This window comes from Mandrillus leucophaeus, unplaced genomic scaffold (genome assembly GCF_000951045.1).
Source record: "Mandrillus leucophaeus isolate KB7577 unplaced genomic scaffold, Mleu.le_1.0 Scaffold570, whole genome shotgun sequence".
In the NCBI taxonomy this organism is placed as follows: Eukaryota; Metazoa; Chordata; class Mammalia; order Primates; family Cercopithecidae; genus Mandrillus; species Mandrillus leucophaeus.
Genome location: NW_012106142.1, coordinates 1,382,930 through 1,489,446, shown reverse-complemented (window position 1 = coordinate 1,489,446; position 106,517 = coordinate 1,382,930). Strand labels below are relative to the sequence as shown.

Genomic DNA, 106,517 nt, shown 5'->3' with positions numbered 1-106,517 from the left:
TTCCTTCTAACAGTCAGGACCCTCAGCTGTAGGTCTGTTGGAGATTGCTTGAGGTCCACTCCAGACCCTGTTTGCCTGGGTGTCAGCAGCAGAGGCTGCAGAAGATAGAATATTGCTGAACAGCAAGTGTACCTGTCTGATTCTTGCTTTGGAGGCTTCCTCTCCGGGGTATACTCCACCCTGTGAGGTGTGGGGTGTCGGTCTGCCCCTAGTGGAGGATGTCTCCCAATTAGGCTACTCAGGTGTCAGGGACCCACTTGAGCAGGCAGTCTGTCCGTTCTCAGATCTCAACCTCCATGTTGGGAGATCCACCACTCTCTTCAAAGCTGTCAGACGGAGTCGCTTGCATCTGCAGAGGTTTCTGCTGCTGCTGCTGTTGTTGTTGTTGTTGTTTAGCTGTGCCCTGTCCCCAGAGGTGGAGTCTACAGAGACTGGCAGGCCTCCTTGAGCTGCTGTGAGCTCCACCCAGTTCGATCTTCCCAGGGCTTTGTTTACCTACTTAAGCCTCAGCAATGGCGGGTGCCCCTCCCCTAGCCTCACTGCTGCCTTGCGGTTAGATCGAACACTACAGTGCTAGCAATGAGGAAGGCTCCGTGGGCGTGGGACCCTCCTGGCCAGGTGTGGGATATAATCTCCTGGTGTGCCCATTTGCTTAAAGCGCAGTATTGGGGCTGGAGTTACCAGATTTTCCAGGTGTTGTGTGTCTCAGTTCCCCTGGCTAGGAAAAGGGATTCTCTTCCCCCTTGCACTTCCCAGGTGAGGGGATGCCTCGCCCTGCTTCAGCTCTCGCTGGAAGGGGTGCAACAGCTGACCAGCACTGATTGTCCCGCACTCCCCAGTGAGATGAACCCAGCACCTCAGTTGATAATGCAGAAATCACCTGTCTTCTGTGTTGCTCGCGCTGAGAGCTGGAGACTGGAGCTGTTCCTATTTGGCCATCTTGCTCCGCCCCACGAAAACTTCTTTTCTTTATAAATTACCCAGTCTCAGCAGTTCCTCACTGCAGTGTGAGAACAGACTAATACATTATATACATGCATGTATATATACACATATATATATGGTTCTACCCATTTGACTTGTTGTCTTGTCTCTTGAACTCTGCCCATTTTATGGGTCGTTCCTACTCACTTTATGTCAAGCAATTAAAGTCAAAGTTTTTTAAGGCTTTAGTACATTCTAGTCTTTGTTATTTAGTGGTGTGTTTAACTTATCTACTAGGTTGTGATGATGCTAAACATGGGAGAAGATCCAAACATTCAACTCAAAGTTTCACATGAGAAAACATGGAAAGACCACTGTATTCCTCCAACAAAGAAAATAAGTATGAATTGCCAAAGAGTGATAAACACTGGTAGTTTACTCAAATCCTGGGATGCATTCCCAGTGACAGAATTATGGATTGTCCTTTCTGGGCCAAATGCTGTAGACATGCCTGAACTCTAAGTGCAGGAGGACCCATTATAGCAACAGTTATCAACTAGCCTCTTGTCCATAGACCATGGTCAAATACCTTGTAGTAAGCAGGTGCTCCTGGCTACAAGTTCTGTCTGGCGACTGAGTGGTCAGAGCACAACCAGTGGCAACTCTCTGGTAGTCATCTGAACATCTTTTAGAGAGTGGAGGACATTCAGATTGCTAGATTCTCTTCGGCTCTCATGTGTTCTCTCTTTCAACGTTTTTCAATGACTCAACTCAGCTCCTGAATCATCCTTATTCTCTAAAATTAAAAAACATACTGACAGTATTTATGCCATCTAATCTTTCTTAAAAGTATTGGTGAGAAGATTCTTTTGTAATGTGTAAAGTGTAATGATTGGGTTTTTATGCTCATGTGTGAGATGTGCCTCCCTCAAACCATGTTACAGTATAAGCACATTACCTATCTGATATGAAAACATGTAAGTATTGATGGGAAGCTCTCCTTTCAGTGATGTTTATTTCACTGTCCAGAGCCTTAAGTAACCATCCAATTGATAACAATTTAATATTTCAAAGAAAGGGATAAATCTGGGTTGATGTGTTTATTGTTTGTTTTTTGTAGCACTATCTACTTTCTATATCAGTAGCACATTTTTTAACATAGAACACCTATGAAACGAAATTTTTTGGAATAGGAAAAAATTATCTCAGATTTCAAAATGAGACAGAGTTTTTTGCTTCTTTTCAGCAATTGTTTTGTTTCCCTTACAGAGAATTCAGAATAATATCAAGTTCATCTCTTTTATTTGACTGCTAGAAAGCTCAGAGCCAAATTTGCAGCCTACCTCAAGTGAATAATTTATATTTCAGACCGTTTATTATATATACTACCATTTTCTAGGATTTTATTTTTCTACTTTCTTTTTCTCTTCATTCTGATTTCATTTTTTTTCACTCTTTATCTTATGGTCCTATATACTCACACATTTTAAGGTTTTCGTTGTTGCTGTTAATGAGGTAATTATGCACATAGAATAAGAAGTGTATACACATGTGCATACACAATAAGTTGCTCAGAGTATAATCAAACTCTTCTTTTAATGTCCCTGTATGATATGATAACACTTGAGTACAGAGTGACACACCAAGGCAAGAACGTGTGATCATATCTGCTGGTAGTGTAATTATGTGAAAGAATATCAGAGGATATAACAAACCTTTCGACAGCACCCAGATCTCACCTGCAGGGATATAAATCACTGCCTGCTCTTGGCTTATCTCTGTTCAACTGGTCACCACAATCCTGAGTAATTTCAGATGTCCCCAAACAATCAGTAGTCCTAATAAAAAGAAAGATTGTAAAGGAGAGAGAAATGAGGAGAGGCTACTGAGACTAGCAAACACAAACACTAGTGGCCCAATAATTGACTTCCTATTGACAAACATCATGACAAGTGAATTATTCACTTCTCTGATATTTCGGTGTTAGGGTTCCCTGAGGTGTATGTTTGTCATGTTTTCTCTTTTAAAAGGGCTAAAAGACTGTTTTGTTTTTCTGGTTTTAAGTCTTTTTTTTCCCCCTGCTGGCAATATATGGTGATGCTTTTGAATACACTTTCTTCTTCTTCCCTCAAGTGACAGTGATTAATTCATCTTGCCCTGAAACCATTATTACAACAAATCACCCAGCATCACCAATTCGGAAGCATATTCCAGTCATCTTCCTAGGGGGTTAATGCAGCTGGAAACAGGTCCACTAAATTGAGGTGACTGTCCCTGGAAAACGGTGAAGAACAGACTCACTGCCATTAGTATCACTTCTCTGACAGTGGTAATTTTTACTTTGATTCTGCATGTCAGCTAGTGTGCCCAGCAACCACATGACAATGAAATAATGAGATGGCAACTTCTCCTCTGCCCAACCCATGGCCCAAGCCCTGTCTCTGGGAATCCTGCCAGGTACTTTTACTTTGCAGCCGCCTGCTTCATGCCAAGGAAGAGCGAGAAGAATTTGTCTTTTCACTACAAGATGCATTGCTTTCTCTTTGCTGCACAAGTTGGGAAGATTCTACTAGGAATAATGCAATATACCATAGGGTGAAACTTAGATGAGGGGGGCTGAATAAATGTTTTCAAGAGTTTCTACCCTAAGGATTTGAATATGTGTTCTGCAGGAGGGAGGAGAAATGATGGGGAGTTGTGTTGATAAGTTAATAACTTAAGGTAGTTTACAGACAGGCAAACATTCTTTCTCCGAGATCTTAACTGACTCCAACACTGTGACACCAAAACTTGCTTAAATAGTGAAAGCAACGTTTCCTTTCTTCTACTAAAAACTGCATCCCATATATTTTTTGCTAAGGTGTATTTAGAATCACATTGCAGCTTCCTGAAGAAAGTAATCTGTCAAGAACTTCAGCCGTCCTTCTGAGAAGGAAACAGAGGATCGATGTACACTCTTCCTAAGAGGCAAGTAGGAATTAGGGACAAGTCAGACTGGCCCTGAAATACTCAGAAGAACGTCAGTTCCTGACTTTGAATGCAAGATAATGTTCATCTGTCCTGAGTATTATAATTCCTTGGTCATTGCGGCAACCTTATTGTTTGACTCACTTGGTACATTTTTCCCTTGATTTCCCTTCATTAGATGCCTGTAAAAGCCAAATACTCACGTCTTTGGCCTCATTTGCAGATGGGAGTGATCATTTTATACAATTCTGGCCAACAAAACCCAGGCAAAATGACCAAAAACCTTAAAAGAAAAGTGGCTGAGAGCAAGGGTGGGGACAATTTGGGTGAGGCCAGGTGGGATAAATTGGTTATTTTTCCTGATAAAAGAGCAAATGCTCCTGGCCTGGCTCATTTTCCCCATTTTCCCTTCTTACTGCATCAAATGAAATCTCTATGTATGATACGGTGGCAGCCATCTTGCAATTATGAAGCAACGAGCAAGGGAATTAAAGCCACCACATTAATCATGTTAGAGTGGAAAAAGAGAAAAAAGAAAAAAGAAAAAAAAGAGAAAAAAAACACTAAGTTTCCACCACTAGGCAGCCAAAAAATGCCAGAACTGTATAATCCTAGACTTTTTGTTACGTTGCAAAAATAAATTCTTATTTGCTTAAGATACCTTTCGTTGGATAAGCTGTTAGCTGCAGCCAAAAACATTCCTAATGAATCCCATAAGCATGGCCAAAGGTTTACACATTTGCAAAACCCAAACTCACTGTGGATGAAATAGTTTGTCAATGCTTATGAAATTCCAGAAAGCTAGAACTTGAGGAGTAAATAATGTTATGCCAAATTCTCATCAGATCAAAGACCTCAAATTAGTAGGAAAAAGCAGAATGTGAACAGCTAGCTCCTTCCAACATTCACCTCTTTCCCTCAGATGAAGCCTCACTGATTCCAGAGAACTGGAGTAGAAAGGCAAAAAATCTTAAAGTATAGCCCACTTAGATGCATAAGTTCTCTGTATCCAGATATCTCAGATATCTATGAAGCCACAATGTCTTTCTTGATCTCGAGATTCCAATAATGATATATTTAAAGTTCTAACTAAAATACATAGTACTTACCCATTCTTGTAGAGACTGTGCATTGTCAGCTATCATGTTACACCATTAGAAATAAGCTCTTGGCTGGAGCTATGTAAAACACTGAACTTTTGTATTTGGTCAAAGGGAAATGGTGCATATGAGAAAGAAAATCTGGCACTTAGCAGAAAGATTCATTGCTGACATTTTCATTTGGTTGTTATGGTGAGAAAATTCACAGTCAGTGGCTGTCAAATCCCAACATACATGAGTTAACATGCTCCAGTAGTTGACAGATGCACTCATTTTTACCTTCATAAAAGAGAACAGAACAGGGTAGGGGGAGCGTGCAGCAACGACCAAATCTAATTCTTCCTGACACTCATGGTTATGAAGTTTGGGGCAAATGTGCATGTTAACCCCTAAATAAACAAAGACTTCAAAGAATGGGAAAAGGCCATAAAGGGATAAAAGGAATCCTAGAACTACACATTCACCCTTCTTTTCATTCCACTTCAACTTCTGCCTCCACCTTTGCCAAGTCTTATCAGATGAGTGCTATAAGCAACATAATTTATGTAAATAGAATACATTATGCAAATGCTTCCAACTTGCTTGCTACTTAGAAATTTTGTTCTTTTATGTTTAAGAAACATAGCCTTTATCCCCTGGAATAGACAGATTGGTTATGTTTATGTTCTTAAAGCCTTCTGCTACTGTTCCGGGCTTTGAGGAAAAATTATTTTTTATTTTAAAAAATGTTTTGCCTTGCCTCTCAACCCCTTCTGTAAAAATAGCCTCTTTGTTTAATTCGGTGGTTTGTACACAGGCTTAATGATTGCAGTAGTGTAATAGAACCTTGGTAAGAAGGGTAGTACACAGAGGTAAATGCATAGCTTATACCTTCTACTCTAAAGAGAATCTGTTGTTTTATTGGATGTGTATGAAACTGAGTAATTCAATTAATTCAGAGATCTCTGTGAGCTTTTGTCCCTGCTTTGTTTAAGTTATATTTTCAAATGTGAACTTGACGAAATTCTTGTTTGGAGCCATAAATAGAGAGGCAGAAAAGTATATGCTCTTTGTGTTCATACTCTCTCTATGCCTTAAAATGGCAAGCCAAATTACAATGAAATATAAGACAGCATGTTCCACTCTACACAAGGACATATTTAAAAAAAAAAAAAGCTCTTTCTGCTAACGTAAACTGCATTTTGTAATTTCTTATTTATATGTGTGCACATATATAAAGTATAATACATAGAAGAGGCAAAAGGCATAATGTCATGAAAAAGAGTATAAGAGATTATGTCTTTGTTTTAATAAATAAACATTGCAATAAGTGAATTATGAATTAAAATTCTCTTCCCACCCTGAAGAAACACATTTTTCAAGTTGACGAGTCATTGTAACAGAACTGCAAACTTCAAGTCATTTAAAAATAGTGCTGTTTTAATAGAAGAGAACAAAGCATACTAAAACCTCCAATATGACTGATGTTCATTTTGCTAGTTGATGACAAATCCAATCCAACCAGCCATGATTTAAGTGCATTCACTTTTGGACTGTCCAAAATAAATCCCTTTTGTTTTCTTTGGGCTAAATATTTTACTAAAACACCTTGCTTCCAGACACTGCTCTGTGTTTTTCCAGTTGCTTATAAATGATATCTGGTGACTTGCTTTAATACTTCATGGGTGTACAAATTAAACTGACACTGTTTCTAGTATTTTTCCTCAAATATTCAGCAAATATTTACTAAGCACCAACTAAGCGGCACACATTGTTCCAGACTCTGGGATTGAAACAATAACCACCAAAGACAAGGTCTCTGCTCTCATGAAACATGTGGTCTGGTGGAAAGAGACAATAAATAAACAAGTGAATGAGATGATTCCAGACAGAGCTAATAACTGAAATATAAAATGAACGATGAGATTGGGTGAGCAGGAGAATATGAGGGTTGAGGGAGCTTGGGTCAGAAACAGCGTCTCTGAGAAAGGGACATGGCACTGAAACATAAGTTCTAAAAAGAAGGTAGTCACATGAAGATCTTAGGGAAGTGAATTCCAGGCAGAATGGACAATGGACAACTGGAACAAGGGCTTTAATATAGAAAACAAAAAATAAGAATAAAGAAAATCATGGCTAGAATTCAGAGAATGAGGTGGGGAATAAGAGAAGATAAAATCGGTGAGGATATCTGTAGACAAATCACTCAGATCTGCTTTGGAAAGATGTTTGGGGTTTATCTCTTTTATTTTTATTTTTATCTGAGACAGAGTCTTGCTCTTTTGCCCAGGTTGGAGTGCAGTGGCCCCATCTTGGCTCATACAGTCTCTGCCTCCCGGGTTCTAGCAATTCCCTTGCCTTAGCCTCCTTGGTAGCTAGGAGTATAGGCGCACGCCACCACACTCGGTTAATTTTTGTATTTTTTAGTAGAGACAGAGTTTTGCCATGTTGGCCAGGCTAGTCTCGAACTCCTGACCTCAGGTTATCTGCCTTCCTCGGCCTTCCAAAGTGCTGGGATTACAGGTGTGAGCCACAGCGCCCGGCCTGGGTCTTATCTTAACTGGACTGGGAAGCCATTGGAGGATTTTAAGTGAGAAGTGACGTGGCATGAATTACGCTTTGAGCCTGTCACTCTATAAAGAGTAGAGGGTCAGAAAGCAAAGTGCAAGTGTGGAAACAGAGAGAATAATTAGGAGATTCTGTAGTATCGCGGATGAAAAATCATGTTGTCTTGAGCTAATGTTTAAACTGTGGATTAAGAGCCAATATTAATAAAACAAATTATACTTTTGTCCAGCATAAAACTACACATTCTATATTAAGTTTCTTTGCTTTTGACTCAAATTATATCAACTCATAAGATCATTATGGGGGAAATCACTTGATGAATTCATTTTGATAAATATAGTCTTTACAGGCTTATGGTTTGTAAGTGGGGAAATCGCTGTTTACAACAGTGATTTGGGGTGACTAGTTTTGTAATCACTAGACCACTATCTGCTAAAATTCCTCAGTTAGACATCCCTTACCCACTTTGCTTTCAAGCCAGTTGCAAGCATACCAGAAAGTTGGGTCACAATTCAAACCTTATCAGCACTTTACCTTAGAGTTATTAAGTGTATCAGATCCTTTTCTGTGGACTTATTTTTTAAAAAGAGGAAGAAAGAAGAAAAAAGATAAAAACTGGACTTTTGAGGGTAAGACAGGAAATGTCTACCATAGGAAAATGCAAAACAATGGCTGAGCCTGACATTCCAACTATGAAACTCACCTATGATATAACCCCACTCCAGCCCAAAGGACAATTGGGAGAAAGGGAGGAGGTGAGCTCTATGCCAAGGTCAGCCTTTGGGAAAAGATAGGATTTTTACTAACCCAGGAGCCAAAGATAAGATTTGAAAGGCTCACCACTGCCCAGGATCTGGTTCAGCCTCCACGGAGAGGTACCAGGCTCCTGGCTTTAGGTACTGGTGCTTCTGCAAATGTTCAAGTTAGGTGCCGAAGCAACCAGAATCAGAACAAAGGCTGGGTCTCCAGCACATGGGTCCTCCAAGTGAACCATCCACTTCCATTGACACCAACCATGGTGGCAAGGAAAAACAATCCTGAACAGTCTACTTAGGCTCAGGCACCTTTGGGAACCTGCTATGTACCTGAGCTTAAAAGAGACATGAAGAGATTAAGCCTCTGAAACATTATTGCTCTTTAATATCTTGCTGGTAGCATCTTGTTTCTTGCCTTAACTCTTCCGATTTTACACTTAAAAGTGATTGTCTCCACATTTTTCTTCAGTGCACGCTCTAGTTTCCAATTTATATGACATTCTTATTTGTGTATCACGTCATTATGCAGTTCTTTATTCAGCTAATTTGGCTCCTTCTCACCCTTTATTTTTCTTGTATAAAAAGGTTACATTCGCCTTTCTCAGGCTAATTTTCAACTATAATACTGTTCTTCCTTTATGTTGAATTATTAAAACCCTTGCTGGAATTTCCACACAGTGTGAGAAACAGTAACACAGAAAAACACATGCAGCACACAAATCTAAGGCAGTTTCTACAACACAAAAGAAAAGCATGAAGAAAGGCTCTGGGGGTTGACCCAGTCTGCAACTATTATTTTTAAAGCAAGTAACTGCTGATTGTTTTATTTCTGGATCTTCCTCTCTGAATTTTAAACATGTAGGAGTCTAACCACATGGTGTTAATAGTGGTGAAAAGAAAAGAGAGAATCACCGTTAATTTCATTACCTGAAATAAACATTACTGTTTCTGAGTGTTATTGTTGTTGCTGTTGTTATTTTGAAAATAATATTGTTAGGAGTGAATTCAACCATTTAGGTTTTCCTGAGGAGGGTGTTTAAACCAGTTTATATGTGAGGTTTCAGAAAATATTTCCTGTAGTGGTGGTAAATTATTTAATCATTAGATGCCAGAATGTGGTAAGGATGACACAAAGAACATTAAGGTAGATGGAATCATCCTTATTCAGTCAGCATCTAGCTTAAATTAAACTAACAAATCAGAAAGTGAAAATTACGGGGAAAGGAAGCCTTACAAACACTGGATAGGGAAAAGTATATGTCATAGCCATTTCCAGAGGGTCCAAAGTAATACAAAAAGATTTTCCAGGATAGAAATGGTTTGAAAATAAACACCAAAGCAGAGGGGAGAAAGAAAACTTGACAAGTTCACCCAGGAGATGTGCACAAAGATATATTATTCATGCATAATGTAAATACTTCATTTTTTCAATAGTTGTACAGTTGTCTGCTTGTCTTTTTTTATAACTGTGTCACATGTCATCTATCTTAGACGGTTAGTTCTTAAAGCAGTGATCTCCAGCCTTTAGAGAATTGAAAATCCCTATTGCCTGTTATGTGACAACTGCTCTACCCCAACCTCTCTACCCCAACCAGAAAAAGTAAGGAGAGGATAAGAACGTTTAAAATTATGTGAACTTTCATTTTATGTAAATTGAAACTATTCCGGTTGAGAGGAATTTTATAATCCCAGCTGGGATAACCAAAGTCTTCCTCCCATCCTCTTCCCACTGCATGTTATAAAACTGAGGTTGCAAGCCATTGTCTGAAGGGAAAAGTTGTACCTAATAAAAACTTTCTTTCTGAATTTTAAAGACGAAAAGAGTCTAACCTTCTAACAGTTGTGAAAGAAAACAAAAAGAAAAACAATGCCCTTAATCTCATGTAGTAAAATAACCATAGTTTCTTTTTTTTTGTTTTTGTTCTTACATTATTTTAACATTATGAAATAAATACATTATTTTAAGCTCTTTGTTTTAAACAAATTCAGAAGTGCCTAACGAGTGATAAATGAAAATTTCCATCATTTCTCATCTCTCATTCCCAAACCTTCTACCTTCCCAGAGGCCAGATCTGGAAGCATCTTGGTGCATGTTGTTCTCAAATTTACTCTATGGATTTGTACATAGCCATGTGTTTGAATGACGCATATATAGCTTGTACTGTCTTTATAAAAATAGGTCATATCATACATATTATTTAGCAATTTGATTTTTTAAACTTAACAGTATAATTTAGAAATTTTTCCACGCTGGAACATCATTCTTTTGATTGCCTATATAACATTCCATCACACTAAAATTCCAAACTCAATTCAACCACACTCTGATATTTAGGTTATTTCTGCTTTTTGCTCTAAAATCAATACCCTCGCAAGCAGTGTGTATGTTGTACATGTGTCTTTGTGCACATGCTATATTAAACAGATACCCAGAAGTGAAAGCAGTGGGTCAGGGGACACTTGAAATTATGATAAATACTGCCATGTTGCCTCCAAAGCTAATCTCATCTGTATATACTGTTGCTTAAAATTGTGTACCTGACCTTTTTCATAGTTTTGTAATATTGGGCACATAAATAAAAAATACTTCAACCGTTTCTCTGTTGTTAAATTGTAAGTGGATGCTGGTTTTTCACTAATATGAAAAGCAATGCTCTGGTGAAATTCTCTGAGCATATGGGTTTTCAATGTTTTAGGTGATGATTTCTTAGCATAGTGTATCGTTCATGTATACTACTGAATCCCTTTGCAACTTACATGATTTTATTACTTGTATGATCCTATTCACTAAACTTAATATTCGAACCTAAGGAGATGGAATATTTTTTCTATATGTATATTTTCTAGGATTTGTTCTTTTGAACATTAGGTATATAGGGACTTTTGTCAAATTATTAAGAGCATGAACTCTTTAATAAAACTATTGACATCATACAGCAGAATGGAAAACAGTATGGAGATTCCTCAAAAACTTAAAAATAACACTACTATACACTCTAGCAATCCCACTTCTGGATATATACCCACAGGAAATGGAATCAGTAGCTCAAAGAGACACTGACACCTCCATGTTTACTGCAGCATTGTTTATAATAGCCGAAGTAAGGAAACAGTCTATATGTCCATGGACAGATGACTAGATCAAGAAAATGCCAGATGTACATATTATACACACATATACACACACACACACACACACACTGAATATTAGTCAGTCATGAAAAGCAAGAAATCCTGCCATTTGTGGCTACATAGACGAACCTGTAGGACATTATGCTAAGCGAAATAAGCCAGGCACAGAAGAACAAATACTGTATGATCTCACCTATATGTGAAATCTAAAAAAGTCAAACTTACAGAAACAGAGAGTAGAACAATGGGTTGCCAGGAGCTTAGGGTTGGGGGAAATGGGGAGATTTTGGTCAAAGGACACTAACATAGTTACAAGATGAAGTTCGGGAATCTGATGTACAGTACGGATGGTATGGACATGTATATTAATTTGATTTTGATAATCATTACACAATGTATACATATATCAAATTATCACATTAATCACCTTGAATATATATAATCTTTATTGTCATTAATATTTTAAAATTAAGAAAAAACTATTAACTGTATACTTTTCTGTATTTTCTGTTTTAAAGAAGTTTCTCTAGGTTCTTTTTATTGTTTTACTTTGGCTATGTCCTTTATAATGGTTACAACACAATTATAAAACAATAATAATAAATAACATTTTGATATATTTACTCTGTGCCAGCTATACTTAACACTTTGCTGATAAAGGAACTAAAGATTTTCTCAACTAAAATCTATAGGTTTGTTTCTTATCGTTTCTTCTCTCACTTTAGAGCATAGAAAGTCAATCTCTTTTTAAAGGTTTTAACAAATTTCTACTTTATTTCCTTCTACCTTTTCTAAGTTTTATTTTCTGTTTCATTGAAATCACTATATGTCTATGGAGTACAGTATGATGTTTTGATACACATATACATTGTATAATGATCAAATTATGGTAACTGGCATATCCATCACTTCAAACATTTGCCATTTTCTTGTGATGAGAATATTCAAAATTCTTTCTTCTAGCTATTTTGTTGTTGTTGATGTTGCTGCTGTTGTTGTTGTTTTTGAGAGGGGGTCTCATTCTGTTGCACAGGCTGGAGTGCAGTCGTGCAATCTCGACTCACTGCAACCTTCACCTCCTAGGTTCAACCAATCCTCCTGCTTCAGCCTCCCAAGCAGCTAGGATTACAGGTGCCTGCCACTATGCTGAACAGTAGAGACCGGGTTTCGCCAAGTTGTCCAGGCTGGTCTTGAACTCCTGACCTCAGGTGATCCGCTAGACTCAGCCTCCTAAAGTGCTGGGATTACAGGCATGAGCCACCTTGCCCAGCCTCTTCTAGCTATTTCGAAGTACACAATATTTATTGTTGCCTATAGTCACCCTACTGTGCAATGGAATACCAGAACTTATTCCTCCTATCTAAGCGTAACTTTCACCCATTGACCAATTTCTCCCCATCCTCTGGTAACTGCTATTCTACTCTCTACTTCTATTAGATCAACTATTTTATATCCCACATAAGAATGAGACCTCTACCTATAAATAGTTGTCTTTCTAAACTGTCTGGATTTATCATGGTATATATTGTCAAACAGCTTTTCAAATCACCAGTCACAACAGTGCGCAGTGAGGCCTTCTGTGGTTTGGATAGGGTTTCCATGGCACCCCATCAAGTCCACATTGAAATGTAGTCCCCAGTGTTGGAGGTGGGCCTGGAGAGAGGTGTTTGGGTCATGGGAGTGAATCCCTCATGAATGGCTTGGTGCTGTCCTCCCAGGAATGAGTGAGCTCTCACTGGATCGGTTCTCACAAGAATCGATTATTGAAAAGAATGTAGCACCTCCCTCCCCTCTCTGTCTTCCTTCCTCTCTCACCATGTGATGCTCCCCTTCACCCTACACCATGAATGGAAGATTCCTGAGACCCTCACCAGAAGTAGATGCTGACGCCATGCTTCTTGAACAACCTGCAGATACATGAGCCAAATAAACTATTTTCTTTATAAATTATCCAACCTCAAGTATTCCTTTATCACAACACAAAGGGACTAAGACAAGACCAAAATAAATGCAAAGAAGTGATGGTGATAGAACAAGAGAGGAAGAAGATCATATAGTTGTGTTCACAAGAACTAGAAAGAAGGTAGTAGGATATGAAAAAATAAACGTACCCATAAGCCGTAGAAATTTGTCTACACATATAATGTAAATTTTGTTCTTATTACACTTCTATTGCAAAACATTAATATTATTCTATTACTACTTACTATTTTTGAAGCAATGTGCTTAACACATCAATGTACTTTTGAAAAGAATAAGATTGCTCTTCTGAAGAACGGTCTTTCCCTAACCAGTTGTAAGCTCTTTGGGAACACGATCCACGCTTCTACATCTTTTATATCCCCTACATTGCCAAGAACACAACACAAGGCTTGCTGTGAAGCATTTGGTGAACACTGGTCAATAAGTGTAATGCAGCACTTCACTGACTCCTTCCATAAATATTCTAGAATCCATGTGGCAGACACTGCTGTAGGCACTGGGTGGCTTACAGTGTGCACTGTCCACAAAACAGGAGCAGTCTTTGCCCTCATGGAGCCTATATTCTTCAGGGGGAGATTGCATTTTTTCAAACAAATTGTAATTACTAATTATAAGTGCTCTGAAGGAAAAAATGCAGGGCCAGGTAGAAGAGATGTCCAAGAAGGCTTTCTTGGAGAAATGACATTTGAAATGAGATCCAAAGCATGAACACAAGTTAACCAGGTGAAGGGGGAGAGGCAGTGAGCAGGTAGAGGAACAGTTTACACAAACTTGATGCACTCTAGAAGCAAACCTTTCAGGCGATCATCATAGTGCCTCCCTAAAAACATCAGGAAAAGGCCGTGGAGCAGGTGGGAGCAGGGGAGAATGAGAATAATTACACAATCCCATAATATCAAAGACATTAGCTGAAAAGGAAAGAGTTTAATTACTGCTAGTTGTTCCACCCAGCAGGCACCAAGTAACTGCCTTGTCTGTGTTCTTAAGCTCCAGAGACTACCCCAGCCACTGTCCTTGGAAGCTTTAGCCATTCTGGAATCATAGACCAGTAATTGATTAGGATTCCCTACTGTCTGGTTCCTAAGATGCCTACCAGCAACATAGCCATAAGTAATCCCATGTCTTAAGCTAAACAAAAAAGAGTACTTTCAGACAAAGTTGTAGAGAGATAAAACCTTTTGCCTTATTTTCTCAAACTCTGCTCATCTTGCATTTTCACCTCTATCACCATGACAATATATATGCAAAACAAATAAAGTATTTTTGCTTCTAACATAGGGTAGAGAGGAAGAACAAATCTAAAACAATGTTACCTTCACCCCACAAGGAGGATCTTGTCTCCAGGTGATGCTCATGTCCCTGTCATTTTCTCTAGGCTCTGGGCCTGGTGTGACACCTCCCCAGGTGCACTGAAAATGTCAATTCATGAGATCCTGGGAAGTTGGTATCCTTACAGCCCAAGTCCAAGTTTTTTTCCCAATGTCTAATATCGACCAACAAAAGAATGTAATTACTCAACAATTACATACTTATTAGTAGGTGGTGCTCTCTCTCTCTCTCTCTCTCTCTCTGTCTGTCTCTCTCTCTCTCTCTCTCACCTCTCTCTCTCTCTCTCTCTCCCCTCTCTCTCTCTCTCTCTCTCGACAACTTACAGCATTGATGAGGGAGAAAAAAAGGAGAAGATACAGGTCATGGAAGCCTGAAGCCATATCTTTGCTCTATTCAAATATCTGCCTTTTTAGACCTACCCTCAATAGTGACTGGGGTGAAAAGTGACTATTTTCATTGTATTTAAAATGCCAGTTGCTTTGGTTTGTCAAAGTCCAAAATGAAATGATCTTTCGAAAAGAGTTTCTGAGGTATGTAACACTCAGGTTGCATCTCCTGTTTTGAAGATCAAGGCAATTTTCTCGTGCCCTTTTCTCAGCTGTAATAAAAGCCCTATTTTTCAGTGGGAAGATGGATGGAAATTCCTCCTCACAGACGCAGTGCACCATCAGGCAGGCACTCTCTCATTGGAGTGGCATCTTTAGTCCCCAGCGCGTTGTTCAGTGTCAGAGGCTCCAGGCTTGATCAACATCCTACACATTTTCTTGACAGATGGGTATCTTTGGCACCTCAGCTAGTAAACAACAGCACCAGTGCCCATGATTACCTCCTCATCTCTTCTGCCAAGCTATAAGAAAAAGGTTTCTCTTGCCTTTAAAAAACTGTAAACATTGTTCCCTATTTTAAATTCTTTTTGTTATTCTAAAATAGATCCTAAAGATACTATACTCAAGTTTTGGTTCTTTAATGCATTTGCTTTGGTAAACACTATGCAGAAAATATCCACAAAGGACTCAAAATCCATTAAGAAAGAAATAATGTTGGTTCAGATTTGCAGGTTGTTTTGATGATCACTGAGTAGAGTTAGTATTTCTCCCTCCCCAGGCTAGAAAGGAGAGCCAACAGAGACTCTCAGGGATCCTAAGTCAAGTTGCCCACCCAAAGAAGGGCCCATCAGAATTACTGGGGGAAATTTTTCAAACCAGTCATATGCTTCCACAGATGATTGAGATGTACTTCTCTCACCAGCTAAGAACCATGGAGACAGACAGCATGATTTAGTAGTAATAGCCAACATGGTCTAAATAACAGTTGATGCATTCATTACCCATGTGATATCAGACAAGTTAATAACCTTTCTTCACTTCAGTTCCTCATCTGCAAAATGAAGACACTGATACCTTACAGAGTTATTAATTATGGCTAGGCTTGGTGTCCCCATGCAAATCACATCTTGAATTGTAGCTCTCATAATCCCTGTGTGTTGTGGAAGGGATCCAGTGGGTGGTAAATTAATCATGGTGACAGTTACCCTCAGGTGATAGTGAGTGAGTTCTCATGAGATCTGATGGTTTTATAAGGGGCTATTCCCCCTTTTGCCTGGCACTTCTCCTTGCTGCCACCATGTGAAGAAGGACATGTTTGCTTCTCTTTCCACCATGATTGTAAGTTTCCTGAGGCCTCCCCAGCCACGTGGAACTGTGAGTCAATTAAACCTCTTTTCTTTATATTAATAAATTACCCAGTGATATGGTTTGGCTCTGTCCCCACCCAAATCTTACATTGAATTCCCATATGTTGCGAGAGAGACCCAGCGGGAGGTAATTGAATCATGGGGTCAGATCTTTCCCTTGCTGTTCTTGTGATAGTGAATAAGTCTCATGAGATCAGATGGTTTTAAAAAGGGGAGTTTCCTTTCACAGGCTCTCTTTTTCGTGCTGTCATCCATGAAAGATGTGACTTGTTTCTCCTTGCCTTCTGCCAGGATCCTGAGGCCTCCCCAGCCACGTGGAACTGTGAGTTCATTAAACCTCTTTCATTTGTAAGTTGCCCAGTCTCGGGTATGTCTTTGTCAGCAGCATGAAAGCAGGCTAATACACCCAGTCTTGGAGATTTCTTCTCAATAGCATGAAAACGGACTAATATCGTTATTATGAGATTTAAATTAGATGAGCACAGTGCTTGGTACATAGTAAGCACTCCACAAATGTCATTTTTCTCTCCACCTATGACAGAAAATAAGAACGCTTGGGTGTCAGACAAAACTGGCTGCCCATTCTTGTCAGTCTACCGAGTTAACATTGTCATTCTTTTGAAACCATATGTTATTTGACACATCAAATACATCAATTTCTACACATATAAGTCAGATTTATCACTTTATTTTTAGAAAGCAATGGGTAGTGAAAGGAAAAAGAGAGGGTCAGAGGATGAAGAGACGCGGAAAGACAAAGAGAACCAAATTATCTTGGGCTACTCTGGGCTGGGTGCTTTCCAGATATTTGTATCCACTTAATTGTTCACATTCCTGTTAGAGATAGATAGATATTGTTGTCCCTGGTGTAGAGATGAGGAAGCTGAGACTCACCCAGTTCAGAGTTAGAGCATATTGGAACTCAATGCTCATTTTTCCATATCCTTTATGCATTTTCTGCATTAAATGCATTTAATTTATTGCATTGCCTTGCCCCTCTTCTCCATTTAATTCTTCCCTCACTGTTGCTTCTTCTTCTTCTTGTTTGTTTGCTTTCTACCAGCATTCAACTAGTATCAATGATCTGTTTCTCAAAATAACCTGAGAAACCTGTGAATTACTTTTGGTAATAATTCATGTAGGCCTAAAGAACAGCTTCATTAGCGCTCAGTAGATAATGAATATTACAATTCCATTATTACTAATATTGTCACTAAAGACTTAGAGGATTGAAGATATGGAGAGTTAAAGGAAATAAGTTAGTGATGAATTTCACAAGTGTTCTCCCTGCCAACTACTAATAAGGTATATGGAAATCCATCCTTATAAAGTTGTTTCCCTTGAGCAGATTGTTGATGTGATTCAAATATTGAAAATCAATGTTATACATGTCCATACTTTCAAAATATTTGATTCACTATTTCGTTAGCACATTTAGTACAAGATGCTTGGCAGAATGATTGATCACTTGGAATACACATGAATAAATAAAATTACAGTAAAAAAAATAAGCCTTTAGACTTGTTAATAATTTTCCTTTTTTGAATTCTTAAAATATTCTTGTCATAGTCTCTAACAAAAAGTCTACAGCTAACAGTGATCTGGGTTCTGACATGTAACTATCCTTTTGCTCTATGAAGAACTTCAAGAAGCTTCTAGAATAAGGCTGTGATATCAGAGAACAGGTAAAGAAAATTTCAAGGACAGAGAATTTTATGGACACGATTCCCACGTTACAAAGGCACCCAGAAAATTGTAGAAAGCTCAATCCTAGTTCTCTCAACCCAATTCCTTGTTGGGCATGTTATGTAGAGAAGGCACCATCCCAGAGGGATAAATTTCCCCCACTAGGGCTTCTTGAGCACATCCTATTAACCAGAGAATAGGGAAATGCTTGAAAGAATAAAGCCCAATCCCTAAAAGCTATTGGCTCTTCATATTAGCCAGCTCTAAAAATTATCCCCTATCAGCACTATAAAGAGGGACATAAGCAATTCAAAATTGCTTCTAGCTAATAAAATATTTCCCCTTGCTCAGTATTCATCTCCCAATTAACGGAATGGATAAAGGAAAAAATTACCATTACAACAAAGCACAACCCCACCTCTTCAGCTCCATCTCCCTGGAGGATGACAGGTGTATTACTAAATGTGTTAATCAACTGGGATGGGAATACTTTGAAAAGTATGGACACATAACATTGAGGTGCAATATATGAACCACCTCAAAACCATATTCAAACAAAATTATAGTAAAAAAGTGGAATTCCATATTCCAAATCAGTCTATTTAGTTTCTTTACAACCTCACTGGTAATGTTCCCCATCTAAAATGTTCTCCATAGGATTCTTCATGTATGGAATCCTATTCACTCACATCAAAATCCAACTAAAATGTTACTTTCTCTACAAAGTTTTTCTTTACCATCTGCACCATTTCCTTCCCAATTAATGAATCATTTGTAATGATCAATTACTCCTATAAAATTCAATTTGCTATTGATTCACTCAACAAACATTTAGTTTACACTATCATGTATAGTCACTGTGCTAAGGGTGGGAAGTCAAAATATAAATTGTGACAGTCATGATCTCAAAGTTTTGAATTTTAAAAGATTCAAGCAGTTTCTTAATTCTTAATTGTAGTATAATGAGCTGAACGGACTTACAGAGAGATGTACATGTTTGCAGAGCATATTATGTAACTCATAGGTGAGGTATAACTTGGCCTCAAAGGGTGAGGTCTGGGGACTTCATTTAACTTGTAGCCTCCCTCACTTTGCATTTACACTGTAACTTGTTAGTTATGTTTTCATAAGTGATTTCATGTTATCCAACTAGACCGAAAGATTTTTGTACACCAAAACATGCCTTTAATTTCTAAAAATTCCCTTAAATATCCTAAACAATATTTGACACACACAGAATACCTCCAAACTATTGATAATAGATGGATTAGTTGCATATCCAATAACTAGAAGAAATTTTCTAGAATTTTTGAAACAAGAGATTGCAAGCTAAGAGAACTTCAGGCCAGTCTTCAATAGTATTTTGTTTGTTTATTTGCTTGCATAGAGTTTTAAAATCTTTAACCTATGCTCATTATTTCAGATTTGATACACGTCACATAAAAACCTAGATTTATGCACTGACTTGGAAAATCAGACAACTGGATAGAATTTGTACAGATTCCCTCATAGCAACAAATGACTGGATTTGAGAAGGAGCTATCATCATATTAGGGTTTTCACTGTCCAGGTTCCTAGTGTCGACTGAGATGATTTTACTCATTTGCATTACCTATGAGACCTCTGTATGTATTGAGTTTGCAACCTATTCTAAGCATGGAGATCTTAGTAAAGGATTTGTCATCTCCAAATTCCCATGTGCCCCAGTTGAGCAAATAATTTGCATTCTGCATGGCCTGCATTCTTTACTCCACATTTGAAGGCACTATCAAGGACTTAACCATTATCTATGGGAGAATAGAAAATAAGAGGGTGGCCTATAAAGACAAGTGGTGTAAACTGAGGGCAGCCATGGCTTAGGAAGAAAAAATTGTTTCTTATTTTATTCTCCAGCTGAGAGCTGTCTACCTATGCTACGTTCTCAAAAAAATTAAAAAGGTAGGGGAAGAAGAAGAAAGAAAAACATGCTTAATCCAGCCAGCACTGCTATTACAGTGAATGCATGAGTTCATTTTGGGGCTCAAACATTTTGTAGAATTTGCTGGGGTTTCTCGTGGGAGGAAAACAAAGTACATTAACTTAGCCTTTTGTTATTAATAAAAAGAGTATGAATAAATGAGACTCATCCTTGAATCTGCAAAGAGTAATGTCACCCATTAGACTACATTAACAGGAAGATTTTTCTCTAATAAAGTCATAGAAATCTAATTCATCATCATCAACCACAAAACTAATCATCTTGCTGGATACCTGAACAGATAACAAACTGGCAGCTGAGAGATTCAGGAACACACTCATTTTTTCTGGGCTTCAACTTCTTGATCCATCAAATGAAAGGGATTAGATTATGATTTCTGAGATTCCTTTAGCCCTAAAACTTGATGATTTATTCAAGGCACTTCCTGGATGCTAAAGATTTGAAGAAATATAGACAGTTCTCTATTCTTTAGGAGTTTTGTAGAGGAAGAGGGGTTCCTAGAGAAACACAACAAATAGCTTTTCCAGCTGGTTGTACCCAATGCCCAATAAGAGAACAGACAAAAAATACAGAATTTCTGGCAAGATGGCTGAATAGAAACAGCTCTGGTCTGCAACTCCCAGCGAGATCGATGCAGAAAGCAGGTGATTTCTGCATTTCCAACTGAGGTACCCAGTTCATCTCACTGGGACTAGTTGAACAGCGGGTGCAGCCCCCAGAGGGCAAGCAGAAGCAGGGTGGGATATCACCTCATCCAGGAAGAACAAGGAGTGAGGGAATTTTCTCCCCTACCCAAGGGAAGCTGTGAGGGACTGAACCTGAGGAACCGTGCACACTCCAGCCCAGATATTCCGCTTGTCCCACGATCTTCGTAACCCACAGACTAGGAGATTCCCTCTGGTGCCTACCCTACCAGGGCCCTGGGTTTCAACACAAAACTGGACAGCCATTTGGGCAGACACCAAGCTAGCTGCAAGAGTTTTTTCTTTTCTTTTTTTCTTTTTTTTCTTTTTTTCCATACCCCAGTGGTGCCTGAATCACTAGTGAGACAGAACCGTCCACTCCCTTGGAAAGGGGTGCTGAAGTCAGGGAGCCAAGTGATCTAGCTCAGCAAGACTCATCCCCACAGAGCCCAGCAAACTAAGATCCACTGGCTTGAAATTCTCGCTGCCAGCACAGCAGCAGTCTGAGATCAACCTGGGACACTGGAGCTTGGTGGGGGGAGGGGCGTCCACCATTGTTGAGACTTTAGTAGGCAGTTTTACACTCACAGTGTAAACAAAGCAGCCAGGAAGCTCAAACTTGGCAAAACCCACTGAAGTTCAGCAAGGCTGTTGTGGCCAGACTGCCAGAATTCTCTCTGAGCTGGGCATCTCTGAAAAAAAGGCAGCAGCTCCAGTCAGGGACTTATAGATAAAACTCCCATTTCCCTGGAACGGAGCGCCTGGGGAAGGGGCAGCTGCAGACCCAGCTTCAGCAGACTTAAACGCCCCTGCCTGACCGCTCTGAAGAGAGCAGAGGACCTCCCAGCACACTGTTCGAGCTCTGCTAAGGGTCAGACTGCCTCCTCAAGTGGGTCCCTGCCCCCCGTGTATCCTGACTGAGAGACACCTCCCAGTAGGGGCCAACAGACATCTCATACAGGAGGGCTCTGGCTGGCATCTGGCAGGTGTCCCTCTGGGACGAAACTTCCAGAGGAAAGAATAGGCAGCAATCTTTGCTGTCCTGCAGCCTCCACTGGTGATCTCCAGGCAAACAGGTTCTGGAGTGGACCTTCAGCAAATTCCAGCAGCCCTGCAGCAGAGGGGCCTAACTGTTAGAAGAAAAACTAACAAACAGAAAGGAATAGCACGTCCACTCAAAGACTCCATTGGAAGGTCACCAGCATCAAAGACCAAAGGTAGGTAAATCCACAAAGATGGGGAGAAACCAGCGCAAAAAGGCTGAAAACTCCAAAAACCAGAATGCTTCTCCTCCTCCAAAGGATCACAACTCCTCTCCAGCATGGGAACAAAACTGGATGGAGAATGAGTCTGATGAGTACACTGAGGTGGGCTTCAGAAGGTAGATAATAACAAACTCCTCCAAGCTAAAGGAGCATGTTCTAACCCAAGGCAAGGAAGCTAAGAACCTTGAAAAAAGGTTATTCGAATTGCTAACTAGAATAACCAATGTAGAGAAGAATATAATGACCTGATGGAACTGAAAATCACAGCACGAGAACTTCGTAAAGCATACACAAGTATCAATAGCTGAATCGATCAAGTGGAAGAAAGGATATCAGTGATTGAAGATCACCTAATGAAATAAAGCAAGACGACAAGATTAGAGAAAAAGAAAATAAAAAGGAATGAACAAAGCCTGCAAGAAATATGGGACTATGTGAAAAGACCAAACCTACATTTGACTGGTGTACCTGAAAGTGATGGGGAGAATGGAACCAAGTTGGAAAACACTCTTCAGGATATTATCCAGGAGAACTTCCCCAACCTAGCAAGATAGGCCAACATTCAAATTCAGGTAATACAGAGAACCCCATAAAGATACTCCTTGAGAAGAACAACCCCAAGACACATAATCATCAGATACACCAAGGTTGAAATGAAGGAAAAAACGTTAAGGGCAGCCAGAGAGAAAGGTCGGGTTACTCCATCAGACTAATAGAAGATCTGTCTGCAGAAGCCCTGCAACCTAGAAGAGAGTGCGGGCCAATATTCAACATTCTTAAAGAAAAGAATTTTCAAACCAGAATTTCATATTCAGCCAAACTAAGCTTCATAAGCGAAGGAGAAATAAAATCCTTTACAGACAAGCAAATGCTGAGAGATTTTGGAACCACTAGGCCTGCCTTACAAGAGCTCCTGAAGGAGGCACTAAACATTGGAAAAGAACAACTGGTACCAGGCACTGCAAATACATACCAAATTGTAAAGAACATCGACACTATCAAGAAACTGAATCAACTAATGAGCAAAACAACCAGCTAGCATCATAATGAAAGGATCAAATTCACACATAACTATACTAACCTTAAATGTAAATGGGCTAAATGCCGCAAACAAATTCAAAGCCTGGCAAAGGACAAGAAATAACTAAGATCAGAGCAGAACTGAAGGCAATAGAGACAAGAAACACCTTCAAAAAATCAATGAATCCAGGAGATAGTTTGTTGAAAAGATCAACAAAATAGGTAGACCGCTAGCCAGACTAACACAGAAGAAAAGAGAGAAGAATCAAATAAAAGCAATAAAAAATGATATAGGGGATATCACCACTGATCCCACAGAAATACAAACTACCATCAGAGAATACTATAAACACCTCTATGCAAATAAACTAGAAAATCTAGAAGAAATGGATAAATACCTGGGCACATACACCCTCCCAAGTCTAAACCAGGAAGAAGTCAAATCCCTGAATAAACCAAAAACAAGTTCTGAAATTGAGGCAGTAATTAATCGTCTACCAACTAAAAAAAAAGTCCAGGACCAGATGGATTAACAGCTGAATTCTACCAGAGGTACAAAGAGGAGCTGATACCATTTCTTCTGAAACTATTCCAAACAATAGAAAAAGAGGGAATCCTCCCTAACTCATTTTATGAGACCAGCATTATCCTGATACCAAAACCTGACAGAGATACAACAAAAAAGGAAAATTTCAGGCTAGTATCCCTGATGAACATCAATGCGAAAATCCTCAATAAAATACTGGCAAACTGAATCAAGCAGCACATCAATAAGCTTATCCACCACAATCAAGTTGGCTTCATACCTGAGATGCAAAGCTGGTTCAACATATGCAAATCAATAAATTTAATCCATCACATAAACAGAACCAACAACAAAAACCACATGACTATCTCAATAGATGCAGAAAAGGCCTTCGACAAAATTCAACACCCCTTCATGCTAAAAACTCTCAATAAACTAGGAATCTATGGAACGTACCTCAAAATAGTAAGAGCTATTTATGACAAATGCACAGCCAACGTCATACTGAATGGGCAAAAACTGGAAGCATTCCCTTTGAAAATTGGCACAAGACAAAGTTGCCCTCTCTCACCATTCCTATTCAACATAGTGTTGGAAGTTCTGGCCAGGGCAATCAGGCAAGAGAAAGAAATAAAGGCTATTCAAATAGGAGGAGAGGAAGTCAAATTGTCCCTGTTTGCAGATGACATGATTGTATATTTAGAAAACCCCATCGTCTCAGCCCAAAATCTCCTTAAGCTAATAAGCAAATTCAGCAAAGTCTCAGGATACAAAATCAATATGCAAAAATCACAAGCATTCCCATACACCAATAACAGACAAACAGAGAGCAAAATCATGAGTGAACTCCCATTCGCAATTGCTACTAAGAGAATAAAATACCTAGAAATACAATTTACAAGGGATATGAAGGATCTCTTCAAGGAGAACTACAAACCACTGTTCAAGGAAATAAGAGAGGACCCAAACAAATGGAAAAATATTCCATGCTCATGGATAGGAACAATCAATATCGTGAAAATGGCCATACTGACCAAAGTAATTTATAGATTCAATGCTATCCCCATCAAGCTATCACTGACTTTGGTCACAGAATTTAAAAAACTACTTTAAACTTCATATGGAACCAAAAACGAGCCTGCATAGCCAAGTCAATCCTAAGCAAAAAAAACAAAGCTGGAGGCATCATGCTACCTGACTTCAAACTATACTATAAGGCCCAGTAACAAAAACGCATGATACTGGTACCGAAACAGATATATAGACCAATGGAACAAACAGAGGCCTCAGAAATGACACCACACGTCTACAACAATCTGATCTTTGACAAACCGGACACAAACAAGCAATGGGGAAAAGATTCTCTATTTAATAAATGGTGTTTGGAAAACTGGCTAGCCATATGCAGAAAACTGAAACTGCACCTCTTCTTTACACCTTTAACAAATATCAACTCATGATGGATTAAAGACTTAAACGTCAGACCTAAAGCCATAAAAATTCTAGAAGAAAACCTGGGAAATACCATTCAGTACATGGGTATGTGCAAAGACTTCGTGTCTAAAACACCAAAAGCAACGTAAACAAAAGCGAAAATTGACAAATAAGATCTAATTAAACTAAAGAGCTTCTGCACAGCAAAAGCAACTATTATCAAAATGAACAGGCAACCTACAGAATGGGAGAAAATTTTACAATCTATCCATCTGACAAAGGGCTAATATCCAGAATTTACAAAGAGCTTAAGCAAATTTACAAGAAAAAAATAAACGACCCCATCAAAAAGTGGGTGAAGGATATACACAGACACTTCTCCAGAGAAGACATTTATGTGGCCAACAAACATATGAAAAAAATGCTCATCATCAATGGTCATTAGAGAAATGCAAATCAAAACTGCAATGAGATACCATCTCACACCAGTTAGAATGGCGATCATTAAAACGTCGGGAAACAACAGATGCTGGAGAGGATGTGGAGAAATAGCAACTCTTTCACAGTGTTGGTGGGAGTGTAAATTAGTTCAACCATTGTGGAAGATAGTGTAGCAATTCCTCAAAGATCTAGAACTGGAAATACCATTTGACCCAGCAATCCCATTATTGGGTATATACCCAAAGGATTATAAATCATTCTACTATAAAGACACATGTACATGTATGTTTATTGTGGCACTATTCCCAATAGCAAAGACTTGGAACTAATCCAAAAGTCCATCAATGATAGACTGGATAAAGAAAATGTGGCACATATACACAATGGAATACTATGCAGCCATTAAAAAGGATGAGTTCATGTTCTCTACAGGGACATGGATGAAGCTGGAAACCATCATTCTCAGCAAACTATCACAAGAACAGAAAACTAAACACCTCATGTTCTCACTCATAAGTGGAAGTTGAACAAGGAGAACACATGGACAGGGAGGGGAACATCACACACCAGGGCCTGATGGGGGGTGGGGGACTACGGGAGGGATAGCATTAAGAGAAATACCTAACGTGGGTGACGGGTTGATGGGTGCTGCAAACCACCATGGTACATGTATACCTCTGTAACAAAACCACACGTTCTGCACATGTACCCCAGAACTTAAAGTATAATTTTTAAAACTGTGGTACATATACACCATGAAATACTACTCAGCCATAAAAGGGAATCAAATATTGCAATTTGCGGCAACCTGGATGGAATTGGAGATCATCATTCTTTTTTTTTTTTTTTTTTTTTTTTTTGGAGACGAAGTCTTGCTCTGTCGCCCTGGAGACTGGAGACCATCATTCTAAGTGAATTAACTCAGGAATGGAAGACCAAATATCATATGTTCTCACATGTAAGTGAGAGATAAGCGATGAGGAAGTGAAGGTGTAAGAATCACATAATGGGCCAGGCGTGGTGGCTCACGCCTGTAAACCCAGCACTTTGGTGGGGGCCAAGGCGGGTGGATTACCTGAGGTCAGGAGTTTGAGACTGGCCTGGCCAACATGGTGAAACTCCGTCTCTACTAAAAATACAAAAAGAAATTAGCTGGGCATGGTGGCACATGCCTGTAATCCCAGCTACTTGGGAGGCTGAGGCAAGAGAATTGCTTGAGCCTGGGTGGCAAAAGTTGCTGTGAGCGGAGATCATGCCACTGCACTCCTGCCTGGCTGACAGAGCGAGACTCGGTCTCAAAATAATAAAAAAAAAAAAAAAAAAAAGACAGAATGATGATATAATGTAGTCTGGGGACTCCGGGAAAAGGGGCAGGAGGTGGGTGAGGGATTAAAAAAAAAAAATTTTTTCAAATGAAGAGGCAAATTCTGAGAGTGAAGGTCCACCAAGGGAGTGGTACTTAGGATGGGCATTGAAATATGGGTTGATACCACCCAGCACAAATTAGAAGAGGCTCACAGGCAGCCTTTCCATCAGAGAGAAGCGTGTGTAGATCTGTGACTGCTTCCACAGAAGAGAGAAAGCTTCTTATGAAATCCTGCTCTCTTGTCCGTTTCCTCAAATCCAATTTCCCTACCAATGAGTCTTATAAAACATAAAAAGATCATCTGACTTTCTTGTTTAACCCTCAATGACGCTTATCTACCAGAAATAGTCTAAACTCCCCAAAACGGCACATCAGAGCATCTGGGATCAGACTGCTGCCGGTCCCCCCAGGCTCATATCCTGAACCTACTGACTTGTTCTCAAACTCCTACAAGACACAGACACCAAAGCCCCTCAAGGGATCACACATATGTTTACTGAATACATTCAGCATAAATTTACTTGCTGGAGCTGCCCTCACCTCTTCAAATGCCCTCTCTACCCTCTTTGCCTGGTTCATTTCCACCCAGCCCTTAAGGCTCAGCCACTCTCTCTTGCTTTGCAAACTCTTCATTTATTATCCTTGTAACTAATTGCTCAGTGTCTATTTTCTGTACTAGATGGTAAAGAGAGGGAATAGGTCTATCCTATTTGCCCGTGTATCTCCAATACTTATTAAAATATCTAGCATATGGCTGCCTCTTAAGAAATATTTGTTCAAAAATGAATGAATGAGTTAGGAAAAAACAAAAGGAACAAGGAGACAGTAGTGCAGGGAGCACACATGGTACCCTGCCGCAGCGTTCAAGATAAATGTGACCATCTTACATTAGTATTACCTAGCTTTAACAAGTACATTGGCATAAGGCAACTATAAATATCTTTGGTGATAGCCTGAGACACAGAAGTCAGGCAGGATCAAATGCTGCACAATATCACACAGCGTGCCTGTGCTTCCACAGTATCAGAAATGCAGTGCTTGGACATTTGAACATGAATGCTGTCAGGTTCAAACTTCACTATGAAGTTCAACCATGTTGCTATAGAAAAACAAGATCCACTTTTGATCCTACCATGTAGAATTTGAATTTCCTGTTTGATGTTTTTAGCTATAATGGAAAACAGACTTAGACGAATAACTCATAATTACGGCAAGAGCACTGAAGACGAACTAAGAATTTAGTATTTTGAATGCCAATGCATCTTTTATCCTATCGTAAATTATTGTCAATTCTGCTTTTAAAGGAAAATGAGAGTACATTGCAGGTGATGACCACTTATTGAGAGACTGCAGATGGCATTAAATATTTCAGACTCACTGGCTTAAAATGTTATTCACTTTTGTTTACTCCTTCCCTTGGTGGAATTGGAATACAGGCTTAAAATTCCCTCTAATGCCAAACAGCTGCTACTTTGCTTTGTTTTATTTAAAATTGAATGTAGCTGCCCCAGATGCCCTGCCCATGTGGATCTGCAGAAGATGTCACTGAGCATCACCACCAAGCCCTGAAAAATTATATTATGCCTATATATTAATGAGCCATGGAGTATTTGTGGAGGAAGAGGGAGAATACAGGGGATTCGCCTGTTTATTATACTACAGCACTAATATATGACTATCAGCACATTAAATTTTTACTCATATGGCTTGGGGTCAAATATTTAGAGGTAAGGCATCTTAGAAATTATCTGGTCAGATCCCCTTTATGATTAGAAAACCCAGCCCAGAGAATTTTAGTGATTTGCCAAAGTCACATATCTTATCTGTGCCAAGGCTTCGCCCTTCTCCCTTGACAATGCACCCAGCATTCAGTATCATGAAAGCACTTTTTTAACATTTGGGCTTTCACTCAGCTGTCACCATCTTAGCACACAATCAATACGTAGTGAACTCCCACTTGCTCTCTCTCCCTTTCTCGAAATCACTTTTTTCCCTCAGCCAGAAATTCTACTTTGATCTTGGTAACTGTTCTTTATATCATCCCAAACAACAACCAGAAGCAAACTCAATGGTAATTTTCACTCACATGAGTAATATGGACAGTTCCGTACCAGGCACAAAGGGAAACAATCTCAAAGAACTTGAGAAGTTTTAACATTATGAAGTAGTATCAGCTGAGAAAATGTGGCTATGAAATATATTAACTATCCTTTGAAGCCTCTTTCTGCCTTTCCTCAATCTCAATTTCTTCATGAAACCCAGTAGACATCCTGTTACTGACAAAGGCAGAATGTTTGAATAGATAAAATTTAAAGGCACTCTATGGTAATAGAATACACATAATAGTTAGGTCAAGCTAACTGTTGGAACAAGAAAAGCCCCAAAATACATATTTTGTCTAATATAAAGAGGTTTATTTCTTACTCACCTAATAGTACTGGGCAATGAAGGAGGTAGTAAGCTGTCCTTTGTCTAAGTAGTTATTTGGAGATTACATTGATGGAGATGACAGAGGCTTTTCCATCTTCTATATGTAGCTTTCAAGATGCACCTGAAGTCATGGACACTCAGGCCATCTAGAAGGAAAAAGGGAGCATGGAGAAGCACATAGAAGTTTCAATGAGCCAGGCAAGCAGGACGGTGGAGCATAACATTTTCATTCACAATCCATTGGCTAGCATTCAGTCACATGGCCTCAACTAACTGCAAAGGGATGCTGGGAGGCAAAATCTGGCTGAATTTCCAGGAAAAACAGGACATACCACTGGAGTGGAATAGAATCTATCTTAGCCCCTATGATATACCTAAATTATGTTTTTAAAACTCCCAGGATTCAATAAATAAATAACAGCTTTGATGAAATCTTATTTATGTACTCAAATTCTTCCATTATTAGATGATTAGAAAATCAGAGAAACACATTGCTCCTCTCAATCCAACTAAGGATTTCTAAGATTAAAGATGTAGCTAATGTTGTAATTTAATAAATAATAAATCCAAGCAATAAATCAAGTATTTGCAGAGAGCATTACAACCCATCAAGGCAAATATTGGTTTTGGCTGATTTTTTTTTTCATTAAAACTACACACCCACATATATCCAATCAGATTTTCAATTAAATTTTCTAGGAAGTTCAGCCTTAAAACTAAACATATTCAATTAGTCATTGGAACAATCTTATAGAAACTCCTTAGAAATTTCTACTTACTGAGCATTTTGCTCTTCATCAGACACAGACATATGGGGCATGATACTATTATGTCACCCATATTGCAGTGGGGAAAACAGAAAGTTGAATAATTTGTTCTAGGTAAGTTTCAAACCCAGGCCCATCTAACTCCAAAGTACTGTGGTTTCCCCTGTGGTACACTTTTCCCAGTTGGTCCTTTCAAACGTTTAGATAAGTTGCATGTTTTAGTTAAGACTCCATCACAGCATTAGGATATTCTCAATATGAGCTCAAAAAGGTTTGCAGAGACTTAGAATTAATAGCACTATCAAGACTTGACAGGACAAATCACCTGCCTCCATGTCCATCCACTGCTTACCAACAAGGGGAATTACTACAGCACAGAGAGAATCTTGATGTTATGCCTTTCCAGCCTCTGCTTTGAGAAATGCAGACTAGGAAGCAAGGATCAAGCCTGCTCAGAAACACAAGCCGAGGTATTATCCTAGCAACTCCCTAAAGCAATTGTACAACATTGTTTGCCTAAGCCTTAAGTGCTGATGCCTGGCAGTGAACAATGCAAAGTTCAAAGGTTTGCTCATTACCATAATGGGATATAAGCCTTTACTGTTGGCTGTAGAATAATGAAGATAATTCTTTTGGATTGTTCCTTCAATCTGTGTTTATTTAGGTTAAATACATGTGTTGAGTAGCATTTTTTCTTTTTCTCACTCTCTTTTTTAAACATTTTTTTTTGAATTTTTTTCTGTGATTAATTTTAAGGTAATATTCAACAATAATTAAGATAATATTTAAAATATCTTAAAATTAATTTTAAGATAATTTTAAGATAATTTTCATAAGGGGCAGAAGGTTATGAATTGAGGTCCCCCCACAAGCCAGCACAAAACATCTAATCCTTTACCTTTCCATGGTCAATAAATAGCACATTACATTAGTATTTCTGTATTTGCCAGTAATGAGAAACTTGTTAGCCTGACAAAGCCAGATTTAATTAAAACACATACACACAACAAATATGTTCATAATAGTGAAAAACATTGGCAGGAAACAAATGAGAACATATTGGAAAAAAACAGAACATTTCTTTACCCTACATGAGAACTTGAGCTACAGCAGTGGTAATAAACTCACAAGGCAAAATAAAATAAGGGTTTTCATCAATGCAGTTTTAAGGTTAATTTTTAAAGATAAATTTTCTTACCTCTTGACATGCCCTGATACACTTAGACCTTAAGTCAAAACCCTATAAAGAAATTAATTTTTTAAGTCATTCTTGCCGCATACTCATTCTAGAGGTGCACATTCCAAAAGTGCTAATGCCTGTGGTTTGGGACAACTGACCTAAAGAGAGAAATTGGGGGATTTAATCACAGTGTTCCTTGTGCCTTGGAATGTTTGGAGCCACTGTCAGCTCATAGGTCCTTCCTGTGCTGACAGCAAGGAGTCTGTTCAGAAACTGTTACCCACAAGTCTACAATGAAATAAGGAATTTGAGCACTAATCTAAAAGACTTCTTCTAATAATTCCCAGAGTTGGGGATTGAAGAATAAAAGGAGCAAAGATACAGTCTGTCTTCCACCTTACTCCTGAAGACTCCTGCAAGATGCTGGGGAAGCATTATAGTGGTCACACCTTCCTGAGTACCTTTATCCTAACCTGCCCAGGTTTATCTGATTCAATGGAGATATGAAGAATCTTTGTGTAATGGCCAAGTAACTCTCAAAAGAGGGATGGTCCAGAGGAAACAGTGGTTGTAACTTTCCTTCAGATTCACCTTTGCTTTGTGCCCTGAGGAAGAGGGCTTGCAGTCCCTGACTTACAGGGATACTTACCATCTCTTAGCTACTTTTTCATCTCAAGCATTCCCTCCCTTCATCAAGCTAGGTTGGTGATCTTACTCCCTCCCATGGTGCCATGGTTTGAATGTTTGTTCACTCCAAAACTCATGTTGAAACTTAATCCCCAATGGAACAGAGTTGGGTGCTGTCTAATAAGTGGTGTTTAGGTTATGAGGACTCCATCCTAATGCATGGATTTAATGTCACTATAAGGAGGGCTTCTAAGAGTGGGTTTGCTCTCTTCTGTTCCTCTGCCAGGTGAGGAAAATCATTCCTTTTCTCCAGAGGATGCAGCATTCAAGGCACCATCTTGAAAGTGGAAACCAAGCCCTCACCAGACACCAAATATGCTGGCACCTGGATCATGTACCTCTCATCCTCTAGAACTGTAAGAAATAAATTTCTATTTTAATGTTTATAAATTATCCAGTCTGTGGTATTCTGTTATAGCAGCACAAAATGAACTAACACACTTGGGAAACTGCACTACCCCCCTGGAAAAAGGAGAATTCTTGGTAGCTTCTCGTGAGGCTTCAACACTAAAGTCCCCAGGCTTTATTGAGATGTTAATTGAGATGCTCAGTTGCAAACACAGAAAAGGAGGGAGAAGGGAAAAAAAAGGTGAAATCTGGTGCCAAGAGCAAAAGCAAAGATATTTCCACAATTCTGTTTCCTCCACCCTCTCAGGGAGAACTTTAACTGGTTTTCTCATTACTTTATCTAATAAACAAACACATGCCAAGGTAACCAAGAATTTTTCCCTGAGGATAATCAAATCTAATTGTTTGTGAAGAAAAGGCATTTCTTCTATCAACATGTCTTGAGGTGCTGTCCTTTATGCAACAAGAATCTTGGTATTTCAGGACTAGATGTTTTTGGCTCTTCCCTGAGCCACCATAGTAATTGAGACTAGCTCTTTCTTTGCTATCTAGGAGAGATGTTGTCAATTCTAATAAGATCTTTTTTTATTACAAATTTTTCTCACCAGTATCATAAACATGAGGGAGGGCATTTCTTCCTGCCACTAATCCAAAATGCCCTGCTTGATTATGCAGATAAAGACAAAGAAGAAAGAGACTCCAACTTACAAGACATTTGCTGTCTAGTAGTACTATATTGACTACCTGTTGATTCATAATAAGTTGCCCCAAAATGTAGTCATATAATACAACAAATATTTATTGTAATTGTACAATTTCTGTAGGTCAGGATCTGGCTACATGTTAGCTGACTGCCTCTGTATCAAGGTCTCTCATGAGGTAGCATTCAAGCTATCAAAAGGCTGAAGTCTCATCTGAAAGCTCAATTAGGGGGAATCTACTTCCTCACTCACTCACCATGATCCCTTGCCACGTGAACCTCTCTATGTGACAACTTCCTTTCTCCAGAGCAAAAAATCCAAAAGAAAGTGAAAGTGAGTGCTCAATACAGGAGCCACAACATTTTTGTTAGCTAATGTCAGAAGTGACATCCCAAAACCTCTGTCATATACTGTTCTTTAGACTAGATCAATAAATCCAGCCCACATTCAAGGAGAGAGGATTGCAGTAAGTATACTAGGTGTAAAAATAGAAGATGGGGATCACTGGGGGATGTCCTTGAGATTACCTACTACAAAGACACAATAAGACATGCAAAAACAACTAAGCAAATTATCTTGCATGATAAATACAAGTTTTAAGGAGGGAGAAATCATTCCTGCTGGAAAAATGAGAGAAGGTTTCAGCCTCATGAGATAGGTTTTAAACTGAGTCTTAATAAATGGGCAGCACTGTAATAAATGGTGGTGATTGGAGGGCGTTTTAAGCTTGGGAAAAGACATGAGCAAAGATAATGAGACAAGAGAATGTAGAATGCTTAGGGAATGACACTTAATTTGATTAACATGTGGGTCTAAGGAAATAAATGGTGGTCTTGATTTGTTAATTCTGTTTTTATAGGTATAAGATGAGCTCCTTGCAATAAAAAGCAACAACATGATGGAAGAAAGTTGAACTCAGAACCCAGTGACATCTGAGCTCAAATTCCAGCTTCTCCACTTAACTACTTTTGTCTCCACAGACAGATTATACAAATTCCCTGACCTTCCTTATCTGAGAAATTGTGAGAGTTCTGCCTTGCAGGGTGGGTGTGAGAATTAAAAGCATGGGACATACCTAGCATAGCCCTTGGCATATAGTGAACATTCATTTGTTGCCTGCCTCTTAAAGAAAATAATTATCTTTTATTCTCTGTATCCCTTCTATTATCTCCTACACAATGGTACTTCAATAAACTTTTGTTAAATAAATAAATAGCTCCACTTCTCAGTCAGGTGGTGAGTTTCATCACTATATTGTTCTTCTTTGGGCTTCCATTTCCTGCTAAAATAACAATGCATATTTTATCTACCTGACCAAGAAGGAGTGGGTGTTAATTAGATTAATGAGTGATATTCAAATAAGTGACCTGTATAAATTTGTGCTATCATTTGCTCATGCTGAAAAATGATAGATAGTAATTTTCTAAATTTAACTTCATTTTAAGTTCCAGGGTACACATGCAGGATGTGCAGGTTTGTTACATAGGTAAATGTGTGTCCTAGTGGTTTGCTGCACCTATCGACCCGTCACCTAAGTATTAAGCCCGGCATGCATTAGCTATTTTTCCTGATGCTCTCCCTCTTCCCACCACCCTCCCAACAGGCCCCAGTGAATGCTGTTCCCCTCCCTGTGTATATGTATTCTCATTGTTCAGCTCCCACTTATGAGTAAGAACATGTGGTGTTTGGTTTTCTGTTCCTGCTTTAGTTTTCTGAGGGTAACAGCTTCCAGCTCCATCCATGTCCCTGCAAAGGACATGATCTCATCCTTTTGTATAGTTGCATAGTATTCCATGGTGTATATGTACCACATTTTCTTTAGTAAGAAGTGCCCTTTGCCCTCTGACAGGATTCTGAAACCTCCCAGCCTTGTGGAACTGTAAGTCAAATTAAACCTCTTTTTCTTCCCAGTCTCAGGTATGTCTTTATCAGCAGCATGAATACAGACTAATACACATGCTGAGCTTCTTTTCATATGTTTCTTGGATGCATAAATGTCTTCTTTTGAGAAGTGTCTGTTCATTTCCTTTGCCCACTTTTTAATGGAGTTGTTTGCTGTTTTCTTGTAAATTTGTTTAAATTCCTCATAGATTCCAGATAGTAGAACTTTGCCAGATAAATGGGTTGCAAAAATGTTCTCCCATTCTGTAGGTTATCTGTTCTACCTGATGATAGTTTCTTTTGCTGTGCAGAAGCTCTTTAGTTTAATTAGATCCCATTTGTCAATTTTTGCTTTCATTGCAATTGCTTTTGATGTCTTGGTCATGAAATTTTTGCCCATGCCTATGTCCTGAATGGTACATGTATCTCCATTTTATTTTTGTCAGGTTTGTCAAAAATTGGGTGGTAGTAGATGTGTAGTCTTATTTCTGTGTTTTCTATTCTGTTCCATTGGTCTATGTGTCTGTTTTTGTACCAGTACCATGCTGTTTTGGTTATTGTAGACTTGTAGTATAGTTTGCAGTCAGATAGTGTGATGCCTCCAGCTTTGTTCTTTTTGCTTAGGATTATCTTGGCTATATGTGCTATTTTTTGGTTCCACGTAAATTTTAAAATAGTTTTTTCTAATTCCGTAAAGAGTGTCAATGGTTTTTTTATGGGAAAAGCATTGAAGCATTACTTTGGGCAGTGTGGCCATTCTCACGATATTGAGTCTTCCTATCATAAGCATGGTATGTTTTCCATTTGTTTGTGTCCTCTCTGATTTCCTCGAACAGTGGTTTGCAGTTCTCCTTGAGAAGGTCCTTCACTCCTCTTGTTAGTTTTATTCCTAGGTATTTTGTTCCCTTTGTAGGAATTGTGAATGGGAGTTCATTAATGATTTGGCTATCTGCTTGTCTGTTTTTGGTGCATAGGAATGCTTATGGTTTTTGCACATTGATTTTGTATCCTGAGACTTTGCTGAAATTGTTTATCGGCTTAAGAAGCTTTGGGGCTGAGGCAATAGGTATAGAATCAGATCATCTGCACACAGAGTCAATTTGACTTCCACTGTTCCTATTCAAATACTCGTCGTTTCTTTCTCTTGCCTGATTGCCCTGGTCAGAACTTCCAATACTATGTTGAATAGGAGTGGTGAGAGAAGACATCCTTGTCTTGTGCCAGTTTTCAAAGGGAATGCTTTCAGCTTTTGCCTGTTCACTATGATACTGGCTATGGGTTTGTCATAAAAGGCTCTTATTATTTTGAGGCCTGTTCCTTCAATAGGCAGGTAGTAATTAAGTAGATTCCTAGGACAACTCATTTACTATTTATGTATATATTAATACTCTCACTTCAGTCATCAGGTAGATTACAAAAATAAAAGTAATCCTTCAAGATTTCCCAAATGATATATAAGTCAGCAGTAAGCAAAAAGGAATATCAATAAAGGTAAGGAGAGGTAGCGCACAAATATACAGCCCATAGGATCCCACATTATTAGGAACATTCCAGTTATTGAAATGTCTTGTATTGTACCTAATTTTTATCACTTCTCTGTTCTCTTCCTCTTACATCATTCATTGTTTTTTCTTCCATTTTCAGCCTTTTCTTCCTCTTCTATTTCACTTTGCTTACACATTGTTTTCTTCTTTCTCAAAGCTCCTCCTGATGTGGTTTGGCTCTGTGCCCCACCAAAATCTCATCATGACGTGTACTCCCATAATTCCCACGTGTTGTGGGAGGGACCCATTGGGAGATAATTTGAATCGTGGGAGCAATTCCTCCCATACTGTTCTCGTGGTAGTGGATAAGTCTCACAAGATCTGATGGTTTTATCAGGGGTTTCCACTTTTGCATCTTCCTCATTTTCTCTCGCCACCACCATAAAAGAAGTACCTTTCACCTCCTGCCATGATTCTGAGGCCTCCCCAGCCATGTGAAGCTGTAAGTTCAATTAAACCTCCTTTTCTTCCCAGTCTCAGGTATGTCTTTATCAGTACCATGAAAATGGACTAGTACACCTCCCTTTCTCATAAAAACCTATTGCTTCTATTCTGCTTATACTCAGCCTAATATTATCCTTGCTATCAGCAGAAGGGACAGAAAGTGATTATTTTTTCAAATCAATTAAAGACAATAAGGATATTGGCTAACCTAGATCTAACAGCTTCATTGAGGTATACTTGACATACAAAAATATTTAATTGTACAATTTGATGAGCTTGGACACATGAATATATTCATGAAACCACCACCTCAATCAAGTTAATAGATACATCCATCTCTCCCAAATTTTCTTTATGTTCCTTTGTGGTTTGAGTGTTTTTGTTGTTTTTTTGTTTTTATATGGCAAGAACACTTAATGTGTATTTTGTGTTTTTATATAGCAAGAACACTTAATGTGAGATATATTCTCTCAATAAATGTCAGTCAATAGATAATAGATGTGATAATGTGATATACACATATAGTGCCATATTATTCAATCTTTAAAAAGTAAAACCATCCTGCCATTTGTGACAACATAAATAATATTGCATTAAGTGAAATAAACCAGTCAAATATGAGCAAATATAGTTTGATTCCACTTATATGAGGTACCTAAACAATCAAACGCATAAAAGCAAAGAATAGATCTACGGTTACCAGGGGTTGAGATGAGGGAGAAAAGGGGACTTATTGTTCAATTCCTATAAAGTTACAGTTATGCAAGATGACTTAGTTCTAGAGATCTACTGTGGAGCATATTGCCTCTATTCAACAACGTTATAGTATGTACTTGAAGGTTAATTTTGGTTGACAGAATTGTAGCCAACACCACTGCTGGGATGATGTCATTGGAATGTAGATATATATATATTTATTAGGAGAAATTTCCTTAAACAATTATGAAAACCGAGTAGTCCTGTGATTTGCTGTTTGCAAGCTGAAAAACCAGGAAAGCCAGTAGTAGAGCCGGGCGCAGTGGCTCAAGCCTGTAATCCCAGCACTTTGGGAGGCCGAGACAGGCAGATCACGAGGTCAGGAGATCGAAGACATCCTGGCTAACACGGTGAAACCCCGTCTCTACTAAAAAATACAAAAAACTAGCCGGGCGAGGTGGCAGGCGCCTGTAGTCCCGGCTACTCGGGAGGCTGAGGCAGGAGAAAGGCAGGAACCCGGGAGGCGGAGCTTGCAGTGAGCTGAGATCCGGCCACAGCACTCCAGCCTGGGTGACAGAGCAAGACTCTGTCTCAAAAAAATAAAATAAAATAAAGCCAGTAGTAGAGTCAGTCTTAGTCTGAGGCCTGAAAACTAGGGGAGCCAACGTATAAATCTTAGTTCAAGGGCAGGAAGAGATGAGATGAGACATCTCAACTCAGTCACTGAGGTAGAAAAATAAAGGGGAGAATTCCTCCTTTATCCACCTTTTATTCTATTCAGTTCCTCCGTGAATTGGACAATGTTCACCCACACTGGAGATGGCAATCTACATTACTGAGTCCACAGAATCAAATGTTGATCTCATCCAGTAAAACCCTCACATAAACACTCAGAAATAGTGTTTAATGTGGTTACCCTGTGATTCAGTCAAGTTGACACATAAAATTCATTATCAGAGAGAGGGATGGAGCAAGATGACAGAGTAGGACTCTCTAGGAGTCATCCCCCAACCAAAACATACATTTCAACAACTATCCGTGCAAAAACATACCTTCACAAGAACAGAGGAAACCAGGTGAAAAATCATACTACCTGGTTGTAGCACCATAAAAAAAGATACACTGAAGAGAGTAGGAAAGACAGTTTTGTGTTACCCATCTCTTTTCTCCTCCAATCTCAGGCAGAACACAGTAGAGAGAGAGATATCATCCATTTACGGGAAAGAAAATGAAGTGAGCATAAGACTTTGCCTTAAACCCCAACATTGGGCCTGCCACAAAGAACCTAGCATAGGAAAGACCATAATGGCATCATATTTAAGGCTGGTACCTATGGACTGAGCCTCTAGACCCAGCCCAGTGCCAGGTAGGATCATACAGCCTCAGGCTTCAGGCTTGCTTTACAATGTCCCACTTATACCATTGCCTGGATGATGTCAACAGCCCCAGGTTCTGACAGCCCTGACCAGCAGGCAGTCTTCAGTGGCCTCAAGCTTCTGCCTCACCCCAGTCCTGCACCTGCCATAATGGGTCCAGGTTTCTGGCAACACCACACTGGCCACAGCTGCCCCAGGCTTCTAGTCAGCCAGCACTACACCTACCACAGAACTTTTCCAGTCAAAACCAGTCTGTGAAAACTGAAATAAGTACCTACTTCTTCACATGCACAGATATCAATGCATAACTGCAAGGATCAAGAACAATCAGAGTAGGATGACATCACCAAATGAATGCAATATTTGCTACTGACTGACAATAAAGAAATAAAGATGTATAGACTGCTTAACAAAGAATCAAAATAACTTTATAAGGAAGCTTGATGAACTTCAAGAAAATACAGAGAAACAATTTGATGATGTGAGGAAAACAATAAGTGACTTACATTTTGATGGAGATATTTAAATATTTTTCAAAAAATCAAACTGAAAATATAGAGCTGAAAATACAATGAATGAAATAAACAGTGCAACAGAGAGCATCAACAATAGAACTGATCAGACAGAAGAAAAATCTGTGACCTAAAAGACATTTATTTTAAAATATACAATCTTATGAGAAAAAAAGAATAAAAAGTAATGAAGAAAGTTTATGAGATTTATGAGTCAGTATAAAAAGAGCAAATTTTTAAGTCATAGGAATTTAAGAAAGGGAAGAAACAAATAAAGGGTTAGACAGCTTATTTATAGAAATAGTAGCAGAAAACTTTTCAAACTTGGAGAAAGAAGTAAATATCCAGGTACAGGTAGGTCAAAAGTCTCTAATTAGATTCAATCAATACACCAAGACATATTGTAATCAAACTGTCAAAAATTGAAGACAAAGAGAGGATACTGAAAGCAGCAAAACAAAAGAAGCAAATAGCTCGTAAGAAGTTCTAATACAGCTTGCAGCAAGTTTCTTAGCAGAAACTTTACAGGCCAGGACAAAGTGTGATGATGTATTCAAAATTACGAAGGATTTGAAAAAAAACTGACAACCAAGAACAGTGTACTTATAAGGCTGCTCTTCAGAAATGAAAGACAGATGAAGACTTTCCCAGACAAACAAAAGCTGAGGGAGTTCATTACCAATTGACCTGTCTTGCAAGAAATGCTCAAGAGAGTTCTTCAAGCTGAAAGAAAAGGATACTAATAAGTAATACAAAAAGATCTGAAAGTATAAACTCACTGGTAAAAGTAAACACTCAATCAAATACCAAAAAACACCTAAAACTGTAATGGAGGTATGTAAATTCCTTGTATTTTTAGTTTGAAAGTTAAAAAACAAAGCCATAAAAAATAATAATAATACCTACAAGAATTTCTTAAGGGTTATTCAATATAAAAGAATGTAAATTTTGAAAATGTGAGTGGGAAATGGTGTCAAAGTATAGAGCTTTTTTGTGTGTGATCAAAGTTATGTTTGTGTCAACTTAAAATATCCTATTACATCTATAAGACGGTTCTTGTAAGTCTCATGATAACCAAAAGCAAAAACATAATAGATAGGCAAAAACATTAAAATCAAAGAAACAAAACATACCACTAGAGAATATCACTTAGCCAAAAAATAATACAGTCAAAGAGGAAGAAAGAAGCAAAGATCTACTAAACAATTAGAACACAATTGATGAAATTGTGGTAAGTTCTTACTTATCAAGAATTACTTTGAACATAATGGATTAAAACTTCCAACTAAAACACAGAATAGCTGATGAGTTGAAAAAAAGGACACAATTATATGCTGCTTACAAGAGACAAGAGACTTACCTTCCCCTATAAGAACACATACAAACTGAAAGTGAAGAGATGGAAAAAGATGTTCCGTGCATATGAGAACCAAAAGAGAGCAAATGTAGCTATACTTACATGAGATAAAATAAACTTTAAGTCAAAACTGTAAAAAGAAGGTCATTATATAATGATAAGAAGAGTCAATTTGGCAAGAGGATATAACAATTATAAATATATATGCACCTGACGTGACATCTGAGTTTCTAAACTCACAATGCAAATATTTATAGATCTAAAGGAAAAATATAGACTACAATACAATAGTAGTAAAAAACTTCAACTCCCCACTTTCAGCAATGTGCAGATCATCCAGATGGAAAATCCATAAGAAAACATTGGAATAAATTACATTCTAGATCAAATGGACCTAACATACATACACAGAATATTCCATCCAACAGCAGCAGAATACATTTTTTCAGAACACAATAATATAAAACTAGAATTAAATAACAGGAGGAACTTCAGAAAATTATCAAATATGTGGAAATTAAACAGCACACCCTCTGAACAACCAATGGGTCAATAAAAAAAATTAAAAGAGAAAAGAAAAAACTTCTTGAGACAAACAAAAATGGAAACACAACGTACCAAAACCTATGAGATACAACAACAATAGTACTAAGCGAAAAGTTTATAGCCATAAATGCCTACATAATAAAGAAGAAAAATCTCAAATAAACAATTTAATATTGTACTTCAAGGAGCTAGCAAAACAAAAACAAATGAAACCCAAACTCAGGGGGAAGAAAAACAATAAAGATTAGAATGGAAATAAATAAAATTGAAACTAGAAAAACAATTTTTAAAATCAACAAAACTAAGAATTGTTTTTTAGAAAAGAAATACAATCAACAAACCTTTTAGCTAGGCTGAGAAATAAAGAGAAAACTCAAATAAATAAAATCATAAATAAAAAGTAGATATTACAATTGACACAATAGAAATACAAAGGTTCATAAGAGACTATTATGAAAAAGTATATATCGACAAATGAGACAACTTATAAGAAATAGATACATTCTGAAGCACACAAAAAATCAAGACTGATTTATGAAAAAGTGAAAAACCTTAACACACCAAAAACAAGTAAAGCAATTAAATCAGTAATCAAAACTCTCCCATCAAAGAAAAGCCCAGGACCTGGTGGCTTCACTGATGAATTCTATCAAATTTAATGAAGAACTGATACTAATTATTCTCAAACTCTTCCAAAAAACTGAAGAGGAAAAACTATGTCCATGTTTATTTTACAAGAACAGCATAACCCTGATACCAAAGCCAAAGACACTACAAAAAAACTACAGACCAATATCCCTGATGAATATAGCTGAAATAATCCTCAATAAAGTGTTAGCAAACCAAATTTAACATAATATTAAAAATATCATTTACCATCATCAATTGATATTCATCCCAGGGATGCAAGGATGGTTCAACACATGTAAATCAATAAATGTGATACATTATATTAACAGAATGATGGATAAAACCAAATAAATATCTCAATACCTGCGGAAAAAGCATTTGACAAAATTCTGGTCAGGCACAGTGGCTCACACCTGTAATCCCAGCACTTTGGGGGGCCGAGGCAGGCAGATTACCTGAGGTCAGGAGTTCAAGACCAGCCTGGCCAATATGGTGAAACCCCATCTCTGCTAAAAATACAAAATGTTAGCTGGGCATGGTAGTGGACTCCTATAATCCCAGCTACTCAAGAGGCTGAGGTAGAAGAATCACTTGAACCTGAGAGGTGAAGTTTGCAGTGAGCCAAGATCAAGCCACTGCACTCCAGCCTGGTGACAGAGCGAGACTCCGTCTCAAAAAAAAATTGACAAAATTCAACTTTCGTTCATGATTAAAAATCTCTCAGCAAATTAGGTATAGAAATAATGTACCTCAACAGAATGGAGGTCATATATGACAAACCCACAGCTAATATCATACTCAATGGAGAAGAGTTGGAAGATTTTTCTCTAAGATCTGGAAAAAGACCAAGATGCCCATTTTTGTTACTAGTACCCAAAGTATAGTACTAGAACTCCTAGCCAGTGCAATTAGGCAAGAGGAAAAAATAAAAGTCATCCAAATTGAAAAAGTAAATTGGATGAAATTAAACTATCTCTGTTTGTAGATGGCATATTCTTATGTAAAGAAAACCTTAAAGACTTTAGAACTAATAAATAAATTCAGTAAAGTTGCAGGATACAAAATTAACATACAAAAAGCAGTGGCATTTCTATGCATTAATAGCAAGCTATCTGAAAAAGAAATCAAGAAAACAATCCCATTTATAACAGTTAAAAGAATAGTTAGGAATAAAGTTATCCAAGAAGGTGAAAGATCTGTACACTGAAAATTACAAAACATTAATGAAAAAATCGAGGAAGACACAAATAAATGGAAAGATGTCCTGTGTTTGTGGATTGAAAAAAATAATATTAATATTGTTAATGTTCATTCTACCCAAGCAGGGGGGCAGAGAGTGAAGATGATTAATGAGCATAAAAATGTAGTTAGACTAAATAAGATCTAGTATTTGATAGCACAAGAGGGCAACTACAGTCAACAATAATTTATTGCACACTTTAAAATAATTAAGAGCATAATCAGATTGTATGAAACACAAAGAAAGGATAAATGCTTGAGGTTTTGGGTAACCCATTTACCCTGATGTGCTTATTACACATTGTATGCCTGTATCAAACTATCTCATGTATCCTATAAACAATACACCTACTATGTATATACAAAAATTAATAATTAAAGAAATTTTTAAATTAAAAAAAGTTCGTACTACCCAAAGTGATCTGCAGATTCAATGCAATCCCTATAGAAATACCAATGATGTTAATCACATAAATAGAAAAAACAATCCTAAAATTCCTATGGAAAAACCAAAGATCCAAAATAGCCAAAGCAATCTTGAGAAAAAGAACAAAGCTAGAGACATCACACAATCTGACTTCAAAATACACCATAAACTGTATTAACCAGAAAGCATGGTACTGGCATAAAAACAGATGCGTTGATCAATGGAACCAACAGCCCAGAAATTAATTCATTCATTTATAGCTAATTGATTGTGATTATTCATAAAAGCCAAGATATGGAATCAACCTAAATGTTCATCAATAAATGAACTGATAAAGAAAATGTGATATATATACATAATGGAATACTATTCAGCCTTTAAAAAGAAGAAAATCTTGTCATTTGCAGCAACATGGATGAATCTGGAGGACATTATGTAAAGTGAAATAGGCTGGACACAGGAAAACAAATATCACATTTGCGTGTGGGAGCTAAAAAAGTTGATCTCATATAAAGAGAGAGTAGACTGGTGGTTACAAGCTGTGGTGGTTATGAGTTGAAGGAGGAATTGAAAATATGTTTTGTCAAAGGATCCAACTTTCAGTTAAGCCGGAAGAGTGTGTTCAAGAGATCTACTGCATAACATGGTGACTGTAGTTAATAATATATTGTATTCTTGAAAAATGCAAGAGTGGTTATAAAGTATTCTCTCCACAAAAATTACTGTGTAAGATAATGCATGTGTTAATTACCTAGAGTTAGTCATTCTACAATGTATGTATACTTCAAAACATCATGTTGTACATGGTAAATACATACAATTTTATCTGTCAATGTAAAAAAATACTACTACATTTTTTTAAAACTTAAAAAAAAAATTGCCATCAGAATCAGCCATCATTGGACTCACAGTCTACTGGATCTAAACAATGAAATCTTTTTGCCTACACTCTGTCCAAGTCACCTTTAAGAACTACAATAATTTAACTGCAAATTCCCATCAATCTCTATTGCCTTCCAAAATCATCAGTAGTATCCCCTTCTCTCACAGATCTCTTACCCATTCCAGCACTGGTACAGCCCTCTCCGTTGCTGTGCCAGGAAGCTGGTGAGGAAGGCACCTGTGAGACTGAGACTTCTTGGCCTCTACTGGTCATACGCAGCAACTGCCTGAAAAGTATAGCATCCTGGAAGCCCTACAGCCTCCTTACTTCATCCCATTAACCCTTCAGGGTCCTCCACTGCCCCAAAAGAAGACTGATATTTTGCAGAGTATGATAAACTTTGCAGAGTATGGACAGACTCTGGAAACACTGTGACATAATCTTGCTATTCACAGTTCTGCATCCTTTTCCCATTTTCTCTCTTACGTATTTCCCTCCTGTTACTCTTTCTTTTATGTTTAATTACTTCAATTTTTGCATATTTCTGTCTATGTCTTGGGCTTGCTGTTGAAGTTCCTCTCAGCACTGCCTAAAGACACAAATTCAGTTTTATCTATGAGTAGACTGAGCCTAAGGCACATTATTTCAAGCATTCCAGGAAACAAGACACCCAAATTCTACATTCCTCTATTACCAAAATTATTTTCCAAAATGCCCTTAATGACTTACAATGCTTTACTTTATTCAATAAAGATGTATTGAACCTCTACCATGCAACAGGCACAGTTCTAGGCATTGGGGATAGAACAGCAAACAAAACATTAAAATATGGGGCAAATATTTTTATTCCACAATTAGGGCTTCCTTTGAATGCAAATATTGCTGAGAGGTAACACACAGATTTACATAAACGTTGAATTATTCATGCATATCATCAATTTTTTTGTGAAAGTCATGCATCAGTAGGCAGACAGGGGGAACTATTTAAGGAGCAGCTCTAGCCCTTTTGACTCTCCTGTGGTCAAATCACAAAAGCTATTATGACAACATAATTTTTTAGAAAGAACACGCACATTGCAGCTACAAATACAGGGGTTTAAAGATAACTCCATTTACTTGCAAACTCTGTGACCTAGAGTAAGATAACTAACTTCTCCGAATCTCTGTGTTTTCCTCTGGAGAAATAGAGGAATCAATATCAATTTATCAGGATTATAGAGCAAGATTGCATGTGTAAGCCCCTAGAGCATGATTGTGCCCAGTCAGGCCTCAGTAAACATGAGCTTCCTTGTCATTCCCAAAGCATCCTGGTTTATGGCCAGAGACCAGTGAGCGAAGGTGACTCTAATAACACCTGCATATAATGGCTGAAATTGCTTTAATAAGGGATAGAGACTTTGACTTCACAATTAGTGGTGTTTCCATAATTAACAAAATTGCCACCCCTAGTTTGCGATCTGATTATACCTACTCCTTTTGCATGCCCAGCCTGCCCTGGCAACTCATGAGACCAAACACAGGAGGTGAGGCTCCCTCTGAGCCCTAGAAACTGTTCGGGGTATTGGTCCTTTCTTCAACGAATGAAGGCCAGGCCAAGGAGTGCATGAAGTCGAGCGTTGTCAGACCTCACACAATATACGGAGGGAGAAAGCAGGCATTAAGGGGAAGAAGACAGACACTTACTTAGTGTTATTTCTCCCCCTTTGATGTCAGTTTGTGTCATTTTATTTACTGCCTCTAGGGAATCAATTAAAACAGTGCTAATTTATGGGTCTTAATGAACAAGGTATTATGCAAACTGTAAGCATGGCAGCCTTCTTGAATTGGAGAACATTCAAAAGCACAATCACCTGATGTGACATTCTCCCTCCCAGATTCCAAAACAGCATAGGAATAAACATTATGAATACAATTGTGTGTGTGTGTGTGCGCGCGCACGTGCACGTGTAGGATGCATGCTGCATGTATAACAGTCTACACTTCTTCTCACACCTACTTCTCTCCTCTCTAAGAACCCAGGCAGAATGTTTGCTAAAAAATACAAAGTTCATCTGCATAATACGCAGTGGTGTTTTGCTGTACATGTCACTTCTTGGACTAACAGAGAAATGTATACCTTAATTGTCCACTCATGTAATTGGTACTTTCGAATCCCTGCGATTAGATAGACACCATCCCAGGCTCCAGAAATGTTAAGGTGAAGAAAGTACAGTCTGCTACTTTAGAATCACAGGCAGTTGGAGGAGGAAGACATCTAAATGACTGTAGCACCTTATTATACCATAGAGGAAAGATACTCTGGGGAGTGTGGAATGGAGTAGAAGTCAGGACAAGCTTCACTGAATCACTTACAAAGAAAATATCCCCTCCCTCTCCTGTGCTGATCAGCCTGTGGTTCCCCTAGAGCCCTCCCTCCTCAGTCAGCACCGTGAAACTCTGGACTGAATTCCATTTCCTGCCTGGACAGAGAGCCCTGGCAGGATTTGTGCATGAGGACTTTTTGTCAGTGGACTCCTCTGGCCTGAAAAGAGGGAGTAATCCTCGGCTGACATGCTCATGGCCAGTGGACCTGGTCACAGCCAAGTCCCATTCACCAGGATCCAAGCCTCCTGCCTGTCACCCAAACAGTTGGCCATCTGTGGCACTCAGTTGAATTTGAAGCTGAACCTTCCAAGGGCAGGCTAAATCACAGCCACTGCCCAGATAGAAAAACGAAGCCAGCCCTACAGAGCATAACCATTTCATGATTTCAGTTGCTTTTCAGCCAAGCATCCTCGTGTTTACCTGTGCTTATCTCACTGCTGTCACTGTCATAATATGCAGCTTGTAAAGCTCATCTTTACTTGCAGAGGCAATGTGGTGCTGGGTGGCTATTAGCCCAGGATCTGAAAACAGATTTCCAGGTTTGAATCCTAGTTCCACCACTTGCTTATTATGTTCCCTAAGAAAAGTCATCCACTGTGTGCTTCAGTTTGCTCATCTATGAAGTGGACATAATAATAGTTCATTCCTGATAGGCTTCAGTGTAAACGGTAGAACAATATGTATTTAGGCAGCAGCAAGGGCAGACACGGCACCCTGGAGTGTTTCCCGTCACAGTCCCAGCCAGCCCTGCCTGCTCTGCTCCTCTTTTCTGGAATTTTAGCTCTCATGGCTTCTGCTTCTCTTCCATCATCATAACTTTCACCTCCATGTTCACATCCAATGTCATCTTCTTTCTTCTCTTCTTTCTTGGTGGCATATGTGAGCTATGATGGGAAAATAAGAGGCACGTTCCTCAAAATGTCAGGATTCCAAACCAAGGGACAGATTTGTATTTACAAGGTTAACCTGATGAAGCTTAAGCATAGCAGACATGTTCCATGGAAATGTTTGCCAGTGGTATGGATAAAGGAGCAGTGGAAAATGCTTTTGAAATTAAAGCTTTGTCCAGCCAGTTCATATATAGGTCATAACTTCCTCTCCTTGCTGTTGGGAGTTTATAATGAAGTATAGTTTAGTACATCTCAGGACAGTTTCCTTGGCATATATGGTAATTTCTCTAGTCCACAACTTACAGTTCTGTTTACTAAGATTCTGGGTCACATCCAACTTGCGAGAACTTTGCATCCATCTCCTTGAACCCGACTTGGGGTGCAAAGAGACAAACTCCTGGTCATCTTACTCCTCACTCCTTACTTATCTGTTTCCTGCTCCAAACTATGTGGTGCCAGATGGCAAAACCATGCCTTATGAATATCCATATCCCCAGAACCAAGTCTAGTGCTGGCATGTAGTAGACACACCATCAGTATTTGTTTAATAAATTGATTTGAAGGTAAGGTCTTTGTTCTTGAAAGCATTTCAGCAGTGCCCACAGGCAGAGGAGGATGGGCAGTTTTGTTTCTGATGAGGAACCAATAACACAATGTGCATGGTGACTGATGGCACACAAGTCAATGGCACACAGCTAGCAAATCGGGGTGGTCCTGCTGGAAGGGGAGGTTAATAATGCCAATGCTTACTGCCATCTGTTGCATTTAATCCATTTTCCCTCTCAAGACAGAACATCTTGGAGAAACTAAGGCAGCACAACATTCTTATACTTTCTTAAAGGTAAACTTTCCTCTCTGCTCATAGAAAGGGAGTTTACGGCTGATTATGGGGATAACAGAACATGGTGCTTAGAGACAGGGAGGAGAGCCAAACTTCCTGGGTTACAAACTCAGTCCAGCTCTGCCAATCACTAGTTACATGACCAGGAGCAAAGTGTTTAACCTCTCTGTGTCTCAGTTTCTTGATCTTAAAAAACAAGGCTTATAATATTACCTCCCTCAAAGGAGTGTTGAGAGGTGAGAATTGAATAAAGTAACATGAGTACAGCACGTAGGGCATGCTTGGCTTGCGATGTGCTGTGTCGGTGTTTATTTAGTAACAGTATTATCCAAGTATGATGTTGGATGGAAGTCTTGTAGAATGAGAATAAGGGGAAATGCCAAGAGGGAAAACCAACTAATGAAGAATGTTCCTGTATTTCTGGCCACCGTGGGCCAGGCCTGGCTGGGAGCAGTAATTATTGTAATTAAAAGCAAGTTTCAGTGTCTCAGAGACCCAAGTAGGATGGAGCCGCTTGTCATAGGTTTTGCCTTGTGAGAAGGCAACGTTGTAATAGGCCATAAAATTGCTCTAACCTTCCGTTCCTAAGTTGTCACATGCTGCCGGATCGATGCCTCCCTGGCACCTGCTGTTGCTAGTAATTTCGGCGTGCTTTCAGCAGCACCTCTCTGCTGCTGCACCCATGCCAAGAACAGCTCAAGGGACTGATAAAGAGACCTAAGTGCTAGGGCCACACAACCCAGGTTGACAAGAGGGCAGGGGGAGGAGAGACTGGGGGCAGCAGGGAAAGGGAAGTGAGAGCGATGAAAGCAAGGAAGCCAGTGACTGTGGGAGTGCCCCATCTTGTTTTCATATCCTTCTGACCCCAGAAAGAGAAATGACAGTGGAAAGCTTGTTAATAGCAACAGGACACAGAGCCAATCTTTTCTTTTCTCTACTTTCCAGGAGACCTAGGTGACACCACAGCCTATTTGTGTTCTCTGTGCTCCCTGGTATTTGGCCTACAGGTCTCTGCATTTTCTCTCCAACCTTTTAAAGCATAATAACTGACCAGGCCTTTCTGAAGCATGTGTTGGAGACAAAGAACACAGGAATATGTCATTTTCTGTAAAGGCCAGAAAGGGTGTTGTGACCAGCGAAGTGCTAAAATGACATTTGCACTTAGGTGACAAACAAGCCCATTCCATTCCAGGTAAAGACCAGAGCTTTTTCCAGCAACAATAAAACACAAGAAAGTAAAGGCTGCCCTCGTCAGGGTGCTCTGGGGATGACAACTGCTGCTTCGGAAGGCAGCAAGTTGCACTCTGGAGGCAGACCTTGGATGAAAGATCAGGAATGAAAAGCCACATCTGCTTTCAGGTGGACGCTGCCTAAGGTCTTGTCCTTGAGCAATATTCTTCCAGGCACCAGTACGTTAGGAAAGAAGCAACGAATCAGGAGAGAGTCTTGTTTAAGCTGCCTCCTCACATAAACAAAGCCTTTGAAATATGACTTTAAATAAACTGAACTTGAGAAACAAGATTTCTAACACTACAAGAATCTGTGAATAGGTGCATTAGACTGATACAAACTGTTAGCTGAATCCAGTGCATTTTCAGACGAGGGAGACAAGCAGCCATTCTCCACACAGCTAAAGAAGAAAAAATACAAAAGTGGCAGTTGAGAGGCGTAAGAACACTCCTGGCTCCATCACAAGATTTGCTGCCTGAAATTGGGCAAGGTACTTGCCCGCTGTTGGACTCAGTTGCTTCATCCGTAAAATGAGGTGCCTTGGCTAAAGGATGCCTGAGATTCCTTCCAGCCAAGACATGCTATGATCCATGACCTTCATTTTGTACTCTCTCAGCCAGCAGTATAAGTGCTCCAAAAGAAATAAATGGAGCAAAGAAAAGAAAAAAATAAAATAAGAACGTCACGCCAGCCCATCCGTTTTCTACAACCTGCGGGCTCACCCCATTTCAGGGTCCTTGGAGTTAGGGCGAAAGGGTCTACAGTCCTGCCTCACACTTCTAATTGCTGGTGTGATTCTCTTCAATTTGACATACTGAAGTCATGGAATCTTTTTGCATTTTCTTACTCAACAGATAACAGAAATGTGATTGTTAGCAGAAGACAAGCTTTTATTTTTTTAAGAAAGATCCTCTACTAAAAGGGTTTAAAATCTTACAGCTCAGGGCTTAATCACAAAATTCCCTAGAAATAAAGCTCTCAGATGAAAGCTTTTTACACATGCACACAGACACACACACAGACTCCATCTGAAATTCAGTGCTAAAAGCAATCGCAATTAAACGTAGAACAAAGAGCCCTTACAATGAGCTGCAGTCAGTGACAAGCCAGCAGAATCTTTGGGGCATTTCTAACTGGGGAGGAGGAAAATCCATAACTGCAATAAGCCACTATCAATGGATAAGTTCATGAGCTACAGAAGGATGATTTAGAAGTTGTCCTTTTGAAGTCTGTTTCCTTACCTGGGCCCCACTCAACGCCCTTCTCTCCCTCACACTCATCTCTAATGTGTGTGAAATACTTATTTTTAAAAAGCCAAGTTTTCTTATTTTAATCTGCCAGCCCATAATATGGTTCAGTCGACCCTAAGGCTGTTTTCTTGGCTTTTGCTCTGAGGAGTTGCCAGGAAGGAGAATCACAGCTCCAGACTACTTCTGCTTTACAAAAAAATTGAGGCAGCGGCTGGGCACAGTGGCTCACGCCTGTAATCCCAGCACTCTGGAAGCTGAGGCGGGTTGATCACCTGAGGTCAGGAGTTCAAGACCAACATGGCTAAACCCTGTCTCTACTAAAAGTACAAGTATTAGCCAGGGGTGGTGGTGGGCACCTGTAATCCCAGCTACTCAAGAGGCTAAAGCAGGAGAATCGCTTGAACCAGGGAGGCAGAGGTTGCAGTGGGATGAGATCGCCCATTGCATTCCAGCCTGGGCAACAAGAGCAAAACCCCATCTCAGAAAAAAGAAAAAAAAAAAAAATTGAGGCAGCAACCTGGATTCTGGGCAATTAAGATACCAGGTCAAGTGATTTTTATGAGTCAGATCTGCCAGCTGTGTAAAACCAACATTCTCCTGCCCTTAGAAAGTCAGATGGCAGCAGGAAATATTCGACAGCAGCTTGCTCCTGGGGCCCAGCAGACCTCTCTTGCTTCCCTGCATCAGCCGGCTGCAGGAGGACCACAGGAACAGTCCCACCCAGCTCTGGAGGTGCCTTCACCAAGACGGAGCCCACTGTGAACCACAAGCTGAGCATTGTGCCACTCAGAGTGTCAGCGTGAAGCCTCTCACAACTCTTTCTCAGTTCTTCCCTTTACTCTTCTCTTGGAGACACAACAGAAAAATAAACCCCGAAAGCATAGTAATCGGAAACATTGGGTGTTAGAGTTGCTGTTCTAGCCCCATCGGTTCTGGATCTAACCAAATAAGGGAACACTTTAGAAGAGGTTTACTCTCTTACAGAGTACATGACACTCAACTCCCCCCACACTGAAGCTGGACCCCACATTTCCCTGACTATACTAAAAATTTCACAATATAAAAAAGATTTTCTTATGTAGTAGGACAAAGCTGTCAGAACTGAAACTGATGCTCTTTCTGTTGGGGAAAAAAAAAGGTAGAAGGAGGAAGGAGAGAGAAAGAGGGTGGGTTGTGTGAAGATGAGGTGTTACGTAGTCCAGGAAAGTTGGTGTTTGGAGGCACAGAGGTGCTTTGCTGGGGACACACAGGAGGCGGGGCCAGCACACAGAAGTGGACAGCGACAACGCACAGGGTCTGCAAGAGCAGAGAGTAGGTCAGAATGAACACATCCGGCTCAAGATCATCAGCACCAATGCTCAGGAAGCTTGAAAAAAAAGTCACACATTCAACCTCAAAAGCTAGTTGGTGAAGGATCTGTTCAAATCTATTGACCATTTTTTACCCGGTTGTTTTTTCCTTTTTTTTTTTTTTTTTTTTTTTTTAAGATGGAGTCTCGCTCTATCCCCAGTCTGGAGTGCAGTGGTGCAATCTCAGCTCACTGCAACCTCCGCCTCCCAGGTTCAAGTGATTCTCCTGCCTCAGCCTCCCAAGTAGCTGGGACTACAGGCGCCCACCACCATACCTGGCTAATTTTTTTGTATTTTTAGTATAGACAGGGTTTTACCGTGTTACCCAGATTGGTCTCGATCTCTTAACCTCATGATCCGCCCACCTCGGCCTCCCAAAGTGCTGGGATTACAGGTGTGAGTCCCCACTCCCATCCTCTTATTGACTTTTGAGAGTGCTATATGTATTCTACATGTAAGTCCTGGTAAGATATGTATTTCACAAATATATTTTCCCAGTCTGTGGTTTGTCTTTTCATTTTCTTGACAGTGTCTTTCAAAGGGTCAGAGTTCCTAAGTTTGTGGAAGTCTAATTCACCAATTTTTCTTCTTTAGGGTCCATGCTGCTTACGTCCTATCTACGAATGCTTTGTTTAACCCACCATTACAAACATGTTCTCTTGGGTTTTCTTCTCAAATTTTTACAGTTTTAGGTTTTACCTTTTGGTCTATAAAACATTTTGGGTTAATTTTTTGTATATGGTGTTAGGTATAGGTCTGGGTTCATTCTTTTAGACCAATGTCCAATGCTCTCCACAACACTTGTTGAGAAAACTATCCTTTCTTTATTGAATTACTATGGTACCTTGTAGGAAATCAATTGTCCATACATGAGTAGACTATTTCTGGACTCTCTTCTGTTCCATTAATCTACATGCCTATTTTTTCACCAATGCAACAGATGTCTCACCATAGAAAAAATGTGAATGCCAAATAAGCACATGAAAATATGCCCAACATCATTTCTCATTAGGGAAATACAAATTAAATCCACAATAAGATTCCACTATACACCTGTTAGCATGGATAACATAAAAAATGTTGAGGCCAGGCATGGTGGCTCACACCTATAATCCTAGCACTTTGGGAGTCTGATCACGAGGTCAGAAGATCGAGACCATCCTGGCTAATACAGTGAAACCCCATCTCTACTAAAAATACAAAAAATTAGCCAGGCGTGGTGGTGGGTGCTTGTAGTCCCAGCTACTCAGGAGGCTGAGGCAGAAGAATGGTGTGAACCTGGGAGGCGGAGCTTGCAGTGAGCTGAAATGGCCCACAGCAGTCCAGCATGGGTGACAGAGCAAGACTCTGTCTCAAACAAACAAAAAATGTTGAAAATAAAAAGCAATGGTGAAAATGAGCAAGAAGTGGAACTCTTATACATTGCTAGTACAAGTACAAAGTGATGCAGCCGCTTTCAGAAAGAATTGGAAAGTTCTTATTAAATTAAGCATACCCTTTTTCATATGACCGACTTCTAGGTCATCGAGAGAATTTGATACATATGTACACATAAAAGCCTGTAGGTGAATTTTTAGAGCAACTTTAATCCTAATCACCAGATACTGGAAACAAGCCAAAAGTTTGTCAAATGGCAAGTGAATAAACAAACCCAAGCACATTATGTTGTACAATGGGAAACTACTTAACAATAAAAAGAAACAAAACGATCCATTCCACAGCATGAATGAATCCAAAAAGCAGATTATGCTTAGTGGAAGAAACCACAATCAAAAGACTGCATATGGCATGCTTTCATGCATCTGACATCAAGGAAAAGGCAAAACTATGCTGACAGGAATCAGTGGCTTCCAGGAGCTGACGGGAGTGGAGGGGATTGACTGTAAAAGAGCATGAGGGGCTTTTTGGATAATGAAAATAGTCTTTGTCCTTACTGTGGTGATCACACAACTCTATATATTTGTCAACATTCTTGGAACTGTACTCCTAAACAAGGGAATTTTATTAGATGTAAATTATACCTCAATAACTCCGACTTTAAAAAAACTGCTAGCTGACAGACCCTCACAAGATCAGCAATTTGGTGGTGTGGAAGAAGGGGGAGCTCTCCAGCCTCAGGTGCCAGCCACTGAATTAATGTTGTTTTATGTTAATTAAATTTATTAATATAACTCTGCGATAAGAATACCTGTCTTCTAGTTCCAATATTCCCAAAAGGGATGGGAGCAGGGGAGATGTGCCAACCTGGCAATATACTGTGAAACTAATTACCTCAGGAATTTGTGTAAGAATGAACCAACACAGGTGCTACACTCAAATAACAAATTAAATACACCCGCCCTCAGAGAGATTTTGCAATATACCCGCAAGAGTTTGTTGCTTTTTGTGAACCTCATGCATAAAACAGGGTTTATGGTTATTTTGAGGTTTTGCCACCTCTATCCAATATGGGCATTGGAGGGCGTGTTGGTGACTGCATTTCTCTTTACTGAGTCTTCCTCTGTTTCCTTTGATCCGCCAGCCAATGGCTGCTGTCCATGGTCCCTGAGTGGCAACTCACAGGCGTCTCCTGGGCAAATTTGATAACGCATAGGAGATCCAGTCAGTCCAAGGCAATGGATTCCATCAAAACAGTCACACAAGCAACACAAACCTGGGGCTACTTATTCTACACTGCAGGCCCCAGAACAAGAATCACAGGCTCTGAATCTTTGCATTTGGCCCCAGTCACAGAGATACCAGCATCTCCCAAGTCCAGGCAGTGTCAGATGAAATGGGTTGTGCTGGCCTTCTTTCTAAATCCCCCCGGACAAAGAGTTTTTTATTTTGTTTTGTTTTGTTTTCTGAGACAGAGTCTTGCTCTGTTACCGAGGCTGGAGTGCAATGGCATGATCTCAGCTCACTGCAACATCCGCCGCCCGGATTCAAGTGATTGTCTTGCCTCAGCCTCCTGAGTAGCTGGGATTACAGGTGCATGCCATCACGTCCAGCTAATTTTTGTATTTTTAGTAGAGATGAGGTTTCATCATGTTGGTCAGCCTGGTCTCAAACCCCTGACCTCCTGATCCACCCTCCTCAGCCTCCCAAAGTGCTGGTATTGCAGGCATGAGACACCACGCCCAGCCAAAGAGTTGTTTTTAAATGACAAGCCATTTGAGTCCCTCTATTCCTCAGCCCCAACCATTCTTTCTAATTTTATTTCCTGACCATCCCTCCCCTACGCCACCTTATACCCATCCTACACTCCAGGTACATCAGACTGTTGGGCTGACTATAAGCCCAAAGGGCACTGATTCATTTATATTCCTTTGTCCATATTTCTTCAGCTCAAATGCCCTTCCTGTGAAAAATCTCCCCCTATGTAAATCATAGTATTTCTTCAAGGCCCAGCTCAAAGGTCTCCTCCTCTGTGAAGGCCTCCTGACTTCCTCAATCAGAATTATTCTCCATGACTTCTGTTTCCTCAGGGTGCTCCCCTCCATCCCTCATGGCCTCTGGCTCTCAGTGCCTATCAAGGGCCCACACTTAATGGGGCACTGTCAACATTTGTCAAGTTAGACTGTACTCGTCTCTATCACGAGACATCCCTTGCTTAAACACTCCCTTGAATATTTCCAAATAAAATAATGTCTTGTATCTGGCTCTTTTTCAGATTACTATTGTTTCTGTGTGAAAATTTCCACTCTTGTATTGAGGCTATGAACATAGACTCCAAAATAAAAAGCAAAGGAAACTCAATCAATCCAAATATTAAGTCTTATTGAGCAATAAAATAATTGCCTTGTTAAATTCAACTGCTTTTTGAAGAAAGTTATATTCAGTCACGTTGATCTGGGTGTAGACATAGACTAATGTTCCCATTAGGTATTCCAAGGCATGTTTTTTCATCTTTAATCCATCACATCAATTTTGAGATTATTTCTTACAGAGTATTTCTATGTTTCCTGGAAAACCAACAGGATATGAAAATGTTAAGAGACTTTTTATCAGAGAAAATGTACTGCCTTTATTTTGTCTATAATCTTGTCTTTCTGTGAACTTCCACCTGCTGGTTAGAGAAAAATAAATTAACTAAATGTCTAACCTGGTTTAACTTTAGCTTGATCCAATAATTTAAACAGCCGCTTTAGGGAATACCCAGTCTCTCTTGAATAAAATGCTCTTTCGAACAGCCTTCCTCTTACCCTGCTTCTCTCATGATGATGGCAGTGAGTGTGGGGGTGGCTGGAGGAGGAAGCGGGCTTAGGTGTCCCGCAGCTGCAACATCAGACCTGTTGGTTTTTGACTAGGCATCCCCATTAAGAGGAAACCAGAGACCCTCAGTGTGCCAGCTAGATTCTCTCCTTCTCCAACCAACTGCTCTCCCTTCTTAACTATGTGGGCCTATCCCATGATGGTTAGTGTTGGCCCCTCCCAGAATCTCAAAACAAAAACCCATTATCTTCACTGGATATCTTATATGTCTTCCTACTCCCTATCCTCAGGCAAAAAACAGAACAGGAAAAATACACACTGACCACCTCACTTCTTTCTCTCTTCTGTCCTACGTCTTCCCACTCTTTTTTGGAACAGAAAGCTCAACTGAAGTGCTAAACCAGCACCCATCTTTAGCCCCCTCCCCAGCTGACTGTGCCTTTACTAAATGATTCTTTATCCTGTCAATATATAAGCCATGTTGTGATCTTGTGAAAATTCTCTGATGAAAAATATTATTCTTTCAATTCTCTAATTAAAAGCAGCTCTTCCTTTTAAATAAAACTATGCCTGCCTTGTTTTATTTGCCATTGGTTCAGGCTGATGGTAGGCAAACACCTCTGTCGTGTCTCCTGAATATGAATGCATCATGCCACAATGGAATTGCAATGCCTAGTGACAAGCTGTCAATTTTCCTAAGAGAAGCATCAGAGTTATACGGATGCTTTGTCAAAAGGCATTTAGTCAAATGCACATCTGACCTTTCCTCTTCTGTCTATCACAAATTCAACCATAACCATTCCCAGTCTGCGGTTTCCCACATCACCTGGCTTCACCTGAGCTCAATTCTTCTCTGCCTTCACCTTTACCCTCAGCACTATAGTACTTGTAGCGCTAACTTTTTAAAAATTCCTCTACTATAATTCTTTTTTCTCAAAAAAATGGAAATTTGCTTACACAACTTTGAGACCATCTTCAACATCAATGCAGTTTCCAAACTCAGAAGCTCATCTCATCTTTCCCCTCTTTATTCCTCTGTGTCACTTCTTACATCAGCCAGGAAGACCTTCTCCAGGACCATCTGCTCTCCTGGAACCTGGGAGCCCCTTTTATACACAATTTTGCAACTCAAAAAGGGGACTCCCACCTGGCCTCAACTTTCTTAGGTCTTAGTATCAGAACCTCTGGCTACTGCAGTCTCTATTCAAATGCAATTCTTGAAATGAATTCATACTTTTTTCTCTCAGCTTTTAAAATTTTTACCTGGCTTGTTCATCTCTGACACATGCACAGGGACTGCTCCTTGGACTAAAAGTCAAGAAATCTGGAAACCTCTGACTCCAACACAAATAAGCCACGTGACCTTGAAGGTGTCATCTCACTCTTCTGAACCTCAGAAGACTCATCTATAAATTAAGAAGATTTGAAGTAAGTGATGGCAGAACTCATTTCTACTCTAATACCATTTGTTTCAATAAATTTCTATCCTTTTTAAACACGACTCTTTGTTTTCAATTGAGGCAAACAATGGTGAGAACTTTCCTCTCCTCTTTGTACACCTGCTGTACCATCAAATTAGGATGAATTAAAAGCAAAGCTTCTAACAATATAACTTGCTTTCTTTCCTTTCCAAATTTTAATTGACTCTTTAACAGGTGTGCTTTAACCTGCTCTCTACTCCAACATTTTAAATAATAATATTTTTCATCACATTAGCCAGAGCGTGCCAGCATTATTAAAAATAAAGCAATCAAATTTAACAGAGGTAAATGAACACAAGAAGCTATTTTTGTCCAGAGTGTTCAATTATATTAGGGCAGTATGTACATCTATATATCAGCCAAGAACACACATTTTTTCTTAAATCTTTTATTTACTTCCCACACCTATTTCCTAATTTTAACACTGGCCATTCTAGCTCTCAGAATGTGTTTCAAAATTCCTAATTTGCTCATTCATTGCATTGTTTTCTGAAACCTCTTTCAGTCTTTTCAGGTGTTTGGTTTTATTTTTGTCTCATTATTGTTGCTGGTTTTCCTTTGTCTCTATAATACGCCTACTCTGTGGTCACTTTATTTGGGTTTATTTCAGAGCCTGTCTCTGAAGATTTTGAAATCAAATGAGAAAAGATCCTTTGCATTACTTGTCATTATTTTAAAAGAACTATGTCCATCTGAATAGAATTAAATATTTCATACAAGATAGTGAAAGTATGGAATAATTCTAATTTTCTTACACAGGTACTGCATAGATATGTTGATTACTTGCTAATGTGTATCTTCAGGGATGGGAGAAAGGTTAGTATGAAAATGTTTTGCTACCTTCACAGAAGGTCTGCACTCTGGTTGGATCAAACAATTGGTTAATTCAACAAAGTTGCCAAAAAATAGCAATCAATTCAGTGAAAAGAAAATCAATCACAGAGGTAGTTTGGTTGCTTTGTAGACAAAACAGTCAGAGGAGTGATTGAATTTTTCACTTTTCAATGAGTTGTTTTGGCCTTGTGTGGATGCAGCCATTAACTCATTAATCACCCAGAACTCCTCAGTGGCTGAGAGAGGGAAATCATTACTTTCCAAGTATAGATCGCATATTAACAATATGCAAAAGGCCTGCCAGGGTGAATGTGCTCAATGACCCCATTTGAGAAAAATGAGTTTCACAAATATTTTATAGCATATGGAGGTAAACTGTACCTGATTTATCATTTCACTTTCCAATTGTGAAACTCTATGTCTGCTAGTGTAAGTTTGCAGAGAATTTAATATACATAAAATATATTCATTTAATCCTTAAATTAGAGTGAATTTTAATTCATAGAGTGCTAAAAAAATAATTCTTGCAACATATTGGGCTTCCCCACATTGATTTTATGCAATATCAAAATGGAGGAGTTTTGCACACATCACAATTAGCTCCCACCCGTGCAGTATACATATATGCCATTCTGATAAATATGTATATTTTCCCATATGGTGTTGAATGTTAGCGTCTAATTTACCTCTTAATTTTTAATTAATTTTAAATTACATTCTAAATGAAGCCGACAGGAGTCTAATTTGCATGCATATTTGCATATCTGTAAACACACTGTTTGCATTGTTTATCTAGTCCCTGTCCCCATGACATACAGAGGTTTTTCTCACCCCATGTGGCGAATTGAGACTGCCAAAGCATCAAGGTGCCCTCTAAGACTTGCAGACACTATTCTAATCTAGAACGGATGATGCTGGCTCTCTTTTCTCCACAATGGCCACAGAGGATTCTGAAAGGCCAAGGTCAATGATAGCAGTTAAGCCCTCTGCTTTCTCAGAGGAATAGCAGTATCTGTGATTCATCTTTAGAAAATAAAACTATATACTTTTTGAACACTGTGGATTTTTTTAAATGTACAATACCCTAAATGACTGAAATAATAACACCAAATCAGAAAAACAAAGTCACGTTATATTATCTTCTGGACTGATAGCTTCCTAACCCAGTCAGAAGAAGGCAGCACAGAACAAAGGCATTTTCCTCTGCGACAAGCAATGGATTATTTTCCTTGTCTGAATAGGCTGTCCTCTGGCAGCACTAATGGCAGCTGTGGCCTGTTGGTACTTTGCCTTTTGACAACAACATACCATACGTGCAACTTCAGTCAATCAATATACAAGCCACCTCAAAGACCCTTTGGAGACTGACAAGCAGTTCAGGATTCAAGGAGATTTGATGTCTTTTTGTACACGAATTTCACCAGCAGACAGGACTACAGAGGTATCTTTTCTCCCGAAAAGTACTGTGATCCCCCTCTTTGTTCATAGCTTCAATAAGCAAAGATGTTGTGGAAAATGATTTTGTTTTGCTATAAGGCAAGTACTATACTGCGTGTTAATAGGAGCTTGCTGATCCTGTTTGAGGTCATACCTATCCGATTTCTAATTCCAACTTTTCTGTGACCTTGGGCACCTTCCTTAATCTCACCGAAGCTTTACCATCTCTATTATTGACTAAAATATTAGAAATGATTATCTTTTGAGGTTGTAATAAAGACTAAGCAAAATGGAAATTTCCTGGAACATTTTTCTGTATTTTTCTTTCCTCTCCAGTGGAAATAGATACCAAGTTCCAAGCCTGGCAGATGTTAAATGTGGTATCTCATGGCACATAAAGAGAACAGACTAGACCTGGGGGAATTGTATGCTGCTGTCTTGATCTTTACTCCAATAGTACCACCTGCTTTCTTGTTGTAAAAAACTTCCATGGCTGCCCTATCAAAAGTAGACTTTCCCTTTCAGCTCTTTGTTTTCAAAACCAAGCCAGCCCTTAGTGGACCAAAAGTAATATTAAATGTGTCAAAGTGATGGTCTTTACAGCTGGATTGTCGTCATACAACCAATCAATCAACCACAAGAACAATAACACTTTCCCTACAAAGAGCAGAAAAAATATTCTTCCTTCCAAAATAGCCAGGAAACATTTACATCAAACACTGACTGGTGCACAATTTGTTGTACCTGGTCATTCCGTACACAAGAGCCTACTTGATACCTCTCGGAGGGGATGTAACTCCAAACTCACTCACTCCACTCCACTTTCAAGGATTTGAATCAACCAGCAAGAATGAATGCAGTTATATATAAAAATGTAAATAGGTCAAAGAAATCACAGCAAAGATAAAAGAAAGGTACGTGAGACCAAATGGAAAATCAGCTCACTGAAACATATGCGAAGAGATTGCACACAGTTATAAAAATAGGAATCTTAATGTGGTTCTGAGTTTCTATGCATCCAAAAAAGTATTATTTAATCTATTACAGGAGACACATTCTCCATAAAATAAAATAATACCTGTTTCCCAAGAAAGCAATGCTTCCAGGCACTAAACTCTTAGAGACATGTCTCCTGCTGACACCCATAAGGGGAAATCTATGAGTCTGAAACTATTTACCTACAAACTTATCCCATAACTCTGTGCTTTTTAAATAGATAAAAGACTCAAAATTAATCTTTCGGTCCTCTCTGCTCCTACATGTTTTGCTCTCTATAATGGGAGCTTTACAGAGTGATCTACTTCAGGCAAAGGGTCACATCTTGGTGTACTCTAGAGTTGCTGTGTACAGCTGTGCAGCCTGTGCACTGCATTTAACTAGACTATGGTGAGTGATTCCCCTCTGGGGCTTAGCAATGCAGTTTGCAGCATGCCACATAGTATCTTCCTTATAGAAAGCATTCAGTCAATATTTGCTTTATTACCTAAACATACCTCTGCAGTAAACACAGGGGTTATGCATGTGTGTCCCTGCCTGGATGTGAATTCTAGCTCTGCCACTTGCCAACTGTGTGACCTTGGAAAAGTTACCTAACCTTTTGGCACATGTATTCCTCATCTATAAAACGAAGATAGTAAAAGTGCACACCTAATAGGATTAAGTACTTTATGTATGTAAAGAGCTCAGAACAGTGCCTGGCACAAAGATACTGCATTAGTATTATTCCGGTTTATTCTAGTGTAGAAAATATACAGGTGGATTTCTATTTTAGTGTTCTTAATGGGCTATTCAAATAATTATGCTCCTTCTTAAAAGTACCTTTTAGATAGGAATGTTGCAGTGGTACAATGCGTTAAGGAAGTCTACAATTCCAAGAGAATACAATAAGGAAGGGGAAGGAGATTAGCCCTTTTGATCACCTATGGTATGCCAGGCACTGAGCAAACACTTCATGTATGTGGTCTTATTCAGTCCTCACAACTATCTGATAAGGTAGAAGTATTATGTGTGCCCTAAAACAAGCTTAACCAGTCTGTGAGTGCAAATTGTGTTACATCCTCAGTAAGCATCCCACCATCATCAGTTAATACAGAACCCAGCCCTGACAAAATCTCCCCATCTTTGCCTCTGGGTCTCCAAGGCTATCTCCATGCCTCTCAGAGGGGAAGTAACTCCAAACTCGCTCACTCCACTCCACTTCCAAAGATTTGAATCAACCAGCAAGAATGAATGCAGTTATATATAAAAATGTAAATAAATCGAAGAAATCACAGCAAAGATAAAAGAAAGGTACATGAGACCAAATGGAAAATCAGCTCACTGAAACATATACCAAGAGATTGCACATGTACAAAGCCCATTGGTCAGATGCCTCTTGCATCTGCCAGATATCACTGTTCCTTCTGCTAGGCATGGATCCTGAAGAGACAGCTGCCAGATCTGCTGGCAGCTTCTGTATCTGCCCAGTACTGCCACCTTTGCTGGGCACTAGACTTTCATTGCGTGCTGCCACATAGGCTGGGCATCATCACTGTTGGCAGTCTCCCTTGCATTTCCACCTGGCCTCTAGTTGCTCTTCAGCTACTGTGCTGCTCCCCCTGCATTTTGCATTATTGAAGTACTAGTAGAGATTGTAGGAGGAAAGTCACTCTCTCCACTTGGGGCACTTGTACCTTTCCAACAGGTCATCAAAACAGGAATGCTTGTGCCTTGGTGTCTCTCATTTCTTAAGAAAACATCAGGACAGGAGCTGTGGCTCACTCTTGTAATCCCAGCACTTCAGGAGGCTGAAGTGGGCAAATCACAAGGTCAGGAGTTTGAGACCAGCCAGGCCAACATGGTGAAACCCCTTCTGTACTAAAAAAAATACAAAAATTAGCCAGACATGGTGGCACGTGCCTGTAGTCCCAGCTACTCGGGAGGCTGAGGCAAGAGAACAGCTTGAACCGGGGAGGCAGAGGTTGCAGTGAGCTGAGGTCACGCCACTGCACTCCAGCCTGAGCAACACAGTGAGACTCCATCTCGAAAAAAAAAAAAAGAAAGAAAAAGAAAAAAACAAAAACAAAAACATCAATTTGGCCAGGTGCAGTGGCTCATGCCTGTAATCCCAGCACTTTGGGAGGCCAAGGCAGGTGGATCACCTGAGGTCAGGAGTTTGAGATCAGCCTGGCCAACCTTGAGATCAGGTTTCAACAACAGGTGAAACCCTGTCTCTACTAAAAAATACAAAAAAAAAAAAAATTAGCCAGGCGTGGTGGTGGGCACCTGTAATCCCAGCTACTTGGGAGGCTGAAGCAGAAGAATCGCTTGAACTTGGGAGGCGAAGATTGTAGTGAGCCAAGGTTTCACCATTGCACTCCAGTCTGGGCAATAAGAGAGAAACTCAGTCTCAAAAAATAAACAAATAAATAAATAAATAAATTTGGATTTGTTTTACATTCAATCTTCTCTATATCCAGAACCCAGATGAAATGAGGGCGATGTCAGGGATATATCTGAAGCTTTACACTGCCCAAAACTTCCTTCTGGACCCCAGGGGCTTGCCACTAGACCAGCCTACAAGCTATTGTAGAGTTTGAAAGATTTTTTGAGAGTGACATAGTTGCTTTACTAATTTTTTAAAAAGAGCTTTTTTCTGATATATCTGTGTCTAGAGTCAAGATAGAAAATATGCAGATATATGCTACATTTATCTAATGTCACTATATCCCATGTTGTAAACATTAATAACAACTACTTCAGAGTCAGGGGGAAATGTAAGGAGAGTGTGATAGAGACAGAGCCTAGAATAATAGAAAAAGTAACAATTCTGAGACCAAATAGATGTGGGTTTTATCCCAGCTCCATGTACCTTCCAGCCAATTACTTCACCTTAACTTTCTTATTTATAAAATTGAAATGATAGTAGCACACTTGGAAATTCAAGAAATAGAGTTATTGTGCATGAAATGCCTGGTGTATAGTATGTGCTCAATAAATGATCATTCTTTTTTTTTCATTATCGTCACTTTGTAATTTTCTTTGGATATGGACTTTGGGGGCTCTAAATCATGAAAAGTGGCAGGCAGCTGAAAGAACAGTGCTGTTCCATAATTATTTATTGAATGTCTCCTGTATTTAACTTTGCATTAGCTCAAAGGGATACAATGGAGAACAAGAGCAACAAAGCTCCCACTCTTAGAGCCTACACTGTAGGTGAGAAGATATAAAATACATAAACGAGCAATAGTATTATAAATGCCATTAGTACTCTGAAATGAGTGTACAAAACATGCTAGGAATAAATAATGTGCAATCTATGAAGAGTTTTATGGGGAGAAGAGTGAAATGATGTAATTTATATTTCTAGCAGATCACAGAGACAGTTTGTGGAAAATGGAAAGTTGCAAGTGTGAAAGTGAGCAAGTGAAAGTCATTCTCTGCTGCAGGAGAGCGACATAAGCTGGCCTTGCTTGACTTCAGAATAGTTTTCAGTGCAATCAATTCACCCTTTCCATGTGGAGAAGGTCTGTTGTTCAGACTCGTTGGAGGCTAAAAAAGGTTCTTTATGGTGAGAGCTGGTAAGTCAGTGAAACGGCTCCCAACTCGAAGTTGGACCATGGGGTAATGCAGCAGAAGACTCCAAAAGTCACAGATGAAAGAAGGTTGCGCCAAATTTAGAATAAAGAGATTTAGAAGGCTGCTGGTCGGCTTGAGGCACAGATTTCAGATGGCACAGGAGGAGATAGCAAGCAGTGTTGGACAGGTCTTCACATAAGGAAGGAGCCAGGACCTGCTCTTACCAGAAAGCTGAGCTCTGCCATTTGATTTCTTTTAGTGTCATGTAAGTCTCTCCATCCCCGAGGTAATGTGACACAGTCTGAGAAGGCTCCTGCTCTCTATGAGCTGGGCTTTTGCAAGAGATGCTGCAGAGAGAAAACCTATGTTAGACCTGTGTACATGTTTATGTCTGTGTGTGTATATACACATACATACATATATATAACCATTTTAATTTATTTAATTTATAAATCATTTTGCTATAACACAAATATCTTGCAAAAAATGTTATAGTCTACAAGTTCCTGCAAAATCACAAGCAAGAACTAGAGACATGTACTTGACATAATGTGAAGTCTTGTGCTCTGTGCTTCTGCAGGAAGAGATGAGGTGATTCTTCAGACGCTGATCAAAATTCCCTGCCTCCCTCAGGGTCGCTGAGCCTCGGAATGGCAGGAGCACTGCGCCATCTGGTGGGCAGTTGCACTGCATCAACGTTCATTAGCAGAGGCTTTTTACACACACACACACACACACACACACACACATGCTTTTCAAGGAAGACTCGAGAACAAATCCAGAAGCTGAGCTGACAACTACAAAATACCATCAACTAAAGCTATTCTTTGGTAAGTTTCACAACAGATTAATTTATAAATGAAAAGGATTGAAATGTGGTACCACTGTAAATCTTTAATTTTTCAGTAGGATATATATTATCTGATAGTTAATGGGTGTGTACCCTGTGCCAGGTAGGTGCTAGTCTATGTACTTTACACGTGTTAACATATGTCATCCTCACAGCAATCCTATAAGATAGGTACTATTTCCATCCCATTTTACAGGTGAGGAAACTGAAACAGAGAGGTTCAGTACCTTGCCCAAAATTGCACGAGCTGGTATGTGGCAGAGCAAGAATATAACAATGTTCTTGAGCTCTTAGGCACTAGGCTAGGCTGCTTCTCCGATATACACAATGTAGCACAGTGAGATTGGGTGTCATTAAGACAGAGGTCAGAAAACAGGATTTTGAAAAGCATGTTCCAAAAGCATAAGATTCTGTTTTCAAATTGCTTCCCCAAGCAAAAGAATACAAAACTCTGAGCTTCCTATAAGGCAGAACCTTTATAAAAAGCAAGTTTTTGAAAACTGCTTTACAAAAAAAAGTACACTTTTTAGAATCACCAAATTTGGAACTAAAGAGCAAGATCCCTTGATGATCATAATTGTGGTAGTTAATTGTATGTGTTGACTTACTGGGCCATGAAATTCTCAGATACTTGGTCAAACATTATTCTAAGTGTGTCCATAAGAGTGTTTCTGGATGAAATTAATGTTTGAATTGAGAGACTGAGTGAAGCAGATTGCATTCTTAAATGTGGCAGGCCTCATCCAATAGGTCAAAAAACTGAGTAGGACCCAGAGACTCACCCTTGCTTGAGTAAGAACAAGAGGAAACTCCCTCTGCCTGACTGCTTTGAGATGGGACATCAGTCTTTTCCTGCCTTCAGACTCAAACTGAAATATTGGCTCTTCTTCGGTCTCCAGCTTGCCAACTGCATATCTTAGGACATTCTATTGGCTCTGTTTCTCTAGAAAATCCTTACTAATGTGATGCTCGTTGTGTCATCATCACATTGCCATCATCATTGTGGTCACCCTCAACATCATCATCATCATCTTCTCTACCTCACACTGAGTGTCCTCCCTTGCAGGTACAGTGTTCAGTGCTCTGAGACTGTGTGTGTAAAAGTGCTTATTTCACAGATGAGTAAACCAAGGCTCAGTGAATTTGGAACATGTACCCAACACCTCACCAACAGTCAGTAGTACAAGTGAGACCATGGTTATGAACAACCCAGGGCATTTTTCTCTATGCCAAGTGGCATCTCCCACTAGATGGAACAGTCATCAACAACAAACATTTGGAAGGATGATGGCATGTTTTCCATCTTCAGATATCTTATTAACTCTAATTTTCTCCAAAAGTGCTTTCTCGTTCCTTTGAAAGCCATTATTTTCCTTCTTTTCCGGGGTGACATGTTGTCATTTTAGCTTGGTTACTTTTGAGGCAATTTAATCTGATTTTGGTAGGAACCAGTTATTCTTCTTACATCTGTTTGATCATTCAGCAACTAACAGGCATTTTCCACAACTGCAGATACAAAAGAGACAAGAAAAAGTACAGCTCACCTTACATACCCTGATTCATCTGAGCTGGGCATGATTCAGCTACTCATGATATTGAATTTGGGAAATATGTGTGTCTTCAGACTTTTTCCCCTCTCTGTATGGGACAGGACTGGAAATTCAAGCAACAGAGGGATGAACTTATACACAAGGCTGCTGCAGCCTGCATAAAAGTGTACAAGTAGACCTGGCTGCCAAGGACAAGAGAGGGTGGGGCATCAGTCCAGCACATGCTCCCATGACAACTTCCAAAGGAAAAATAGATTACAATTATTAGAAACCCAGTTGCCCTATTAAAATACATGAAATAACTACATAAATTGTGAAATTGAAGTAATGGGGTTTTTTTTTTAAAGAAGTGAAAGATATTTGTATCCAGAAAGAAAATTTAAACCAAGATATATATCTAAGTAAACTGTGCCCTTCCCACCCCTAAGTCCCAAAATGTTAATCAGATGTGTATTCCCAGAGTCAGGACCTCTTGGCCCATGGTGAGTTCACCGTGGACAGACTCCTTTGAAGAGATAAACTATCTAGGAAAAGAAGAGAACTTGCTGGAAATAGCCAGATAAATAACAGTAGATTGTAGTCTATCTGCCGGGAAGCACACTTTTTCTCCAGCCATTTGCAGGAAGAGCTAGAGAAGTAGGTTGCTATGCCATTACAAGTCATTTTCTCTCCTGAGCTACGCCAGCCCATGCTCCTTTTTCATTCCAATTGCTGCATTTCTAGAGGATCATACTGCCATTTTTCTCTTCTCTGTCTAACACCAATCGCACTTCAGAGCTGTTGCCCCCACTGCTGATGGTGTTAATCTCCATGGGAACCAATGTGACTCAGAGGGTCAATGTGTGCTTGGCAAGTCCTATTACGATCATTGCCAGCATGTTACCAGCAACGGCAGCATAATCCTCAGTGATCATATTTTTGTTTTGTGAATTTTGCCAGTGAGTCATGCAGCTTAAAGGCAACAGCCTCAAAGGAAATCTTAGCTTAGCACTTTGGAGTAAATCCTATCACAGCCACCTTCTATGCAAGCTGCATTCCAGCATCCCCCCTTTCAGAAGTCATGGAGTCCACTATTTGCTCAGGAATTACATTTTCTTGGACTTTTTCTGTATCTCTTACCCTGGTTTGGGATCATGTATTCTGCCCATAGACAGTAGGAACTATTTAATGGGAATAGCAATGCCCATGGAAATAATGGCTTTCCTTTTCAATAAGATATTCTAATTTTTCTATTGTTGTTGTGATGGTAGTGGCAATGGTTTTCATTTAATAATATGAAATCTACCCTGTGGCCTCCTATAGGATAAATCCAATGAAAGAAAGCTGTTTGATCAATCAAAAATTGTCTTACAAAGTTTGAGTTGCTAAAGATAAGCTAGAGATCACTGAATCCAACCTCCCACCTGGTACAGGTTCTAATAAATGCATCCAGCATCTTTTTGATTAGTGGAAAGCAAAGATAGTCTCCCAGTTATTTTCAAGAAGTGTGCCCTCTAATGCTGGATCACAAATTATTAGAGAATCCTTTCTTACAATGAGTAAAAATCTGCCCCCTGTAACTTTGATCCATCTATTAGCATTCTGCTCTCTAAGGAATAAAAAAAAAATACTTTCTCTCCTGTACTCCCATTTTATCTCTACTGGGGTCACCTAGTACCCAATCCTTCCTGCCTCATCACATGAGACTCATCACCTGTTTTTCATGTGTCTGTCTCCTTCACCAAATGTAGCCTCTGGAAGACAAAACACATGTCACATTCTTTGAATCATGAGTGCTTATGTTTAATGACACACCTTCAAATACTCCATGCTACTTTGTCTTTCTCCCCTGGTCATTATATTAGTCTGTTCTCACACCGCTATGAAGAAATGGCCAAGACTGGATAATTTGTAAAGGAAAGTGAAGAAGTGGGCACCTTCTTCACAGGGCAGCAGGACAGAGTGAGTGCAAGCACTATAAATGCCAGATGTTTATAAAACCATCAGATCTTATGAGACTCACTCACTATCATGAGAACAGTATGGGGGAAACTGCCCTCATGATTTGATTACCTTTATCTGGTCCAGCCCTTGACACAAGGGGATTACGGGGATTACAACCCAAGATGAGATTTTGGGTGGGGACACAGAGCCAAACCATATCATTCCACCACAACCCCTATCAAGTCTCATGTCCTCACATTTCAAAACACAATCATACCTTTCCAATAGCCCCAAAGTTTTAACTCATTCCAGCATTAACCCAAAAGTCCAAGCCCAAAATCTCTGAGACAAAGCATGTCCCTTCTGCCTATGAGCCTGTAAAATGAAAAGCAAGTTAGTTACTTCCTAGATACAAGGAGGATACAGGCATTGGGTAAATACACCCATTCCAAATGGGAGACATTGGCCAAAACTAAGGGGCTACAGGCCCCATGCAAGTCCAAAATCCAATAAGGCAGTCATTAAATCTTAAAGTTCCAGAATGATCTTTTTTGACTCCATGTCTCACATCCAGGTCACGCTGATGCAAGAGGTGAGCTCCCATGACTTTGGGCAGCTCTGCCCCTGTGGCTTTGCAGGTTACAGCCCTTCTCCTAGCTGCTTTTACAGGCTGGCGTTGAATGTCTGTGGCTTCTGCAGGCTCATGGTGCAAGTTGTCAGTGGATCTACCATGCTGAAGTCTAGAGGACAGTGGCCCTCTTCTCACACCTCCACTAAGCATTACCCCATTGGAGACACTGTGTGGGGGCTCCTACACTACATTTCCCTTCTACACTGCTCTAGCAGAGGTTCTCCATGACAGCTTGGCCCTTGCAGCAAACTTCTGCCTGGACATCCAGGCATTTCCATACATCCTCTGAAATCTAGGCAGAGGTTCCCAAACCTCAATTGTTGACTTCTATGCACCCACAGGCTCAACACTATGTGGAAGCTGCCAAGGCTTGGGAGTTGCACCTCTGAAGCAATGATGTGAGCTGTATCTTGGCCCCTTTTAGCCACAGCTAGAGCTGAAGCAGCTGGGATGCAGGACATCATGTCCTGAGGCTGCACAGAGCAGAGGGGCCCTTGTTGCAGAAAGTCAGGGACCCCAAATGGAGGGACTGGCTGAAGTCATGGCAGAAGAACATAAATTGTAAAGATTTCATGGACATTTATTAATTCCCCAAATTATTACTTTTATAATTTCTTACACCTGTCTTTACTGCAGTCTCTGAACATAAACTGTGAAGATTTCATGGACACTTATCACTTCCCCAATCAATACCCTTGTGATTTCCTCTGCTTGTCTTTACTTTAATCTCTTAATCCTATCATCTTCGTAAGCTGAGGAGGATGTATGTTGCCTCAGGACCCTGTGAAGATTGCGTTAACTGCACAAACTGTTTGTAGAGCATGTGTGCATGAACAATATGAAATCTGGGCACCTTGATAAAAGAACAGGATAACAGCAATGTTCAGGGAACAAGGGAGATAACCTTAAACTCTGACTGCCGGTGAGCCAGGTGGAACAGAGCCATATTTCTCTTCTTTCAAAAGCAAATAGGAGAAATATTGCTGAATTCTTTTTCTCAGCAAGGAACATCCCTGAGAAAGAGAATGCACCCCTGAGGGTAGGCATCTAAAATGGCCACTTTAGGGGCAGCTGTCTTTTACTATCAAAGACAAAGGGATGTAATAAGCCCCAGTCTCCTGTAGCGCTCCCAGGCTTATTAGGATGAGGAAATTCCCACCTAATAAATTTTGATCAGACCAGTAGTCTGCTCTCAAACCCTGTCTCCCAATAAGATGTTATCAATGACAATGCGTGCCCGAAACTTCATTAGCAATTTTAATTTCACCCCATCCTGTAGTCCTGTGATCTTGCCCTGCCTCCATTTGCTTTGTGATATTTTACTACCTTCTGAAGCATGTGATCTCTGTGACCCACACCCTATTCGTACACTCCCTCCCCTTTTGAAAATTGCTAATAAAAATTTGCTGATTTTACAGCTCAGGGGACATCACAGAACCTGCCAACATGTGATGTTTCGCCTGGACACTCAGCTTTAAAATTTCTCTCTCTTGTACTCTTTCCCTTTATTTCTCAGAACAGCCAATGCGTAAGGAAATAGAAAGAAAATCCACGTTGGCTATTGGGGGTGGGTTCCCCTGATAGGTCCTGGGCCCGGAAAACCATTTTTTCCTCCTAGGCTTCTGGGCCTGAGACAGGAGGGGCTGCCCCAAGGTCTCTGACATGCCCTGGAGACATTTTCCCTACTGTCTTGGTGATTAACACTCAGTTCCTCGTTACTTTTGCAAATTTCTGGAGTGGGCTTGAATTTCTCCCCAGAAAATAGGATTTTCTTTTCTACTGCATCATCGGCCTGCACATTTTCCAAACTTTTATGCTCTGCTTCCTTTTGAATGTTTTGCCGGTTAGAAATTTCTTCCACCAGATACCCTAAGTCATCTCTCTCAAGTTCAAAGTTCCACAAATCTCTAGGGCAAGAATGAAATGCTACCAGTCTCTTTGCTAAAGCAAAGCAAGAGTGACCAACAAATTCCTCTTCTCCATCTGAAACCACCTCAGCCTGGACTTTATTGTCTATATCACTATTAGCATTTTGGTCAAAGCCATTCAACAAGTCTCTCGGAAATTCCAAACTTTCTCACATTTTTTGAGCCTCCCAAACTGTTGCAGTCCCTGTGTGTTACCCAGTTCCAAAGTTGTTTCCAACTTTCAGGTATCTTTGTGCTGCACCCGACTACCTTGGTACCAATTTACTGTATTAGTTTGTTCTCACACTGCTATGAAGAAATACCTAAGACTGGGTAATTTATAAAGGAAAAAGATTTCACTGACTCACAGTTCTGCATTGCTGGAGAGGCCTCAGGAAACTTACAATCATGGTAGAAAGCAAAGGAGAAGCAGGCGCCTTCTTCACAGGGTGGCAGGATGGAGAGAGTGCAAGGAGGAGAAATGCCAGACACTTATAAAACCATCAGATCTCATGAGACTCACTCACTGTCACAAGAACAGCATGAGGGAGACCCCCCATCATGATTCAATTACCTCTACCTGGTCCCACTCTTGACACATGGGGATTATGGGGATTACAACTCAAAATGAGATTTTGGGTGGAGACACAGCCAAACCATATCAGTCATGCTAGTTCAGGCTAAGAATTTCTAATTCCTTCAACTATTTGTCAAATCACCAGGCAGATACTGGCCTCTTTTCACCTCCTTCTCCAACAAGAGCACAAATAAAGTGAAAGAAGCAGATTAAATCATATAATGTCTCTGTGACAAAAACTATACTTTCAAATATCACACTATGTGGTGAGGGTAATGAAGTAGTTCAGAAAGTCTATAAAGGGTGCTCTAGGTCCTTCAAACAGCCTTGAAATTCTACAATAAATGAGATTTTTACAACCAGAAGAGACTGTAGATCCCACCTCACCCAATCAGTACTAAGGGGAATATGGGGACCTGAGAATCAGAGTGAATTGCCCAAGGTCACAGAGCCAGTTACTGGATGAGCTAAAACTAGCTAAAATTAGCACTTCTTTTTCTCTCTCTCATGTTCTTTACAACACACCACACGAACTCAAAGTGAATATTATGCCCAGGCACTTTATATGCTCCTGAATAGTTAACTGGTGATTTCAAATGTGGAAAGCATGTTCTTATATCTTCAGACCTAAACTTTAGCACTCTCTCTCCCACTGATAGCATTTATATGGTACTAAATATTCCAACAGGGTTTTAAGGCTTACAACTACTGTCCCTGGCAATCTTGGTTTTGATCTCAGAAGAAAGAGATGCTAATATAAAATCTTCAGAGTTTTAAAAGACTGATGGAGTCTTTCTTATTCACGTTTATCTTACACAGCACTTAGCACAGTGCCTGGCATATGATAGTCATTTTAAAAATGTTTGCTGACAGATTAATAGTTTTATAATTATTTATTAATAAATTATCCATGACAAAATTTCAAATCAGGCTAAATTTCCCTATCTCTTGGCCTATTTCCTATGTCAAGGCCACATCCTCAATAATCAATTGGTTATTGTTCAAAGAACGTAAACAAATACTAATGTTTATCCAAGCAACATATACTTTGAAACTCAAATATACTAAAAATATACATACAAGACAATTCCAACTTGCAAATAGATGACATTCTGACAGAGCATATGCATACTAAGAACTAGAACTTGAAAGATACATTCTGGAGGAGAAAAAGTAACAAGAGGAGGAAGAGGAAGAGTAAAAAGAAAGAGAAAAGTGGCTGGTGTAAAATTCCCTTTGTATTGGTGAAGCACATTGTACAGAATATGACAGAGTAAAAGAAGAACCTGTTTCCATCTCTGCTTCTCTCTATAGCAGCCTCTATGACCTTGAGATAAATAGATTCCCAGGTCTGTGAAACAAGATCTATTTAAGATATTGTTTATTTAGGAAACATGAGTTCCCCTTCACCAGGAGCACAAATCCCAGCTTCTAAAGTTATAAAGCCACTGTCACGTTAGAAGGAAATTTATTCCACACTCATTGTGATTGAAAGAAAACTTATTATCCCTGAAGAGAGAACTTGTTAGCCTTTCTACCCAATCTTTCTTAGCATTGCGCAATAAAAAAACTTTCTTTTTCAATTCAATCGAAAAAATTAAGTATAAAAGTTGGTTCAAGTGAAAAACTATTAAAAATACATACCTTAAATATTTTATTTCAATGTCAAACCTGTAAGTGTACATTCATGTGTCCATCTCTGAGATATAATGGAGCAGGCACTATCTAAATTTCCTTAAAGTTTATTTTTGCATAAACCACTCCCAAAATGCCTCCTTTACAATTGGTGGCTTCAATTTTTTTAATATGCAAAACATTAGGACACTTTAAAAGCAATCTGACTGCATAAACTTTCTTAATTTTTATGTTTTTAAGTCAAATTCCAATCTTCACAAAATATTTTATTTTGCAAATAAATAACTCTTCTTCCACACTCATACTTTACTCATTAAATATATATTATTATAATATTGCAAAATTACAAGTACAATTGACAAAAACAGATTTGGGAACAAACACAACTGATTGTTGGTAAGCATACAGGTCAACTCCTGAAAGTAGGATTTGGGCAAACCACAGAGACATCTGCCAGCACAAAGTATTCAGTCAAGCATGGGTATCCATCAGTATCCTGTACAGAGGACATTAAGAATATCAGTTCATCTGGTAAACCAGTTTAAAGCGTTCCTACTTTATTTACAACAACAGCGCCACCACAAGTCTTGTGGGACAGTGTTACTGCCCACTCCCCAAACCTCCATTGACTATACTTTGATAAAAACCTCCTGTATTAGTTTGCGAGGACTTTTATAACAATTTATCACAAACTAGGTGTTTAAAACAGCAAATTCTTTTTTTCTCCCACAATTCTGGAGGTCAGAAGTCCAAAATCAAAGTGTCAGGACTATGTTCCCACCGAAGGCTCCAGGAAAGAATCTTCCCCTGCCTCCTTTAACTTCTGGGTTCCCAACCATCATATCTGCAAATACCCTGTTTCCAAATAAGCTCACATTCTTAGGTTCTTGGTAGACACGAATTTTTGAAAGGCACTATTCAACTGGTCTACCACACTTTGACAAACCCTCACCTCCACATGCTTAAATAGCCTCAAACATGCTATTTCCTCTTCTAGAAAACCCCCTCCCCCATTCTCTGACATGGGAAATTCTCATATGCTTCCTTGCTCATATGCTTTTGGCTGTTCTCCCAGAAGAAGATCCTTGCCTCCTTATTATAATTCATTTTCCTATACTGACCTTGTCTGTTTTTCTTATCTATTTTTACCATCACACCCACTTTTTCAACTATTTATTGAACACCTGCTAAATGTCCACGCTGTTCTAGGGGCTGAAGGTATATTTCATAGTAATGACTAAGACCACATTTCCTGCCTTTTGAAGGATAGAAAGCTTCAAGTCTTTAAAAGGAAGGAGCATAAATTTGTTTTTGATTCCTCAAAGCCAGGCGTGCTACTAGTCATACAGTAAGCACTCAATACACATTTGTTGAGTAAACAATTTCAGAGGGCAAAGCAAATAATGGGCAGAGTGGGACAGTTGGAGGTCTGAGGATACAGATTTTTGCCTAGAATGAAAACTTTCAAGTAACTCAAGCTATGACCAGGAAACGCACTGCCTCTGTTTTACTAAAAATGCTCAAACAGAAATCTGTCAATGGAAGATCAGCCTGCATGGTTTCTAAGGCTCCTTTCAACTCTATTTCTTTTCATTTCCTGATAGATTAAATGATGGAGAGAGGACATTTCCCAGTTTTGCCTTTTTTCCTATGCAAATTCAAAAACTTTTATTCAGTACTAACAATGTACTAGGTATAATGCTAAACATTTAATTCCTATTAAGTGTTAACTAAATTCTCACCACACATCACACAAACAGGTAAAATAGTAAAAGAAACCACTGACTGTTCACCAAAGAATACGTCTTCTCTTTTTCCTGAAACACAACTAGATCACATTTCTCAATGTTCCTTGCGTTTAGGGGTGACCATGTGACTGAGTTCTAGCCAATCGAGCACAAACAAAAGTGAAAGGTGCTACTTCCAGGCCTGGCCCATAAAAATCTCCCAGGTGTACTCCTTCACTCTCTTTTTCCTTTCTAGATGCTAAAATGGAGATAACTTACAACACATGCATTCTCCGTGTGGGTAATATGGCTCCCAATAACTGAGCATTGTTGCTTGGGGGAGCAAAAACATCTTTAGTATTGCAATGGTATGTGGCCTTTCAAAGCTCATATCTACCTAGTAAAATCTTATTTCTTAGCATTTAATTTCTCTTATTAGGGAGAAGTTAAATTTAATTAATTTAAATTAATTGGGTTTAATTAATTTAAATTAATTTGCTTTAATTACTTTAATTTTTCTCCTTAGGGGAGAAATAATGAGAAAATATTTGAGAACTACTACTCTAAAGCAACCCTGAAAACTACATATTAAAGATAGTAAAACCTCTTTCAGCCTGAGTCTCTGAATGACTAACTGGAGAAGAAACGTTTTGGTCACTACCAAGTACTATTAATGAAAAATCTCATTTCTATTGTGTTTGAACCATTATATACTTAGGAGTCTGATATAGCAGTTAACCCACCCTAAGTGTTATAACTATTCTCTTATCCATTTTACACATGGAGAAAACTGAGCTCAGAGAGCGTAATCCTAAGGTCAAGTCTGCTGGTAAATAGTAGAGCAGAGATTTAGAACTTGTCTGATTCAAAAACCTGAGCTATTGATCCTTATGCTCCATTGCTTCTCCAACTGTCAGAAGCTACATGTCTCCACTGTATGAGACCATTTCCAGTCTGAATTACTGGAGGATACTGAATGTGATCTCTAGTTTGGGGATTAAAGTTGTACTATTTTTAGTTATACTATTTTTATGCATTCAAACTTGATAAATCCTTCCAAAAATCTTAACTTTAATTCACACTTGCAAAGTTGTGCTGCAGCAAATCTCTTGTAATCAAATGTGCACAGTAATAAACAGTGAAATCAAACGTGTGGAAATAAATTTTTTTTTTTTTTTTTGATAAAGACACAAAAACGAGATGCATCAGGTCTGGGTGAAACCTATAAAAGATTCAAGTAAGTCAAAGGCCCATGGAATTTGGTTTCATAAGCATTCAAAAACACCCAAGTTTCCCCAGCTGAGAATGCAAAGTCAGGATGAAGATTTCATGAGATCTAAGGAATTACATCATTGCTCTTCAAAGCATCTTACTATGTACGAGCATATCATAGACAATGACGGGCTTTGTCCTAAAGTTGCGAATCCACAGTTTTCCCATAGAAATTGCATAGGATGTACCTATGTGGAAACTATTTAACTTGCATTGTCCCCAGAAAAGTATTATCAAAACACATAGATGTCTGAAAGAGCTTTTCATTGTTCTCCATGTAGGTGTATGCACGCTTAATGTAGTGTAAGTCTTAGAGCTGCTGAATAAAAAAAAGAATGACTTTTTAAAATGTTGACTAACAATGTTTACTGTGTTGATAGATGGGAAGAGCATTGCTCAAATCTTTAATTCTCTACACAAGTTTTACTGTGTGCCCTTTTCTGATGATCTTTGGATACACAATTGAACGATGCTCCTTAGAGAATTTCCCCCTTTTTTGCTTCATTTTATTCCATTGCTACTTAAATAAGTTAATTTACTGCTCTGAGACTTAAATGCATCACATTCCAACCTGAAATACAGGAGATGTGAACAAAAAGTGGAACTATTGAAAGCTAGATAGAGATTATAGGATGTTTTAGGTAAAGATTGAAGGAGGAATTACTTGTTTTTGATTCTTATGTATTTAAAAGGGTGCTACAGCTTTGGAACATATTTCCAGATGCAAAATTAATATAATAGAGAATCATCAGGTTCACGGCTTTTGAATCTAATGCCACCTCTTCTGTATGCTGTGAGTAGCCCTACCTTTTAGCATTTAAGAGATAAAGCTCTATGTTAAATTTTCCAATTATTACCTGTCTGGTACAGTTGCAACAGGACCATATCAAGTATTTGAGTTTTACTAGGGAAATGTAATTACAGTTTGAAAAATAGTAGAAAATGCATTCCTATCACATCCTTAGTGGCAGTTTATATGCTAAAAAGAAAAACGCTTAGGGTCTAATTCATAAGAGCTTTATGCTTCATTTACATTTTTCTGTGCAGTTTACTTGGAAAAGAGCATAATGCATGTTTTTCAAGTAAAATATGCCATTTAGGGATTCATTCAACTTGCTTTCCATTGTCCTCATCGAGGGCCAAGCGTTCTTTTCTGCAGTCCTAAAGGGCACTAGTAAATGGGGTGGGTGGAAAGCCCTCACTATTAACTAAAATGAATGCCTAAAACCATTGTACAGATTATTTAGAAAATTTACAGCAGTCTCTAGCAGTCAAATCTTGAAAAGCCTGTTGTACATTTACTATGCAGACTGTTTCCCACGCCCTTTGTATAGAATATTGAGCAAATTACCTGACAATATGGATATTTTTTAGGTCTGCTCAGAATTCACAAGATTCTGACCATTTCCCAAGCCATCCATGTCCTTTCTTTAGTTCAGTGTTTCTCAAAACATGGTCTGTGGGCTAGCAAACATCAGAGTCAACTGAAATTCCTGTTAAAAACATGATTTCCTAAGTTCCACAACACTGATCCAAAATTGTTGAGGGTAGAGACCTGGAATTTGAATTTTACAAGCTATGATGATGAGCACCAAATTTAAAACCCCATCCCTGTATTTTGGACTAAGGCAATCAAGAGGGAGTTCACTCTTCGGTAGAGAAAACACACTCTCTTTTAGTAACCAGTGATTTTTTTTTTAAACCAAGTTTTCTAGCCCATGTAAGATCAACCTGGAGGAGGACAAAATCACATTTGCAAGAGATGGCTAGTTGGTCTCAAGCACAAAGTTATAACCCTCAACGGTATGATCTACAACATTCGGCCTTTCTGTCTTCTTCCTATTCCCTGTAACTGCTTTCTACAGTTGCTGAAAGAAAACGATGTAACCAAAACGCACTTCTCACAGTGTTCACTGATGCACTGGAAAATGAATATTGCAGACAATCAGCTCATTATTTATTCTACACACTATCAAAACTGCCAGGCCAATTTTCTTCTCCCCCTGAATTCATTGAACATATTCAATGGCTTTGGCATCCTATTAAGATCACTATAGCCCTATATTAGGGAAAATTTGAGGTCAAACATATTTTTTTCCAAAAAGGTATCCCCTCTGCCATTACAGAGTAATACTTGTAATACTTTTAGTGGATGAAGGCCGCTGACCTTGACTGGTTTGGCTAAGTTTACTCTGGGTTATCACCAAAACTTAGTATGTCTTTGTCGATTGATAAAAGAAAAATCTCATGTAGTAGAAATCCCTGTGTCACCCACATCTGGTTTTCCTCTCCTTCCTGGCACATATGAAGATTATACTTTCGTGCCCAAGTGAGCAGAATTGAGTGATATGTGTCACTCCCAGGGCAAAGCATTTAATTGCTGGAATAAACACCCTAATACAGTCCATCCCTGCGTGATGACCAAGGAGCTGCAGGTTCCCAATGGAGCAATTACAGAGCATTTATTATCCCCAGAAAGTCACTTGGACTTACTCAACTTTGTCATCAAGAAACAAACCTTTCTTCTGTGAAGCCACTGAGATATGGGGGTTGTTTGTCACTACAGCATAACTTATCCAATCATGATTAACATAACAATGCAGTATCACACTTCAATGTATTGACATATATTCAACATATTTTAGCAAACGGAATACCCTAGACCAATACCTGACAGGAAGGTCATGATGAGCAAACCGCTTCTTCCCAAAGAATGTTTCATCTCAATGTGCTGGGTGGTATCAGCCTCCAGATGGTAATAAAGTGTTTTGAAGCCTTTTCTGAGTCTGAGAAGGCTTTTGGGATCCAATTCAGAAGAGACTATTCTGAAGATCAAATGGGATAATGTATGCCAAAGTGTTCTGTTTAGCACACAGAGCTATACAAATAGGAATTAGGCTCGACAAAAAGCCCAGTTAGATTGTACTTAATTTCACATAAATTTTAAAGTTATTACTCTGCCTTCTTGCTTTCAGTTGGAAGGGTTTTATTTGATATTTTAAAAAGAATAAAATGTGTTGGATTAAAGGACATCCACATCTTATAAAATGAAAGTACATTTCCTATTTTGTCATTACTGTCTACATTTATAGTCATGCCCTTGCTGGAAATACTATAGGAAATGCTGTGAGAGATAGAAAAGTAGACAACATATTTTTTAAACAGGCCTTCATTTTCATCATCTGTGCAATGCAATTAACAGCTGCTAATCTCGCTCATGTTTCCACCCATAAATACTATGAATAAAAGTGCTATCATTTCTGCTATTATCTTTGAAAAAATATTTTGGTAACAATAGAATTTGGTTGGTACCTTTAAAATTCAATTTTTATCCTTGTAAAGTTCTTTGAATAAGGTTGTTTTTCTTTTAAGAGCTGGTAGGATTGATTAAGCAATGCTATCTGGATAAGAAAAGGTTAACAAAAATATTAAAATCCTTAACTCACTACTACATGCTTTTAAAAAAGAGAGAGAGACTTTTTTTTTTTTTTTTTTTTTTTTTTTTGTCTTTTCTAGGAGAGAGAAACCATGACGCTGTTTTCTTCTATCTCAGTTTGCCCAGAGGGATGCTGTTTCCTGAGCTTAATAAGGGCCCTATTTCTTTTCAGCCCTTACAGTCTATTAATTACTGCGGTGGGTGCTTAGAGATGTCGAAGCAATCATTTGTAAGATGATAAGAGCCCTCATCATTCTGAGATGTGGGTTTTAGCCATCTAAAATTACCCAAATGAAACAGATGTTGCAAATGTGAGTCCTTATTAGAATGTTTTCTTTTCATTCGCCAGCAGAAAGCTGTGTTCCTCACACTCCAGTCTCACATAGCAGGACTGCCTAAGAAACCTCGGGCTGGGTGTGCCATATTCTACAGGACCCGTGGGTGCCCAAGGAGTTCTGGTTTGAGTTACTGACACAACACAAAAAGCCAGACCAGAAGCAGCCCACCAAGATTCAAGAACTGGACTGCCAGGTAGGCTCAGTACCCAGCCCCTCCTGCACATTATTCAAAGTAAATTTCATGGTGTCCTTTTGCACCTAGGAGGCTAGAGCTGCACAAACCTGCTTAATGAGCAACTGGGGGAAACTGGCCCTGTAAACATGTGGCTAGAACTATACAGTTCATTTTTGTATGGTGGAACATTCTTCTGTTTATGGTGAGTAGATCTTTGTAATCCAAAAGAGAGAAAAAGAAGAAAGTTAAGTGGTGACATATTTTGATAAATGGTAAATGCCATTTCCTTTCCCCCTTTCTCTAATCCTCTGGCACCTAAACTTCATATTCCACAATTAATCCCCTCAATAAATACCAAATACTAACTATATGCTGGGCATTTTTCTGGTCACTGAGGAAACAGCAATGAAATAGACAAAGTTCCAGCTCCCATGGAGCTAACACTCTAGTGAGAGACAGACTTCAAAGAAATAGATATATAACACAATATTGGGTATATACATGTTTAGAAGAAAACACAGAGCAGAAAGAACAGACACAGAAATGGTTCTGACTTTCAATAGTTTAGCTAGGAAAAGCCTCACTAAAGAGGTGATCTGAAAGAGACAAAGAAGTGAAGTGAGGGAATGAGCCATGGGAAAATCTAGGATGAGAGTTCCAGGCAGAGAGAATAGCATGTGCACTGCCCTTAAGGTGGAGGTAAGCTTGGTGTATTGGAGGGATGGCGCAGGTGGGAAGGTGACTGGAACTGCAGGATGTGGGGGGAGCTACATGAAATGAAGCCAGAGAGTCTAGTAGACCACTTGAAGGACTTTGGATTTTGTTCTATCTACAGCTACTGATGGGAAACTATTGGAGGATTAGAGCGAGTGAATATACAATCTGATTTTTTAAAGTTCATTCTGGCTGTTATTTGGAGAATAGTATCAGAAGGCAAAGTGGGAGCAAGGAGACTAATTGGGGATGGGAAAAGAAATCCAAGTTCTCTTTTGGATGATGTATGGGGTCACACCCCCTGTATACCAACTCAGATCCCCATCACTGCCTATTTCTTTTTCTCTACTTTGGAACCCACCTATGCCAGGTAGTTCCTCCACTTTAGAACTTAGGTAAAATTCAGCACTAAGGGTAATAAAATCTATTTTCCCAAATGGCATGACTGAGGCTGTAGGACAACCCAGAAGTGCCGGGGAAGTTAGCTGTCCATGGGTGAAACTTGATCAATAAGAAACGCATAATGGGAGGGAAATGGACAAATAAAGTTCCCTCCTTTTATCTTTCTTTAAGACTACTCTAAAGGGCAGCTCTTCCTTACAATCCTATAGGAAACCTATGTGCGAAGTAAACAAGCCTGAGGGCCACCTACTGTGTTTCTTCATAGCTTGGTTCACCACTAGGACCAAGCAGAAATGCATCTCATGGCCAGCCCTGCATCTTCCTTGTTTCACTTCCCTTGCATCTTTGCCTCTACAACCTGGACTTGCACATTTAAAATAAAGCAGTAGCATCTCATGCTGGCTTCAAGCTCTACTTTCCAGAGGGCCACCTTAAGATATGCATGTTAAATTGAAAGCACATATTAGACAACTGAATATGTACACAAGCCAGAATTTCAGGGAAAATATTAAGGCTAGAGATATTCATTTTGGAATTATGTAAAAATGATATTTACATATCATTTATCCTGTTCAGTGAGGATCACCAAGGGAGAGTAGAGAGAGGGGAGATCTGAGGCTTTATTGAAGGGCACTGTGGCACTTAGGGGTAGAAATTAGAAGAAGCCATTAAAGGAGTTTTAGAATGAGATTGAAGGAAAAGGAGGAAAGGGTGGCATCCTGAAAACAAACTGGAAAAGGTGCTTCAAAAGGGGAATGTCAGCAGTTGCTGGTACATGAGAAAAATGAAGAGTGAGGACCAATAGTTGGGTTTGGAAACATGGAAGTTGTTGATGACTCAACAAGAGCAGTTCTGCTGAGTGGTGAGGGTAAAAGCTTGATGACAGAGGGTTAAGAGAGATTTGGCAGTAGAGAAAGGGCAGACAACTCCTAAGAGGAATTGTGGTATGAAAGAAAGCAAAGAAATTGGAGAGGTATGTTTGTCTAGGTCTTTCACAAAGCAGATTCCAAGCCTGGATTAAACATGTAAAGATTTTATTATGGGGAAATGCCTATGTAAAAAGAGGTGGGGGAGCTGTCGGACGCTAATGCAAGTCTGAGGCTGAGTGGGCTTAGTGGAGGAGAAAGGAAGACAGGAATGAGTGGAAGCAGGCTAGACTGCCATGCAGTTCATGGAAAGTTTGACAAAGTCATCAGTTCTCGAGCCAGAGTTGGCCAACAAAGGAGTCCTGTGTCTCCCAAGAAGGGCTCTGTCTTAGTATTACCACCTAACTCAGCCATTGGCAGGGAGTAGTCTGCGGAAAGCATTGCCTCAGTACAAAGGGAGAATAGATTCCAAAGCACAGCAGCTGGAGCCCTGGGTGAAGAATGCTCCCTTCAGTAGGATGTTTTCCTTAGCAGCAAGGCCACCACAACATGTTAATGGAAAAAATGAAGGGTCAAGGGAGAATATTTTTTCGTAGGATGAAAGATGACACAGCCTGTCTGTGGAATGTTGGGGTGACCTAGAGAGAGGATCATAAATATGAAGCTGTAGAGAGGGCCCATGGCAGATGCAGAGTCTTTAAAAAGGTGAAAGAGGGGCAGAATCAGCCACACAAGTGAAGGATTTTACCTTCAATGGGACAGGGGTTCAGGACAGAAAACAAAGTCCACAGTACAGATTCAGTGGATTGGTAAATTACGTGACGAAAGATTGAAGTTGTCCTTTTCTGTTGCCTTAAACTTTCTCAAGAAAGTAGAAAGCAAAACCATCAACCATGAGTGAGAAGAGTGGAGGAAGTAATGAAAATTTGAAGAGAAAGGAAATGTAAAACAATCACCAGCAACAGTGGGAGAGTAAATCAACTAAAGCAATGTGGTAGAATTGTGAGCTTCACTGTATATGAACAAGAAAACATGAGCGAGCTTATTATAATGTAAATAAAATAATCGCAGACACTAACTTACAGGTGGTGAATGACAAAAATCACTGTAGCAAGAGCTTTCAGACTAATTTCCATAGGCTCTAGTGCAGGGCTGCTCAGGCTTGATTTCCCACACCTGTCATGTATGACTACCTATTAATTCCCATGTTTCCCACTTATCCTACTGCCTGGTGGCCTGAATATTTCATGCACCTCACAGATGACAACACAAGGATAGTCCACCTGGCTGGTACCACAGTGGCAGAGAGGGCAGCTGCACTGAAGACTTCTCCCACCACCAGTGGATCCAAGGGTGTGTTCTGCCCCCATTCAATTACATCCAAACTCCCTTTGATATATCAGCAAGTTCCTTCATCGATGTGCTTGAAAGGAGATATTAGCCATATGTGTCTGGAAAGAGTTTGGAAAGTTATTGCTGGTCATTGTTCAGATTAAAGTGAAAATTCTGTGCACAGAATCGAGGTGTGGAGGAGAGACCCAAGCATCAGTATTTTTTTCAACTTCCTATTGATACTCACGTGCATCCAAGATAGAGAACCACTGTGCTAAAAGAATGAAGAAAAGAAAACAATTCAATTCAAGTACGAAAATTGATCTTTTTTTTTTTTTTGTATATACTTGAGGTGGGTCATATAGTAAAATTTCAGTGGATAGAATGAGAAAACGGGGAATTCTAGGGCTAGAGGAAAGGATTAAGATGAAAAAAACACTCCAAGAGCAAAACAAAAATGGTAAACTTAGCAAATGTTACGTGGTCCTTGAGGCTAAGATATCAAGTGCAAGAAGGAGGATGATAAAAAGTCAGTGCCCAAGGGTCAGATGAAAAAGGGGAAGTTCAGCCTATCCCAGGCAATGGGAGCCATTCCAACAATTTAAGCATAGAATGACAAAGTTATCAGACCAAGTGAGTTTTCACACACTCACAAAATTAAACACCAATTACAATTGTGATCCTATGAAATCCAGGGAAGTCTTCTTGTCTTGGTCATTTTTCACGTAATAAAAACACATCTTATCTTGTTTTGTTGTCTCACCAATTCAGCAAGTGAAGAGATTTCTTAATAGCTTTTCAGTTTGGATAATTTTCCTAAGATAATTAATTAAATTGAAGTAACACACATTGGGAGTAAATGGGGTCAATAATTCTGTATGCAAAGTGTCAGTGCAACAGACTTTATTAACTCTTGTTAAAATGTGCGCTTCTAGCTAGGATACCAACTCACTTAGGTCATTGAGGAAAGAAATTGGAAACATTTCAATTTTAAATATATATTGATTGAATTGTGTCCTGTTTTTCAGCGCCATGGAAGAGCAATCATGGTTTAGTTAATCCAAACTCCTGAAAATATGCAATTTGTATATATACCCTTAGGAATTCATTTTAGTATTTGCACAGAATTTACTTTCCTGCTTATAATTTTTATTCAATTAATATTAAGATCAGTTTACATTTTCCTTGAATATAAATCACAATGGCGGAGAGAATACAGAGTGTGGCAGCACCCCTATGGAAAATGGAGGTCAATCTTACATTTCCTGTTTGTCCCAGTGAATATTCCCACAAAGTAACTATTTTCCAGGTGGTTAAAATGGGAGCTGGTCACATGTGATGGAATTTGAGAACTGTGTTCTATCTCCACAACCCAGAATAAGAAAGAAAAGAATGAGCTCAAAATTCGTTGCAAAAGATGTAGATCAAAAGAACCAGTAGAATTTTTTAAAATGCAGTTTAATGTGAGTAGATTCCCCCGGAGGACATGTTACATCTCCTCAGAGCTCTGAGTATAATGAAAAAATAGTTTCATTCTGAGTTCAGTTATTCATGGATGTTATAAAAATAAAAATTCAACTAATGAAGCCTTCCTCTTGTTAATGTCCTGCTGTGTGATGTGTCTAAAAGCATTACTATTTTTTTCTTATTAATGTTTTTAATATTATTAATTAGCCAAGAAACATAGAGTCATGCAAAGACCTGTCTTTAAAATGGACTTGCAATGAGAATGAGCCAGCACCCCACACAGTAGGGAATGGAAATGCACTCAGCAGACACAGTGACAGCTCAGAATTGGGTGAACAGCAATTATGCCCGAAGGAAGAACATCAGCTCCAGTTTTCATGCTTTATTTTAGTCCAGTGGGTTTTTAGGTTGATGCCGTCTGACATTGACAGAGCTCTCCTTCCTGCAGCCTCCCATGTTTACCCTCAAGTGTGCTCTGTGTAACTTCCCTTGGGTCTGAATCCAGCCTGATTAGTTGAGACCGGGGCCACTGGACAAGGAGTGTGACTAATTCTGCCTCAACACACACCCAGGATGGCACTTGTACTTCCATATGTGACAAAACATTTGAATCCCCAGAGAAAGAGTGCCAAGGAAAGCAGACCTGTGAAAGCAACTGAGTAAACCATTTTTTTCTCTTTCCCTAGCCCATCCACAGTAGAAACCAGTGATTCTGCGAGGCTTGGAGCCACATCTAATATTTTCTATTGCTTACATTTCTTGAAAGGCAAATTTAGCCCTCTACTTCTACTTCTCTTTCATTCTCCTCTCCCCAGGTAAGGTAGAGATCAAACAGGTTTCCTTCTTTCTCTCTCCTTCTTTTTTAAACATGGGAAGATGAACCCAACAGGGTTTACAGGTCCATTGAAATCTCCAGCAGCCAACAAAGTCAATAGCATACAAGTCAACTTTGATTTATACAAAGCCAGAGATGTTGCATTGGGGGAAAACAATGCATCTTTTCAGAATAAACGCATTTACAAAAATATATACTGACTGATACATCTTAACCATCTTTACTCATGTCTGTGAAAAACGCACCTGCCAAAAGTGATAGACAAATTTAAAAAAAAATCACATAAGAAGAGGTGCTTTCAGGTCCCAGGAGGATGATAAGATTTGGCTTTGTGTCCCCACCCAAAGCTTACCTTAATTGTAATAATCTCCACATGTCAAGGGCAGGACAAGGTGGGAGGTAATCGAATCATGGGGGCGGTTTCCCACATGCTGTTCTCATGATAGTGAGTTCTCATGAGATCTGATGGTTTTATAAGTATCTAGCATTTTCCCTGTTGGCACTCATTCTCTCTCCAGCCGCCTTGTGAAGAGATACCTTCTCCATGATTGTAAGTTTCCTGAAGCCTCCCAAGCCATGGGGAACTGTGAGTCGATTAAACCTCTTTTCTTTTTAAACTACCCAGTCTTGGGTATTTCTTCACAGCGGCATGAGGACAGACTAATACAGAGGGATATGGGACATAGCAACCAAATATCATAATCTGGGCTTTATTACTATTCCCTTGATTAGAAGTTTTCATACTCAAATAAATAAGTGCTTTGTCTTACCTGAATTTTTGTATTTTTGTTAGTTTGAGACCATGTTTCCAAAGCTTTGAATCCTGGAATATAAATGTATCTTAGAAATTACCAGCCCTTTCATTAGCTCTGATATGTTTTATATATAATAAGCCATCTAAGATGGCTTATTAGTTGTTCTGGATCCCCTGGAACAAAAGAGGATGGAAAATGATGGGAACACCAGGAGGGCATGCATTAAGTGCAGTGGAGCATCAGCTCATAGTGCTCAGGAGACCTAAGAGAACACATTTGCCTACCAGAGATCCTACCTAATGACTCCCAAGGAGTAGTGTACTTACCCCAGGATTTATTTTAGAGGAATCCTACAGCTCAGTGCCTCTCCTGATGGACTCCTGGGAACCCATGGATATGTTTTTAGTCATCTTTAGGTTTCATGATTATTTAGTGTCATGTTTTATTTTAATGATATTTCAAAAATCTGGCTGCAGCCTTACAACCAAGTACCGCCAAGTAGGAATGACCTAAAGTGGTGGCAGGTAACTTTTAATGAGAACTCAGAAGAGTCCCAGGCTATCAGATAATGTCCCATGGAAATAAAAAAAAGTTCGCAGGTATAGGGGCCACAGCTGTTATCCAAGGCTAAGGATTGAAGGACAGCATTTCTCTTCTTACTCTTCAATCTCAATATATTATACAGTAACATATTTCCTCTTCAAAATATTTTTTCAAGGCCAATAATAATATCTCTTGTAGTCTGTAACCAAAAATCAAGGGAAATGTTCTTGAATTAATTAGCCCCCATACTGTCCATTAAGACCAGAGCAACAGCCTTCACACTTCCTTCCTGGTTCTTTGTTTTAGCTCCCATTTAAGGTATGCTTTGTCATCTGTATTGACTTCTGGACTGGCATAGCCACATACGTACTGTGTCTCAGGAGCTATTGAGAAATCCTTGCTAGTGCCTGAAATGAACTCAGAAGAGCCCCAGGCTATCAGATAATGTCCCAGTAATGCGTACAGGTCATCATTATTCAGAGACTGTGGAATGAAATTCCAGTCAGAGCAAATTCCTTCTGACTTATGAATTTTCTGGGGCTCATTAGGATGAACCAACCTGGGAAGAAATGAGTGGGGGAAAAAAAGCTTCTAATATCCCCCCACCAAGAAAAAAAAAAAAGAAGTGTAAGCCAGCTGAAAACAGGGAGTTGATTTCCCAGACGATGTTGTAGATTGATTTAGATGCAGCCAACCCAAAGCTCATACAGTCCTGATTAATACCCACTTTATCTCCCTCTGTTGCTCACTTTCACACAGATGAATTAAATAATGCCTACCTGTGCCACCCCAAGTCCTGCAGGAGCACAACCTGATTGCTCAGAAGTAGTCTATTATGGCGAGCGTGGAAAGCAATCATAATAAATTACCACTTTTAACTCTATCCCACATGCATCCCAACACTTCCTCCTCTTCCCACTGCGGCCTCACAGCAGCCCTCGTGCCTCAATAGGCCATTTAAGTAGCATGATATAAACATTCAGGTTGAAAATGAGCCATCTCTCTTCGCAGCTACCTGCAAATCAAACAAAACTTTATTTTATTTGGAGTTGGGGGCAATTAATACCCGACACTTTTCTGACCTTCAACACTGCAGGTAAAATCGCTCTTTGCTGACCCTTCTCATTCCCTTTCTCCCCTCTGCCAACACTTCCTGCATTAGCTGCTGCACATTCCCGCTAGTTATTCCTCTTTAACGAAATCAGTGCTTTGATGCATGTCTCTCTCATTGCTCTCTCTGTCTCTGACTTTCATGAGCCATTCAGAGGAAGCAGAAGCAGAGGAAAGGCTGCTTCCAAGAAAAGAAGACAAAAAAAAAGGAGCGACAGCATTGTCCTCTAATCACCAGCTCAATCAGGAATTTGGCAGCATGGAAATGTCATGCATAAAATATGGAGCAAGCACTTTTCAAAGTGGATTATAGGGATTTTTTTCTGATATAAAGCCAGGCAATTTTTCACTGATGTAGCTAAATAAAGTAATTCTTTCTCTGGTCCTTCACTGACGGCTATTTAATATTGTGTTGCGTTATGAGTTGTTTTTCTTCTGCATGGGCTTCTTTCCCCCATATTTACTTAATAGATACACATTCTTGAAATTTTTCCTGTAATATTTTTATACGTTGTCCTGCCATTGTATGAAGGTGACAAAAAATAAATAAGAAAAGGCATCTATCTTCTTTCACCAGCTTTTGTTTTTGTGAACTAATAATGTTGCTATTAAAAATCCCTCTGGATCAAAAGAAGATATGCTGAGCTTCAGATACAGGAAGAATAAAATTTAACTGCAGCTGATAAAATAGTTGAGTGTTGTTATATCTCAGGGAGCTTGTAGTAAATGTGATTAAAATCACTGTGTTGGAGAAACAGACCTTAGATACTATTTAGTCCAACCGACTCTCCTGCACATAAATCTGCTGAGTTATAAGATCACCTTACAGAGGTCTGATATTAAAACAGAATTGGCTCACATCACACAGTGAATCCATCAACAAAGCCCCTTACCACTACCTTCAAAATGTACCCCAGCTTCAAATAATTCCCACCACCTCCCCTGCCACCCCGCCCTGCTCCTGCCACCATCCCTTCTCACCTGGATTGTTGCAATAGCTGCCACACTTCCACGCTTTCTCCCAAGAGACTATTCTCCCTATAGTAAACAAAGAAATTCTTTAAAATGTGAGTCAGATCATGCCATTTCCCTACTCAAAAATTTCCAGTGTCTTCCCATCACAAAATCCAAAGCCTTTTCCATAAACCTAAATACCCTACATCACCTGGCTGCGGCTGTCTCTCTGATGTCATCAGCTTCCTCTCTTCCCCTGGCTCACATTGCTCTAACCATGCTTTTCCTTAAACACAATGAGCAGGCTCCACACTCAGGGCCTTGACTCAAGCAGCTGCCCTCTAGAGGGTTCTTTCCTCCGGCCACCTCATGGCTCACTCCTTTGTTTCATTCAAATCCTTGCTAAGATAGCACCTGCTCCAGAGAAGACTTTCCTGATCCCCCTGTGTAGTCACCTCACTCACATCTTTCATCTCTATTCTTCCCCTCTCTCACCTCCGTTTTTGTCACAAAGCTAACCAACATCCCATTGTATCTTTTTATATTTGCCTACTTATATATTGACTGTATCCCCTCACTGTTAAGTAAGAGAGCAGTGTCTTTGCCATTTTCATTCAATGTTGTATTCCTGGAAGAGCTGAATCAGGCAGGAAGTCCCAGCCATCAAACCTGCAGCCTAGTTACAACTCTCCATGTATCAAGATCTAGGAAGAAAAAAGTAAAGCATGTCTGTTTTCCTTATATGGTTTATAAATTATCAGATTTATAATATTTGAGGTTTAGTATGAGGCAAGTGAGGATCTAGATTTGGTTACTGTAAAATTTTAAGGGACAAAATAAGGTCTCCTGGGAAGAAGGTCAAACACTCTAGTAGCAAACTCTTTCTCTTTATAAAGTTCCCTTGGAGGAGTGAGGTTGTTTATAGGAAGATGTTAGATATTTGTATTTTTGATAATTACAAAATCTTTGTCAAAGTTCAGGTGGGAGCACTGCTTGACATTCATGTTGAGTAAGTTACAGGAACAATTGCTAAGGCTTTAGAGAGTTTATAAGTTCAGACAGTTGGCCCTCTGTTTCCATGGGTTTTGTGTCCTGGGGTTTAAACAACCATGGATCAAAACCTGCAAATACAGAGGACCAACAGTATGCATTTTTCACTTGTGGTTGGTTGAATTTGCAAATGCAGAACCCACAGATACAGAGGGAAAACTGTACTCTGCCATAAGGGACTTGAGCATCTGAAGATTTTGGCATCCCCAAAGGGTCCCGGAAACAATCCCCCGTAGATACAAAGGACAGACTATACTCTGGCCAAAAGCACATACTCTGGAGCTACATTGCTTGGACCCAAATCCTGGCTGAGCATTTCCATGCTGTAGTGGTTAATTTCATGTGTTAATTTGACTGGACCACAGACTGCTCAGATATTTGGTCAAATTATATTCTAGATGTGTCTGTGAAGGTGTGTTTGGATGAGATTAACACTGAATCAGTACATTGCCCTCCCTAGTGGGGGTGGCCTCATCTAATCAGTTGAAGGCATAAATAGAACAGAAATATTGACCCTCCGTAGACTAAAAGGGAACTGCTATTGCCTAATTGCCTTCTAGCTGGAACATCAGTTTTTTCTAGCCTTTGAACTAGAGCTATACCATCAGCTCTCCTGGTTCTCAGGCCTTCAGACTCAGACTAGAGCCATACCATTGGCTTCAGATCTCAGGACTTCTTGGGACTTCTCAGCCTCCATAATTGTGTAAATCATGTAAGTCTCATTATTGATAATAAATCTTTCTTTCTTTCTTTCTTTCTTTCTCTCTCTCCCTCCCTCCCTCTCTCTTTCTCTCCCTAGCACATAGTAAGCTTTATGTCAAAATTAGCTATTATAATAATTCTCCTAGCCAGGAAATTTTTAAGAACAGTGTTTTTGCATGAACAATTAGCCCTAGGTACAGTTAAGGAAGGAGTATAGCAACTTTTGTCTTATGCAGTTTAATTTACCTTCCTCCAAAACCCTAGGAGATATGATGGAATATGAGTTACCCATTAACAAAACAATTCCTGACATGTTTACCTAAATATCTGCAACAACTGAAATATCCCCAGTATAGTTATCTAACCTATTTTTTTTTTTTTTTTTGAGAGGGACTCTCACTCTGTCACCAGGCTGCAGTGCAGTGTTGTAATCTTGGCTCACTGCAACCTCCGCCTCCCGGGTTCAAGCAACTCACCTGCCTCTGCCTCCCAAGTAACTGGGACTACAGGCATCTGCCACCACGCACAACTTATTTTTGTATTTTTAGCATAGACAGGGTTTCACCATGTTGGCCAGTATGGTCTTGATCTCTTGACCTCATGACCCTCCCACCTTGGCCTCCCAAAGTGCTCATATGTAAACTGAAGGCAAAATATTGGGACTCAAGCTCTAAAAAGTTATTTTTCAAGCAACAACTAAGTTTAAGCTTGCTACTCCAAGTCCGCTTTACAGATAAGGAAGCAGAAAGAAAGGATATTGCCATAACCAAGGCCACACAACACTAAGGGCTGCAAATTCTCTAGCCCATCATTTAATTCACTGAATTCACATAATCAGTGACAAGCCAAATCCATCTCTTAATGTCCTTGGTGCCTGACACCTTGAAGCCACTGGCATCCTGCTATGGCGTGAAGGTGTCCCCCAAAGTTCACGGGTTTGAAATAATCCCCAGTACAAAAGCGTCAAAAGGTGGGACCCTTAAGGGTTAATTAGGCCATACGGGCTCTGCCCTTATGAATGGATTAATGTCATTATCATGAGAGTGAGTTTGTTATAAAAGCGGATTTGGCTCCCTCTTGTTCTCTCTCAGTTGCACACTCTCTTAACCTTCAGCATTCCGCCATAGTATGATGCAGCAAGAAGGCGCCCTCACAAATGTGGCCCCTCAATCTTACATTCAGCCTCCAGACTGTGAGTCAAATAAATTTCTGTTCATTATAAATTACCCAGTCTCAGGTACTCTGTTATAGCAGCACAAAATGGACTAAGACAAATCCCATGTTCTTTCTGAACAAAGATTCATCTCACATTAACTACTTCAGCCTCCCCAGGCCAGTCTGCGACTTATGGTTTAATTAAATCCTGTGGAGTTGCATTTTTGAAGGAGCTATTATCTTTAAGTGATTCTGGTTTATGAGCGTCTAGGAAAAGAGGAGAGAGGGAAAAAAAAAGAAGAGGGAGAGCAAGAGGTGACAGAGATGAGAAAGAAAGGGTACAAATCAAGCATCTTTGATCTAAGTTGATTACTTATGCATTTTGCCAGTGGTAATTGAAAAACACAAGAAGAATGTGAATTACCCACGGAAAGCGTGGGTAGTGTTTAGGAAATACCCTCTCTCCATTACCTCTGTCAGTGGTAGAAGTGCAGTGCTGACACTGCATCATGGTTTTCAAAAGGCAATTTTGGACATCACGTAAAACAGTTCTTCATCCTTACAATTTACATTTAGATGCTGCAGAAGTAAGTTGTGGAAGCAAATCTAAGTTGAGTTTACAGTTTCAATCAAAATTTCTCTTTTCTTGTGATGTTTATTATTCATCACATACAATGCCTGTGCAAAGAGAGGAGATTTAAAAGAATAATATTTTTGCATCGCCCAGTTTACCTTAGGTCTGGTTAAGGCAGGGGTACAGCTTCTTTTACTAATAAAAATTAACTATTCTTTAGCATGCAAAGTGCAATTTTGGATGAACAAATATTTGGGGGGTTCAGGAAATAGTCAAAGCTGGTATATGGTGCCCTTTTCCAGACATTTTTTATTCCTGCAGTATAGAAACAAGGAAACAGCACGTTTCCATGCAAATAGAATGGCCCCAGGCTTTTCTTTGCAATATTTATGATCAAATTATATTTTTAATGCCTTTAGATCTCTGGAAACAATTGGAACTACATGATTAGCTGACAGTGCTATGTTTTTAGTACACACAATACATCTAGGTGTAATTTTCATTTCAATATTGCATCTAAGGTTGTTAGCTACTTGATCTTTAAATTTCCGCATTTGGTGCAATCTAATTCAACAAATAATAATTGCCTGCTATAGACGAGACACTATGTTAGGCACCGTGGGAGCCAAAAATCAGGAGAACACAGTCCCTACCTTTAATGAACTTGCAGTTTAATGAGAAGATGGGGCTTGCCAAAGAGAAAAATAAGGTCACAACCTAAAACAAAATGTAGAATAAGATAGTGTCATGACAATGCACACAAGGTGCTACCTGAGGTTGAAATATTTCTCCCTTTGCTCTGTAAAGTCACACTATCAACATTATACCACCCATTCATCCTCCCTGCAGACCAAGTGGTTACTTCTAATCACTCCTGAAAGATGTAGCCTCTGACTCACTGTCACTTTCTCCACCACTACACTTGGTAATTTCAATGTCTACTCAGAACTCCTTCCAATATCCTGGCCTTTCAATTTTATCACATTCTCAGCTACAATGATCTGATCTTCCACCATACACTCTGCAGCCTCCCTCTTTGCTATATATACACACTGTCATTACAAATGACTGCTCTACTTCCATTGGCTCAGGTTCAAGCATCCCGTTCTCTGAGCTCCATCTGCTATCTTTCTGACTCACTCCATAGTACCCCAACTCCAATAATCCATTGATTGCTGTCCCTCTTCACCCTCACCCAGATTCCAGAGCCCATCATTATTGATCACTGCATTGCACATGGCCTAACCTCCCTTTCCCCCAACCCTAATTCGTCGCAAACCCCGCTCTGAACTGACACCTGAATCACAGACACCCAAGCCACTGGATAGATGAACACGTAATTATGCTGATTGGTTTCATTTCAAATTTATGACTCCAAACTCCAAGCAGGATCCTGCTGCTTCCTGGCATGCATATTATATTTCCCTAATTCATTCTCAGTCTCCCACTCTCCAGAGGAATAATCCATATTTTGTTTTCTCTCCTAAATTTCCAACACCCCTTCTGCTACCCTTCCTCTCAGTTATGACCTAGATCCTTATTCAGTAAGTAAATGGAGGCAGTCAGAAGAGATTTCACATCTTCCCACAGCCAAAAGCCTGCTAGCACCTCTCCTCATATACTCTTTCTTCCATCTTGTTAAAATGGGTGAACTGTTCACACTGCTGTCAGAGGCCAACCCCTCTATTGCACATGGGATCCTTCTGCTCTTTCTCTCCTCTCTCCTACATCATGGAATTTCCCTTCTCTTTAGGATCATGCCCATAAACATAAAAACATATTATGAGATCACCTGTCTTATAAGGAAGCCCTCCCACACCTCATAGTCTCCTCCAACAACCATTATTTGCTAACTTTTATGGAAAATCTTAAGAGAAACAACAGTTATTTATACTTGCAGTATCAAATTCCTCTCTGCAAATTATCTCTTGATCTAGACTTTTGTCCCACCATTCCACTGCTACTGTCCTTAGTCTCCATCATAGCAGTGGTCATTTCTCAGTTCCATACAACTTCTTACAGTTGCATATATTTCACGGCTTATTATTTCCTTCTCCTTGAAACATTTTCTTCACTTGACCTCTAGGACAAGGATCAAAATATAAACTAGCAACTTTAGAGTTGATCCATCCAGCTGTAACCTCTTCTCAAGTTCTAGCCTTGTATCTCCAACCTTCAAGCAGACACTACCACTTAGATATCTAACAGGCATCTCAAACTTGACATATACAAAAACTGTGCTTAATTTTTTCCCTCTAACCTGTTTCTTCTACAGTCAACCGTCTCTCAAAAAAAAAAAATCAATCCCATCTGTCCAGTTGCTCATGCCAAAAATTTTGAAATTATCTTTGACCCTCTAGCTCTTTATCCATACTCAGTTCAGCAGCAAATCTTGTTCACACTACCTTTCAAACATAGCTGAATCCAGCCACTTCCTATCACTTCCATGGCCATTAGCTTAATATATCTAAGTCAACATCTTTCATCTGGATTTTGCAACAGCTTTCTAACTAGCTCCCCGCATTCACTCTTGCCCCCTACATTTCTCTCTTCACAGAGCTACCAGAATAATTTTTTTGAATGTTAGTCATTCATGTCATTTCTCTACTCAAGATATTGCTGGAGATTCACATTCTCATTCAGAATGAAAGCCACAGTCCTCTCAAGGTCCACAGAGTCCTCAGAGTCTCTCTGGTGTCCTCTCTTACCACTCGTCCCCTGGCCTGCTCTGTTCCAGCTGTGACTTCATCCCGGCAATACCCTAAACACATGCCAAGCACAATCTCACTTCAAGACATCTGCCCCTGTTATTTCCTTGGCCTAGGACACTTTTTCCCCAGATATCTAGAAGATTCACTGCCTCTCATAATTCAGTGCCTGTGATGTGCCAGGCATTCCTCTAGACACTAGGCACATAATAGGGAACTCCACTGGAATGTCACTGTGTCCAATTTACCCAAATTTCCTGTAAGTCATCCCCTGCCTGCCTTGTCACACTCCGTCACTTTACTGTACTTTACTTTCCATCTTAGCACTTACTATCACCTAAAATATTGCATATTTATTTGTTTATGTGAAATGATAATGAGTGCTATAAGGGCAAGGAGTTTATTTTGTTCCCTACTCAGTGCTCAGTGTCTAGAAGAATGTCTGGCACATCATCGGTACTAAGTACGTACGTATTGAATGAACAAGGAAACATCTGCCACTCCTCCTATTCTTCCATTCTTCATATTGTCTTGGCCACCTAATAGCAGTGCGAAGAGAAGTAGGAGTAAGAAATAGCCTTTCCCCATAATTTGCATACATTCCCTTAACTCTGATCCAGTAACGTACAACTCTCATTTGCTAATTCAGTCTCCCAACTGGTCTCCTACTCTCAGTCCCCAATGTGTCACTTCTCAAGGAGCCATTTCCCAATCATCCAATCCAAACACTCTCCTTACCCCATCACCTTTTTTTTTTTTTTTTTTTTCCTGAGACAGAGTCTTGCTCTGTCACCCAGGCTGGTGGTGTGATCTCAGCTCACTGAAACTTGCACATCCCTGTTCAAGTTATTCTCCTGCCTCAGCCTCCCGAGTAGTTGGGATTACAGGTACCCGCCACCACACCTGGCTAATTTTCATATTTTTAGTAGAGACAGGGTTTCACCGTATTGACCAGGCTCATGTCGAACCCCAGACTTCATGATCTACCCACCTCAGCCTCCCAAACTGCTGGGATTACAGGCATGAGCCAAAGCGCCCAGTCATCCCCACCAACTTCTAAAGCCCTGTTTGTGTTGTTTTCAGATTCTTTGCCACTCTCTGAAATTAAAGTACACCTACTTTTCCTTACCACTTCTGCCACCACGAGACACACAAACACACAATGGAATGGGAACTCCTCGAGATCAGGGACTTATTCAGAGCTTCATCTGGAAGAATGCCTAGCACAAGGCAGATCCTCAGTGTGTATCCATGGAATGAATAAATTTTCCATTATGAAGCTTATGGGATCTTTCTAAAACAAATCAGACCATGTAATTTCCCAACCTGAAATGCTCCAGTGATGCCTTATTGTGTTTCCAGATATAATTCCTGCTCCTTAGCAAATTTCTAAGTTCCTTCATGAACTGTCTCTGCTTATTTCTCTGGTTTCACCTTGGACTACCCTCCCCTTCACTCTCAAAGGAATTTTCTCCACTAATAGATTTTGTAACTGAGTTTTCCTCTGCCAAAAGTACTTTCCTAATGCAACCCCTCCTTTTGACTGATTACCTCCAATTTGTTCTCAGGCTTTAGGTCAGACAATGCCTCCTCTAAGCATTAGATGCCCCTTCTGTATAAGGACACTGTACTAGTCACTGGGGTACAACTGAGGACTGTGATAGACATCAGGTGTCTCCATCCATTTTGTGCTGCTCTAATGAAATACCACAAGTTGGGTAATTTATAATGAACAGAAATTTATTTCTCACATTCCTGAAGGCTGGGAAGTCCAAGATCAAGAGATCAGCATCTTGCAAAATCCTTCTTGTTGCATCATCCCATTGAGAAAAGTGGAATGGCACTAGAGGGCAAGAGACAGAGAGAGAGTGAGAGAGAGAGGGAAAAGGGTGCTGAATTCATCCTTCTGTAAGGTACCCATTCCCAAGATAACAGCATTAATTCATTCACGAATATGGTGCCCCCATGACCAAAACACCTTTCATTAGGCCCCACCTCCCAACACCAATAAATTGGAGATCAAATTTCTAACACATGAACTTTGGGAGACACATTCAAACCATAGTACCAGCGCTCGGGCTAAACTACAGTGACAAGTATAAACATGACCTAACCCCATATGGGCAGCAGAACTTGGTCTAAAATCTAACTCCCAATTCTGGCTGTAAATCATTGTTTATGAGGTTAATTATTACTGTTATAATAATATAACAGTATATTATTACTGTTGTTATTTTTGCTGTGATTCTGTCATTATTGCTACTGTAGTTATGCTGCTTTTATCCAATAGCTTTCATTATTCAGAACTGCCTGAAAATTTAGAAAGAAGTAAGCAAGTTCTTTGAGTAGCCAGGTTATTATCACAAAGCTGACAAACCTGTTATAATATGGCCCCATAGGCTGTCTCTTAGAACCTGGTTATGGTGCAGAGTACCATTATTTAAAACACACTTCTAATAGTCTTGGCTACTTAATTCCCCAACCCATAGATGATAGAATCAACCAATCAACAACTGTTTTACTAAGTGTTTAGTATGCACAGGAAGACATTGTGCAAAATTATGGGAGATACAAAAAAGTTTAAAAGTCCCTGCTCCCATCACCACCACTACCCCCTTTTTTAAAGAGGCACCCCAAATAAGAAGACCAGGTACCACTAGAGGCAAATAGATCAAATGAAACCTGAATGGAGGATATAGGAAAAAATATAAAAATCAGAAATAACAAGTTAAAAGCACGGCAGTTTAGAGCTACTTATTGAAGGGATGAAAAACACTATATGAGTGAAGAACCTCTGATCTAGTACAAAGGGAAGCACCTCAGCTAAAAGCTGAAGGCTGAATTTTTATCTGCATCTCTCTTTGCCTAGCTGTGCAGTCTTCAAAAAGTTACAGCAGCTCTCTGGACCTCCTTCTCTTCCTGTCTATTGTGAAGGAGTGGAACCAGACAATCTTCATCAAGTCCCCGTCCCCACTCTAAAATCCTATGATTCTACGTTCAAAGTTCTGCCCCTGAGCCATCAAGATAAAGCTAAAATATATTCACTATATTCTCATTTAAAAGGCAGGCAGGGAAAAATATCATATACTTTAGAAGGCTTTATATAACACAATGTAATTTTTTTAATTTTGCAACTTAGCAGGATAAGTTTCAGTTACCTGGAAAATCCACTTAGGTGGAACGCCTCTATCCCTCATCATGCTAGATAAGTGAGAATTTCACAGTATTATTTAAACAGCCCAGCAGGGGCTGACCAAAATAGTACAAGGCCAAAGAAACAGAGAGATACCTGCTAAAGATTCTCCTTCCCCTGCAATCTCTGTACAAAAGAGTGGCCAATGCACCCACCCATAATTCCCAAAGAGCACATAGGTGAAGCGTATCCTTCCCCCACGAGGAAGGTAAGTGTTTCAGGGATGTACCAGTCGGCTCCTAAAGAAGATGGACAGGAACCATTGCACTCTACCTAACCATGTTCCACCACACTTCATCCCTTTCTGAGCAAAGTAAAGACGTGCTCTGACAAAAACTGGGACTGCCCCTCCTCACAGAGCCTTCCACCAAAAAAGAGGTGTTAGCCAGTGCAGGATGCCCAGCTGCACGCTCGTCTAAATGGCTGTTGTTTTAATGTTTTAAAACTTAAGCACTTGTTTCCCTTTATATTGGAGCATCACATATAAAAACCACTTCATGCCCCTAAGGTGGCCAATGAATGAGGTGCCAGTTGTACTGGCTGTGACTGGATGAAGGGAACCTGCCACGCTGAGACAGCCTGCTCATGTCTGCACCTAGTTGCAGCAGGGAAGGGCTGATGCTTCAGCAAGCTCATGCATTCCTTTCTTCATTCATTCATTCTGTAAATAATGTTAAGCTTCTACTATGTGCCAAGCACTGTGTTATACCCAGGAATTTAACTGTGGGAAAATGGCTAGACATATTTGCCCTCATATACTTAACTCTTCATAAAATTAAAACAGTCTTAAGAGCTACTGAGGATTAGTAATGGTTAAGAAAAATTGAGGCACAGGGGTTGACCTAGTTGTGGAGACAAGGGGAAACAGAGAGGACTTGTCAAAGAGAGAGAGCATTTGAGCTGAGAGCTCAGGGTTGAACTGGCATTAACTTCCAACTCTTTATTTATGGCAGCCAATCAATTATTTGCCATCATGTATCAATGTTTTCCAACCTAGTGTGCACAAACTCACCCACCTAAGTTTACTGGGAAAACACAAAGTCACTAGATTGCTTGGCACAGCTTCCATGCTGTCAGTTTTACTCAAAATCTTTTAGGGAAAAATGTTTATTCTTTTGAAGCCAACAGAGATTTATTATAGCAGGAAAAAAAGCAATATTTGAGATGTTCTTCGTCTTTTTTTAAGGAAAAAAATGCCAAACTTTTAGAAAATTCTAGTCTTCTAGAACTCTGTATTCACTTCTACCTGTCATTAGGGCTACTTCAAAAGAAAAGCATAAGAAGTTATTAGGGTTTCCCACAAACAGAGCCTCAGATCTGATTCTGAATTATTTTTCTCACTAAGCTTTAAGTAATTTGATGGATAAGTGTTCATTTCTAGTAGTAGCAGTGTAGTAGTAGTAATAGTTGCTGTTGTAGTCAGATCAATAGTAGTACTAGTTGTAGTTGTCGCAGTCATTATGTTACCAGCAGGGAATCCACATAGGTGTGCAGCCACCTCAATTCTTGCCTTCTCAGAAGAAGGAATTTGACAGAGGGCCATTAGGCAGAAGGAAAGACCGAGGCAAGTTTCAGAACAGGAGTGAAAGTTTATTAAAAAGTTTCAGAGTAGGAACAAAAGGAAGTAAGATATACTTGGAAGACGGCCAAGTAAGAGACTTGAGAGATCAAGTGCACAGTTTGACCTTTTGACTTGGGGTTCTATACGTTGGTGTACTTCCAGGGTCTTGTATTATTGTCCCCTGATCCTTCCCTCGGGGTGGGCTGTCCGCAAGCACAGTGGCCTGCCAGCACTTGGGAGGGGAGCACGTGCAGTGTGTTTACTGGAGTTGTGCATATGCTCACTTGAGGCATTCTTCCCTTTCCGGTCTAGCGTTCTTACAGGAAGGTCATATACCAATTAAACTCCACCGTTTTACCTCTTAATGTATAGGCTTAAACCCACTCACCCAACCCCTGAGATCTTGCTGGGAAGCTGCTGATTACCAGTTTCAGGTGTTTCTGTCTGTTGAGAGACTGCCCTTCCCTGGAACTGCCTGTGACCAGTGATTGTTCTAGAGAGAGAGTTAACAACTGCTTGACCATCACCTGGTGGTCACCTGACATTCCTGCTTTGTTTTTTGGGAGGAGGGAGGCCCTCTCCTGCCTGGCTCATGCCTGACTAGCTACCTACTGTAACAATAATAGTAGTAGTAGCTGTTGCTGATGTAGCAATTACAATAGTAGTAGCTGTTGTATTTGCAGTAATAGCAATAGCTAAGAAGTAGTAGTCATTATCATAGCAGTTGTAGTAGTAGCAGTGACAATAGTCATAGTTAAGAGCTGAGTTGGGTCTGAACTCCATACTTACCAGCTGAATTAGACTGAGCAAGTTATTTAAATTCTCTACATCTTTAGAATGCGGTTAATAAAAACATGTAGCTCTTAAGCATTTTGCAAGAAATAAATGAAATATGTATAAGGGAATGTGCTCTCACAAAACAAGCACTCCATAAGTTTAACTATTCTTATTTTCTTTATTATTAGAGTACTAGTAGTGTCACACATTTCTATACCCTACAAGAAGCTGGAGTAATGGAAAAGCACATCAAGGTATGTTTGGGATTGAGGAGCAGTGAGTATCATCTATCTTCATTCTGAATCTAACCCATAATCATCAACACTTTCATTAAATAAGAAATGTCTATGCATGGTTGCCATCATCACTTTGTTTTAAAGTACTTTGTAATCTCCAATTATGCTCTAAGGAAAGTCAAAATAACCCATGTTTCATTTTTTATGAGAAAGAATTGTGTCAAACCCTAGACAGGGAATGGGGAACTTGGTGTTTTCAAGGAGCTAGACCCAGGCATGATTTTTTTCTATTTATAGTTACCTGTTTCTGACTGCTTTCACCGCTCTGGAGTAGATTACCACAGAAGTAATTAGTCCCTGGTTTTCTGCAGTCCATTCTTTTAGAGAAAAGCAAGTCATCCTTAGTTATTTAATTCTCACTGCAGAACCCAAAGTGCTAACATAAGGCATAGAACTGCTGTTCCTTATGGTTGTCCATATCCTAACTGTAAGAGCCTTTCCCTCTTCAAAGACCAGTTTGAACCTGTGTTCTGAGGACCCAGGTAGCTGGACACTTAATCTTCTTAGCCCAGAGCACAATGGCTTCTTTGCAGACCTCGTAGGAAGTAATATAAACATTTTGTCCTAAAGGCAAACTTAGTTGGTCTGCATGCAAATGATTTAATCCTTTTTTTTTCTTTTTCTTAGCTGCTGAAAGGCAGGCATATTCTCTTTAGAGATTAGTCAGAATGTGATGACTTAATTCACATTTACTTACACGCCTGGCTTAACATACTTGTGGATGTGCTTTTGAACATTCTTCCTAAAAGCAACTGCTGTCATTTTCACTGAGAAAAGTGCCTATGAGTCTATTCATTATAGCAGGGGTCCAAAGTACTGAAAAATGTGCAGGTGAATGGCTGGGTTTACTGGTTCCAACCACATACAAAGAGGCAGCAACAGAGGTCATTACTGGTGCCAGCTCTGATGGGCAACATGAATCACAGCTCAGTGGCTTGTCGGCATTTTCTTGATGGATGGTGATAAACTTTAGCAGAGTTTGGGATCAGAAGAGGTTATATAGTACTATATAGTGTTCAGCTATACTAAAGTAACTGTGTCTATAAGTTTGTATAGACACAGAGAACTGTGAATTCAGTATAGTTTGTCTTCCTCTCTTTTTTGTTCTTTAATTTTTTTAACTCACATTTTTTGAGCACATACTAGGTGCCAAGCACTTCACATGCAATAATAACAACATCCAACATTCGTTGAGTGCTACTATAAGTCAGATGCTATTCTAAATGGTTTAAATATAGCAACTCATTCATGCTTACCACAGCCCAATGCAGCTGGAATTAATGCTATCCCCATTTACAGACAGAAGGAACCCAGAGGGTTTAAATAACTTGTACAAGATCCCACAACTAGGAAGTGTCATCTGCACAATTTTGGAAATGCTGTCTGAGAGCAACCATGGGACTGAAGTGAAAATTAGCAGTGAACTAGGGAGATGAGCAAGACTTTCTGGGCTATTACTGTCTCCTTCTCCAAAGTCTTACTGTGACAGAAGCATGTGCTTTATAAACATCATCCAAAATTTAATGGCAGAATAAGAGCTACCATTATCAAGGGTGGGCAGTGAAGTGTTGTTTTGGAACAAGTGAGCCTGACCCTGAAACGTTATCTCATACAAATTTGTGGATAGAGTCCTTTGTTATTCAGAGGATCTGAATTTGAATTCAGAGGATCTGAATTCTAAATCCAATATGTAAGCCTGGACAAGTAACTTACACTTTCTAAGTCTCCATTTTCTCATGAATTAAGAGGGCTATCATGCTAACACCACTGCATGGAATTGCTATTAAGCTCAGGGAGAAACATTATGAGAAAATGTTTTATAAACTGAAGAATGTCATGCAAATGTGTGCTATCACTTGTTTTACATTGAAATGTGCTTATTCTGTGGGAATATTTTCTACACAGATACAGGATTCATTTCTGGCACTTCCTAAGAAAAAGCAGCTTTAATTACTCTTGTGTGTGGCTTCCATTTCACTCTAAGACACCGTAGCTTGATTTTAATGCGAGCTATTGACTCTGTCCTTGACCAGAAACCACTAGCAATTTTCATTTCTGATATTCCAAAGAAATCTTAATCTTGGACAATCCAAACCAGGCCCTGGGCATCTCTGTATCATCAAGATGGCTTGAAAGGGCCCATCTATCACAGAAAAGGAAATAAGAGTCCAGTGATTGAGGTAACTATGCTGAAAACACCTGGCATGTTTAGAAGAAAACCTTTTCTTCTAAACTTCACATGGTTCAAAAACATATAAACATAACAAATCATAAGTATTCAAAATATAAAATTTGATTTAAAATTTGAGATAAGACTAATGATTTTGCAAAGTAACAGAGCACCTAAAAAGCATTTTACAGAATACTATGCAAATCTGAATTTGCCCTTAGGATTATTAGAAAATAGAATAACTCTAGAGCCCAATTCATATTTTTTCCTCAGATCAAAATTATGATACATCTATAGACTTGGAGCACAAAGGTCAAAAATAAAAAGGTTTGAAAGGCCATGGGGAAGAATGGAAAAGTAGATTAAAATATCAGCACTGGCTAATATCTTCTTGGTTCCATTTCTCCATTATCCCATCTATTTTCCTCCCTTAACCAAATGATTCAGAGTGTGAGTCCCAGTTCAAAGCTAGTTGGCAAGGCTTTCTCAATCTGAATTTCCTCACCTATAAATTGGGGGCAATAAACCTTCCCCAAAGTTTTATTGGGAGGATGGAATGAGATAACATAAGTAAAAAAATATCTGACGTGGGGTCCTTAATAAATGCTGCCTCCTTTAACCCTCTTTCTGTAATCAATCTCATCTCAATCTCTTCCCATATTTTAGAATATTTGTCTGGTCATCAGACACAGTATTTCCCTGGCAATTTGCATTCTTCATTAGAAGTGGGGTTTTGAGAAGTCAAAGCCCCTCCACAGTTACAGAGCAAAGCTCTTTAGCACAAACATTTCAAATGATGCTAATAAAGCCTATTCTCTCTGTCATGGTGAGACTTTAGAGAATTTAGGAATCAGTAATGTCCTATAAGGTCTTGCTTGTCCTCCCGTAGGTTATCTGGTTATCTTTCAAAGTGGACTATATTCTAACTTGTCTCAGAAGCCACTTACAGATATAACTTTCACAAAGTTCACCAACACATTTTATTTATACTTCCCAACAGGATCATCCCTTTCTGAAATGAGTTTCATAAATATAGAAATCTCTAGACTAAGAGTAGTGATGATAAATATCTCTAGACTAAGAGTAGTGACAATAAATATAATCAATCTATTCTACTACTGGCAATTTTCACTATTGATTTGGACATAATTAACCCTTGTTTTCCATTTAACTCTTTTATTTGTGTTATTTTGTTATGCTTATTATTGCTTACTTCTATTTTCTATACATGTGACAATATACATTATCATCAGCCACAAGGCACAAAAATGATTCTGACATTCATATGCTGGAACAGACAAGAAGAGCCAAGAAAAACAACTAATAAGAAGAATAAAAGGGGCTGGAGGGCACGCCCAAGATGGCCAAATAGGAACAGCTCCAGGCTCCAGCTTCCAGCATGAGCAACACAGAAGATGGGTGATTTCTGCATTTTCAACTGAGGTACCGGTTCATCTCACTGGGACATGTTGGACAGTTGGTGCTGGTCCGCAGGTGCGGCCCGACCAGCAACAGCTGAAGCAGGGTAAGGCATCACCTCACCTGGGAAGTGCAAGGGGGAAGGGAATTCCTTTTCCTAGCCAAAAGAAATTGAGACACACAACACCTGGAAATTCGGGTAACTCCCACCCTAATACTGTGCTTTACCAAGGGTCTTAGCAAACAGCACACCAGGAGATTATATCCCAACCTGGCCCAGAGGGTCCCACGCCCACGGAGCCTCCCTCATTGCTAGCGCAGCAGTCTGAGATCTAACTGCAAGGCAGTAGTGAGACTGGGGGAGGGGTGCCCACCATTGCTGAGGCTTAAGTAGGTAAACAATGCCACCTGGAAGCTCGATTTGGGTGGAGCCCACCACAGCTCAAGGAGGCCAGCCTGCCTCTGTAGCCTCCTCCTCTGGGAACAGCGTAGGGCAGAGCTAAAAAAAAAAAAGCAGCAGAAACCTCAGCAGAGGTAAATGTCCCTATCTGACAGCTTTGAAGAGAGCAGTGGATCCCCTAGCAGAGAGGTTGGGATCTGAGAATGGACAGACTGCCTGCTCAAGTGGGTCCCTGACCCCTGAGTAGCCTAACTGGGAGACATGCCCCACTAGGTGTAGACTGACACCTCACACCTCACACGGCAGGGTACACCCCTGAGACAAAGCTTCCGGAGCAAGAATCAGACAGCAACACTCGCTGTTCAGCAATATTCTATCTTCTGCAGCCTCTGTTGCTGATACCCAGGAAAACAGGGTCTGGAGTGGACCTCAAGCAAACTCCAACAGACCTGCAGCTGAGGGTCCTGACTGTTAAAAGGAAAACTAACAAATAGAAAGGACACCTACACTAAAACCCCATCAGTACGTCACCATCATCAAAGATCAACGGCAGATAAAGCCACAAAGATGGGGAAAAAGCAGGGCAGAAAAGCTGGAAATTCAAAAAAT

At 39.5% G+C, this 106,517-nt stretch overlaps 1 long non-coding RNA gene across 1 annotated transcript; it reads right to left on the bottom strand.

Annotated features, from left to right (window-relative positions):
• Positions 1–27,652: 27,652 nt before the first annotated feature.
• LOC105552716 lies at positions 27,653–66,683 on the bottom strand. Its single transcript, XR_001008061.1, has 6 exons — positions 66,537–66,683; positions 65,446–65,575; positions 65,129–65,251; positions 57,859–58,001; positions 29,258–29,405; positions 27,653–27,997 (listed from the first exon to the last, which is right to left on the bottom strand). It is a non-coding gene; the product is annotated as an uncharacterized LOC105552716 (long non-coding RNA).
• Between the last annotated feature and the right edge of the window lie 39,834 nt (positions 66,684–106,517).